The 136,000-nt window shown below is 31.3% G+C and overlaps 13 protein-coding genes, 2 long non-coding RNA genes, 8 other non-coding genes and 2 pseudogenes across 34 annotated transcripts; 14 read left to right on the top strand and 11 right to left on the bottom strand.

Moving 5' to 3' along the window:
- Window positions 1-2,084: 2,084 nt before the first annotated feature.
- Window positions 2,085-2,787, top strand: LOC100780113 (phytosulfokines 3). Its single transcript, XM_003555951.5, has 2 exons — window positions 2,085-2,265; window positions 2,392-2,787. Exons 1-2 carry the CDS (start codon window positions 2,092-2,094, stop codon window positions 2,515-2,517), a joined length of 300 nt encoding a protein of 99 aa, XP_003555999.2. The 5' UTR covers window positions 2,085-2,091; the 3' UTR covers window positions 2,518-2,787.
- A 4,758-nt stretch (window positions 2,788-7,545) lies between these two features.
- Window positions 7,546-10,533, top strand: LOC100777253 (ribosomal RNA small subunit methyltransferase E). 3 transcript variants are annotated; one of them, XM_006605941.3, is made up of 9 exons: window positions 7,546-7,795; window positions 8,145-8,218; window positions 8,354-8,496; window positions 8,612-8,658; window positions 8,754-8,862; window positions 9,024-9,085; window positions 9,381-9,495; window positions 9,728-9,892; window positions 10,210-10,533. In XM_006605941.3, the coding sequence occupies exons 1-8, from the start codon at window positions 7,631-7,633 to the stop codon at window positions 9,877-9,879; spliced, it is 867 nt and encodes a 288-aa protein (XP_006606004.3). In that variant the 5' UTR covers window positions 7,546-7,630; the 3' UTR covers window positions 9,880-9,892; window positions 10,210-10,533. The 3 variants fall into 3 exon arrangements, with proteins under 3 accessions (XP_006606004.3, XP_040869223.1, XP_014627760.1); XM_041013289.1 differs by having other exon boundaries at window positions 7,554-7,795; window positions 9,728-9,888; XM_014772274.3 differs by having other exon boundaries at window positions 7,554-7,838.
- A 6,083-nt stretch (window positions 10,534-16,616) lies between these two features.
- On the bottom strand, window positions 16,617-18,416 carry LOC100776716 (protein SOB FIVE-LIKE 5). Of its 4 annotated transcripts, none has more exons than XM_041013288.1 (4): window positions 17,537-18,416; window positions 17,332-17,415; window positions 17,189-17,251; window positions 16,617-17,095 (listed from the first exon to the last, which is right to left on the bottom strand). In XM_041013288.1, exons 1-3 carry the CDS (start codon window positions 17,945-17,947, stop codon window positions 17,204-17,206), a joined length of 543 nt encoding a protein of 180 aa, XP_040869222.1. In that variant the 5' UTR covers window positions 17,948-18,416; the 3' UTR covers window positions 16,617-17,095; window positions 17,189-17,203. The 4 variants fall into 4 exon arrangements, with proteins under 4 accessions (XP_040869222.1, XP_040869221.1, XP_003555301.3 ...); XM_041013287.1 differs by having other exon boundaries at window positions 16,619-17,092; window positions 17,537-18,415; XM_003555253.5 differs by having other exon boundaries at window positions 16,622-17,095; window positions 17,189-17,256; window positions 17,537-18,412.
- Window positions 18,417-31,816: 13,400 nt separating this feature from the next.
- LOC100776178 (cyclin-D4-1) lies at window positions 31,817-34,001 on the bottom strand. 2 transcript variants are annotated; one of them, XM_006605939.4, is made up of 5 exons: window positions 33,347-34,001; window positions 33,177-33,263; window positions 32,795-33,089; window positions 32,608-32,672; window positions 31,817-32,401 (listed from the first exon to the last, which is right to left on the bottom strand). In XM_006605939.4, the coding sequence occupies exons 1-5, from the start codon at window positions 33,590-33,592 to the stop codon at window positions 32,159-32,161; spliced, it is 936 nt and encodes a 311-aa protein (XP_006606002.1). In that variant the 5' UTR covers window positions 33,593-34,001; the 3' UTR covers window positions 31,817-32,158. The 2 variants fall into 2 exon arrangements, with proteins under 2 accessions (XP_006606002.1, XP_003555300.1); XM_003555252.5 differs by having other exon boundaries at window positions 32,608-32,711; window positions 33,347-33,990.
- A 2,342-nt stretch (window positions 34,002-36,343) lies between these two features.
- On the bottom strand, window positions 36,344-40,731 carry LOC100775632 (nucleobase-ascorbate transporter 4-like; annotated as a pseudogene).
- On the bottom strand, window positions 37,542-39,512 carry LOC121172677 (uncharacterized). Its single transcript, XR_005890288.1, has 3 exons — window positions 39,457-39,512; window positions 39,305-39,364; window positions 37,542-38,428 (listed from the first exon to the last, which is right to left on the bottom strand). It is a non-coding gene; the product is annotated as an uncharacterized lncRNA (long non-coding RNA).
- A 1,328-nt stretch (window positions 40,732-42,059) lies between the features above and the next one.
- On the bottom strand, window positions 42,060-47,398 carry LOC100820533 (nucleobase-ascorbate transporter 4). The gene is made up of 14 exons (XM_003555250.4): window positions 47,029-47,398; window positions 46,822-46,919; window positions 46,532-46,708; window positions 46,121-46,221; window positions 45,921-45,996; window positions 45,755-45,814; window positions 45,043-45,221; window positions 44,670-44,766; window positions 44,284-44,370; window positions 44,143-44,201; window positions 43,584-43,675; window positions 43,012-43,089; window positions 42,554-42,714; window positions 42,060-42,458 (listed from the first exon to the last, which is right to left on the bottom strand). The coding sequence occupies exons 1-14, from the start codon at window positions 47,135-47,137 to the stop codon at window positions 42,240-42,242; spliced, it is 1,593 nt and encodes a 530-aa protein (XP_003555298.1). The 5' UTR covers window positions 47,138-47,398; the 3' UTR covers window positions 42,060-42,239.
- Window positions 47,399-55,502: 8,104 nt separating this feature from the next.
- Window positions 55,503-56,917, top strand: LOC100778512 (cysteine-rich and transmembrane domain-containing protein WIH2). The gene is made up of 3 exons (XM_003555948.4): window positions 55,503-55,808; window positions 55,932-56,118; window positions 56,747-56,917. Exons 1-3 carry the CDS (start codon window positions 55,757-55,759, stop codon window positions 56,790-56,792), a joined length of 285 nt encoding a protein of 94 aa, XP_003555996.1. The 5' UTR covers window positions 55,503-55,756; the 3' UTR covers window positions 56,793-56,917.
- A 6,914-nt stretch (window positions 56,918-63,831) lies between these two features.
- On the top strand, window positions 63,832-67,670 carry LOC102663369 (sulfhydryl oxidase 2). Its single transcript, XM_006605938.3, has 7 exons — window positions 63,832-64,088; window positions 66,373-66,397; window positions 66,492-66,584; window positions 66,685-66,866; window positions 67,097-67,166; window positions 67,260-67,331; window positions 67,431-67,670. The coding sequence occupies exons 1-7, from the start codon at window positions 63,904-63,906 to the stop codon at window positions 67,449-67,451; spliced, it is 648 nt and encodes a 215-aa protein (XP_006606001.1). The 5' UTR covers window positions 63,832-63,903; the 3' UTR covers window positions 67,452-67,670.
- Window positions 67,671-69,241: 1,571 nt separating this feature from the next.
- Window positions 69,242-71,798, bottom strand: LOC102663235 (uncharacterized). Of its 3 annotated transcripts, none has more exons than XR_003266065.2 (4): window positions 71,593-71,798; window positions 71,227-71,489; window positions 70,072-71,133; window positions 69,417-69,727 (listed from the first exon to the last, which is right to left on the bottom strand). It is a non-coding gene; the product is annotated as an uncharacterized lncRNA (long non-coding RNA). The 3 variants fall into 3 exon arrangements; XR_005890287.1 differs by having other exon boundaries at window positions 69,417-69,637; XR_001387067.3 differs by having other exon boundaries at window positions 69,242-71,133; window positions 71,593-71,786.
- An 11,339-nt stretch (window positions 71,799-83,137) lies between these two features.
- Window positions 83,138-83,209, top strand: TRNAP-UGG (transfer RNA proline (anticodon UGG)). Its single transcript has one exon. It is a non-coding gene; the product is annotated as a tRNA-Pro (tRNA).
- Window positions 83,210-84,211: 1,002 nt separating this feature from the next.
- TRNAP-UGG (transfer RNA proline (anticodon UGG)) lies at window positions 84,212-84,283 on the top strand. Its single transcript has one exon. It is a non-coding gene; the product is annotated as a tRNA-Pro (tRNA).
- Window positions 84,284-85,308: 1,025 nt separating this feature from the next.
- On the top strand, window positions 85,309-85,380 carry TRNAP-AGG (transfer RNA proline (anticodon AGG)). Its single transcript has one exon. It is a non-coding gene; the product is annotated as a tRNA-Pro (tRNA).
- Window positions 85,381-87,820: 2,440 nt separating this feature from the next.
- On the top strand, window positions 87,821-87,892 carry TRNAP-AGG (transfer RNA proline (anticodon AGG)). Its single transcript has one exon. It is a non-coding gene; the product is annotated as a tRNA-Pro (tRNA).
- Window positions 87,893-91,464: 3,572 nt separating this feature from the next.
- Window positions 91,465-102,585, bottom strand: LOC100819474 (ADP-ribosylation factor-like protein 8b). Of its 3 annotated transcripts, none has more exons than XR_005890286.1 (6): window positions 102,360-102,585; window positions 101,714-101,845; window positions 100,638-100,780; window positions 97,506-100,328; window positions 96,103-96,177; window positions 91,465-91,949 (listed from the first exon to the last, which is right to left on the bottom strand). XR_005890286.1 is itself a non-coding variant. In XM_006605937.4 (3 exons), the coding sequence occupies exons 1-3, from the start codon at window positions 102,387-102,389 to the stop codon at window positions 100,211-100,213; spliced, it is 291 nt and encodes a 96-aa protein (XP_006606000.1). In that variant the 5' UTR covers window positions 102,390-102,579; the 3' UTR covers window positions 98,760-100,210. The 3 variants fall into 3 exon arrangements, 1 of the variants encoding a protein (XP_006606000.1); XR_005890285.1 differs by lacking the exon at window positions 101,714-101,845 and having other exon boundaries at window positions 97,506-99,072; window positions 100,025-100,328; XM_006605937.4 differs by lacking the exons at window positions 91,465-91,949; window positions 96,103-96,177; window positions 101,714-101,845 and having other exon boundaries at window positions 98,760-100,328; window positions 102,360-102,579.
- TRNAP-UGG (transfer RNA proline (anticodon UGG)) lies at window positions 94,277-94,348 on the top strand. Its single transcript has one exon. It is a non-coding gene; the product is annotated as a tRNA-Pro (tRNA).
- Window positions 95,525-95,596, top strand: TRNAP-UGG (transfer RNA proline (anticodon UGG)). The gene has a single exon. It is a non-coding gene; the product is annotated as a tRNA-Pro (tRNA).
- Window positions 97,524-97,595, top strand: TRNAP-UGG (transfer RNA proline (anticodon UGG)). The gene has a single exon. It is a non-coding gene; the product is annotated as a tRNA-Pro (tRNA).
- On the top strand, window positions 99,359-99,430 carry TRNAP-UGG (transfer RNA proline (anticodon UGG)). The gene has a single exon. It is a non-coding gene; the product is annotated as a tRNA-Pro (tRNA).
- A 1,664-nt stretch (window positions 102,586-104,249) lies between the features above and the next one.
- On the top strand, window positions 104,250-105,480 carry LOC100818934 (octanoyltransferase LIP2, mitochondrial). The gene is made up of 2 exons (XM_003555247.5): window positions 104,250-104,437; window positions 104,689-105,480. The coding sequence occupies exon 2, from the start codon at window positions 104,692-104,694 to the stop codon at window positions 105,394-105,396; it is 705 nt and encodes a 234-aa protein (XP_003555295.1). The 5' UTR covers window positions 104,250-104,437; window positions 104,689-104,691; the 3' UTR covers window positions 105,397-105,480.
- A 3,929-nt stretch (window positions 105,481-109,409) lies between these two features.
- On the bottom strand, window positions 109,410-110,446 carry LOC121174359 (endo-1,4-beta-xylanase 4-like; annotated as a pseudogene).
- A 2,455-nt stretch (window positions 110,447-112,901) lies between these two features.
- LOC100777980 (endo-1,4-beta-xylanase 5-like) lies at window positions 112,902-117,211 on the bottom strand. The gene is made up of 7 exons (XM_003555947.5): window positions 116,780-117,211; window positions 116,657-116,703; window positions 116,204-116,426; window positions 115,911-116,077; window positions 115,218-115,316; window positions 113,841-114,632; window positions 112,902-113,342 (listed from the first exon to the last, which is right to left on the bottom strand). The coding sequence occupies exons 1-7, from the start codon at window positions 116,844-116,846 to the stop codon at window positions 112,995-112,997; spliced, it is 1,743 nt and encodes a 580-aa protein (XP_003555995.1). The 5' UTR covers window positions 116,847-117,211; the 3' UTR covers window positions 112,902-112,994.
- Window positions 117,212-125,053: 7,842 nt separating this feature from the next.
- Window positions 125,054-127,825, top strand: LOC100777449 (conglutin beta 7). The gene is made up of 4 exons (XM_014772740.3): window positions 125,054-125,239; window positions 125,482-125,689; window positions 126,970-127,030; window positions 127,136-127,825. The coding sequence occupies exons 1-4, from the start codon at window positions 125,181-125,183 to the stop codon at window positions 127,699-127,701; spliced, it is 894 nt and encodes a 297-aa protein (XP_014628226.1). The 5' UTR covers window positions 125,054-125,180; the 3' UTR covers window positions 127,702-127,825.
- Window positions 127,826-128,622: 797 nt separating this feature from the next.
- LOC102662455 (uncharacterized) lies at window positions 128,623-129,287 on the bottom strand. Its single transcript, XM_006605936.4, has one exon. The coding sequence runs from the start codon at window positions 129,168-129,170 to the stop codon at window positions 128,844-128,846; it is 327 nt and encodes a 108-aa protein (XP_006605999.1). The 5' UTR covers window positions 129,171-129,287; the 3' UTR covers window positions 128,623-128,843.
- Window positions 129,288-131,554: 2,267 nt separating this feature from the next.
- LOC100817869 (probable beta-D-xylosidase 5) lies at window positions 131,555-135,164 on the bottom strand. Of its 2 annotated transcripts, none has more exons than XM_014772739.2 (5): window positions 134,419-135,164; window positions 133,786-133,955; window positions 133,511-133,608; window positions 132,644-133,408; window positions 131,555-132,418 (listed from the first exon to the last, which is right to left on the bottom strand). In XM_014772739.2, the coding sequence occupies exons 1-5, from the start codon at window positions 135,094-135,096 to the stop codon at window positions 131,805-131,807; spliced, it is 2,325 nt and encodes a 774-aa protein (XP_014628225.1). In that variant the 5' UTR covers window positions 135,097-135,164; the 3' UTR covers window positions 131,555-131,804. The 2 variants fall into 2 exon arrangements, with proteins under 2 accessions (XP_014628225.1, XP_006605998.1); XM_006605935.3 differs by having other exon boundaries at window positions 131,555-132,478; window positions 134,419-135,163.
- Between the last annotated feature and the right edge of the window lie 836 nt (window positions 135,165-136,000).

Genomic DNA, 136,000 nt, shown 5'->3' with positions numbered 1-136,000 from the left:
TATATATATATATATATATATATATATATATATATATATATATATATATATATATATATATATATATATATATATATATATATATATATATATATATATATATATATATATAATGATTTTACTAAACCAGAATCGGTTATGAAAATCGAATTATGGTTTGGTTATTATAATCAAATTTCGTACATGGTTATTAAAAAGGTTATTAGATTTCTTGTAAACTACACTTTTTTGTGGATGTCTAATTGAGAGAGTGAGGGATCCATTTTATATTCTAATTTTATAATATAGATTTCTAGTTGTTGTTTTTTTTAATAAAATAATCTTATAAACTTATGGGGAAAAAAACATTAAAAAATGAATGAGAACATAGCAAACTAATGTATTAATCAAACGTCGGACGATCATTGAGAAGCATCATATCACATAATTAATCTTCGAAAAGGGACATCGATCGATCACTTGAACCACAAAACATGGGTTGTTCTCATCATGTAGGCTGTAGCTAGCTGCTAAACCAACATGAATGATTTTTGCATATATATATATATATATATGAACCATCATGGCTTACCTAAGAATAAAAAAAGTGCTAATTCAGGAAACATCATTATTTCGATTTGAGCAGGAAATTAAGGAAAAGCTAGCTAATAATAAAAATTCTTCTGCTGGTAACCATTATAATAATTATTTTGTTGATGCTGCAGCAAGAGCAAAGGTGTGTGACCGTTCTTGTTCAAGATGGCATCTATGTTAACTTTCAAGGTGTCTCTGGCCTCCTTGAGACGTTTCAGTTTATGCAACAGCTCCAAGGTCTTTGGACGATAACAGTCTATATGATTCAAGACAGTTTTATCCTTTCAAGAGCTGCAAAAGCTCCTCAAGACAAGTGTACGCTTCATTCTGCTGCCTAATGTTAGTTAGGGTTTAGGAAACTGGCCTATTTGAATAAATATAGGACTTAACTAATTTTTTTTAGTATAAAATCTTCACTATTTTAATAATATATTTTCAAACAAAATATAAACAAATCTAATTATCAAATCTAAATTTGACCGCTATGTAATTTCATTAATGGTTGAGGCAATTAGTTACTTTCGAGTAAACTTATGGGATCTTTTCTTAAAAGCCAATTAAAAGACGAATTCTAGCGTGAATACTTGCCAAATTAATGATTCACGTGGTGAAGTATACAAAGCGGTTATTGTAGATTAAAACTAGTGCATGTTCCCGTGAGATGTACAGTCATATTATTTGAAGTGAATAAAATATTAAATTATTTTGAACTTTAAAATTTAAAATTTGTAAATAATATAAAAGTAAATATGTTTTATAAAATTTAATATGACATATGAAAACATGATTTTTTTTCAGCTTTTCATAGTAAAAAAACTCTAAGTTAGGATTTTTCATCTTTAAATTGTCATTAACTCAAATTTATTGTGATCACAAAAAAAGAACAATTAAAAGTCATTTACCATGAAATTTAAAATAATCATAAATCAATATATTAAATATATTATATAAAACACAGTTATTAACTGTATAGGTTAAAGTAGAATATTTTTTTATTTTTGTTTATTATAGTGATATATCAATTATGTAATTAAAAAGGGTAATAAAAATTAAATGTACATTTATCATATTTATGTATAAAAAAACTAGATACAAAATTTTAAATTACATTTAATTATTTATAAATGCTTTCTTAAAATTTTAAACTTCTAAAAATTATTATTTACTTTTCATCTTAGACGGATCAACTAGCATAAGTATGTTAACGATTCAAAGTCAAAAAAGATTTTGTTGTGAAATAACCTACTAATCATATAAAATAATAAGTAAATGCATACTAAGTATGAAAAAAGTCTCCACCACAATAAGGTAGTGATTTTGTAACAGCTTTCTTATATACATTAAATTTTAGTGGGAATTTTATACAACTTGCATATTCTCTTTTGAAAAGTTTGGGGATAGCTAGATGTATGTGAAACACGGGAGTCTAAGTCTACTATTGAGAATCCAAAGAGTAAAGTTCCATTCCTGCCCCTACACCAGCCATCTATATAAATAAATGATCCTAGAGTCACATATATGATACATGTAGTAATTGTCAGTTGGCAGTTTTTTCTTAGAATGAAAATGTCGTCTAAGGTCACTAGTGCCACCCTTTGCCTAGCAGTCTTATTCCTCTTCTTAACCTTCACATATGCAGGCAGACTTGGCCCTGCATCTTCCTCTATCACTTCAATCAAAACTCAACATGGGGTGAGTTAATTCGCTTAATTAATTCATATCATATCATATCATATGATCTGCATAACCATGGCAATTTCATCATATGCATGTCTTTTGTATTGTTCAATTATGAATAATCTTCTCATGTGCTTGAAGGTTTTGGAAGAGGAGAAGTTGGACGTGGAGGAAACTTGTGATGGTATTGGTGAAGAAGAATGCTTGATGAGAAGAACACTTGTGGCTCACACGGATTATATCTACACGCAGAAGCACAAACCATGAGATATTCATATATAGCTGGTTCTCATATCAAATTCAGGCTATATGCCTCACTCGTTTACATTTGTAATTTATGTCTAAGCAATAGTTTTCATACATATGCCACTTAAGAAATTCTAAGAGATAGTTCAGTCACTTATTTTTCATTTCTTGCTGTTGCCGATAGGAGTTTTAATAATCTGTATTAAAAGATGTATTCCTTTTTGTTTAATATTGTAAAGCAACGTAAATGTACACCGATTTTGGTAGATATAAATTCGGATATTACCTTTATTTTTATTTATCCATAATTTTGATACCGAGTTTAGACAAAAAATATGCTTTTTTTTTGGGGTGGTGGTGGGCACGGTAGCATGTTCACAATTTGATTGGTCATATTAAAATACAATGGAACCTTGCATGATAAAGATAAGCATCAGCTGTAAAGTCTTCAACTTGTTTGGCAAATAACCACCACAATGGACCGAAAGTCACTTTGGTTTCCAAAATGAATAATAACATGTGCGGGGAGGGATGGACAAAAGAGAAAAAGCTTAAAATTATATATATCCTTCACGATTATAGCTTTGGCGTTTTTTTGTTTATAATCGATGTTGAAGATTGGAATAGATATGTGTAATTTTTTGCTTTATTACTATTCAAATACAATGAAACTTGTTTGGGACAAAAGATATGATACCACTGCCACCTAAATATTCTTGCACTAGTTCAACATTTTTTCCTAGATGACTACGTCGTGATTATTCTAATAAGATTTTATGAAGTTCCTCGTGCAGGATGGACTCAAAATATCAAACTATTATTAATTTTATCCTAAATATAAACGTGACTTTGTCCAAAAACTGTATCGGTCACACTCATCTAGCTCCCCCGGCCACGCTCATTATTTTTGCTATTTTGCATCTAAAATGTTCAGCTTTTGGAACATGGATAAAGAAACTCTTATAAATTCACCCCGCGAGTAGTAAATATACTAATTAGCCAATCCGATTAAATAAAACTAAACCGTGAGTTTGGTTTAGTTGGTTCACTGTATTGCTTTGTTAGCACTGCAAAAATATTTTTAAAAAATTGGATTATGGTTTAAGGGTTTAGACAAACCCTTTACACCAAGCTAGAGCTAGCATATAAATTGATTTCAAATGTAAGTACATGTGCTATTACTAATGCAACACCTTTTTTCTTGCAAGCTCGAACCGTTTCATGCTGATTTACATTTGAGCTATGTGGTATCCCTTGTGTTATCAATGGTTTTTTCAGTTATTTTTACCATAAATATTCAGAATTATGTCTTAGCTACCCAGATTGGGTTATTTAAGAGCCATAATCTGTTATTGTTTATTTGTTTCTTGTGATAAATTACAATGTTTTTTGGAGTATCATCGAAACAAAATAATTAGAATAAATTGAGAAAAGCAATGAATTGTGATTTAAGACCAAACGAAATTATCGTCATGATCATATATGGTTTCGTCAATTCCACCTTCCACGAATTTCCCTCCTGGTTTTGCTTGTTCGTTACCAATATGAACAAGATGACATACTTTCTTTTTGGTTCAAAACCTACCAATCAAAAATTCTTTCGTGGGTTTTGGGTGTTGGAAACTTCATCTAGACAAGAAATCATACGTTGAGATTAATCTAATATCAATTAACTTTATGTAGAAACAAGATTTTCAGAATATTATTTTCTATTAAGCTTCCGTTAATTATTTTATCATGAGGATCCAGTGGAAAATAATTTTTTATTTTCAACTTCTCCTAATATAAGAGAAGCGTCCACGACTTTTCCTTCTGAAGAAATTACTCTCCAATATAAAAGCTCCACCTTTTTCTCCATTCCCTTGGTAAACTAGCTAGTACTTTGCAAAAATGTTATACAAGTCAACTATATTCATAATCAGTCATTGTGATCACACTATATGCTTTATAGCCTTAGGTCATCAAGTGCTGTCCTCCTAGATTCCTGTTGTCAGGTATTTCGCATTCAGACCGTACGTTATATTTTGTAAAACGAAGATTATACTACTAATATTTTATTTTGTAAATCCAATTTAAAATACACATGTAAAATGAGAACCATCCATATGTATCCTAATTAACAGTCTATATTCAAGATTACATGAATGTATGATGTAAGGAGCGAGTCCATTTTCAATCCAATATATTCAATCTCACATTTTTTTTAGGGAAAAAAAGAATATTATTAATGTACTCAACTTGGTACAAGACGTAACAAGCTAAGATAATTTGATAATTAAAAAAACAGTACAATTTGAAAAGTCTCGTCTTAACAAAAACGTATGCTACTAAGTGGTAATGGTATCCCCCTCCCCGCCTAAAACAGAAAGAAAAAAACAATTATTTCACGCCTCATATTCCTCAACTCCAACCAAAATTATAAAGGACATTTTGACTAAGGTTCTCTAGAGGCATTTTTAGGAAATAAAAATAATATGAATTTTTTGATAAATTAAAATATACTCTTCATTAACTAATTTATAGATATCTTATCATCTTTTAAAAAAATTATATGATTTTGGTTAACGTTGTCGTTGAGGGATGTGAGCCATAAAACTCATTTTATCTTTTTCTCTTACAAATCTTATAAAAACTAAGCCAAACAGGTTAAAAAAACAACTGTACTCTCGGATGGCACTATGCTAGAAATTTTACGGCTTACAAAACTGCCTAATGCATCAGAATCGACCAAGCCACTGAGTTTGAGAATGGTCTAACCTGAATGACTTTTTTTTGGGGGTGCAGAATGGACACGAATGACTTTAATCATATCAAACATGCTCATGTTTCAACCAACAACTAGCAGTGGACATTGCGGCTGCAAGCCCATGTACAACGCATGATTACTCAAAAACAAGAGGCAAAATGTTAATGTTATCTGTCATTCTGTCCGTTCATGTTTCCAAGTTAAAATTTCAACTTAGGTTTTTCTATGTGAAGTTTCAACCTAGGTTTATATGTGCATGACATAGGATTTTAATTTATTAGAACAACAAATTTTTTTATGAGGTTGGGGAGGTTGATGAACAATTGAAAGTGCCATAGAAAATAGTTGTGGAATATATGATATGTCCGTATCATGATCAGTGATTATATAGAGAGAAAACAAATTATACATTGATAGCCTAATAGTTTTACGTCAGTACATAATTATTAACTTTTATATATATATATTTAAAGCTTGGATTTTATTTTTTTAACATATATACTCATGGAGTGCATTATGGGCTAGTTAGTGTATTGTTGACCAACAAGGTAAGTAACTTGGCCTACAAGCATGATTTTGACATGCTATTGATGGTCATGTGTCTTTTCGCTGACTCTGAATCACTACGATTAAATTAAAGAAATTTTTATTTCGAGTGGATTAGTCGGCTTGGAAATCTAGATTCACAACCTAACCATAGAAGTTTCTCTGTTTATATGTCTATATTTTCATGACGCCTAGGTGACTCTTTGCCGTACGGTATTTGCTGCTCAATTTGGAAAAAGAAATTGATTCCGATTACTACTAGGTTTGACTTGGAAACCTAGGATTACTTGCGCTATGTATCGTCATAATTTTAATGTTTACCTTCAAGGGGAAGTCAATGTCTAGAAAATTGAACATACGGGCACAAAGGTACAGTAATACTTGAATTAAGATCGAAACCAACTTTCCTCGTAATTTGTCTAATCCAACGATGGTTGTCACTTCTTAAACAACACACAGCCAAAACAGAGGGCAAAACACTATATGAAGATTTCAACGATCAACACAAAGAAACAATAAAACAGTAAACTAACCCAAAAAAGAGAGCTATAGCAGGAAATCAGAATAATATGGAGCTTGCACAGGCATGATTTTGCCAAACAAAACTTGGTATCACTTCGTAGTTGTAGAATTTGCACAAGCACAGTGTATGATGATGTGGATACTTAATGATATGGTTAACAAGTATCCTTCAAGTATGTAATTTGGATTGGTATTATATATAAACTATGAAATAACATCTTTTAGGAGAAATAAGTCCTTTAAATGAATCTAAATACATTAAAAAAATTGTTTTTTTATTCTTGAGTTAGAGAATACTTTATTTCAACAACAAAAAAATGGAGTTACTTATTTTCATTAAATCCATAGAGAATTACATATGAATAAGTTAACTAGTTAAGTATCTAACCTTTTAATACTGATATTTATGGTTTATAATATTTTTTATATTTGTCAAGATATAATAAATTGAATTTTTTTTGTTAAATCATACCATATTATTTATAATTAATAATAATAATAAAAGTTATTCTATAAGCTAGACATCACCTGGTTTGCTTAATTGATTTATTCTTAAAAGCCTTTTTTTATCAGGCTTTTTAAAAGCCTTTACATTAGGCTTAAGGCGAATTAGGATATAAGATCAGAATAATTAAATTAATCAATTTCCACCGTTAAATGCAATAAAGGTATAAAATAGTTTAAAGGAGAGGAGAATAAAATAAGACGGAATTGAATTCTTTTTTATTAATAAATTGAATTCTCTAATGTAAAGAATGTATTTTAGAATGAAAGGTACAAATTTACCATCGTTCTAGGCTCTGTTTATATTGTACACCAATAGACGATAAAGTAAGTTATTTGATCTTATAATAACGAAGATTCTTGTAGTAAATATAAATTATTATAAATCTGCATGTTTCTCTTTGATTGTACTCCCTTTAGATAAAAAAAAAAATCTAGGAATTCTTCATGTAATATTCATACTAAATAGCTTTATGAAGTTACATTGTTGCTTTTGCATAATACAAACTACACAGTCTCATCTCTATTTCCCTCTTAGAGAATTTACATACTCCCTTGAAATTAAAACGTATAATTAGAAGGAAAAAAAATGGCGACACAAAAAAGTTCTTGTAATTTTGTGTGCAAAGAAAGCCCAAAAGTTTTTAACAGGAACTGTGGACTAGATTTTTACACGGGCCTAACCAATGGGCCATGGTGGGTTTTTCCCGCCATAAACAAAAGACCATTCTTTCTCTCCCTGAAATTGCAACGCAACCGTTTCTGACGAAGACAAGAACGATAACAAAATTGAAATCGAATTGGGTGCGAAGTGAAATGTTGCAAACCCTAGGAGGCGTAATCCCTCGCTTCGTGAGTCGCTCATGGCTCCGAAACCTGACGGTGCGTGCAATGGCATTCTCTTCCTCCTCCTCCGATTATGGAGACCAGTCACGTGGTGGCCTTCCCCGCTTCTACTCCGAAACTCTTCCTCCTTCCAAGGCACTTTCTTCCTCTTTCTTTCTGCTCCTTTCACAACTCTTTCGTAAGCATATTACTCTGCAATTCCATATGAATTCGTTCGATGTAGTTTCAATTTGGAACCAGTTTTAGTTAACAACGCCTCGTTTGTCATTATCCTTGTTGTGTTGGGTGTAAATTTTAGACAGCACTTAGCTTCATGGAGGTACTAGGGTTTAAGGAAAGTTCTTAATTCTTGTCTTGTAATGTTCATTTTAACGGCTTGCTGACATTTATTTAATTTTCATTGCGGTTACTATGCGTGCCTTTTTATTTGGTTTGGTTGAGATAGTTTTTGTTAGTTTGTTAATTTTTACCTGGGATAATGCAGGGTAGTGTTATACGCGTGCAAGGTGATGAATTCTGGCATATGACAAAAGTTTTGAGGTTAACCACCAATGATAGGTAATTCTTGTTGATCCTTGCTCGTGATTTGTGGCAATTTATCTTGTCCTTGAGTTTTGATATTTCTTTTTCCAAATTGAATAATCTTTTATAGTTTTGAAGATTTTGTTGATTATCCTAATCATGCTGTTCAAGGGTACAGCTCTTCAATGGGAAAGGAAGTCTGGTAGAAGGATGCATACAGAGCATTGATCGAACTGGACTTGATTTTGTTGCATTGAATGATTTGATATCAATCCCTCCACAAAATACACAATTGCATGTATTTGCTGGTTTTGGTAAGTTCGTGTAGTTTTCTGTCAAACTGCAACTACTTATTAACTGTTGCGTATTTTGAACACTTGATTTTCTTCCATCCAATTTTTTCACTCATTGAGAACCATACCTGTCTAGGTACTCTGAAGGGTGGCCGTGCTGACTGGCTTGTAGAGAAATGCACAGTACGTTTCAATAATATATTGAGATTTTATCTGGTTAGACTTACAGTTTCTATTTGTTATGTTTTTTTTTTCTTATTCTTGTTTAAATACAATAGGAATTTGGAGCCAATAGTGTTACTCCTCTATTGACTGAACATTCTCCGTCAATCTCAGAAAATCGGGTGGACAGATTGAAACGTGTCATTTTAGCAGCATCCAAACAAAGTAACTATATTTTTACTTGCATTTGGGGTCAAACATTTATTTTACTCCCATCAGAATTTTCTTTGGGCTATTCAGACTGAAGTAAATTTTAAAGTTGGGTCTAAATGGCAATCTATTTTGCTTTTGGTCAGTGAACATTACGTTGTTGGGTTTTTTTGCAGGTCAACGACTGCATGAAATGGTCTTGAAACATCCTATAGAGATTGATGACCTTTTGCACCTTGTGAGTTCTCCATTTCTTACTACCTAACCAGAACTTTGGGCATGAATTTCAGTTATTTGAGAAAAATTTTAATCAGGACATTGTGATAACCCCCATCTTATTAATCAGTGATATTTTGTAATTCTTGATGTCCATACTGTTGTATATGCTTACTTTCCTGGAAATTCTTCAGAGTTAAACAAGGGATTTGATCCCATTCCCAGTGTTATTAGCAATTTAATTGATATACATGGCTACATAATGACATTAATAAACTTATTATGCTGATAACTTTGGTCTATTTTCTGTCCCTTAGATTGCGCAATCAAAGCTATCTCTTGTTGCAACTGCGAAGGCAACTCCTGTTCTTAGTGCATTGGCATCGTTGGAAAAGGAAACTAGTGGCTTAATCATAATTGGACCAGAAGGAGGTTAGTATATGTTTATTGAAGTTCAATTTCACCATTTCGTTTCAGCAAATGTCTGGACATGAATGGGCATGTCAATTGATAAGATAATAAGTTGAGGTTGGCTGAGTTTAATTCTCCCTTTCTTTATCAGGGTAAAATGAAAACGTGTTACCTCATGTGATTGCAAAATAACATACCTATTTTCTGCTTAAAGTCAAACTAACGCTAGTTTATGTTGCCATGGGTTCTCCAGATTTCACTGAGAAAGAAGTGAGTATGATGATGGAAGCAGGTGCTACAGCTGTTAGTCTTGGACCTCATCGTCTTCGGGTTGAAACTGCCACGATAGCACTTTTGGCAACTGTCATGTTATGGTCTGACTCACAGCAAATTTCAGTCTGTTGATTCCTCAGTGTAGGTAGGCCAGACATGCTCAAGTTTCAGAAACAATAAATATATATTTTGTTTTACTTTACTTCTCTGTTAGATATAATTTATTATAACGGATATAAACTATAAAGAATTAAAGGTTGTGGAGATCATTACCTTTTCTAATTGAGAGTATTCACTGTGTCTATCAATTGATAAATCCAACTGTGGCAAGAGAATAATTCTAAGCTCTTTCAATGTGTCGCCTGGCATAACCAGCATGGATTCTTTATTTGCAACTTCGGGTATAACCACTGGTAGTCTTATTGCTAATACTTTGTTTGGTGTTTGGTTGTCCTGTTGAAGCTGAGAGAGTACGTGGATGACACAGAGGAGTGGGAGGACTACATAATCATTGCCCTGGATTGAGAAACAAAACCGTCTCCTGCAAGTGGGAGTGAAGCTTTGCACAGCAAGTGTGCTTTTGAATGCCTTAATTTGTGTGACTGGTGTATTTGCCATGAATATTCATATTAAGCTATTTGATACAGGGATGCCTCAGTTCCTCGGGACTATTTTTGGAGGCATTGCTGCTTGCATATTCTTGTATTTGGTTACCGTTTTTTGGTATATGGTGGACTAGCTGCCCACCAAATTGTGTTCCAAATATAAATGTAATTTGATTTGAAAGTTAGTTTTCTATGTAGGTGCTAGAAATTTTTTCACTACAAGACAACTACGGGAAGTCAGTAACAATTTCTTTCTAATATATTCCAATATATTTTCTCCCAATTTTAATAACTTTTTTGAGTTATGATTTCTATTTCAAAAGATAAAATACTGTATATTTTTAAATTTAATAATTAACATGAAGTGAACAAATTACTAGTAATCTATATACTCTTAATTCTGTTACAGTATATATCGTAAGTGTAATAATAAAAAATTATACAGAGACATTAAAATATATTTTGGTAATTACATATTTAAAGTCAATTTTGATACAAAATATTCGAATAACATTTTTTTTTAAAATTTCAATACCCTTTAAACAAAAATCATCAATTTTACAAAATTACATTGATCGAAATCAAATTCTAATGATACAAATCCAAATATCCAAATACATACATAATCTCTTAACCTTTTGTAATAATCTTGTCTAATACCAAGATTTTGGGCTTTTAGCTACAAGAATATACATGTGCATTTACTATTGGGCTGGGCTACGCGATGATAGTTGGGAGTATCATGTTTTAGCTACAAACCCTAATCCAAATTAGGATACAGTCCCTATTTACAAAATCGAATAAACTAATTACTCAAGGAATCACCCTTCAAATTGGTTGATCGTGATTCGTCTTGATAAAAAAAAATTATACATACAACCAACAATTAAGTCCTAATCAATATATTTAAAAATTCAGTTATCGACTAATTATATCAAACTTTGCTAATAAATGTAACTAGTTTTTAAAGTATTATTTTTAATTTTAACTTTAAAATGAAAAAAATTGAGTAAAATGGTCCCTTAAAAAAATCTATAAAAAAAACAAACATCAATAATCTTCAATATAGTTTTTTTGTGGCTTAACATTTTAATTTTGTGGGTCCATTAAAAAATTTAAAAAAAAAAAACCTTTATAAAAATTAGTGTGTTAAAAAAATAAGAAAATATAATAGAAAAAGCTATTATGGATCATGGTTAGTTTTCCAAAATGGGATAATGAGTCTGTCTGCTGTTTATTTATAATATTCTTAACTTATTATTATTATTATTATTATTATTATTATTATTATTATTATTATTATTATTATTATTATTATTATTATTATTATTATTATTATTATTCGTTCAACACTGAAGTTTCATAAGAAATTCAATTGTAGATAAATTTCAATTTTTTACGACGATTCGATCCTAAATAGCGGTGAGTTTAGTCAACAAGTTTTTTTTATACTATTATTCAATTACATATTATCAAATAATTAAAAATTATTGACATTTATAATAATTATTTCAAAAAATTATATATAAGATCTTTCTAATTAATTGTAATGACATTATTATATCAAAATTAAATTCAAATTTATTTCTTCTTTCCTGTATTGAAAAACGTTTTATATATTATCCCACGACAGGATGATGCATGAACCAATCTATACTAATGAGCTATCAAAAACCATTTTTTTTACAAATTATTCAGAGCTAACTTAGCTCAAAAATAAAATGAGAACTTTTTCTAGTGAAGAAAGAAATGCGTTTGCATAATGTAGTCCTAAGCAGTTATATAGTCCATGTGTCTTGTTCTGCCTCATCTCATTATCCATTCGGGATAACTCTTGGTTGTTGCTAAACAAGAGACAGATGAAAAATATCAGTTGAGTTCAATAGGGCAAAGCATATTGATGGCACTAACTGTTACAGTAAACTAGTATGCTTCTAATTTGCAAGCAGTTCCCAGAACACAAGGAAGAGTAGCAACCAAAAAAACCACACCAACCTTAAGCACCAATGTGGAACTTGGAAGAAGAGGACTTCTCTTATCCACGGTAATCGCGACCACCCAAGTACCTGAACCTGACTCTAGGACTCAGCTTCTTAAAAGCATACACATTCTCTCTTCACTTTTCTTTTGTCTTGTGTTATAACAATTAGTTGTATTGGTCTTTGCTAACATTAAGGAAAAATATTGTAATGAAATTGTTATCAGAAGAAATCATAGGAAAACAAGGAGAAAAATGACAAAGAGGTCAGCAAATCACTAGCTGAATTTCCCGCCTGTGCAGTTAAATGTTAGAGGTGAGTATAAGATGCATTAACGTTTTTTTTTAATGTGGAAGTATATGAGTCAATGAATTATTGATACTTTGTCATCTGAGGAATATTATTTTCTAGTCAACCACATTCAACATTTGTCTTTAGTGTCTGCATGAATGAGCATAAGATGTGCCCTTATGTTTTTCTAAGTAGTTTTATATCACATTGTTGAGAAGAGGTTGGAGAGTTATTACAAGCGCAACTACTAGGATTACTTTGAATTGATGGGAGAGGAAGGGAAGCTTTCAGATACAGAAAAGGGTATCCTTGATTGGCTTCAAAAAAACAAGTGAAAGGTTTTCTTAATTGTTTTACTTTTCAGTCGGTGCTCAGATGACATTGAATTTGCTTCTGTACACTGTAGCTTTACCTATGGAATTGTACATTAGAGATGTACATAGGCACCCTGTAGATTGTGATTTCCTTTGTCCTTGAAATCCTCCAAGTACAAGCATTTCAAGTGATTGAGTTAATAAATTTAATTTGACATTGGTTGGCATCACATTCTTCAATAGTATATTGTACCACAATAACTATCTTTCTCTTTTTGACATTGATTGGCATCACATTCTCCATTTGCTCCAACATTTCCAGCCTTATGTGGTTTCTTCTTTCTTTCTCTTTTAGATTTTTTTTTCTCTCTCTTGGGGTATTTGTATATGGTGACAGTTTCTTTCTTGTAAGATGGGTCACCGAAATTTGATAGATACTGAGGGCAATGGTTTGTTGCACAATAAGATAAGCATTTCACTGCATTGCCATGACTTGTTCAAAGGACATGAAAATAAAATATTATTGGCAAGTTAAGGTCTGAAAGTCATCCCTTAAAAAAAAAAATACCAAGGATCTATGTGACTGAGCTGCCGAATGATTTGGTAGTGTGGTCAAACATTACTTTTAGGTTCACCAATCACCACCTGCATTCTTTACTCACAATTGGTGATTTAAAGCCAAATTTCATTATCATTCTTAAATCTTAGCTCCCAAACCTAATAAGGTCATCTAAAAGATAAATAGTGTGAGAACTTCTATAGTAGCATTGTGGTAATTGACATTGTAACTTGCATAGTCACCAGCTCATTATGTAACTAGTGGTTTGCATATCCTGCCCATAACTTTGTATCAGTTTAATTGGAAGAGCCCATCTTATACTTTGGGAATAAAAACAACTATATGAAGCCTGTTTTAAGATTGAATTTCCTTTATCAATGGCCCTCAAAGTAGATATTTTGAGTCAAATATCTGGCAGTTTGTACCTGTATATATATGTATCTCTCATCAAGGTTTTGTTTGTATTAACATTATGAAGGATCAAATTTCATTATCAGTCACACGTAGTTATCCAATGGTACAATTTGGTTTTCTTAATCTTGCCCACGAGTTGTATCAGAGAATCCAGTATCCCACATGTGAAGTCCAAGATTGAACAGTTGAAATTAAGTAGGAGTTTCCAAAATAAAAGTCTACACTTGAAAGAAAACAAAATTCCTTTAGGATTTGAAGTGTGTGGGTTTTGACTAAAGGTGAAGGAAGAATATTGCTCTTCCATGGGCATAAAAGCCATTACATTATACCGTGTCAAGTGAAATTGCATTTTACCTTTACTGCATCAGAAAATAGAGTAGTAACTAAAGTAAACACTTTGCTTCCTACGATGTCGTGGAATTTTGCAGTGACGTAATGAGTTACTCACTGCCCGTTATACTGTTTAACACATTCATGTCCTCGATCGGGGAAATTATTAATCTTTATCCTTAATTATATGATTTATAAAAAAAATTAAGCTTTTTTTTAATTTCTAAATGTATTAATTATTTTTTTACATATTCTTGCTTAATTATTTTCTTTTTAAATATTAATAGAAAAATAATTAAATGAATATAGAAATAAGAAAAGAGTAATTTTAGAATAATATAAATAATTTACCTATTTAATGTGATTAACTACTTTTTTTTAAGAGAGATAAATTAGTTGAAAATGTTTTAGAATTAAGAACGGAAGTATATATCCTGATACTACTACCACTAGTGTGTTTGATTCATGGTTGTGAAAGAAAATTAATTATTTTCCACATGAAAGGAACCACAACTCTTTTGTAACTTGGAGATTTTCATGATGTAAAATTGATTTTTGTGGAGCCATTACGGAACCAATGGCAATAATACACTAATGTTTTTAATTTTATTAATTTTTTAAAATTAAAAAACTCAATTATATGTCACTTTAAGAATTGGTCATAATCATGTAGTTTCGAAGGATATATATACAATAATTGCTCCTGTCCTTGGCATAGAGCTTGCAACCCGCATGAGTGCAGAAGTTGTCCCAAGAGATAGAAACATCAAACATCCATACTAAATTGGCAATGGCCACAAAAATATAAAGATGAGACAATAAACTTGTTGGAAGCAACAAAGCACCTTCCCTACTCTCTTATAACCTGGTTTGATTTGGGCGGTGGTTGGAAGAGCAGAAGTGTTTCTCACACACCCTTTTACATTCTTATCCATTTAGATTTCAGATGGAATGCACCTGGGCTCATCATTTTTATATTATTTTCTCTCACTATAAGTTTGTTTGTTTGATTCATCTGCAAGTTAACCTTTTTAATTATTTTAGTACTTTTTAGTTGCCAAGATTCCCATTGCCTAACTTCAAAATTATATAGGCAAATTCTAAGATCACATCTTACTTTTATACCATATGAGTCGAAAGAAAAAAGATAAAGAGAAAAAAATGAATGTGATAAGAAATGATGAGATAGATAGGAAGATAAAAGAAATAGAAATGAGAGAAACGAAAAGTTTTTAGATCACTATATTACGGATAGTATAAAGTATCCATTTTGTCTATAATTAATCTGTCGAAAAATTTGATTGAGTACAAATATAATAACTCAATTATACGAGAGAGCATGTGGGCTGAGATTATGATTTTTGTCATCCTAAATTCTCAATAGGCATCTTTTTCTTTAGCTTTTTCAACCTATCTGGACTCGTGCAAGATTATTTTTCTTTATTTTAACAGGATCTGACTAGGAATAAGTAAAGGAATAAAAAAAATCAAAGGCAGGATTGTGGATGACATCAAATCCTATGACAGCTTCCAAGCAGACAGAGTTGGAGAGAACAAACCCACAAAAACGAACATTACATATTCATATTTTAAAAAAGGGGATCCTTCCAAAAGAGATAAAGTTGACAAACTAAACAAAATGGGGCATGTTTCTTTGGGTCAGGAAGATTACACAGGCAGGATCTCCAGTGCTTAAAAGAGATTTTAAAAGAGATGCATATCAAATATTCCAACATCAACTTTGACATTTCCTCCTCATCTTAGTACAAGGTCCTCATTGCCCATCCCTCATAACACTACTTACCATCTTTCTCCTTTCTGGAAGTGGGTTAATAAGCCTTAATTCTGAAAGCACTTGAACCAAGAAAAATAATGGACCCTTGTCTTGTCTTGACTCCCCCTAACACTCTTAAAGGCACTGTCCCTTTTAACGATTAAAACCTTTTTCTTCCCCTTAATTTATTGTATCATGGCTACTAGAACTAATAATATAAAGATTCTACATAATCAATTGTAAATGATCAAAGTGATCCTACCTAACTTAGAAAAGAATCACGTAACACCTTTATCTGAATTATCTGTCAAACGAGCTTTGATATATTAAGTCGGCAGCAATTATTTTTTATTTTGGCTTTACTACTTACCCAATAAATTATCCCATTGGATTATCAAGCGCATATCTTAGTTTATTCCTGACTTCTTTCTTGATTAAATATTTTTTTTCATGTAAATTTGTTATTAAAATAAACGTGTTTACTATTGAATTTAAAAGAATTAAGATTTTGTATTTTAAATTAAATTAAAGATTAGAGTACTCTTCCTTCACCTTAAATTGAATGTAGACACATGTACAAGATCTGCTCTTAGCATGTTACTCAACTTGGAAGCTCTTAAAGTGGAAAAGTTGTATTTATTAAAGTGCTAATTTTATACAGCCAACGAAAAATAAGGCTAGGTTAATTATAGTATTTCATTTTAAAAGCGATGGAGTAGCAATTAAATATTATTTCAATTTTAAAGAGATTGAATGTTAGTACTGCATTTATATTGAGAGTGAGGCTTCATGGAAAACAAGAGGAGAGCATGCTTACACATACACAGAGCCTGCCTAACTGATCTACTACCTTGTAATCATCATTCATTGACAAGAAAATTAAAAATTTCTACAGCAAAAAATATAATAAAAAATCTAACTTGCCTTTTCAGGTTGTTTCCCACTACATTAACAAGAGAAATGAAGAGAAAGGTACAGGGTTCCTTTCAATACTAAATTCCTTCAACGCCATGATTCTCCATCCTTAGCAAAAACTGATATATCTTCACCTTATCCCCATCCCTTTCCCTCCATACCATCTGCTAAACAAAGAATGCAAATAAATAAATATGATCACAATCACAACCAAAAATTAGAATTCTGTTTTCTTCCCCTACACATAAGAAGAAACTTACTTGTTGCCTTGAAGCTCATTTCCTGATTGTAAGAAACCAAAGTGTTCTCCTTGGAATGATGGTCTTCCCTGCCAGAATACAAAATGGTTCTAACTATTTGCCTCTTCTAAAGAAGTGTTAAATAAGAGAATGAATCAAAGTACCTCAAAATAAGTTGCAGAAAAACCTTGTGAATAATCTAGCATACTCCCTATGGAAGTTTGTTGGTTGGCCTCATTAACACTGTTCTGAAAATTTGTCAAAAAATAAACATAGAGTAACAAACACAATGCAAGCAAGCAAGCAGACCATCATATATGGTAAAATAGTACTAAAAATAATGAAATAGCATGCAAGCCTCAAACTTACAGTGGAAAAGTCAACGACAGGAGAGCTAGCAGTGTCATGAAGAAAAGAAGGCAGATGCTGCTGATCTTGAAGGTGTTGTTGATTTTCTTTAACTTTCTGCTTCTTTGCACCACTCTTGGCCAGCTTCACTGCCTTGTTGGAAGCTGAATAAAAGCAACCATTGACTTCTTCATTGAAGTAAGCCTCATCATAATCTGGGAAATGTGGAGGTCCAGAAGAAGCATCAGATACCATGGACAAGTCCTCCTCCTCACCTTTGAATCTTTTGTCTTTGTGTTCCTCCTCATAAAACCCCTCAGTTCCACCTCTATGTGAAGCAGCAGCATTCTGGTTAAGGAAAGAATTCTCCAGGTATAGAGTCCAACCAGACTCACACCCACTACTGCATATTTCGGAACTAAATGTATTCATCTTCCTTTCTTTTTTTTTTCTTCTTCTATATTTTGTAGTATATAAGAAACTATAGGCGACTCCAATTTATGATGAAAGAGTGGTAAAAGGATGAAAAGAAGGGAACAAATTGTGAAACTCAAAACACACCCTTTTAAGTTTTAACGGTATGGCTTAATGACAATGTGGTTTTGGTTTTGGTTTTGGGGTGCAATGTCCACACACCAATGACCAAACCAAGTTGTATAGAAATAATAACAAGAGTGGATAGGAGGTGGAAAAGACCAAAAGAGAATCAAACTCAAATCCTAGACTAGTTTTGTCCTCACTCACTCTCCCTTTCTATGCCAATGAGTAAGTGCCAGTTGTGTGGATTATAGGGAGAGAGAGAAAGCCACACCCCCTTCACATGCTAGACAGCGAAGCACTGTGTACCCTTTTAACAAAACAGGATGCACGTCTATTTCCTCTGTATAGGAGTACTATGCAATGCATCTCTTTCTTTCTCTGTCTATGACCACTGTTATAATATCCCAATTTAGAGGAAGAATTCAAATATTATATATATAAATATATATATATATATATATATATTGGTTTTTTTTATTGGTTAGTAAAGGATGCTGCTTCATTTTAGGAGTATAAGTGATTCTCCTAGAATTTGGATTTTATTCAGCATTCATAAACATGATTCATAGGTCGAACGCAAAAAAGAAGTATGCTGTTCTGAACATAGACAGTACAGTACTAGATTGTATTTGGTATATATCCTAGTGCCCATATTTTCCTTTTATGTGTCCATTTGGTGTGGTGAGTTTAAATTTCAAGGTTTCAAACTTGCAATTGTACACTTTAAAAACAATGGATCAAAGCAAATAGAATTGTATTACCATTATTTTATGCAGATTGCATGTTGAAATGACCTAGTAGTCTTTGTTTCTTAACTTTCTATATATTTTATATGTTTTATTATTATTTTAATTAAAACATTCATCTTTATAGTGCAGGTTAGTAAAGTGAAAGTTTTAATTCTAACTTGAGAATATCATTAAAAACACTTAAAATATTATGCTTCAATCTTCTTTTCTTTTCCTTTCTTTTATATCCCAAAACCTCATCCTAGAGAAAAAAATATCACCAACTATCACTCATTTTTTCTCTCACTCACTCGAGCTTTACCAGTATTCTTTAATTTTTATCCATGCACGAAAAAAAATAAAAATAAAAATAATCTTAATCTTAATCTTTTACATTTTAACTTTTATACCTTGTTTGTATTTTTATTATTTCTTCTTTTTCAACCACATTATCTATTACATTTATTATTTATTTCCCTTTCTTATCTTTCTTTTTTATGTTTATATACACAACTTTCGTGGGTTATGAAATGATCTTTTTAGAAATATAAAAGTAAAATTATATTTTTAATTAATTAAGATCATTTTTATTGATTCCTTTTGTTTTGAGATGATATTTTTAATATATATCATAATAAATAAATTAAAACATATAAATATTTATAACATTAAATATAATTCAAATTATTTAATATTTAATTAATACAACTGAAAAGGTAAATTAGCTTTTAGCATAACTGCATCAGTAGAGAGACTGTAAAAATCTTTTGGGGCATAGGGCAGTTGACTAGGAATTTATGTATCCACATGCAATCACATTCACAATCCTTCCTTCTCTCCTTTTTAAGAATTTACACGGCCAGGATTTGCATAGGCATGTGAGCACGTGTGCATGGAAAGTACTGCTACTATGTATTCAGAAGGAGAAGCTTAAAGTGATAACTACTATTATTAAAAAAAATAGATTGATTATTATAAAATATTTAGACATTTTTAATAAATTATGAAGTTCTTGATTTTTTTTAGCTTTTTAAAATAGCTTGATACTTTTAATTGAATTGATACTTTTATATTTTGAAACATTCAAATCCGTGTGCTTTGTAGTATATTGGTATATAATTACATATATGTGAAGTTACAATTACATATATGTCTGCACGTGCACATGCACTTCTATCTATATCCCACCTGTATTTTTTTTTTATATAGATAGTTTTAAATGGAAAATGAAAAATTGTCAAAAAAATGGAAAATGAAAAATAAAGATTTTAAATAAAAGTAAACTTACGAAAGGACCAAATTATTATTATTTTTTTTTTTTGGTGTGGAGGACCAAATTAATTTAAGAGACCTAATTAATTAAATACTGTAAAAACTAAAATTATACATAAACCAAAAAAATACACAAAATAGAAAAATTAAAAAATGATTAATTTTAACATTAATAATGAGTAAATTAAAAACTATCGTGTGCGTTAAATTGTTAGTGAACACGTGTTAGTCAAGTAATGACCGATTTCGTTTAATAATTAATAGAAACGAAAGTCTATTTAAGTATTAATATTTCAGATTTTTAAAAATTAACCTCGTTTGAATTTGAAACTTTATGTGATAAAATTTAATAAATGTCTATCCTTTATTCCTTTTTACCTAAAAAATATTGTAATTGTTTGACGATCCATCTAGGCAACAAATGAATATTGTTCACAATATGGACAATGATTCTTAATAATACCTCTTAAAATAAAAGGTGCACGTGATGATGGTCAAATAAAAGAAGTACTACGAACGACGTACTGATTGGCTTGGAGGCCTTTTATATTGCGAAAGAAAAGATATAGAGGTAGGCTAATCTGTATTATTTAATTATTGATGGAATACAAGGTGAGGTGGATCAATTGTTATAGAATTATATTAATTTAATTAATATTTTGAGTTTAATTTTTTTTCTTATATATTTGAGTTTAAATCTTAAATATATTATAACGTTATTTGAAGATTTTATTAAATGAAGTATGTATTTTATTACATAAAATGTGCATAAAATAATAATATTTTTAACAAATAACAAAATAATTTTATCTTATACTTTAAAATTGTTAAAATAATTATATGAAATAATGAAATAAATTTCGTATATTTTATTTCATCTTATTTTAAATAATTCAAACAATAACAATCAACCATTTCTATTAATCCAAACATTGAGATAATATTCAGCATAGCATTTGACTCTTTAGGTGTAAGCAAAGTGCTTTTTTAACTTATAGAAAGTTAGATGCAAAGCAATATTTTTTTAAGCTTGTAGGTAGAAATTAATGTCCTTCAAATTAAATATTAAGAAATCATTAAAATAATATATTAATAAATTTAACTTCTTCTAATAAAGTCATTATATTATATATACATATATATCGAACAATAAGTGACATGGTTACTTATGCCTTTGTTTTTGTGTTTTCTTGCGTGCTATTGTACGTTTCTATGAATCAAGATAAGATCATGTATTACAATCAAATGGAAACTTAATTTCGAGTGGTGCGTTTGGTGCTCTACCAGTGCGCTCCATCATATGCTTAGATTTTAAGTTTGGTTATTTTATTTGTATGTACCAGCCATCAAATTAAGTTGAGCCACCCGTCAATTCATATTAAAATTTGATACGAGAAACCAAATGGTCAATGTTTGGTTAAAAATAATATTAATCAACCAAACTGAAATTGTCTGTTCCAACATGGAAAGTAGAATTAACGAAGCTTCCTAGCTAGTATTGATGAGGTTTTTATTTTTATTGTTATTTTCGGGGAGAGGGGTTGGTGATCCATACTAATTATTAAAACACTAGGAAGCAACCATTAGGAGCCTAAAGCCAAAGAAAGGGGGTCGTAAATAATGGAAGGCAATGCTAACTAGTGTGTCCCAAGAATATTGATTAATAAATTTAAAGTAATAAATATTTTTTAATCAAAATTCTTTAAGACACTTATTAGTAAGATCCATAATGTAAATATCACTAGAATTATTGCATGCAATATGCAAAGGCTACATGGCTTGTGTAGAGAGCACATGAATGGCAATAATAATGATGATGCAAATTGCAAACAAGGGGGAAAAAATTTAAAAAAACCCATGTGTAAATTATCCTTCTTGGATCACTCATTATCAGAGGGCAGTACTATAGTGCAACAAACAATCTAATAATAATAACTAAGGGTAGTATAAACATCGAACCTTCCCAAAGTGGAACTTCCCTAGCCATGGCATCATAATTGTCTTCTTACCCTTACCCTTATTTTTTTGATTTTTTTTTTTTTTCAGTAGTTATCCCTACTGCGGACAAGTCTAACTGCATCCCAGTTCAAATCCAGCTCATATTTGCCATAACTTCACAATTTCTGAGATGAGGCTTCTCAACAGCTTTGGGCCCATTAATATTTTGACCAAGTCCCCTTCGAAAGTGTCAACTTCCATTAGCTGGTAATTGGTAATGAAAGGTACTAGTACATTATTGTTATTTCTTTTGTAAAAATAAACCTATACTTTAGTGGTCACTTTGGTGTCCTTTTATAAATTTCTCAAATATTCAGTATCCCCCATATGCAGTAAATGATAAAACGATAAGGAAGAATCAAGAAAGACGTTACTCCCTTACTTGTACTCAGAATCAGCAAGCCCTGAACTGAAATCCACATTAAAAAATGTGGGCTGGAATGTGTTTGTGGCTACACTGGGACCTAATGACAGCTGGTCGATCAATGATAGAATCCATTCATGCTTTATAAATTACAATATCATCCATCCATTTCGCACACATTATTTAAAAGGGGAAATAAAGTTGGTTCAGTTAAATATTTTACTTCCTATTTTTATTTTTCAGCTCAAAGCAACACACTAATCATTTTAATTCTCTTTATTTGACCTTTGTTTATTCAAAATATATATGGAAACGATCATTTAATACGTTAAAATTAAGGTTGAATGGATGAGATAATTTTTAAATTTAATTTTGGATGAAAATAACTTTTTTTGAGATTTTATTTATCTTTTTGTTAAACTCAAAATTAATTAAAATCTTTTTGTCTCGATGAACTCAAGATAATAAATTATTTTAGATTAATATAAAATTTTATATATGTAATTTATGTGAAAAATATTTAAAATTTAATCATAAATTTTAAAAAAAATATTATTTAATTAAAATTTATAGAATGATATAATAATTGTTAAAATTACAATAATGTAATTTGATCTATATATATATATATATGTATATATATATATATATATAATAATTGTTATAATTACAGTAACGATTTGCATTGTGCTAAGTATGATTTGTAGTGTGGAAAATTTTTTTTCTCTGTTTTTTGACAGAAGTCAATTTTTTTCTTACTTTCTGGAAGATAATACATTGTTCAATTATATTAATAACATATTAAAAATCAAATTTTATTTTTATTAAAATATGAAGTTAAATAATTAAAACCTGTTGTCACCAAAAAAATAATTAAAACCTGTTATTACACGCAATATTTTTGGTGTGCTTATTGATTGTCACGCGCAATATATCACGGCAATTCTTTGTACGGCCGCTTAAGTAACTCTCATATACGCTCGTCCGTACAATTGACTGAAAGCCTCGTACCATGTAACGAGTGGAACTGATCATGGAACCAGTGGATCAACGTCAAATGTTGTTTTTATTTTTTAGGTAAACGTTAACTGTACCCTAAAATAGAAATGTTCATAGGTCTTAAGCTTATTTGTTAAATAATTTAAAATGAAAATATTTTTATTAAGAAATAAAAAATTATATTATTCATTGATTTTTTTTATGATCTTTTGTAAGTTACGTGATAAATATTTTTTTTAGTTCTCTAATCGATATTCTAAAAATATTAGTTTTATTTTTAAGTTGAAAGAAAAATATACATATTTTGTGTGTATCGTACGAAAATTAATTATTATTTCAAAAACAACAATTTTATATCAATAACATGATATAGAAAAAAATAATATATTATTAAACTTTTAAAATGATAATTCCATATGTGTTAATACTAAAAAAATTATATTTTTCCCAGGAATTAAAATATACAAAATTTAATAAATAATTTATTAGTTTTATATTTTTTTAAATATATTTAAAATTTGAGTGATAGAATAATGAAATAAAAATAATAATAAAAGCTCATAATTAGATTATAGTATTGAGTAAAAAACATTTTATCCATTTAAAATATAGTTTAGTTTTAATTTCTTATATAAATTGGACAGAATATATCTCAACTTATCATAATTTATTTTAATTTTATTTTTTATTTAATTCAATAATTATTTGTAGTAGAATTTAAACATGCAGTCAAACAACAATTGCCTTAAATATAAAAAAAAAAAAAAATTCTATAACATTTCATCTTTGGCACATTTTCTCACATGCAAACGAGAATTTGCAGTTTCTTCCAGTCATTTTTTGAATTAAGCAGAATTGGTCTTTGAATAAACATTTAATTTAAGAGGTGTTTAGTGTAAGAGAAGTATTTAGTTTTTCATAAATCTGACGAAGTTGAACATGCTTATTTTTTGTATTTGATTTATTATTTAAAAAATAACATTGTATTATTCTTCAGGAATTTTTTCATCTAGGTGCCACACGAAATTATTCTTATTGGAAGAGGTGGAATTTTTTTATTTGAACTAAAAAAATTGTTTTCTGGTATAAAAAATATCATGAAACATTATAAATTTAATATTATTTTTGGTCCATTAAGTTTTACACTTATTTTATTTTAGTATATTAAATTTTAAACACTCAATTTTAGTTTTTTTATTTTTTTAAGTTTTATTTTAATGCTTTTTTAATTTTCTGTTAATAACATTAGTTTCCCGTTAACAATGTTAGAGTCTTAAATTAAAAATAATTAATTTAATATAGTGACGGTTTTTAACTATCACTTTCTTTAAAAAAACTGACTGCATCTTTCACTCGCCGTTCTCTGTCACAGTTCTTCCACTACGAAACCGCACGATCCTCCCTTGTCCCCACTCTCTCATGTCTCTGTTACACCATTTCTTTGCAAACACGATTTGGAAAACAACAATGAGAGAAACAAAAAGGAGAGAGAAAGTCCCAAAGTGAAAAAATTAAATTACAGAGTAGCGTTGATTGAGAAAAAGTAGGAAAGAGGGTAACATATTATTGACTAATTTTTAATTATTTTTTTTTACCTATTTGCTGCTCAATCAATCTGTGTTACTATCTAATCTCGGAAATCTCAGAATGGAAATATTGCAGGAAGAGGATGATGTTGATTAAGGGGTTTGGCTGGTTGATTTAATTTGATTTTGTTAAGGTTTTTACTTTTTAGGTTAATTGATGCAAATACAGCGATGTGGGGTTGGATTTTTAAATGCTGTTTGGCTCACAAAAGATTGTTGCGGCTGAAATCCCCTACAACGTTTAAATTAATATATTTATGATAACATAATTAATTTAAAAATGGTAGCGGTTTTGAACTGCTGCTATTATGTTAAAATTAATTATTTTACAATATAAAAGTTAACATTTTAATGAAAATAAAAAATATATATTAAGATGAAAACTGTTAAAAATATAAAGGATCAAAATTGAAGTTTAAAACTTAATGTTTTATCTTCATCTTTTATATTTTTTAAAGTTTTATTTTAATATATTAAATTTTAAAATTTTCATTTAAACTCTTTATATTTTTAAAAGTTTGGTTTTGATTATTCATGCTTTTGAAATTTTTCGTTATAGTTATTTCTTCTAATTTTGTTTACAATATTAGTATTTGTTAATTTTTAAAATAATTAATTTAAAATAATAACTACTAAAATGTTGTTATCTTTAAAATGTATTCACCAAACTTATTTTTTCAACCTCTATTATCTTGTACAAATTTCATAACTACCACAATCCACCACCAACATACATCATATATTCGACTATGATAATAATTGTTAGATCTGATGTTATGATGATGATTTTGAGTGTTACTTTAATTTTTAATTGTCACTAGTTTAAATTTCAAAATTTAACACAATATTAACATTTGCTAATTAATGTAAATTAGAATAAATGATTAAAATGAAATTTTCTAAAACATAAAGATCAAAATCAAACATTTAAAATTATAAATGACTAAAATAAAACTTTTAAAACTTAACATATTAAAATAAAAAATTTGAAAACATAAAAGAACAAAATGAAAAACTTTTAAAATAATTAAAATAAAACTTTTAAAACTTAATGTAAATTAACACAATATTAACATTTTTTAATTAATGTAAATTAGAATAAATGATCAAAATGAAAATTTCAAAAACATAAAGAATCAAAATCAAACATTTAAAATCATAAATGACTAAAATAAAACTTTTAAAACTTAACATACTAAAATAAAAATTTTGAAAACATAAAAAAACAATATGAAAAACTTTTAAAATAATTAAAATAAAACTTTAAAAACTTAATGTACCAGAATCAAACAACATTAAAACATAATGAATTAAAAATGATATTTAATCTTTCAAGAACTCTATTTTTATCATGATATCAAATTCTATTTAAAAATATTTTAAGAATAATCTTATATTTTACTTGATATTAATACAATTAAATAATTTTAATTCATTTTCTTAATCATTATGAAATTAATTATTTTTATTTATATAAATTCAGAGCAGTACTATTTACATAATATTATATAAATTCAGAGGAGACCTTTCCGAATTAATTAGATCGAGATTAATTAAATTTAATCGCATAATGTTGTTTGACTTTCAATTCTGATAATCAGACCCTGGGTTCCCTGGTCATGGGCGAAGGGTTGTATTTATTATCTGTTGAAGATATGGTCTTGACTATTCCCAATTACCACGATGACAAATGCAACTTGTTCAGCTCAATGCCACTTCCTGAGAAAATTAATCTTTAGTGAATTATAATATAGGAAATAACTCAAATGTTTTTCCTGTTTCCAGCATAATTCTTTCTAGTGGTTCTAAGCAAAACATAGACAAGGAGTCCATCATTTGTTTCCTACACTCTCATTATTGTATCTTTGTATCTCTTGTTGTATTTTGAAAAATCTAATCCAAAATGAAAATTTGAATTTGAGAATGGATTTTTTTGGAATGCAATAAAAGATGTAGGATGCAATAGTAGGAGTGCAGAATGCGGTAACCGGTTATTCTTTATTCAATTCTGCTCCTACGAAGGGTCTCCTAGTAGCGTCAAGGAACAATGGGCTAGTGGGCTCTTGTTTCCTGTGCCAAAGTATTGCTTCCTACACCTTTTACATTTTGCATTAGCCAATCCAAAAGATTAAAAATAAAAAAATTCAGCAAGAAATGGGTGAAAAAATTAGACACGTATCACATAAGTCAAACATTAGTCCAATAATATTTATACAGGACCAGATGCAATAAATTAAGAATATAAAAAAAATTAACAATTAGAGAATGAGAAGTAATAACTTAGGAATATAAAAAATTAACAATTAATATATTTGAAAATAAGTATATGTTTTTTACAATTAGTACAAAAAATACTCATTTATTTTTTATATACGAGACCAGATGTAATAATGTGTCTAATTACTCATTTATTACTGGTCAGATTGTTTAAACTTAAAAAATTTTAAAATAAGTAATTTTTTAAGACAAACATATCAAAAAGTAAAAAAAAAAAACTGTTTATTTTATTTAAGTAAGTGTTTTTTTAATTAAGCAAACGTGCCTGTATTTTTCTTTTTTTGGAAACAAACGCGCGTGCGTATATCACACCAACAGTCATTATAGGGTAATATGAAGTGCGACATGTTTATACTGACAGAATGTTTTTAAAAAAAAAATACTAAGATTGATACTAATAAAAATATTCAAGAGATTAAAACTAAATTTATTCATATTTACAACTGTTGAATGCTTATTTTCCCAAATAAATCTCCGGGTGGCTCCTCATGTTGATAAATGTTTGGTCAAACAATTGATGAAAACCCCATCAAACTCTCCACCACTGTCTCTGCTAAGTCTGGCCCTGACCTAGCGAATATATGTCCAAAACTAAAACAATGTCTACACACAAAAATTAAGCACAATATTTAAGGCATAAATTGTTCTGATTGAAATATAGTACTATAACTAATCAACTAGTAATAGAAATCACGCTGCTCAGTGTCTTTTGAAATAGTTTATGACTTTATGTTATTTGTCATTGACACCACTCCTTCAATACTCGCTCTAAGCTCTATCCCCTCCGTCCTAAAATATCACAGTTTTTAGTCTTTTTTTTAAAATAAATTAATTAATGTTTTTTTATTTTTTAATGAGATATTTAAATATTTATTTTAATTATATTTTTTAATAAATAGTACTCCCTTAAAATATTTAATAATATATTTATTAAAATTAAGAGAAAAGAAGGACATTTTAGTAAAATTACTCTTTAATATATGTGTGAAAACCTTAAACATCAGCTATTTTGGGATCAAGAGAGTAGTTTTAATAAATACTTCCTCTTGATCTATGTATAAACAAAAAGGTTATTTTATATACTTAAATATAAGGAAATTTAATTAATTTTATCTTTATTTAATGATATTATTCCTAAAATATCACTCATTTAATTACAACTCTTTTCTATTCATGATGAAAGATAATTTAGAAATAATTTTATATTTTACTTAAAATTAATTAATAATTTTAACTAACTTTCTTAGTGTATAAAAATAATTAATATTCAGAAGGGGTATGGTTCTAAACTTATATGGATACAGAAAATAGAAGGACATGGTTAACGAAAATTATAGCAATGAGGGGTAGACAATTGTGAAAGGGTTACATGGAGATTGAAGAGAGTGGGTGGTGGCTATCCAAGGGTGTTAATGCTTGTTTGTCTCATGCTTCGGCTGTTTCCAATGCTGAGGTTCAACACACCTCACATTTTTCTAACTCTCAAAAAAGCCTGTGAAGCTTCTTACTACATAACTGTACACTGTTTTCTGGCCCCATTTTCCTCAGTGGACCCCTCCTCTTTCATCGACAATTCAGATTTACAAAATAAATGTTAGACCAACCAAAAAGATTTGCAAAATAAATGCTACTACCTCTATGAATTTTCACTCTTAAAAATTACTAGTATGTTATGTATCTTTCTTATATCATGGCGCCTATTTTATAAATCTTTATTTTATCCTCTGAAATTATAAGATTAATCATTTAATTGTTTTATTTATAAAATATTTACTTTAGCTTTTATTTTGCAAAAGTATGAGTTTGAAAATGTAGCATTCTCGTATTTGATACAAATTATAAAAAATTATTCTCACATATGATCCATTCCTAAGAATCTATACTACATATAGGTTATCCTCTTTTTATTCCCATATAAAAGGATGGGAACCCTATATTTCCATAAGAATGAAAGCTACTTTTAAAATAACTTCTCATTTTTCTTTATTCTAATTTATTTTTATACTTTTCTTTGTAATTAAAATAAATTTAAAAATATTTCAAGAGATGATAAGTAGTTAGCAAACATCTTATGGAAATGACAATGAATTTATAACAACTCAAATATCATGTTCAACCAATTAAGTTAAATCCAAAATTTAATAAATTAAAACATAATTCATAAAAAAAATTGGATCTAAAAATTAATAGACACCAAACCTAACTAGTTATACAATTTTTCCTTATGTATGTTTTTTCAATTTGATCGCTTGACTCATAAAAGTCACAATCAATCAATCTGTGGACTCATATGGACTCAATTGATTTTGAATATACTACTCAAAATTATTTACTACCCAACAAAATAAAATAACTATTTTATACACAATCACTCGCAATAAGCTAATTTTAAGTATGATTCTTTTTTTATAATTTTTGTTTTTAGTTCTTAATTTAAATTTTAACGGATCAAAGTTTCATAACTTTTTATTTGTTGTTACTTTTAATCTTCTTGTAACAACAATAACTCACAATTTATGAGTAATGTTAACAACACATTAATTTGTAATATAATTAAGGAATTTAGTTGGAATATTCAAGTATAATTTTGTTTTCTATTGTAAATTGTAATTTTAATCTTTTATCCATCAGTCTTGTAATTGAAATTAATTATTTATATTTATCTTGCAATTTTCTTGGTTTATATTTCAAAAAAATTACGTAAATTAAAAATATTCATGAAAAAATAATATTTGTCAATTTTACCAAATTGTATGATTCCATATTCCTCCACGTGTTATTTTTTAATTAATAATTTTTAAAAATATTTCACTATTTTTATTTTTAAAAATTTGTTGTAAAATTCAAAAGTTAACTTTACTATTGTTTTTATACAAATTTAATTTAAAGATTGTTTATATATATAAAAAAAAGTTTTTTTATAATAAAAAAAGGATATTTTCATAAATGAAAGCCCGAAGCCCCCATGTTCTTTGAAAAATGTTATCTGGAAAGTAGACATGATATTCTTTCGTGCACACGCGTTCTGCAGTGCCGGAAAATTTGCTGATCGCATGGGTCCCATTTACAGGCTGGGATGTGGAATTCAAATTGACCAACTTACACTTACACAGAAACTCCGACCCACGAAGGAAGCCCTATTACTAATACTTGTGGGCTCAACCTATAACTGATTAATTGTACGGTCTAGAACCCTAGATCACTACCCTAAACAAAACTTGCATGGACCCATTACTATCAAATTAAACTTGCCATGCCGTATATAGTATTCCCAAGAAGAACCTACTAATATTTTTGTGTAGCCCCTAAACTTTTCGATATTCTTCTTTTTGGCTTTTTCTGAAGAAGAAAAAAACTCACATTTTGTTTCTCCAACTGAATGAATTAGTACTCTTGTTGAGAATATGACTCAGTGCATGCACAGAACTCTGAGGTCCGGAGGAAACGAATATTTTCATATCAAAGTTTTACCCGACCCTGTGATTTCGAGTGAGATGCAGATTGGAAATTTGGAATTAATGTGTTAGAGGTTTAGGGTTTAGATTAAAAAACCAAATTTCTAAATCATTATTGGTTCATTATAGATTACTTGATACTACTATAAAAACAAACATTGCAAATAGGTCATTTTCTAAGCTAGCATTTATAACTTCACAGTGAACAAATTTAATGACGATAAAAGATAGATTAAAAACAAAACTATGAACATGGATAAGAAAAAAAGAAAAAAAAACCTAAGGTCAACCATAACGAAAATCTTTGTCATTACCCGGAAAATAGTGTCTCTCCCAGTCCCGTGGTGTGTGTGTTGGGTTATTATTCAATTATTAGGAGCGTAAACGTAGTCGAAAGTCCTAAGGTCTCGTTATTCTCAACAGCAGCTTTTTGGTTCCTTGTTTGTTCCCCCTACCTACAATCCAATGAGGCTATGACTATATAACCCATAGACCATTGTCCTACAACTATACACTATTACTAGGACGTGATGTGTATGATTTGATGCAAGTATATGTGACCTCCTACACCGTTTCTTCTTTGCCTTGACATTGGTCAAATCATATCTCTCTCTTTGACCCTACCACCACCACTTTTCCCACTCATATCATATATTTTCCCTCCAATCTCTCTCTTTTCGTATCCATTACGTGGCACCAACCCGTCATACCAACGTCACCCTCTTCAAGCTCAGTAGTAACAGTAATAAGCACCACATGTTCCTGTGCACCAATTATCCCCGATGATTCAAGATCCAACTGCGGGCCCCACTTGTCGGACACTACGTGGCTCAGCCCCGCTGGCCCATTAGGCCCAATCACACCAATTTCATTTTCTAATTACGACCATGTTGTCCTTTCAAGCCCAATATCTCTAAAATTACCCCAAACACATCATAACACGCAAGCATTTTAGGCGGCACAAAATAATTTCAGCCTTCATCAGTTTCTCTGACCGATGCCGTACTTTCAAGCACAGGAATGCCACATACATGGCTTAATCGTTGCAATATCGAACCAAACAACTCATTAGATCCACGCAATTATTAATTTATACGAACGTCATTCAATTCAATGATAATACATCACAAGTTAAAAATTATGCAACAACAATAATAAATTAAAAATTGAAAAAGTTACCTTCGCCGAATCAACCAAAGACTACCCAAATCTTGACCTTGGTCTTTTATATAATCAAGATATAAATTATAATGCATTCAAAAACCACAAAGTAAAGTAACCTCTTTCTCCCTGACAAGAGATACCCAAGAAAAGGAGACATTTATATATTATATTGTGACTGTAATTATTATAAATATATGAATATATGAATTATATATGATGCCGAGAATGAAGTGAAGTGGAGTGAAGTTTCGGTCTTGCATCTACCGCCGGGGTGCATCCGAGGCAGAGGATCGAAGCCGTTTATTTGGCGGCTCGGCTTGTTCCTCGGCTGAGCCAGCAAAATTCCTCTCGGAAGGTGTGTCGCAGCTCCCACAGGTGGCGGCGTCGAGCACGCCGACGGGGCTGGACGGCGCCGCCGCCTCGGTTATTCTGACTTTAATGGATGCGGGACACGTGTCCACCACGTACTCCTCCATTAGTTGGTGACAGCATCTCACCATTTCCTGTCCCCGAAGAACAAAGATTCATTTGTCAAAATAATAATAATAATAATAAACAAACAAACAAACAAAAACCAAACAGAAAAAAAAAACAACTTATCATCACCCAACACTGTAACACACAGCTTTCCACGCTTCTTAAACCTTCCAATTATTATTATTATTATTATTAAACCAAACCAAATCAAATAAACATTTACTTAGCTTACACTGTTTAATCTGTCATGAAAACTCAGCGGTAATTGGCCGTTGGCGGAGCACTGCACGGCAGCGGCTGCGACGGTGGACGGCGCAAATCCCAAGAAGTTAATGACTGCCCCAATGAAAACACACGAGATAAACGACGATTGAAGGAGAAATGCATGTGGTTTGGAGAAGTAGAAGGTTAGCACTTACCACGAGTGGTGCTGAGAATGAGGTTGGAGGCAGTGGTGATGGATTGGGAAGAGGAAGAAGGGAGCTTGGTGAAGAAATAATGAAGATAGTCGAAGGGGGTGACAGAGCGGAGTCTCCATTTGAGGTTAGACATAACCCATAGTTCCATTCTCTGAACCGTTTTGGGCTCGAAGACGAACTTGGGCTGAAACAATTGAAGGTCCAGTAAGAAAGGCACATGGGACTCCTCCATTTTCGCTGCTAGAGACAAACATGCCACTGATAACAGCTGAAATGCCCACCCACCACTTTCTTGCTGCCACCAATAATTAAATAATTAAGTATTACAGAGTCTGACTTTTTGCCTCAAAAGCGACACATTTTACGGGAGGAAGTAAGATACCGGAAGAGAACATCGAGAGAGAAAACGGTCCAAATAGTTGACGGAGAGAAACGCCGTTACCGGGGAAAACTCGTAGAATGCGTGGACCTGCATTGCCAACACTCAAAACATCAAACATTGGTTCATGCAAAAGGATTTTCTGCGTTTACGTCCCAGAGCGCGTGGGTTACCTTTAAGATCCAGTTGACGGCGTCCAAGCGAGCGGTGACGTCCACGGAGCGGTCGCGGCAGCGGCGGAGGTAGTCCTTTTCCGGCATGTGGTGGGTCTCGGCGTCAAGGAGTCCGGCGATGGCGGCCTCGTCGGAATCCGGGAAGGGGGACGGTGGATGGTGGTGGTCGGAGGTGACTTCGCTGGCGTCTTCGGTGCAGAGGAAGGGAGGGTCCGGCGAGAGAGGCATTGTTGAGGAGGAGGGCATTGTTGGTGTTGGGTCATGGCTGGGTTCTTATGGATTTGTGTTTGACATATTAAAAGCGGTGTCTTTGCTTTGCTTTCTCTCTCTCTCTCTTTGCTTTCTGTCTCTGAAGTTTTCTTTTTTGTCTGTTTGTTTGGTTTCTCTCTCTCTCTCTCTCTTGGGTTTGTGCGTGTGAAGTTGCAGAGAGAGTGGGAAACAGTTTCGTTTCTTATTTGCTTGTGGTTTTCTTTTGCTGAAACGAGGAGTTGCCAAGCATAGACAAGACAGAGGAGAGAGGATGGATGAATATATGTAATGTATTAATGGCAGTGCACATTAACATATGCTGTGGGGGTGGTGATTTATCTGTCGCTACTCACTGGTTTATTCAACCTTTTCACAGCTATATTTATTGTCGCAAATACTAACCACTATACTATAATCTTCGTAATCTATCTCCTTTTAACCTATGTTTATGATAACTTGTAATCTATATTTTATTGTTCAGTATTTAACCAACGTTCTTGAATTTCATACACTGAGAAGATTCTTTCACTTTTATATACGGCGTATTGTTTGCGAATATAACAATGACTTCTCATGAATGATTCGTCTAACATTTGCAATTTTCCTATTCGAAGACATAGAGTGTGATTGGATTCGCATTGGATTATTTAAAATCACATTGAAATATTACTTAATATGATTTTAGATAAATATTTTTAGGTTTAGTTTTATATTAAAGAATTAATTAAGTCTAGATTTAAAATTAATTTAATTTGAAACAATTGTATCTATAATAACTAAAGAGAAGCATCAGTAACACCCTCTTTCTCTTTCTGATGGGTATCACATATAAATTAGGAAAAAATAATCATTAAATGAGATGTGAATTTCACTAAAATTATTTATTTTTAAAATATGTCAACCAATCAAAAAAGATATTAAAATAAGAGTGTTAAAAAAAAGTGTCATTAGTATCTTTCATAAATAAATTATTTTAACTTGTTAATGTGGGTAAACACAAACAGTAAAGGATCTTCGTCTTTATGAATGTGGCTTGATTTCCATGAACACCACCAAAATTTTCTAATGGGTGAATAATCCTTCTTAGGAAAATTTCCTAAAGACCAAAAAGTTAGTTAAATAATTGTAATTAAGAAAAATTGTTTGCATTTTAGACTTATATAATAATCTTTTAGATGAATTTTTACTGATAGTCTCAACAGGACTTCAATGTCCTACACACATATTTGCGTGGGTGTATCACCTTGTCCTGTCACTTTCTTTTAGGAAGAAAAAAAAATACTCTTTCAGTTTTCTTGACATACGAGATACTTTCGAGAGTAGGAATGATATATAAACATGGTTTAAACACTGGAATGCTAAACTCATGAGGTCCACAATTATTACTAAGACATCATCATTTGTTACACCAGATTATGGATGGGCGAATTAAGGGGAAAGAAGAGTTAAAAAATATTAGACCGTCCCTCGTCTAGTGGTAGGAAACAGAGGAGAGAAGAGGTTTTGTAAGTGGGATCCACCATGATTTTGTGTTTCATTCATAAACGGACAGAAAACAGATGAAAATATCCCTATTTATATCACATTTTATTATTTATTCAACTAAACAACATACAAATTATGTCTATTTATTATTATATAGACAACTAAGATTTTTTTTTTCTTTCATATACCAAACAACCTGAAAAATGACTTTACTTTCTATTCATTTTTCTTTCCTTTTATTTTTTCCCTAAATCAAACACACTATAAAAAAACATTATTCAGTAGTGCATAACAAGTTTTTTTTTCTCCTTTCTAAAACAAGATATTTTTAGAGTTATAAATCATGAGACAAATAAATGAAAGTATAAAAATCATTAAAATAAATTTTAAATCTTCAATAAAATTTTCTTCATGCACAAAATTGGAATATTAAATCTCTCTTAATATTTTTAAGAAATTTAATTATTTATGGATTGTGTTGTATGTTGTTGTTGGTAGTACATAACAAATTAAAATTATGCAATTTACGGTGAAAAAATAAATTACCTGTTAATGATCATTTAGTTTAAAATATCTAATCAAAATTGGATACTTGTTTATTTTCTCGTCACAAGTAGAAATTTCCATATAATGCGTAAAAAATGAAGTTTCCACGTCATTAATGAAAGCTCAGATAAAAAATAACTTTATTTGCTTAAATAAAAACACATTTGACCCTTACATCTATCAAATACATTTGATATCTTACAAATAGTTAGTCCAAATTATTAGTGCCTATTTTTTATATCAAAGATTTTTTTTCTTCTGATTGTTGAGTGTTGACTTTAATATTTGCTGAATATAAGATTATTGATCAATATTATTAACATTTCATACAATAAATTTTTCACACAGTCCATCATTGTTGTTTTCTCATGTGAGTATATGACAACACGGGTGCGTGATTCCCGCATGACAATGGCTGCTGCTATATGGACCCGCTTAGTCTTGGCCATGCCTAAATAAGCCTATTAGAAAGCCATATATATTTCAAGTCCAATTTCACCACACAAATTTCAATACTTCAATTTGCACGCTTTAGTCCTTTGATTTATCGTCTTCATACATCATTATCATCTCCTCTCATGTGTTTGCCACTTTGAGCTTGGACTAGGCTTGAAGCCTACAAGACACTACATTCTCATCCTCACAGCCCAAGCAGGCTTTCCTAATAAAACATAAGGCCCAATTGAAATAATTTAGCAGAGTCAAATAAGTGGACTATGGTCCTGTAGTATGTAGATATTCCTAATACAGAGAATATTCTACTTCCAAGTACATGGGTGTGTAAGACAAGAACTTAACATGCAAGTTGGTATTGCTATATAAAAAGTATAAACTGCAACACATTTGCTCTAATATCTTTTAATTTATACATATTTCTATAGAGATTCGATGATATGTTGTAATATATTCATACTATAGCAATTTGTGTAAGCACTTTTGAGACAATAAATTGTCTTGAGAATGATATATTTCCTCTTGTTCATATTAAAATGGAAGTGCACTCAATGTGAGGGGAAATATCTGCCCAGGTTTGAAGGGAGTGAATAGAAAAGTCTTCAGTTCTAGAATCCTGGTTGAAGGTCCTGAATTTTTGGCACCAGTGTCTCCCACTGTCTCGGCAAGTTGATCTCTCTCCACGACTCACAGTTAAATCCAAGAAGTAAGCAACTATGATTGCCACTGATGCTGGGGATGAGAAAAGTGCTTGCACTATATTGTTGAACTGCAAAAGGAAAGTTACAATGAGTCATAAGAACCAAAGAAAAGATAGCTATAGTAAAACTAAAATCATAAGAATCAACGTAACTTTGTCAGGTAGTATATGCAAACCCAAGTGGAGCCAGTATGAACAGGGCCATGTTCGTTGAAATACTTTGGAACAAATAAACCGATGCCCGGAGAAACACCAAGGATGAACATTGACCTATAACTGTTTATATTGCAGAACTGAAGATAGCCGAGGCCAGAGGATGCTTCTCATCATGGAAGAAACATTAGAGTCAAAGTTAGAAGTAATTCAGGAAGAAAACATGAAATTAGCATGAGTCAAATGGAAATACATTTTGCATGTCTAGTTTCATGGCAGTCAGTAGTCAACTTGTCTGTTTTTGGTTTATAGCTCATTAACTTGTTAGTTATCATAAAATGCTCATACACATAAAGATTGTAGAATTGTTTTCCCTAATTGACATTGCAATATTTTCAATGCATCTGACCACATAAGATATAAATCACACACATGCCTACGAAGGAAAAGAGAACGCAGTAAATAGCTGCTACAATTGACAAAGGTATTGAAGCAAGAAATGCTCCAAATTTTCCTGGCAGAGAAGCACAAACATGAATGCTTAAGTAAAAAACATTAGGCGGAAAAAATAACACATGTAAAGCTAGATAAGTTTGACTTCTCATCACTTAGACTACGTTTGAATTGATGGAAAGGGATGAGACAAAGGTGATCGAATGGAATGAAATATATACCATCTATTCCATCAAATACCTCTATTTTTCTTCTCTAAGGTAAAGGAAGAAATTACTGTTTGTTAATTTCCTTACTATTCTATTCACTTCTTAAGTAAGGAAATGAAAACTCTTTCCATTCCATCATAAACTATTCAAACAATGTTACTATATTTTTCTTCTTATTTCTCTCTTTATTTCTAACATATCATTGTTATATCCATTAATTTTTTTTCTCTTTTTTATTTTAAAAATCTTTATTTATCTTTCTTTTTCTCATATACCCTAAAAAATGAGGTGTAGGGTTTATCATTTTCCTTTGGAACACTTGGCATGATGCCCCTTTCCAATATTTGACCACTGGAAACACAGTAGTACAAATTAGCAAAGCACATGCATAAAATTGCTCACATGATGCAAAAAACCAAAAAAGAAAGATGTAGTGGTAGTACCGTAGAAGTTGTCAAATTACAAGATAATAATAATAAAAAAAAAGACCAAGGGAAATTCCCAGAATTTTCACAAATCAAATGTATACTTCACAAAGTCATACCGATCAAGTACACATTGTCATGTGCAAACTATTACTAGCAATGCATTAGCCTTTGTAATTATTTAATTAAAAAAATACAACAACCATCCCCACAAGTTTTGTCTACATTTAAAATAAAATAATAAAAAAAAGCAAACATCTACCATTGCAACAAGAGAAGCAGCAACAGTAGCAAAAATATCACCAGCATTAATTGAAAGAAGGGGGTTCCCATAGAAATGGATATGGAACTCTTATCCTGCTTAAATGGAGTGATGTCCAATTGAAGAATACCAGCTTTAGATGACCATCTACATGAATGAATTTACCATCAGCAAATGACCAATCATCCATGTGTGTGTGAGCATTTTATATGAGTTGCTGAGAACACATTCAGCTCCTCGTCATAGTTGTAAACATTAGTTTGATGCTTCAAAGCCTTAGATATATATATCATCATCTATTACATCACAAAATATAATATATGCCTTTGGAAGCACTAAATGATTCTTAATAACACAAGCAAGCTACTTAAGACTGACCAAGGAGCAGCACTAATTAACCCAGATCGGTACGGCAACTTGATTGAGTTATAGATGATCTTTTTTTGTATGCACTAGCTGCAGTCAAAATTTCAGCTAATGCCCACGCAATTCCAATTGAGATTATGATTGCAAATCGATCAACTCCTCTTGATTTCATTTTCAGGCATTGGGGAATGTACGGCAAGGCCATTCATTTAACATAAGTAGAAATATCAATTTAAAATTTTAGTTTATTTTGATATATAATATACACTGATAACAAGGGTAAATGACTTCTTACATTTCCGCTAGTTTAGTATTCTTAAATTTTATTCAAGAGTCGGTCAAACCAAGTGAAATTATGCATTGAGCAATGTCCAGCAGAATCATATATATTTTTTGATTTGGATCATAGATATCCTCTATAGGAGACAATCTTATTCAAGCCAACAACATGTTGGAGGTAGCTCTTCCATCATGATTTTTTTTTCATACACAAGAGTCGAACTTGAGAACTTTAAGAAAATTTAAACATATACCAGCCACTTGAACCAACAGTTGGTAGAAGCATATATATTAAATAGCAAGGAATTTTGGATAATATATTTTAAAAATTGGAGCTTATACTTTTTGCCTCAGTATTTGGTAAAGAAAGCAACATACCTGGGACACGATGACAAGGATAAGAAATGCAGGGAGACCAATATCAATGCAATCTAGCATCTACAAGAATCAAAAAACAATTAGTAAACAACTAATAATCAGATGAAAGAGATATGTTACCAATATGGATAAGAAAGGAGCAATGCATGTACTCTTGGAAATGCTAATAGGAAGAGTCCTAGGCCAGTAAGAGTGACAAGGGGAACCACACTAAGGGGGCTGAGGCACCTGCAATATCAGTATATACTATATAGTTAATAACTTAATATTAGTGCATTTTTCTATTCTAAAACATAGCTGATTTTTTCAAAGAAGCAAATTGCACTATAACGATCAAAAGAGATTCTGTACTCAAGCATGTACATTGCCTGGCAAAAAATCCGTCCAAAGCCAATACTGATTTGAAAGACCGATGCAGTAATAAGTGCCCTCTGTATGGCTCTCATGGAATGTATAAATTTCTATATATATATATATAAATCCAACCAAGAAAAAAAATGATATTGGTGACATGTACTATCACTTTTATCTCCAAAACTGCTAATAAAAACTAGTCCTTTTCCAAGTAAACTCTTTTAATTACTTCTTATTTCCCAATGAAAATGAAACAAAAACATTTTGGAAACACCAACCTGATGTGAATTTTCAAACACAATCATCCTTTTGAAAACAGCAATGGACGTAGCAGGAATGAGGAAAGTATAGGATGCTCCAACAACCACTGGAAGACGTGTTCCAAACCACCAGCAGTATGTTAATTGCCGCAACAAAAAGTAGAGTATCTATCACTTGAGCCTTCTCCTCCTATATGGTTATTATTATTTTCAAAAGAAAGAAGAAATTTTAGTGAAACAAAATGACTAAACAAATAGATATATACACGAAAATGCTATATTAAGAAAAGTGAAAAAAAAATTATTACATTGTCACCACCCATCAAAGGTACAGGGGTGGAGGAAGCCATGACAATGGTCCCAAGCGCAGCCAAGCAATGCAGAAACCCAACACGAATCCCTTCAGCTGCAATGAAACGAAAGCAACAAAAAAGCTAGGAAAATGCGTGTTAGTGTGTTAAGTGTTAAGTATGAAAGTTAAGGCAGAAAAAAGGGTTGGCATTAATGAGATATTAATTATACGTACGCCATGAGGGAGAACAGGCAACACAGTAATGAACACCGGGAAGTTGTTGCTTAACGCGATGAACAACGTACCACAAGAACAAGCTTCCATTGTTTCTCTCTCTCTCTCGTTATTCTCTATCTTGTTTGTTAATGTTTATAATATGTCTCTGATTTCTCTTATAATGCACTGCAGAGATTAATCAAGAAACATGATGATGAGTGAGGGTACGATGCCTGAAATGCTATTATTTTTGGTTTTGGTATGGCGCAGTTTTCAGCTACGAGGTTGAGACAGACGACTATCATTTTTTTTTTTCTGCAGTTACGGTTATGGCCTATTCTAGCATTGCTTTTTTAATTTTTCAATATTAGTATAACTTTTATTCCTTTTTACATATTTTAATTAGTAATCCTAATTCATAATGCGTGTGGAGGTTTATTGCTTCTTCCTAAGATTTATGTTAGTGTTTTGTCGTCGTGTTTTTTAATCCGAGCAAATGCTTTTTCATTTCTCGTCCGTTATATCATGCTAATTTGTACATCAAATTAATCTAACTAGCCAAGCAGTTTCAGGTATTTATCTTGACTATAGATTTATTTATTACTATTATTATTATTATTATTGTCCAAATAAAGTGGTGCATCATGGACCACTTTTTACAAGGATACTCCGCAGTAATGACTGATGAGGACACCTTAATTGGTTCGTTGTGGTTTGGGAATGATAGCTTACTACTACGGTACTACCACTACATCTTTCTTTTTTGGTTTTTTGCATCATGTGAGCAATTTTATGCATGTGCTTTGCTAATTTGTACTACTGTGTTTCCAGTGGTCAAATATTGGAAAGGGGCATCATGCCAAGTGTTCCAAAGGAAAATGATAAACCCTACACCTCATTTTTTAGGGTATAAGAGAAAAAGAAAGATAAATAAAGATTTTTAAAATAAAAAAGAAAAAAAAATTAATGGATATAACAATGATATGTTAGAAATAAAGAGAGAAATAAGAAGAAAAATATAATAAAAATGAGTGTATGATAATAATAGTAATAGCTCTTATTGTTCACCACCTTTACATGGTGTCCGAATTTACAAAAGAAAGCTATACATAACTTGATTAAAAAAGTTTTCGATGACCTTTTGTTAAAAGAACTATGTTTCAAAAATTACTTCAATGTTCATATGTATTACAGATGAGGATAAATATATATTTATAATTTTACAATGTATTTAAATCAAGAGTTTATATTTAAGATTTTAGTATCTGCATTAAAGTTTTCCTTTAAAAGAAGAAATTGCAGTTTGTAAGACATACATTAATTGTCTATCTTGTTTAATTATCTAATTCACCTTTAATTTTCACGTCTGTAACACCCATCCTTCACAAACAAATAACCAACTAAACATATATAGCCATATTACATATGTCGATTAGCCAAAACTTGCAGAGTTGAAAGTTGATCTTCTGTTATGTTACATAAGAAGTTAAAAAAAATTGAAGGAAAGAAAGATATCGAATGTGCCCAAAAAGAAATGAAAAGAGAAAGACATTATGAAATTAATGGATTTTAATTTATGATGAAGCAATAGTATAGTTAAGGGTGGCAAAGTTATCTGTTTATCAGTGATCTATTTACGGAAAATTCAATCCATTCATCAATTGTTAAAAACAGTCAGTATTATATTGCTATAAATTGCAACCCTTGCTCGAATATTTTCTTATACATACTTCTATTTGTGTAGATATTAGACACTTTTGATTATCTAGAGAATGATAGATTCCCTCTTGTTCATTTTGAAATGGAAGTGCACTCAGAATGATGGGAAAAATCTGTTGAGGTTCAAAGGAAGTGAATAGAAGTCTTCAGTTCTAGTATCCTGGTTGAAGGTCCTGAATTTTTCCCACCAGTGTCTCCCACTGTCTCGGCGAGTTGAGCCCTCTCCACGACTCATAGTTAAATCCAAGAAGTAAGCAACTATGATTGCCACTGTTGCTGGGGATGAGAAAATCACTTGCACTATATTGTTGAACTGCAAAAGGAGAGTTACAATGAACCATAAGAATGAAAAATGGTTGTATCAAAAAAAGAATCAAGGTAACTTTTTTTCAGGTAATATATACAAACCGCGGTGGTGCCAGTATGAACAGGGCCATGTCCGGATAGCAATACATATTCGTTGAAATATTGTGGAACAGATAAACCCATGAAGAGAGAAAAGCCAACGATGAACATTGACCTATAACTGTTTAGATTGCAGAATTGAAGGAAACCAAGGCCAGCTGATGCTGCTCATCATAGAAAAACTATAGTTACATTTCAGGAATAATACATGAAATTAGCATGATCCAAATGGAAATACATTTTACATAACTTGTTTGATTTCACAAAATGCATATACACATAAAGATTGTATTGTAGAATTATTTTCCAAAAGTTGCATAATTTTCATTGCATCTGAACGCATAACTTGTTTGTTTTCACAAAATGCATATACACATAAAGATTGTATTGTAGAATTATTTTCCTAACGTTGCATAATTTTCATTGCATCTGCCACATAAATCAGTAAATCACACACATACCTACGTAGGCATAGAGAACGCAGTAAATAGCTGCTATAATTGGCAAAGGTATTGAAGCAAGAACTGCTCCAAATTTTCCTGGCAGAGAAGAACAAACCTTAATGCTTAAGTAAAAAGAAAATCAGCAGAACAAAATAACAAAACTTAAGCTAGATAAGTTTGATTTTTCATCACTCAGGCAATTTTTAAATTGAAGGAGAGTGGAATGAAATGAGATTAACTGGCACTCTGGCAGTGCTTGGACTGTTTAATAGGAGGTATATTTTTCTTTCCATCAAAATACCTCTGTTTTTCTTTCCCCTATTTGGGAGGTATAGGAAGAAATTATCGTTTGTTAATTTTCTTACCATTCTATTCACTTCTTAAATAATGAAATTTAAGCTCTTTTCCATTCTAACATAAAATATTCAAACAATGTTATGATATCCATTTCATTATATTCCACCTTTTGTTAGATATCCAAAATAAAGCCTTAGGAAGGAACAAATTGTGCAATACACATATGAAGTATGACACATATTTCGCTTTCACCAATATGTGTGAGTTTAAATTTGAAGAAATCATTGCAAGACCTAATATAGAGAAGAAAAGCATGAATCCAGCTGATATTTGAATGACTCTCCGACTTCCTACTCGTGTTAAACCCAAGAGTCCTGCATTTTCACTTAATATCAAGGAAATAAAAGAAAAGACAATTAGATAATGTCTTTAATATAATACTAAAAGAAAATTTTCCAAGGTTCACACATTTAATAGAAGGCAATTAGGCAGCCATATTATTCATATATAGGGTCAATAGACAACATCTAGAGCATCATTTTCAGTCAGAAAAGTCCCTACAACAACCACACTGGCTAGCATCATTTTCAGTCCAAGGCCAATCACAAACTCTATGTACTGTAAATCAGTTGCTTCTTTATAACCTCCAAAATTTTCTTATGTGCAAACTTGAAACATCTTAATATCATCTGAAAGAAAATTTAAAAACTTCTGTATGACAACTGAAACAAGGAAATTTACGTTGATTGATTGAAAATTGATAACTCATCTTATGCCTAGAGTCAAGACAACTTAGACCCATAGCCTAAGAATAAAGCCAGTAAGATGATTTTTAAAGGTAACAAAATGTACACTGATGCAGTGGATCCAATTCCTGTGCCAAAAAAGCCATCCAACAGAGTAGATATGCCCTGAATTTGTCAAACTTTAACATATTAGTCCAATTTTTTAGAAGTAAATGCACACATAAATGTAATGTCAGCATCACAGTACCAGCCAGCCAACACCGCGACTAAGCACAGATGGTGGAACAGGGGTTGCACTGCCAAATCTTGATGCTGCAATGAATGTCCCTGTTGACTGTCCTCAAAGAATGAAAAGGACAAAACTATTATCCAAGTACATCCAAATAAAAAAGAACTATAATCATATACCTTTTAATTAGAAATTGTCAAATTACAAGAAGATAATATAGAAAAGACTTAGGAAAGTTCACAGAATTTTCACAAATCAAATTAATAGTTCACAAAGTCATACTGACCGTGGTAAACATTGTCATTGACAAAATATTGCTAGCATTAGCCTTTGTGATTATTATATTAAAAAGTATAACAACCATCCCCACGAGTTTGTCTACATTTAAAAAAAAAGAAGCAAACCTCTACTATTGCAACAAGAGAAGCAGCAATCATAGCAAAAGTATCACCAGCATTGAAAGAAGGGCGTCCCCATTGAAATGGATATGGAACTCTTATCCTGCATAAATGGAGTGAAATCTAATTGAAGAATAGCACTTTAGATGACCATCTACATGAATAAGTTTACCATCAGCAAATGACCAGGCATCCATGTGTGTGTGTGTTTTATAAGAGGTGCTGAGAACACATTCAGATCCTTGTACACAGTTGTAAACACTAGTTTGATGCTTTAAATCCTTAGATATCATCATCTATTTATATCACAAAATATAACATATTGCTTTGAAAGAACTACAAGATTCTTAATAACACAAGCAAGCTACTTAAGACTGACCAAGGAGCAGCGCTAATTAACCCAGATCGATCAGTACGACAACTGAATTGAGTTTTAGGTGGTCTTTTATTGTAGGCACCGGCTGCAGTCAAAATTTCAGCAAATGCCCATGCAAGTCCTATTGCAACTATGACTGCAAATCGATCAGCTCCTCTTGATTTCATCCTTTGGGGAATGTACTGCAAGTCCATTGATTTAACACAAGTTGAAATATCAATGTAAAGCGTTGATTTATTTTGATATATAGTATACACAGATAACAAGGTTAAATCACTTCTTAGACTACCACTATTTTAATCTTCCTACTTAAATTTTATTCAGTAGTCGGTCAAACCAAGTGAAATTACGCATATGCTTTGTCATGCATACATATTGTTTTGGTCTAGATCATAGATATCCTATACAAGAGACAATCTTATTCAAGCCAACAACATCCACAGCATGGTGAGGCCAGCCCTTCTAGTGTGAATTTTTTTTTTTTTCAAACAAGACATGAATGTGAGACCTTGCTGAAGGGAAACCAAACATGTACCACTTGAATGAACTAACCGTTGGTAGAAGCATGCATATTTAATAGGAAGGAATTTGGATAATATATTAGAAAATATGGAGCTTATACTTTTTGCCCCAATACTATCTTGTTGCTGTGCTACAAATATTTCAAATGAATTAGACTAAAATTGATGAGAGAATGGTAAAGAAAGTAACATACCTGGGACAGGATGACCAGGATAACCAATGCAGGGAGACCAATTTCAACACAATCTGCCAACTACAAGAATCAATGGAAAACCAACAATGAAGTTTGTTAAACAACTTAACAATCAGGCGAAACAGATTTATCATATATATTCATAAGAAAAGAGCAATGCATGTACCCTTGGAAATCCTAATACAAATAGTCCTAGTCCGGTCAGAGTGACAAGGGGGACCACACTAAGTGGGCTGAGAAACCTGCAATATCAATATGTAATATTAGTGAATTTTTCTATTCTGAATTCTGAAACATAGCTGATTTCATCAACCAAGCAAATTGTACAGTAATAATCAAAAGAGATTCTCAAGTTATGTAGTCTACCTGGCAAAAATCCTCCAAAAGCCAAAAAAGCCAACAATGATTTGAAAAAAGGATGCAACAATAAGGGCCCCTTGTATGGCTCTCATGGATTGTTTAAATCTCTATAAAAAAAATTCAGTCAAGAATCAATTGAAATTAGTGCCATGCAGTAAACTAACACTTCAAAAATACTAATGAAAAGTAGTCAGTTTCCAAGTACTTATGTATACTATCCATTAACTATTAGTGTGTTTGGATTAGCATCCACACAACTCAAACGTGGATCACAGAAGCAACTTTTAGTTGCTTTTGGTGCATCGTGAAAATTTCATGAGATGTGGGATCACAGATGCTAATCCAAATATGCACATACACACAGTACATAGAGAGAAGTATAATACAGCCATGTAGACAAACACACACTGTACTAACCTGATGTGGATCTAGAAATATACTCATTCTAGAGGAAAAAGCAACGGAGAAAGCAGGAATGAGAAAAGCATAGGATGCCCCCACAACCACCGGAAGACGTGTGCCAAACCATGTTTGCAGCAGTGTGTTAATGGCCGCAACAAAAAGTAGAGTCTGAATTGTTTCAGCCTTTTCCACCTATGGTTTTATTTTTATTTTTCCAAAAAAAAAAGAGAAGAAATTTGACTCATACAGAAAGTACATGAAAACGAAAGTGTTATGAAAAAAAAAGGGTCGAAAAAGTTGATTACATTGCCACCACCGATGAGAGGGACAAGGATGGTGGAAAGAATGAGAATGGACCCAAGCACAACGAGGTAATGCTGAAAGCCAAGAATAATCCCTTCAGCTGCAACACAACACAAAAGAAAGAAAGACGAATTTTATTGCCTCAGCAACAAATGGGTGTTAACTGTTAACTATTAAGTTTAGTTAGTAAAAGGGGTTGTTGTGATTACGCCATGAAGGAGAGCTGGTAACACAGTAATCAACACCGGGAAGTTGCTCCTTGACGGGATGAGGTTGGAACTCATCCAGCTTTCCTCCTCCACCTCCACCACCTGCCATTGTTTGTTTACTAGTCTGTCTTTGGTGTTTCTTATAGTGCAGAAGCAGGTGTGTGAGTGTGGTTTACTTGTTACGAAATTGGCCAGAATGGAAACGGTGAGTGAGGGTAGGCGAAGACGTTGTGACTCTAACGAACATACACTTGCCGCACTTTTCAACAACTCTGACAGACCGGTGTCGTTTTCTTTGCTGCAGCTATGGCTCGGAAATCATACTTGTACAATACTAGCTAGAAATAGAATTAGAATACCACCGGTTACAATGGCTTCTTTTTTATTAGGAATAACCTTAGTCTTTCAATATTTTATAAATAATTCTTCTTGGCATGTCCAAATTGGTCATTTGATGTTTGGCTTAAAATCTCCAACCTGAGTGTCTTTGGGAGGGGAAGGAGAAAAATAAAAAAGGATTAAATATGTTTTTTACAACTAAAAAATAAATTATTTTCAGATTATTATTTTATTGACTTTCGATCAATTATCTATATGAAAAAAAATAACATTTCAATTTAATATCTGTTGTTAGTTTCATTTTATTAAGTGATAACATATTTAAGTTTAATCAACACATATCCAAATTTTATATATCATCAACACTTAATCACTCTTTTTATCATGTTACATCATCATTTAATAAAATATAAAATGAGATTAATGATAGATACTACGTTAAAATAAAAAATTTTCTTGACCAAAAAATAAATTCGAGATAATAATTTAAAAAACAACTTATTTTTTAGATATAAAAAACATATTTAAACTAAAAAAATTACTATAAATTCCATGGAGTTTCATATTTTTTACACTTTAATTTAAATATTTTCATTGAGACAGAATAACTACATCATAGACACCTATATGTTACTTAACACCTTGAAAAAGAAAAAAGAAATAAGATAAAGAAGTATAAATATGATAGGTTACATGATTTAATGGAAGAAAAAAAAGATACAAAGAAAATTATGTCAATTAAGTGTATATAATATATGAGTGGAAAAAAATCATAACTGTTTTTTTTAGCTGCGCTAGGGATTTCTCAACAAACGAAACCAACACAGACATATTCTCCATAGACTATAGAGGGATTATTTTGTAAAATAAAAAATACTAATCTTACTAGCCAAGCAAGTTTCAGGTCATTTATCCTAGCCGTTGATTTATTTAATATCGTATCAAATGGTCAAAATTAAGTGGTGCATCATGGACCACTTTTTACAAGGTTCCAGCAGTGATGAGGTCACCTTAATTGGTTTGTTGTGGTTGGTAATGTTAGCTTAGCTTACTACTACCACTTCCTCTTTTTTTGTCTTTGCATCGTTTGTGTATTTGTATGTGTATGTTTAATTTGCTTTGTTTATGGAATACCTTGCTCATTTGTACTACTATGATTGTGGGAGTCAAATGTTGGAATACCAAACAAGGAATTTCATGTCAATTGTTCACCACCTTTGCATGGCCGCCGCCGGATTTACAAAATAAAACCTATACACAACTTGATTAATGGTTAAAAGAACAATGTTTCGACAATTACTTCCATGTTCATATTTATTAATGGTGTGGATATTATCTAATATATTTGCAATTCTATAATGTATTTAAAATAAGAGTTTATATTAAGATTTTAGTATCTGCAATAAACTTTCCTTTAAAAGAGAAAAATTGCAGTTTGTAAGACATACATTACTTGTCTATCATCATTCACAAACAAAGAATCAACTAAACACATATAGCCATATATATCGATCGATTAGTCACAATTTATGATGTAGTAGTATAGTTTTTTGTACTTTGCATAATATAATAGTATATTCCTTTTTTAGATACCAATTACTAGTGTATTCCTTTTTTAGATACACAATATATATAGTCTGTAACTAAAGAAAAAACATTATATTTGTAACTAAAAAATACTACAGTACTGTAGAAAAAAGAGTGCATGCATTTAATTTAGCATTGTTTTCTCTTCGGGATTTATTGTGTGCTATGGATATATTTAACTTTTTTTGGTAAATGGGAAAAATGGATATATTTAATTGTTAGTACATAAGTTTTTTTATTAAAATAAAACTGTTTGGTAACAAAAATTATTTTCCTTTTTCAAACACTACCATTTTGTAAAAAGTTACTGTTTATCATTTGAATTTATAATTTTTTAACTTATTATAATTTTTATTTTTACTTAGTAATTTTAGAAAAAAAATATTTACTACTTTGTTAATATTACATTGTTTATTTAATAAAAGTCACTCTATAATATTATATCGGTTGGGGTATAACAAGCTTCTTGCAACCATCGTTGGAATAACATATATAACTAGTAAGACTCTTTTATATTGTAAACTTAGGAATTTGGGAAAGAGGGGGGGGAGTCTCCAACAGCCATCTGAACTCTGAAGTATAGACAATTATAAAGAAAAATAGATGTTTTAAAGACTACACCTTGGTTCATTAGGTCATGATGTGAAACCAAATCAAAGAGAACAAGGTATCTATCTAGTTTTAAGATAAGGACTAAATGGATGACCCTCTAGATGGACGAATTGGCTCCAGGTGATTTCATGAAAACTGTAGATAAGTTTGCATGTCTTATTTTAGGGACTATTTTTTAACAAAAGTATTTTTATGAATTTTCTTTAACAATAATGTTTCAAGGATGTTTTTAACCTCTTATGTATTTGAACATATTTTGTATTTTTATTTCTAAATTAAGTTTTAATATTTTTTAAAATAAACTATTAATAGTTTAAAAATGACCTTTTATATATATATATATATATATATATATATATATATATATATATATATATCATAATATAATTATTTATTATAAATTTAAAATATAATTTATTTTAAAAAATATTTATTGGTTAAAAATTTTTATTATATAAAATAAATATTTATCTAGTGTATTACATATACTAAAATATGACCCTGATCATGTATAACTTATTAAACTCTTTTTTTATATAACTTATTTTGAATTTTATACAAATTTTAATCTATAAGTCGATGTTCACTGGGAGTGGGTAAGTGGACTCGGGTCCATGGACTGGCTTACAGGGTTCGTGGTCTGTGCGGGTAACGAATCAATCTTTTTTAAATAATTCATGATTATGCATATTTTGGGTCCATCCTGCTTAACCCGCGAGTTATGTGGTCCGTGGGATTCGCGGGTTGGCATGTAAACCCGCTTACTAAGTCCAAATATACATTTTTAATTAAAAAGTGAAAGTATTAGGCAATGTTGTGCATATTAAATAAGACAAAAACTTAGATGTAATTTCTTTACTAGATTAACTTTTAAGTGCTATCTATATTGTTTTTTAAAATTAGAACTAGCTAATAAAGTTTTATCTTAAAAATATGTATAATCTTTTAATATAAAATTTTATTACACAAATTACTAAGTACAACTTCAATTTTAATTGAAAAATAATTCAAACATTACTTAAGAACCAGTACGGTAAGAGATGTATGAACAACATTTCGTAGCACACATTAATTGCAGGACAAGTGCAGCTTTAAAACTCATTCATTAAGTGTATGTGATAAAACATTTACTTCATTCAATTAAAAAATCATTTGTTGGTGGAGATGTTTAAGTTTCATATTTTAGATTTATTGTTTGAATTTTCTTTTGTTAAGACATTATTTATTTTATTAATGTAATTGACTAACTGTTTAGATTTTATTTACATTTATGTTAAACTTAATTTGATTGTGTTATATTTTTGTTGAAATTGTAATTTTTTTAAGATTAGGCCCATGGACCGGGCCATTTGACCCTCGGGACGCAAGACATGGGCATATTAATTTATTAGGTCCATGTAAAAATGAGGCGCGGGCTGACCCGGTTCGCTGCCAATGCAAGTTTATGCGAACAGACCTTACGCGAGACGGATTAGTCCGCTTACTCATCCGTAATGCTCAGAGAGAGATATGACACATAGGTTATATTTAATAAAACTAGTTATGAGTTAGTTAAAAACTTATAAGTTATAAGGTAGGAGATGAAAAATGGAAAGTTAACTAAAAATTTATTATAAGTCAATTGATTTAATTGAAAATATTTAATAAGATTAGTTGATAAGTTAATTGGTAAATGTCAAATGACATAAAAAGACATATTTAATATTTATAATTTTTGAATTTTATTTCTAATAACTTATAATCTAAAAAAGTAGGATAATAACTTTTTAAATTTTGTATTATAAAAAATGATAAAATTATTATTTTTTTGAAAAATTAAAATTGAATTAAATTAACTTTATTATAATTGTGTTGTTTAAAATCATTTGTTTTAACATTTAAATACTTTATTAATAGTATCATCTTAACACAGTAAATAATAAATTATTTTTTCTTTCTAATTTTCTTAAACATTCAATTTTTATTTCTAGGATAAGAACTTTTATGAATACATTTCTCACTTGCATAATTACTAGATATTTATAAGAGTTGATATGATTTTAAGAATTTTTAACTTTGGTGTAGCAATAGTAATTGATCAGATTGATTATCATTTGTGTTGTGTGTATATAAAGGGTTATTTCTGACAATGAAAAAAAATTAATTAAATAAAAAATAAAATAAAATTTTAAATTAAATAATAAAAATAAAATTAAGAAGATAAATAGTTAATAACTTATAAACTAATTTATTTTTCAAAAACTAGTTGAAGTAATTTATCAAAATAAGACTGTATATGGTGAAAGGAAATTATAAATTCCTCAAGACTTATCAAACATATAGTTGGCACAAATTAATCGTTGTCCTTGAATAATTTGTTTCCCATCCATGCTGGATATTAAAAATTACTTTGAATATCAATTAATTTAAGTCAAGTCAATTTGATCAGAAGAATAAAATTCTTTCTACACTTTTCCTTTAAAAAGTTACACATTAAGTTTTAAATTTCTTTTATGACGTGTTTCCAAATTTAATTAGTTAGGAAGCCTTTGAATTTTTTTTTAAAATTATACTGTATTTATTTGTTAGGTCATGACGACTTTTTTGTCATTGCAATGTTTTTGGGGAAAGACTATTTTATTGCTTTTAATTTATGGCTGCAAGACTAGTCTTTTGTCCTCCATGTATCGAAATATGGGCCCATGCAACTTGCAAGTAGGCAAAACGCAGACAGACGAAGACGAAGACTAAAACTGAGAAGAAAAAGAGATCCAAATAAAATAAGTTTTTTAGATTATTTTTCCATCACTATTTTTTTTTGCAGTCAATCACTAATTCTCATATATTTAGTAATTTATTTACTTCAAAATCATCTACAATGTGGTTTAAAAATTGTTGAACTGCATTTTTTTAATGATGTAAATATTTGAGTTCCAAAATAATATTTATAAAAATAGTAAAAGTTTATTAGCCTATCCATAAAGAAAATAATTTAGCACTTTGAAATGTGAAAATCAAAATATATTTGTAAATTGTAATCTAAATACGTTACATTAGTCTTAGTTGAATAACAAAAGAAAGAAGTAAGAATGAATTTAAATAAAAAAAATATACAATAAAGTATTTTTTATTTTAAGGATACAAAAAACTAGTTAATATTTTTATAAAACTGACACTTTGATTAAAGTGAAACAAAATTACAAAGAAATCATCAAAATGATGTTATTTTGAATTATTTTAGACTTTTTTTTTTTTCACAGCTAGCATCCGAAAGTTTTTAAGTCAAGCGGCAAATTTCACGTAGTTTTTTTTATAAAAAAAAAAAAATTGAAGGCTAAAATTAGTCCTTGAAAATTTGAGATTTTTTATTTTAATTTTTATAAAAAATTCTTTACTTTTCATCTGTCAACAAATTAAAATTTTGTTTTTTTATCAATACTATTATTATGTGATACTCATTTACAATTTATGTGTTATTTAGTGTAACATCAAGTTACCACCGCAAATTTTGGTTTTTTTTTTACTGTTAAATTTGGGTTAATGTTATCCTTATAAAATAGTAACCTGTTTTTTTTCTGTAAAATTTGTTTCATTGGATTCATCAACATAAAACCCATAAAATTCAACTAATGTTCAAATGGGTTATAAATATGAAGAAATGTGAGTCTCACAAGGAAAAAAAAATATAATATTAGATTTTTCACTTCACACACAAATTTTACCATATTTATATTTGCTTTTTAGTTCAAATATTAGTTATATTTTGAAATTTTTCATGTAAGCGAATTTAATCGGTAAATATATTGTTCAAAATCTATCATAAAATTGAAGAATATGATTGTTTCGTAAGAACAATATTCACTCAAATTTTAGAGTTAAAACATTAAAATGAATATTTTAAAAGATGAAGGACCATAATTAATTTTAGTAAAAAAAAAACAAGGGACTAATTTTTTTTTAGTTATAAATAAAAAAAAATTATATATATATATATAATTGATATCCATTTATGCCATCACTCTAATGACATCATTTATTTAATTAACATTTATTCATATAACATTGTTTTGAATACAAATATGGTCCGTTGAGGATGGTTGTGAGTTTTTTTTAATGTAATTTTCAAAACAAAATACATTTAACAAAAATGGAGTTAAATTGATTTTTAATTCAATTTCTAATTAGTTTTACATTTATTATCAAAATCAAGAAAAAAATTATAAATTTGATTTTTAATTTTAAAAAATACATTTTAACTACCATTACCACCACAACCCATCGTTGCCACCTCCACCACCACCATCACACTGTCATTGTCACCACTACCATCATTCCATCACTACTTTTGTTGTTTCCATCGTCGTTGTTGCTACTATTGTCACTATTCTATTCCACCACCACTCATAATTTTAAAAATTGAACTAGTGATTGATCTAGTCAAGACATTGGGTGAGTTGGTCAATGGTCTGACAAGTGAGTCATTAATTGATTTGCTTGGCTTGATCTTTATCAAAAAATAGAAATAAAACTTTGTACATAACCCCAATTGACCCGCATGACTCAACGCGTTTTCCCCCTCAAGTGTGACCCAATTTGGGTTTTGTGGGTCATTGGTATAACCCCAAACTCAATCGGGTCGTATGAGGTTGCACCAAGTTTAATGCATAATTGATCTGATATGCAACTCGACCTGACTAGACCTCTAGGTCACAATTAAATCAATCCAATTGGTTGAGTCAATCCGAGTTTTAAAGCAAAGTCATCACATTACCACTCCACCATTGTTGTCGCCATTATTCCAACCCACCATCATCGTCACCGCCATCAACACCCTTATTATCACCACCACCATCAACTTTGTCACTTCTATCTTACTACCCCTTCCTTTGTCATTATTTCATAATAGAACGAGATAAAATAAAATGAAATTCAAAACTTAAATTGGTTTTTAAGAATTTCAAACCTAAAAACAAGAAACTATCCTAAATGGGGCCTAAAAGTTTCTCTTTTTTATGTCATGTCATTCACTAAATACATGTCATCATAAACCAATAAGAAGTTAGAATTACTATTAAATAGGTTAACTTTAATTATTTTTTGAAAGCCTCGTTTAATAGGATTATAATATGACAATATATAAGAATATAATAAAATAAAAGCAAGATAAACTAAAATTCTATCAATATTTGGTCCATTTATTATTTAGATTAGATAATCATGTGGTATTAATAATAACAATAATATGAATAATAATGATAATAATAAAGATACTAATCATTACAATGTAAATGAAAGAATTTTAAAATTGTTGTCATGTTAAAAAATAATTACATTAATATACATAAACTACCGTAAAATAAATAGTAATAGTTTTAAGTATAGAGAATAAAATATTGAAATTATAGATTAATAAAATCAAACAAATAATTAAATCATCTTAATTTGAGTGAGAAAAATTAAATAAGAAAAAGGTAAAAAAAATAAAAAATAAAAATGACAGTTATGAGATATAATTATTTTATTTTAAAACTAGTAAGTGACCCATACATTGGCATGAATACCTTGAAAAATACAAATAACAATACAAGTAGACTATATAGTTATACTATTATACAATATTATTATTTCTTAAAAAAACAAGTAAATGAACTAAAAAGTAATATAAGATAAAAAAACAAATCATTCATTCGTACAAATTAAATTTAATGATGGTGTAAAACAAAAGTAAATATTATATATCAAAACAAAAATAATAAAATTATATTATTAAATACATAATAATATGTCACAAAAACTTGAGAATTAAATAAATGTTGAATTTAAAAAATTTACAAATCTTACTTCCACGTTACAGTAAATTTAGAATTGGGTGGCGCATACGCGCATTTGACACGGAATATACTGGATTTCAATTACCTAAACGAAGGAAAGAAAGACGAGAAAAGGAATCGAAGGCGAGGAAGTTACACAAGGCAACAAATTATCTTTCCGAGTGTGACGTGTGACGATGACACGTTTGTTCCCAGTTGCCAACAAGCAAATAACACATTATAATAGTGAGGGAAAAAATGGAAAGAAACAAACAGAGCATAGGAAATAGCTTTCCTCGGTTATAACCTTCAAGGTGGAAAGAAAAACCCACCCACTATCCCAATTCCAATAAATACCTTCCTCTCTATATTTTCGCACAATACCCTCTCACCCTTCAACGATGAGTTACTACAATCAGCAGCAACCACCCGTCGGTGTTCCTCCTCCCCAAGGTTCCATTCTTAATTTATTCTCTCACCGTTTTTTTTTGTTAAGATTAGATTAGGTTTACACTGTTACACGTTGGATTTTCTTGAATTTTTGTCTCACAGATTTCTGATTATGATGACGACTAGGTTACCCACCGCCGGATTCTTACGGAAAGGACGCGTACCCTCCGCCAGGGTACCCGCCGCAAGGAGGATACCCTCCGCAGGCGTATCCAGCACAGGGGTACCCTCCACCCTACGCGCCTCCTCAGTACGCTCAGCCTCCGCCGCAACAACACCAGAATTCATCTGGCCCAGGTTGCTTAGAAGGATGGTAAGTCTCTCTCTCTCTCTCTCTCTCTGCATATTTCTGAGTGAAGGTGTTCGTGGCAACTCAGATCGGGATTCACTCGATTGATTGCGGTTGCGATTACGGGTGCACCATCATCTATGGTGCGCCCGCCCGCGGCTGATCATTGATTAGCTGTAGTTGCGTTGTTTCACTGCTGTCATCTGACGCGACACGCGCGCACGATACTCGAAGTGGATGTCATCTTTTTTTTTCGCCGGGCCCCGCCACTTGCGGGTTTCTTAAGTATGATGTGCCAAGAGGAACGAAAATATTCATCGTGTAAATTATAGTAGAACGTAGAAATATCATAATTTTTTTCTCCTAATAAAATTATTTTTATTTTTAATTCTAAGTTCTTTAACCAATCTTATGGCTCCGTTTCTTTGCCATTGAGAAAATAAGCATTGATAAATCTTTCTTAATTTGAAATAGGAAATAATTTATGATAAATGCAAACTTTGAATTTTTAATTGAGAAGACTCGATTTTGAATTTTCAGTCTCGTCTGTTTTTTTTTTTTTGGTAAAACGAGGAATCGTTGCGATTCTTGTGTGAAATTAGTGAGAGTTTGTTCAATGCACGGGTTCTAATTTTTTGTTTAATTGTTGCAGTTTGGCTGCTCTCTGCTGCTGCTGTCTGTTGGATGCGTGCTTCTGAGAGGAGAAGAGGTTGCTTTGCACAAATTGGATTTGAAACTGTGTTTTGACTTTGAATATCGTCGTTAGTTTTTATTATTCTATGTTGATTTACATTTCGTGGATATGAAATATTGCTTCGAAAGATATGTTCTGTTTCATTTACAGGATTCTTGACTTACTGTATTTCTTGTGTTTTGTTTATATTGGCGATTATTATAAAAACCCTCTAATATCACACGAATCTGCATAATATTTTTTCATTTGCTGAATGCATTTGAAAAATTTGAATTGATCTGAACCATAGAATGCTTTGATTAATTGATGGAGCTATCAAATTTGCAAACAGAGAAACCAAGTAATAATGGATTCAGTTGCGTACGAAAATAAATGTGTAGCACGAAATAGTTTTGCTTTAGCAACTTTCTTTGTGATGATATATGATGATGATGCGAATTGCACTTTAGCTTTGCCTATAACGTGTTCTGGCAGCTTATTCTCGTTATTAACTTTGCTAGTGGAGTCCCCAAAATATTCGACAGTTTATTCCACCCGTGATCATTTCTTTTCTTTTCTCTCCCTCCACGAAGCACACTTAAAATTGCTACCTAATTTCACTGTTTAACCTTTGTTCGTGGCTTATTCTGTTGTTAGTGTTGACAATAGTTGTGTGTGTAATTCACACATACCTTTACTATCCCATCACAATGTTTCTGGTAAGAGAAACAGAGAATTACTAAACCAATTGATAACAATCCCGTTTTTATTTTACACTAGCTACACAATTTTCCGGCTGTAAAGACTAAAGAGGGAGATTGTACTCAAACACTTCTTGCGATAAATATATTAAACTAAGTTGATTTAGACGAAGTCCACCAAAAAATAAATTGATTTAGACACCATACAGAAAAAAAGGGGTGTGTAATACAAATAAGGCGTGTCGGTTTGTAATTCAGTATTTGGGTGATAGCTAGTAAAATTCAGATTAAAAATCTCTTCTGCGCGTCAATGGGATATTAATGACAATTTTGTTTTTGCAAAATCTTTTATATTTTTTATTATTTTCTTTGGGTGGCTTTTAAGAAGAGTCTTCTTTCATGTCTTGTAAAGTTAATCAAAGAATAACAAAAATCAAATGTTATGTATTAAAAAAGAATTTAATTTTCTAAATTTATTTTCTTTAAAAATATTTGGACAAACTAAAGTGAGAGTTTCCTATAACAAAAGCTATAGCACCTTGAACCCTAGATAAAGATTTCATGTAGAGAAACAATGGTTTGGTGTAAGAAGTTCCGTTGGAGACGGTGACATTCTCTCACGAATGACTCAATGTGTCCCACTGCTGTGGATCTGCAATGTTTTGTGCGGCAAAGCGTCCCCCTCTCCCTACATTGTCCATTGTCATTATGGCCAGAGTCAGGTTATGGTGGTGGCCAAAGGTTTGAACCTTGAAGCTTGAGAGGGAGAATGGGGATGGATTGCATGTGGCAGCTACGAGGGTTGGATGGGGAGGAAAAGATCAATCTAAATTGGGTAAAATATGCTTACTCATATCATCATTTATTTAATGTGTCATATTATTAATTCACATAAGTGTGATGTCATTCATAAAAAATTATTCGTCTAAGTGATTCTAAACTCAATCTTCTTAAACACAAGATCTGAGGTTGGATAGTAAGGTTCTTGGACAAATATTAGTTCCTAATATCATAATTGGCTGGTCAACCACTAAATTATACTATAATATATTAATAAACATCATAATTAGTACCGGGAAGCAAAATATTGACTGATCAACGACATTATCTAATATTTAAAATGAACTAATTGTGTTATTTGTACTTTTATTAAACATATAGTCAAATTGTTCAACATAAGTAAGTATTAAATTCATTAAATATAATATATTTGTATTTTTTTATTAAATGTTATTTAGGATTGACTGGTCAACCACTAAATTATAGTATATAATATGTTAATAAACATCATAATTAGTACCAGAAATAAAGTTGACTGATCAACCACATTATATAATATTTAAAATGAACTATTTGTATTATTTATTAAACACATATAACTTATATAGTCAATTTTTTCAACATAATTAAATATTAAATATCAAAATATCAAGAGATTAGAAAATATTTTCCAGTAGTAAGATAAGAGCTTTTGTTTTGTTTTTTTTTAAAAAAAAAAACATATATGTCTTCTAAGGTCTTTCTTTCTTAAATAGACAACAAAATATATACTCTTAAAGAAGAAAAGAGATTACAGAGTTATATAAAGAAGGCAGGGATTTTAAGAGATATCCTGATACGAGAGATATACATAAATGAGAGATTATCAAAGATTTCTTAACAACTATAAACCTAATAAAACATGCCATAAATTATATTAATATACATTAACATTAAATTCATTAAATATGATATATTTATATTTTTTTATATTAAATGTTATTTAAGATTGACTGGTCTACCACTAAACTATATATAATATGTTAATAAACATCATAATTTGTAACAGAAGTAGAATTAACTGATCAATCACACATTATATAATATTTAAAATGAACTATTTTGTATTATTTATAATTTTATTAAACATATATAACTTATATAGTCAAATTGTTCAACATAATTAAATATTAAATTCATTAAATATAATATATTTATATTTATTTTATTAAATGAAACAATTAATTAAAGAATTAGGGATGGTAACAATTGATAAGCACATGAAACTAAAATTTAGATACATTTACACTTTTGCTCAAGTCTAATTTGCTTATGTATAAAAAGATATAGATAAAAAAAAATATAAAAAAACTCCCATTTATGATATATCACATTCCCCCACTAAGAAGTAATTACCGAAGTACTATAAATATGTAGTAGAATGTATTAATTGAATCCATTGAGACAATAAGCTATTGTTTAAGTCTAAACTTGACAAACAATTCATCAAAACAAGACATATAGAAATGACTTTAGTCAAGATAGCGTTTGCAGTGATCTTTTCTGCTATAATAGTTTGCAATGGTATTTTCTTTCAACATGCATCTTAATATTTGATCAGTATATGAAAAAACATATATAATTCTAGGAATGTGTCAGGTATTATTTAATTTGTATATCTTTTCTGTGCAGCGCTTGATTTTACAAGGATACCAAGAATGACAACTCCGGGTGAATGTCATGAAAGTGATGAATGCAACTTAGTTTTACCTAATTGCAAAGGAAGAGCAATTTGTGACAATGGTATTTGCATGTGTGTTGAGAACAAATCAAGCTCGAAACAAGAGTGTCAAACAAACACTGATTGTGAGTCTCATTGTCTTCCACCATGTGATATTCCATATTGTGATATAAAAAATGCTGTATGTAAATGCTTTTGTTAGGCGAGTAACATGTGTTGAGATCTGATTAATAAAGATGTAATTGGAAATAACTTTACATCTATAGTTATGAATAAAAAAGTTAAATGATTAATTAGCAATTTCAATTTCGTGATTATTATTTTACAGTAACTAAATTTTTTTTGGTACCATATAATTAACAATGTGTTATTATTGATTGATTTAGTTTACCTAACTTATTTATGGACAAGTAATTTTTTGGTACCATATGGAAATTATTTACTTATGTTTTCATGTTCTTTTTTCTTTTAATTGTAAAATGTTCATTGTTTTAATTTTGTTTCCTCTTTTAAAATATTTGTGCAAGGAATGCTATTTTTTTGTTTTCTTTGTTTCCTGTGCAAATATTTAAAGCATGAAATAAATTAGAAACAAGGTGATAATTTTGTAATTAAAAAAAGAAAACTGGAAATGAAAAAAACACGTCCTTATGTAATTTTCTCTTCGGTTGTATGATAAAGGTTATTTATGTATTTAATAAATTTCCTATGATCAACAGGCTTGAATTCTATAAAAAAAAAATGCTTGAATTAAAATTGACATACGATGAAAATATACTACATATAAGGAGGTATGAAACACGTCAAGAAAAACATCTAAACGATAACAATTTTTTTAAAAACTCAAACAAGGAAAACATAAATATGGAGACCGAATTGCGGTTTTTAAAAAAATTCTATTGACAAAGTAAAGTAATTTTTGGAAAAACTTTGCCAAAGAGGTAAAATAAATTAAAACATTGCAAAGAACAAGTTTCTTAAAACATAATATTTTGTTTTCCAACACATTAAAGAAGACATACAGTTGGTTTACATATCCTTTGACCACTATTCACATTAAAAACATATGTACATTTAATATACGTATATTTTTCTTATTACATTAAAAATATTATATTTAATAATTTATAATATTTAATAAGTGTTTAATGTATGACAATAAAAAATAATTTTATATTATCGTTTAATCACAAATAATCGTTTGAATTATTTTAAAAGTAAAGAAATTTATTATATAAGATGATTTGTAACGAGATGATTGTGGAAATTTTTTACATCAGTGCTTTTCTCATTTAAAATATTATTTAAGTTAATTATATAATATATTAATAAACATTATAATTAGTATTGCAAATAAAATTTACTATCCGACCAAGTTGAATACTATATCTGTTAACTATATTATATAATCAAATTAAACAAAAATGATTAAAGCATGTAATTTATATATATATATATATATATATATATATATATATATATATATATATATATATATAAAATAATTCATATTGATTATGTATATAATGTATTTAAAACAATTTATTATATATAATTTTTAAACACTGTATTTATTAATCTTATTCTCTAATAAAGTTTCACTTAAAAAATTTCTGTAACTCTTTAAGGCTTACCTTTTATTACATTGATTGTTGAGCTGAAATTCGAATTCTAATAAGAAAATAGCACTAATAGCACCCAAGTATTTAAGTTTTGTCCATTTTTTTGGTGTCATTTGTTAGCTTTTGACACTTAAACTTTAAGAAGTCAAGTTAGGACTTGAGAACAACTTTAAAGATGAGGTGGAACATCATAGAAAAATGCTAATAGTACATTCTTCAAATTTTTTTAACACTTCCCCTATATATCATTGATTTTTTTTTTGTAATTTTTCCTTAAATTTTATTACTGTGTCTTTCTTCATTTTATAATTTTTAACCAATAATAAATTATATATTGCTAGTGCTCATCATTTATTAGAATATTTTTAAAAATATTAAAAAATAAAAGAGTAAAAATTACATGACCAAAAGTTAAAGCCAATAAAATTTAGACAAATCACATGACCCCTTAACTTTATCGATAAATATTAGGGTCATACTCTCTAACACACTTTTTTGAACACACTATATTGATTGAAATTTATTGAAAATTATAAAATTCAATGAGTTTCACATCTTATTTAATGATTCTCCCTCTCTCCTTCACTTGGAATTTTGTAATTTTCAATACATTTAACAAAAAAAGAGAGTGTGTATGTTAAAGAGTATGTTGCTAGCACTCTTCAACTTTATTTTAGGTTGTAATTTAATCTCTTATTCATTAAAAATTGTAAAATGGTCCTTTAAGTAATTTTCTTTTATAGCATGTTTCACTATTACAAAAAAGCTTTCTTCATCAGTTATTTGACATTTTTCATGATGATTTTCAACCATTTTTGAAACTGTCATCATGGAAAGTTAATATTTTTCACGACAGTTTTCAAATCATTTTAGAAACTTGGTTTTTACATCGGTTTGCGTAGAAATCGTCTTAGAATACTTTTTTAAAAAAATTGAGAATTCTAAGATAATTTTTTCCAAAATCGTTTTAGAAAATTTTTTTCAGACAATTTTTTGAAAAACCATCTTAGAATGTTTTTATATAAAAAAAATTTAAAAAATTTGAAGATTTTAATACGATTTTCCCAAAAATTATCTTAGAAAATAGATGGTTTTTTAGAAATTTCTAAGACGATTTTTCCAAAAATCGTCTTAGAATTCTCAATTTTTTAAAAAAACACATTAATATGATTTTTCAGAGAATCGTCTTTTTAAGACTGTTTTTGAAAAAATCGTCTTAGAATATATATATATTTTAAGATGATTTTTTGAAACATATGTTGTTTTATTTTTCTTTTCTTTAATGTTTATTTACCACATAATTAAAAGTTGTTAATTTTTATGATAATTATTTTAAAGAATAAAAATAGAATTTAATTAAAATGTTATACCAATAAATTGTAAATAGGAGGCAACATAAAACAATCCTCCTCGAAACAAGATTCCTCACGAGTAATCTTTTTAAAATTTAATAGCAATAAGATAAATACATAACAGAATGATCCAAATTGGATAAAATTGTCGTTAAAAACACTCACTTCCAAAAAGGTTTTGATAAAATTGTCTTTTTAATGATAATATTTTAAGATGATTTTCGGGAAACCATCATGAAATGATAGTCATTCTAAGACTATTTTCGCGAAACCATCATGGAATGACAGTTTCCAAGACGATTTTTGTCAAACCATCTTTATTGAAAAATCTTGTATTAACAAAATTATCATTGTCTTATATATTTAGACGACTTTTGAGAACTGTCGTTAAAGGTGTGTCGTAAAAAAATATTTTTTTAGTAGTGTTTATTCTTTTTGAAATTTGTCGTTTTTTTATTTATTTTGGGACACAATTTTAAATATTTTTTTAATTGATTGAAGACATGAAACTTGTCTCATTTGATGTGCTGACATGAAATTTATAGAACACAATTAATGTTTATATAAAAAGGACATAAACATAATAAAAATTACACAAAAATTGTCTCACTAGTAATTTTTTGCTTGATTTTGAGTTTTTTTTTTTTTATAATTTTTTTGATTGCTTGTGAGACACACTTATTATACAATTTTCATATGATGTATGATCCATTTTTTTCTGCACATTAATTAAGTTTTATAATTTTGATGTAGGTGAATCAAATAAAATAAATTTTGTCATAAATAAAAAAAGAGAAATGTTTAGAGTCGTGGCCCAAAATCCAAAAATGATCGGTGTTACTTAAGGAACAAATTTGCAACTTTAAATAAATAATTAAGACCGAATTACTAAGTCTGTCTTGAAAATTGTCGCCTCTCTTCAAAACCTGCATAATCCTTTGTTGCTCGTCTAGGGACTAGGATGGAGTATTTACGTTTAAGTCTGTTTCTGTGCATGCTGTCACTGTCAGCGACTTCGCCTTCTTCCTTCGCATCGCCAAATTCGATCCGTGCCGATTATGCCGTTAATCTGAACGCAACGAACTTCGATGCTGTTCTCAACGATACCCCCGCTACTTTCGCCCTTGTTCAATTCTATGCCCATTGGTTAGTCATATATATCATATCGTAATAGTGATTTCTATTGAGTTACTAGTATCGTATTTTATGTGTTTCTATTCGCGGATTTGTTTCAACTCTCTTCTAAGTCAATTTGAATTAACTTCTCAACTAGTAGCAAATAAAATGAACCATCAAGTGTAATAAATTAAACTTCACAAATCGGTTCAAAGATTATTTCTCAGAAATATTAGCTTATTTGCCAAAAGCTCTCTTTGAAAATTGACAAAAAATAGGCGATTCTTTTTTCAAAATAAGCTAATGTTTATTTTAAGAGAAACGATCTCGTTTAATGTTGTTATTTTCTTCACTCCTTCTCATCCATCTATCGCACACTTGATTTGATTCATACCCTAGTTGCCTTCCCTCTTCAGTTATAATTTTCTTGTTTTCTCTCATCTTGCCTTCCCTCTCGTTTAATGTCTAGTGGAATAATTAATTTTATTTTCATCTTGATCTTTCTATGAATATTTGTTCTGGCCTATATCTAAGCTTTCCCCTCGTGGCATCCTAATCTTGTCAACATGTAATATATAGGCATAGCCATGTTTTCAATTCATTCTCCTTAAAACAAATTATGGCATAATTCTGAAAAAGGAATTCTTATTAATAATTAAAATATACATAGAGGGGTTACTGCACATTATTTTCTAGCTCAAATTTGATTAAGATAATAATCCCAATTAGTTACTATTCGTTTTTTTTAATTATCAGGAGTTCCTATTTGTGAAATTCTCCCTTTTTATTCTTATTTTCTAAACTATATTCATACTCTTTCAAGAAACATGTGGTGAATTTTGGTGACTTTAGATACCTGCATTGCAGGTAAGTCTAACAAATAGATGAATTGAATAAATTGTATTCAACTTATAATAGATGGATCAAAAGTAGTCCATTAATCTTGTATTGTCAATTGCGAAAAGCTAAAAATATGCTATATCACACACAATATATATATATATATATATATATATATATATATATTAAAACTAAAGAAATTGAACATAAAAACATTTATTCATTCTCTCTCGACCCTTTCCTAATATAATCATCATTATTGTTTGATAGTAAGACATATCCTTTAATTTCTTCCGAGTCCTCAAAAGATGTCTCCTAAATTTTGAAAAAAAATTAGAAAGAACAATCTTTTTATGGAAGAAGAGAGAATGAGAAGAAAAATGAAAAGAACATAAGAAATTAAAATTTGGAAGCAAAAAAGGATAAAAAAGGAAAAGAAAGAGAATAAGATTTAAGAAGAAAGAAAAAAAAGATTAAAGAGAAGAAAGAAAAAAAAAGAGAGAAAAAGAGAGCATTGCTACCTTATAAGAACAGTGGAGAACGGTGGAGTGAGCGTTCTTTTGAGTGAGAAGAGCTCACGTGATGTTTAAGTTTTGGAAAGAAATTGACGTGATAAAAGGTTGCGTGGCATGGGAATAAAAGAAAAATGTTGAGCTTATTTTAAAACTAAGGAAGCCCATTTCAGTAAAAACTGAATACAATTTGTTTTTTTTAAGAAGCTAAACCAACTTGTAGTAGCTAGCGTGTTTGGATTTTATTAGGTTTTGAGGGAAAGTAATTTTTCTCCCTTTTCATAAGCTCCTCCCTCAATAACTTTTCAATTATAAATTGTTTTGAAGATAAAATTAAGTATTTTGTTTTTATTTAAATAAAATATACTAATCCAAACACACACATCGTTAACATCCTAATTGTATATCAACGACTTAAATATCAAAATGAAAAAGTATTCATAGACATCTAATATGTCATTAGACACTTAGTGAGAAAGTAATAAAAGAGAAAAATTATAAGTATTATAATGTGAAATAAAAAAAGAGAGAAAAAACTATAGATGTTTATTAGGTGTATGAAAAATATAAGTTTTTGTGTATCATTATTCTATCAAAATGACTTCAACTGAATATTTCCAACCGTTTTTAAATCCAAGGATTCATGAATCAATGAATGTGCATGCTTTCAGTCATGAAAAGGAAAATTGTCTCTTTTTATAGTTAAACCTCATAAAAAAATTCCTCGATATGCTTGAGGAGCATATTATTTCACTTTGGCTTCTTATATTTTCTCTTAGTTAAAATGCTAATGTGAGAACAAAAATTCAAAAGAATTTATTTACCTTCTAATTGAACTCGAACTCTTGCATTCCTTGGGAATATTTGTTTTCCAAGTTCTTTTCTGCATATAAGTAGATTTAAAAGAATGAAATATAGGTAAAAGAAATTCTCATTCCCGTTGTGTCCCTTGATTCTCTCAGGTGCCCTGCATGCAGGAATTATAAGGTATATTGTTTGCTAAAAATGATAATTATTTTTTGGGCTTTTTTTAATGAACATTTAAACTAATAACTATTATCTCACTGAAATTTTAATGCAGCCTCACTACGAAAAGGTTGCAAGATTATTTAATGAACCTGATGCAGTGCATCCAGGAATAATATTAATTACAAGGGTAGATTGTGGGTTAAAGGTGCGTGCTTCTTATCTTACTTAATTAGGTGTGGTTTAATGTTTATACTAAACATGCCTTGGTGATTGGTTACTTCCTGTTCAATTTTTTGGTAGCACAGATAAATACTAAGCTCTGTGATAAGTTTTCTGCTGATCACTATCCTATGCTCTTTTGGGGTTCTCCTTCTAAATTTGTTGGTGGTGGTTGGGAACCTAAACAAGAGAAAAGTGATATACGTGTGATTGTTGGTGCACGCACAGCTGATCGGTTGCTTGATTGGATCAACAAGCAAATAGGCAGGTATGAGGCATAAATAAATTCATTATTGGTAAAGTTATGCTATGATAGGTGAATGTTTTATTTAAGCCAGACGATATATATTAATTCGGAATATCAACATTATAGACATATAATGGACTATAAACTAGACACTAGGCAGTAAGGAAAAATCAAATTTCTGAGCACAAGAGTCTAGAATTATGAGGAAGCATTTCAATTGTATGCAACTTACAATATTCATAATGTTACAGTTCATTCGGCCTGGATGATCAGAAATTTCAAAATAAGCTTCCTTCATCCAATGATTCAGACACTGTACAGGTCCTTTTCTTTCTTCACAAGCCCACATATTTGATTTCCTTTCAATTTATATTTGAAGATATTTTTACTTATTGGTATGCATGACTTGGGAAGATTGCAAGAGCTATCTACGATGATGTAGAAGAGGTAACTTCTACAGGTTTTGACATCATCATAGAGCACCAGGTAGATCATCTATTTACCCTGAATCCCTGATTGGCCTTTTGTGCACATTGTGTTGGATGATTGAACTAACAATTTATGTTTGTCAAATGTTAAAATCAGGAACTCGTGCTTCACTTATAAAGTGAATTCTACCTAAATCTTTACAGAAGATCTTTCAGCAAACGACATGGTGGATCCTTTCGGATATGGAAATTAAAATTAGCTATGTTGGCTTGTAATTGAGTACTTGGGTGATGGCAATTAGTTTCAAAACATGAACTCCTAGAACCTGAAGCAAATTGTATAATCTAAAACGCAAACACCAAGAAAAGTACAATTTCAATAAAACATATTGTTAGAAATAATTATTCTAAAAAATATGAAGAAAAAAAACCTTGTAAACAGTAAAATAACACCAAGCCAAATAAATTCAGCTACAGATCCGGGTGGATTCGAACCACCAACCTCTCAAAGCAAACTTTTTAAAGACCGAGCTAATTTACGTTAGCACACGGGCAATATTTGATAAGAGTGTGCCACCGTATTTCACTATGAAATTAAATTAGCATTCACTACTTTCGTAGATTAGGTCAACGAAACATGCTTTGAGCGCTCTACCATTTTGAGCTTACAGACCTTTCAAGAGAAAACCAAAGGAATTTATGATGCAGGATTTAAACAGATAACATAGCCATGAATAATTTAAGCATTAATATATATTAAGCATTTAAATATAAAAAATTAAAGCATTAATACATATTTAAGCAATAATTTAAGCATTCAAACAGATAACATATTAATATATATTTTATGAAGAAAAATTAAATAAAAAAAATTTAAGACTACTCTTTGTGCATACAAACTTTAACTTTTTCCTTCCACTCCCTCCCCACAACCAGGTCGAATGATTTTGGAACTCCAGCTCAGCAAAATATTTTGAAAATAAGAAACAGATAAGATTGACCATTTTTCTGATATAGCATAAAAATACAACGTTAGAAGTATGGTACTTAATAGAACATTATGGCGGAAGTTGATCCATGTAGCCGACCCCACCTAGTGGGATAAGGCGTTGTTGTTGTTGTTGTAAGTATAAACTATAAACCCTCTCATAAATTAACAAAATTATGTTGTGTCCTGGATATTGCATAAAACTTATATTTACCAGGAGAAAATAAACATAATTCCAACATGACCTTAGTAATTTAAATTTGACACCAAAAGTCAAAAGACCCGTACCTAGGTTATAACCTTAGCATCATCATGTGTGCATCAAACAACCCCTTGACATCACTTAAAGTATAAAAGAGATTTCCTTTTAATCACAGTCATGTTCTCTATAAAGTACAAAATTAAAGTTGAACCTTTCTCACATTACACACATTATCATCTTTAACGAGAATCACCAGCTGAAAATAATGTAACTTTGCACAATTGGCATCATTGCACGTAAAAAATACAATCACTAATGATCACAATCGATGCACGAAAAATTCAGTCCTCAATTGTACCCGATTCAAATTCAAATTTAGGATAAAACATTAGAAAAACACTCCATTTGGAAGATACTCTACATATTTTTCATATGTAACATAATAAATAGAAGCATTGTGATACTACAAATTAAAACCAAATGCCATTACCTGTAAGTAATAAAACTGTAGAAAAACAACTATTTATACACATGCTTTCCCTGCAGTCAGCAAAGTGCTACAGTATCTAAATACGTTTTTCTCTCTCTCTATATTCCATTAACCTTTATTGTATGAAAATTGATGGGCGGGGCTCCCATTCCATAGCATAGTGTGATAGTAATACAACAAAATAAAACCAAAAGCCAATATAAAATTATTCCAGAAGAATTATGATTTATATTTATTCAAGGACTTCTCTTATATCTCTACTGCATCATTATGTTGCAACATTTAATGATCAAGAAAAATAACTAAACAATTGAGACAAATACCGAACAAGTGTTAACTTGAAGTGGCGGCTCTACTAGCCAATCCTTATGAATCTATCATACAAGCTGTTAGATTCCTGTTTTTTTTTTTTTTTGCACAGCAAAAATCAGATATTATTATATATAAGTCAGTACTAGGTGTACTGGAAATAGGATACAAATATATAAGGCAAGTTGCCTAACCCAACCAACATAAAGATAGACACAAAGCAAAAACAACAGAGACATAACCCCCCTAAGACAGCTGCTCCTTCAAGTTAGAAGACCACTGGTTGAAATGCATATCAAAGTCTTTGTCCATGCATTTTAGCCAAGACCAAGTGTGGAACAGAGCTTCGTCCATGACTTTTTCGGGGCTGAAAATCTGGTTATTGAAAACCACTGAATTCCTATGTTTTCTATACAGAATTGTTGAAGAACTCCACTAATTAAGCAAAGTAAGCATTATGCAAGTCTGCCAATTCATACCACTATTATGAGAAGAGAATAAAAGCAATCTCTCCCAAAAAATTGAAATTAATACCACTTCAATTACAAATTAACCAAATCTAAAGCACTCAAACATATAAACTTCCCTTTTATTCAGTTCTCATATACAAATTACTTGCTTTCATTAATGTAGTTATTTTGTTAGTTGGATAAACCAAAAGAGAAACTGTTATTTTTTTAAATGAAATGAATCCCATTTCATAATACAACAAAATAAAACCAACGGAAAATACATGGTTATTTCACAAGCTGAAGCATAATTTATCATATCAATAAGGAACTTCATTCAGTCAAATATGAGAAAGCTACCTCAAGATGAATAAGAACCTACAAAACATTCACTTGGACTTGGCCTTTTGCAGACCTGAGACCTTGTATTTCCTGTACAGATAAGCTCAGGAAGATCTCTGCAATACATGGTACAGTTACTGTTTGCACTTCTAGTAGCAGAGGCTTCACAAGAAGATATCTGCAGAGAAATCTACACAATTCGTGGGAAATTGGAATGCTGGAAAAAACAAGAAAAGGTGGTTTGTTCTCCCGAGAGAATGGTAGTGACACACGCACATGCAGACACAGTTGCAGGTACATTTGAGTAATATTTCAAAAATTTTATGAGTGAAATAAGTAAGGAACTCAATGGGTCAAAGAAGAGGGGACACGACGCAGGAGCGATAACTCTTTAAAAAAACCCCTCAGAAATATCAATATTTGTAATGAAATCAATAGAAGGATCAATGTTCCCGCCATGAATCTATCATACAAGCTGTTAGTTTAGATACTTCGGATAAATATACATTCTTTCAATGTGCAATTATTGAAGAACATGACTAAGCATTAAGGAACCTTTGTCAATAAGCAGCATTCCTAAAATATTTGAATCAATACCACTTCAATTATGTCGAAACTACTAGTAGTTAATTGGATTACACTGTCATTATTTTTTGTTGCACAACCATTTGCTTGCCTATAAAAGGCCACCATCATGTAACATTTGGAGTATGAGGAAAATCAATTTTAGTTTGAGAAATTCAAGTCTCTTCCTCCCTTGTGTGTGAATGAGTTTGTGTAGAATTTACTTGCTCTCTCATTTTATCTTCCGCTGTGTAAGTGAGTGTGTGTTTGTGAGTCTAATTTTGTGTCCAATTGTCAACAAATTACGAATTGACCAAATTAAAAGCACCTTAACATAAAAGTTCCTTTATTTGTTTATGACACAGATGATACCTCATTAGATCGAAGAGAAATGTGAGTCCTGTGATGTATCTGTGGAAAGAAGAGTAGCAGCAGAATAATAGTTAGGTAATAAAGAAAAAGGAAAAGGAGAACATCACACCAGAGGGAGAAGCCGAGAATTCCCGTGGGATCTCCCTGAAAACCCAAAAAAAAAGTTTTTTTTATTAATTATTTTGACTTGCCATGCAAGCGCACCTGTCATGCCAAAGGTCGGTTAACAAAGTTCACCTGAACCTTCGTTGTTTTATAAAACCCACACAACATAATAGTTTCCCCCTTAAAAACCAGCCCTCACATCATTGTTTCAATACCACAACATGCACCACCGACATTGGAATGCGAAGAACGTGACTCCGCTTTCTTCTCTAGATCTGCGCTGCAATCTCCGATTATTGATCGAACGATTTTTTGAAAGAAACCTTAAAAGCAACTCAGACACGATCATCACAACTCTGTACGGTAGGTAGATCAGTGACACCGCGCTTCGAATACTGAGAAGAAATAAAACAAGGGCTGATTAAAATAAAAGTAGAACACGCGCAAAGAACAATCGAAGCTGCGCAAGGAAAAATCATAATTGAAAATCAATTGTACCGTATCCTAGGAAGAGCACCATCGACCTGTAGATCGGAATCCGACCCAAGGGGAAACGACAACGAATAGTTACACCGATATCGTGTTGGTAGATAGAAGATGAATGAAGGGAAATGTTGAAGTTTATCTGAAACAGAAAAACACACGTTTCATTTATACAGAGGGCTCAGATTAGAGGTGAAAAAATTAATCAAGCCAACCCAAATCAGGCAAATGTAAGACTTGAGTTTAAATGTTTTAGCTTAAATTAAATATAGTATTTTTAACCTAAATTAAATGAAATCTGTTTAGTTTGATTTAATCATGATCTAATGTGGGTTAAACTCATAAAACCCATTAAAAGCCTTAAAAAATCGGGTTTTTAAAGGATTGGGCTTTAATGTTAGACTTGAATTAAATCCATTTTTTTGTTTGCCTATAGCTCATAACCGGAGATGAGGATGTTGCGGTGGATGTGTGGTAAGACTCGACAGGATAAAATTAGAAACGGAGCTATTAGAGAGAGGGTTGGAGTAGCGCCTATTGTAGAGAAGATGGTGGAAAATAGACTTAGGTGGTTTGGGCATGTAGAGAGACGACCGGTAGACTCTGTAGTGATAAATACATTAAAATTTATCTATTTGAAAGTCAAATAATCTATATAGTTTATATAAAAACATAAATATTTATTAAATACATTAAAAGATAAATATTTACTTTTTTTGGAAAAAGTAAAATAATCTATATAGTTTATATAAAAATTCAAATATTTACCTATTTAGAGTTATTATTTTCTTAAAAAATAAATAAGAGGGACGATCTTAATTCTTAAATGTGCACCCCACTCAGCGTCTGCGCCCGTCTATATAAGACAGGTCATTCCCCTTTGTTATTCACAACTTTAATCTTTCCTTTCATTTTTCTTCCTCCTACCAACCAATCAATGCTTCGCTTTTGCTTTCCGTGGCGTTTCACATGGATCGGATTCCTTCGATCTACACGCTGATGGTGCTTTTCCGTGGTACGGTTATTTTTTATTCTGATTTCTCCTTCCACACCTTCTATTAATCTTGTGCGAGCTCTAATTTCATTTTATCCATTTTTTCTTCAGGATTTGAAGCCTGGTGCCACCGATCTACCTACTTTACAGAGGTGTGATGATATTGTTCATGTTGCTCTGAAGGTCTATTTCGAAAGATTGTTTGGTCAACGATCGGAGATTGCTGCGCAGATTGAGTGAAGACGAGGGTGTTGTTGTACCAATGTCGTACCAATGTCACTTTCGTTGTAAGATCATCGACCTAGGCGTCTGGTGGAGTTGAACCTCAACCACCTATCACAATACATTGATCATTACCACCAATGTCACTTTCGTTGTAAGATCATCGACCTAGGCGTCTGGTGCACAACCACTAATGGGTGCACTCAAGATTGATATGACTTTCGATGAAAAACATAATGTATTCGAACAGTCAAAGAATATAATATCAGAAATCATTTTGATTGCAAAACAATATATTTTGACCATAAATTGTTAAACTTTGTAAATCACATGAAAATGGTTGTACATGGAACTTAAGTGCATGCTATTCAATGACGCATAAGAAATGAATGGGTAAAAATATCAGAGGTTAGTACAGTTGTCTCGTGGCAATGTTCAGACAAGATCATGGGCAAATTGACAAACATGTCATAACACATATCATTCAATCCAATGCCAAAATGAATCCAATAGTTTCCATCAAAATGTTGATTGCAGAGATTATAGCGTTCATAAATTATATGTCAAGCTGTCAAAAGTTTTGGGAGTTTTGCAATCATGTGTTATCAGGAAGTATACTGACAGATTATTTCACTCATGTAGGTTAGTGAGAATCTTTAATATTTTTTTGTTAAACTATATTTTAATTCAAATTTCATAACATATTAAATTGATTAAATATTTACCGCGTATGTATACACGAAGAAGATGCACTAATGACATCTTTGGGATATTCGTTCAAATAAGTAAAGTGCAACTAAATGACATGATTAGTCACCCAAAAAATATTGGATACAATGCTTTGATGAGAAAAACGTTGGGGACATATAAATTTGTTCGATCAATTCCATGTTTAAAGCCTCAAGATATTTGTCAGTGTCATCGTCAGTTGAGGAAGCTTATTTCAAAACCAAGAAACTTTTTGCTACTAAAGGTCGACAAACCCAGACAAAGATCAACTTCAGCTCATAGTATTTCAAAGTCGTCTCCGAGCCAATAAATAGTGATCAACAAGAATAAGATACACAAATTGTTAACAGATTTGACAAACAAACACATTTATTGTAATAGAAATTCAAACCCCAATTGAAACTCCAGACCACTTGGAAGGTTTAGGGTCATATTATTAGTGGTTGTATACAGTCTTGTTGATGAGGTGGTGATCAATGTAGCGTGGTTGAGGTTCAACTCCACTAGAAGCCTAGGTTGTTGGTGATCTTACAATGGGGTGATGTTGGTACGGCAATACCCTCGTCATCGCTTTTATCATTATTGTGATGAAACGACTCTTGATACTCATGCTCACTAAAATCATTCAAGTTTTCTTCGTGAAATTGTATGATCTTCATTAGTGATGAGATCTTCATTTCGATTTGATGTTTGTGGTGATGTTGTGATGAATGATAGTTTTGTTGGTGAAATGAGGTTTGTTAGGCATAAAAAAAGAATCATTTTAAGATAATAACAGTATGAATTATAAATGTCAAAAGCATCTTGTGTTTCAAGGTTGTTGTACGAAGACAAATCATTAAGGTGGTTGTTGTACTATAATGGTTGTGGAGATAGTAGTTGTGATTGTGGAATAAGCTGAGTAACAATATACAATTAGGTGGAATTCAATTATGAATTTTGGATAATTGTTTCTAGCAAGCCTCTAAGATCGTCATTGTTGTGTAATTGTGTTGAAATAAAAACATGTTTGACCATGATGAAATGATATAGGGACACGATATAACAATTAAACAATTGTTTCAGTTGTTCGAGTAATGAGACTGATTAATTTTTTGAATCAATTGTGCTAATGTAATAAACTTATTCTCATATAGAAATATTGGATTTGCATATGAGTATGTCGATCTGTGAGTCGGATCATTTGTAGCCTAACCATGGTGGTGAATGACAATCAATATTTCTTTACGTAGAGGTTTTCATTCTGTACATGTCAGATCATGAATTAGTAACTGCATCCAATCTCCAAAAAATCCCAATTGTTTCGAATTTTTTCTCTTTTTGGTCATGGGTGATGTTTAGGGGATGTGAGTGGGACTACGAGAGTTAGGGATAGATGTTACTTTTGTGAGGATGTTGTGTGTGATGTGTTGTGAAATGATAGGATAATATACAGGGTGAGAAAGTTTGGTAGGAGAATTTAATATCCTACTCCAATGCCATTGCGAGTTCTATTATGTGTTCTTTCGAGACATTAAAAATAAAATGCACAATATCCTTCCGCTAACTAATGATCAATTTGTGCTTGAAATCTACCACTGTCAGTCATCCATAGATGCAAGTTTTTTTTCAACTGGAGAATGACGATGATGTTTGCACAATAAGCAATACATGCTTGTTGATTCTAGAATTATTATGTACCATCATCAGAATAGTCGATGGTATATTCAACCTACTTCGATCCACCATTATTCCTAACCATGATGCAATGCTGGATTACAATGGCAAGTGGAAGATACCACGACAAGGTGATTTTTTGGGTTACTCCTTCATTGGAATAAATCCAATAAGATTTGAAATTCCTTGGGAATGCAACATCGAAACACTCCCTCATAGAATTCAGGAATCACAGGTGGTTAGATAATTATTTTTTTCGACAGTCAGGTCATAAAAAATATTCAGAAAAATTATTCAAATATAAAATAACAGAGTTAAAAAATGATGAAGATGTGTTAAAGGTGTTAGCGAAATCCAACTATTTTCGTGTTTCGATTATTATTGTTAGTATGTTTTGTTATTTTTGTTTTATTATGTTTTGTTTGTCTATGTAATTGTTAGTATTTTTCATAATTTGAATGTTTTAATTTTTTCATATAACATAACTGAGATGTAGTAATTATATATTTATTGTGTTTTTAATCAATTTATTTTTTAAATCATTTTTTCTTTTTATGTATTTATTTTAATATTATTAATTAATTATGATCATTTTATTTAATTATATTATTTTTAAATTAATAAAATAACATTGAAAAAATGAAGGTGGATAGTCGGATCTTGAAAACAAAAGGATAGTATAGTTCAGGAATTAAATTAAGAATTAGTATATATGGAGAATTATTTGGAGAAAGGTAGTATAGATAGGGAAAAATTTCCGACCATGATGCTAAGGGACTGTTAACTGACGTATGGGTCTATTGAAGTCTAATTTACGAAGCTTGTGTTATTCCTGATGATAGACAATATCGGGACACAACACAATTTTAATGGAATTATTGGTTTGTAATCGAAAAATAGGTCAATCTGATGCGTTTCTTACACTTTTTTCTTTCAGAGCTGGAGTTCCAAAATCATTCCACCTTTGTGTTGTGGGATTGGAAGGATAAATGTAATCACAAGGATAAATCACGAGGTTCTCAATTTATTATTCAATGAAATGTGTAATCACATTCAAACTTTTTTGACAGAAGTTATTATGGTTTAAAGTATGTTGTTTGATTAATTATGAAAATTGAGTGAAAGATATTTCTCTCTGTTGATGTCGTTATAGATATTATAATTTTTCTCCTGAGGTCTGTAAGCTCAAAATGGTAGAGCGCTAAAAGCATTTTTCATTGACCTAATCTTTAAACAGTTCATTTGCTTTGAGAGGTTGGTGGTTCGAATCCTTCTGGATCTGTTACTGAGTTTATTTGGCTTGGTTGTGAATGCATGCCTTTTAGAATACCACCAGTCTAAATTACACAATCACCAAATTTTTCTTTTAAATATTTTTAATGTTTTGTAATTTTCTTGGTGTTAGCTTGTTCTAGAATGATATCCGTGTAATTTGGTTTTTTAGCCTCCTTTTATACCAAAAAAACTAGTATATATTTACAATAGTTGCTTGATCCAAATAAACTCACATATGACTAAGGCTTATTCTACTCTAATTTTCATGTGGGGCTTGGGTGTTTCTAGTCTTTAAGTCAATTTTAGCTTCAAAGCTTTTGTCCCGGCTGCTAGTTCTCTTGTAGAGTTGATCATAGTGAGGTATGCACTAGAGAACCCCCTCAAAAGAACAGTAGTGGGTAGGCCATGAAGACCTGCATTGTTTTTAATTAACTTGAAACTTGATTCTGTCACATATTCGCATTTTGAAATCTTTATCAAACCAATTCATTAAACAAACTTTTGAAAATATTAATACAATAAAATTTTTAGAATAATAGTTTAGTTAATTCTTCAATTGATACATCTATTTTGGCTTTGGAAATTGGAATTGAGGGGTTGAAATGAAAAACACATGCAAGTTTAGTTTTGCAATAGTTTGAAGAGTGGATAATAAAACTAAACAGAGAGAATGATATATATATAACTATACAAAATATGCATGCATGATTAATATCAAAGGATATTCTTGATCAAATGGAAAAATGAGTTGTAATTTGTACATACATTATATTATATACTGGCATATAATTTCTATACCTTAAGGGTATTACGGCAATGGTGGCATCGGAAGCAGGCCTTATGATAAATACGACCAGCTGCAGTTAGCTTATCAACAAGGTACACAGTTTTGGTACAAGCCATGCCCTTTTATGTGGTTCTTCCAAAACTGGCCATGGCTTCTTATATGACCAAACTCTGACCAGAAAGAAAGAGTAAGAGAGAAAGAGACGGAGGAAAGTTGTACCCTTCTACAAGGATTTCCTCTGCTGAAGTTTTTCCTTACCCCACTCTGCTTCTTTCTCTACTTCTGCCTCCTATTAAAAATGGGAATGACAACAAGAGATAAAAAATATCATAGGAGGGATGGGGAAGGGGTGAAAAACAGAATATAGTTGTAGACAGCAGTGAATTTCGGATGACCTTAACGAGGTTTATATATATGCTATATATGATGAATTGTGTATAAACTGTGGATCAGATGAACACAGATTTTTTATAGAATATAGTTGCAGTGATGATTTGGCCACCCAACAGGGTTATTATCCGAATTCAAAATAATCTCATATCTCATACATCAAGTGATTTTTTTTCCATTTTGGAAAAATAAATAATACCCTCTATTGAAGTGAGTTTGTTATAAAGTAGTGGTGTGTCAAGCTTTGAGGATGAATATTATGGTAAGTTAAAATCTGGAAATAGTCTAAATTTAATTAATCTCAAACAAAAGTCTAATTTCTCATACCTGTACGGTTATACATTTTATAGACCGACTCATTTTTTTGTAAAAGCAAGCTTCATGATGATGAATCAAATAATTTTGATGATGTCAAAAGTTCAAGTGATTGATTCAAGACTTCAAGATCAAGTATGAAGAATCCAATCCAAAATTCAAGATTCAAGAGAAGAAATCAAGAAGCAACAAGTCAAGATTTCATATAGGATAAGTATTAAAAGAATTTTTCAAAAACCAAATAGCACAGTTTTATTTTACAAAAGAATTTTCTCAAATTTTTTAAAGTTACCAGAGTGATTACTCTCTGGTAATCGATTACCAATTGAGAGTAATCGATTATCAGTGACCAGATTGGTTTTCAAATTTTTTTCAAATGATTTGTAACGTTCCAAAATGATTTTCAAATAGTGTAAACGATTACACTATATTAGTAATCGATTGCAAGTGAATCTGAACGTTGAAATTCAAATCCAATTGTGAAGAGTCACAACTTTTCATAAAATACATTGTGTAATAGATTACACCTTTGTGGTAATCGATTACCAGTGAAAAATTATAAAGAAAAAAGTTAAGAGTTATAACTTTTAATATGATTGTTCTCAAAAGTCATAACTCTTCCAATGGTTTCTTTGACCAGACATGAAGAGTCTATAAAAGTATGACTTTGACACACGCTCAAACATATGATATTCTTCCCAACAATCCTTTTTTACAATCTTTCTCTAACCATTGCCCATTGTTTTTTCTTTGAAAAAAACTTTCTAAACTTTGTTTCAAAACTTTGTTTTTCCTGCAAGTGGAAATTCTGTAAAAAAACAAAAGTGTGCTATCTTTTCATCCGTTCTCCCTCTTCCAAAAGATTTCAATGGACTAATCGCCTGAGAATTCTTTTGATTCTTTATCTTCCCTTTAAACAAAAGATTTCAAAGGACTAACCGTCTGAGAGATTTTTTATTTCCCCTTACAAAGATTCAAGGGACTAACCGCCTAAGAATTCTTTGTCTTAATACATTGGAGGGGGTTGTAATACTGAAAATAAGAGAAGGTACATCTCTTGTGGATCAGTTCAAGTGGATGGTACATCCACTTGATTGTTCAAAGAGAACAAGGGAGGGTACACCCCTTATGGATCTTTGCTTGTAAAGAATTTTACAAGGTTATTGAAAATCTCAAGAACCGGTGATTGCTAGGGGACTGGTCGTAGGCACGGATTGTTGCCGAACCAGTATAAAAACTTGTGTTTGTTTTCTTCTTTCCTACACTCTTTACTTTTCTGCTGTATACTTTTTATTTCCGTTTTACTTTTATCTAAGTTATTGTTTCTGTTATTTACTTCCTCATAATTTAGTAGTAAAACCTAATTGAATCTAGTAACATTAAGAAGGATAATTTTTAATTAGTCAAGACAAGTTCATAATTAATTCAACCCCCCTTCTTAATTATTCCGAGTCCACTTGATCCAACAATTTTAAATAAGTTTATCCGTAACTTTATGGATCTATAAGAAACAAATCAAAATCTATACAAATGTGGGCACACATTCAACCTGGTATTGATGGCAGTTCTCGTCAAAGTTAGCAGCAGAGTAATCCAATGGTCAAGAAACATGAGAACGCTATATGAACAGATTGCCCTGCTTAAGAAAATGGGAGCATAGACAGAAATCCAATTGAAGCCTCAATCTCAGCATTGTGGAGGCATCCATTACTTTATTAAGAGTGTTTTGTGACTTACAGTTTGATTCATCTATTGGATTTCCCTCATAAAAAAGATTAACTATGGTATTAGTACCCCCAATGTTGACTAGACTCTGATTTTAATGTTCTTTTGCTTCAGTCCTGATCAGAATATTCGCCAAATAAGATCCTATTGGATATGAATGTTATTGCCATTTATTTGATTATAGTTTTAGAAAAGATTTGTTGATGGTAACAAAGTGCACTTGTGTGTAAAAACTAAAAATAATGTAATTTTTGGAATGTCACTTCTGCCAAAACGATATTTTGATGACGACATGTGAGGAAAATAAGAGGTATATATACAGAAAGGATGTTTCAACTATAATTCATCCAAAATTTTACTAGTGAGTTTATAATCTAATTATTAGCAAACAACAGAAATTTCATGTCAGGGCACTTGGTCTAGTGGTCTCGAGTTGGATTCTCGTAATGTCCCTTTTTTACTCATTTATCAGCGCATTTGTTATTCTCAAGTGTGTTTTGTTATTGAAAGATTGACTTGGTTAAAGACCTGCTCTGCATTATTAATTTATTATGAGCAAGAAAGGAATTGCAGTTCCATTTCTTCCACAAAAGAACATGAGAAGATGGGATTCAAGTATCTTAATAATGATTTACAACACTCAGATCTAAATAAATGATAACCTATATATTATCAACTCAAATGCTGTCTTGATTTTATATAAGCCAGTCATAAAAGAAAAGAAAAAACTAGTCTGACAGCAAGTCACCAACAGAAGTTGCTTCAAACAGCTTGCATAACTTCAGTTCTTTGACTTTGAATGTTTTACAAGAGATCATGAAGCAACGGACATCTCTATTTCTAATGGATTTCAGCCCCGTTCACTTATCAGATGCTGCATGTGAGTGAGTTGAGATGAATGATATGATACATTAACAGTTTTGGATGGAAGTTTTTCAGTACCAAGTGACAGCTTGCCACTGAAAATGTAATATAATAATGTGTTGCAAGTCAGAGTTGATCCAACAATCCAATAAAAAAGTCATAGTTGATCTTACTGTAGAACTGAAGACAATGTGGCATACATAATATAAAACAAGGGGTAAATAATTAAACTCTCTTTGATACCTTGACTAGAAAAATAAGTTATATTGACTGACTATTGCCTATCCAGGTAAGCATATCTGCTCATTTGTAATTCTGTATGCAATCTTACTGTAGAACTGAAGACAATGTAGCATACATAAACAATTTTAATAGAAAACATGACATAGATTTGACTTAGTCCTTTGCCTCTTAATGTGGGCATTTGATCTAGTGGTATGATTCTCGCTTTGAGTGCGAGAGGTCCCTCTTAAAATGTTTTGCTAGTCAACCAACAACTATACCTATGTTTGCTGAAGTTTTTATAACAGATGATGGAGCAACAAAGTTTATTGCTAGCTCCTTGCACTTAGAAGCAACATTAAAAGTACAAGTAATGTTTGAACTTGTGGTAAAAAAGGGAAGACTACCATTTTAGTGTAATGTGATAAAAGTGACATGTTAAAGTTAGAAACAAAGTTTTAACTTAAAATTCCTCCTTAAAATTTAAGCAAATCGATATATTAGTTTTAAATATAATTACTTATTTACTGTAAGCAATAGACAATCATTGTATCATTGTATGCAATCTTACTATAAAACTGAAGGCAATGTGATATAAGAAACCTTAGAAATAGGGGAAAGATTCAAGAACCAACTCTGGAGTAAGACAAAGAAGACCAAAGTAATCAGAATATATCTCTTTATTGAGAAAGAATAAGAAAATATTTACACAAGGAGCACTCTCCTTCACACTGAGAAATCTCCGTGAAACTAATGAATTCCCAAAACTGACCTCTATTTCCCTTAGAAGCCTATTTATAAGGCTCGTCCCTAATTGCCTAGTAACTACCTTTCTGACCAAGTCAACTACAGTTATTATGGAGAGCATTTGGTCTAGTGGTATGATTCTTGCTTAGGGTGTGAGAGGTCCCGAGTTCAATTCTCGGAATGCCCCTATTTTTTCACATATTTATCTGTAACAGTTTTCTCCTCATGTGTGTTTTTTCATTGACTGGCACAAAGACTCACTGCATTCTCAGGCAGAACAAAATACTTGTGGTTGCCTTTTTTCCACCAAAAGAACAGGAGATGATGTGAATCACAGTCTTAGCAATCTGGCTGTAATTAGCCTTCACAGTTGTGCACCAAGACAGCTTGCCACGATGCACTTAACAGTTGCTTTGATTTTCCCATCTCTCCACAAGTTTGCAAGCATCAGTCACAATACTGATATTGTGGGCATGTGATCTTAAGTCTTTGTATGCCATTTGAACTCTACATTCTACAATGAAGTAATATTTCTAAATCAACTATGCTATTTCTGTTAATCAGGAAGGAGGTTGTGAATTGTTGTCCATGTTACCTGGCACCTCAAAAATATCAAATTCTTAAAAACAATTACTATTCAAATCCATTACACACGTACCATTAGCAAGTATCTTCTTTTAGACTTTACAACACTTTGTTGTAATATGTGATTACCTACATATCAAGTCACACGGTGTTTGATTTGATGTAAACCAGTCAGAGAAGGAAAGAAAAAATAGTAGACACCAACAGAAGTTACTTCATTCAGCTTGGTTCAGTCTGCAGTGCAACATACAAACAGATACACATTGTGAAATTTCAGTTCTTTGATTTAAAATGTTCTATAAGCCAATCAACAACTGTATTAATGTTCGTGGACATCTAAACATTAGAAGACTAGTAATGTTTCAACTAGTGGTAATAAAAAAGAGAATGCTACCAATTTACTGATGTCATGTGGTACAAGTCAGATGTACATAGAAGAAAAGGTTTCACTTCAGAGTCCTCCCTAAAATAATTTCACCAAATCAATTTATTAGTTCTGAATATAATTGGCAAACAACAAAATTTTCATGAAAGGCTTTTGGTTTGTATGATTCTCACTTGGGGTGTGAGAGAGAGGTCCTAATTTCATTCTTGGAATGCTTACAAACTTTGACTTGTGAATTGTTGTACTTAAATACCAACTATTGTCTATAAATTTTAGCATTTTGAAGCTCTGGAAGCTGACAACCTGGACCTGTTAGTTAGTTTGCTTAAAAAACAATAAGCATCAGAGCTGAATTAGAATGCATTGGAATGAATGATGGGATACATTAACAGTTTTGGCTGAATGTTTTTCAGTAGCAAGTGACAACTTGCCACTGAAAACGTAATATAATGATATGCTGCAAGTCACAGTTGGTCTAAAAATATAAAACCAGATGGTTAAATAACAAGTTATCTTGACTGTCAATTGCCTATCCAGGTAAGGAAACCTGGTCATTCATGCAATCATACTTTAGAACTAAAGACAATGTGGCATGCATAAACAATTTTAACAGAAAGCTAGACATAGATTTCAGTATTTCACTTAGCCTTCTCACTCTCAATGTGGGCATTTGGTCTAGTGGTATGATTCTCGCTTTGGGTGCGAGAGGTCCCGAGTTCGATTCTCGGAATGCCCCCCTATCTTTTAATTTTTATCTGTGGCTGTATTATTTCTATGTGTGTTTGTCACTGACTAGGCACAATGACATGTACTGCATTCTCAGCCAGAAAAAAATAGTTGCAATTGGGTTTTTCCTCCAAAAGAATAGGAGAAGATGTGAATTAGTCTTAACAATCTGCCTGTATTAGCTTTCACTGTGAGCACTAAGACAACTTCCCAAGAGGCACTTTGAAGTTACTTTCACAACACTGAGGTTGTGGTGTCTGATCTTATGTCTCAAGTACACCATTTGAACTCTGCATTCTACAATGAAGATTGCAAAATCAACTGTTATCTCATATTCAATAAGGAGGTTGTGAATTGTTGTCTTTGCAATGATGCCTAGCACCCAAAAGTATCAATCTTGAAAAAATGAATGAACAAAAATTGCACAATTATTTATTCATGTCCATCTTATTTTATAATATACAACACTCAGAAGTCAGATGTGATATGTGATAACCTATATATCAAATTATATGGTGTCTGCTTTTATGTAAGCCGATCAGAAAAGGAAAAGAAAAACTAGTTTGACATAGTTTGTTTAGTTAAATACCAACAAACAACCATCGAGTTTTATTTCTAAATTTAAGCCTTTTTAAGCTCTGGAAGCTGACAAGTTTGACATAGTTTGTTTAGTTAAAAAACAGTAAGCACCAGAGCTGCATGTGAATGTGTTGGGATGAATGATATGATACATTAACAGTTTTGGATGGAAGTTTTTCAGTACCAAGTGACAGCTTGCTACTGAAAATGTAATATAATCATGTGTTGTAAGTCATAGTTGATCTTAATATATAAAATCAGGGGTAAATAAGTAAACTCTTTGATACCTTGACTAGAAAAATAAGTTATCTTGACCGACTATATCCTATCCAGGTAAGCAAATCTGCTCATTTGTAATTCTGTATGCAATCTTACTAACAATTTTAACAGAAAACTAGACATACATTTGACTTAGCCCTCTGCCTCTCAATGTGGGCATTTGGTCTAGTGGTATGATTCTCGCTTTGGGTGCGAGAGGTCCCGAGTTCGATTCTCGGAATGCCCCTATTTTTTAAATAATTATCTGTGCCTGTATTGTTCTCATTTGTGTTTTGCCATTGACTAGTCATAAAGAGATGCACTGCATACTCAGCAAAAAAAGAATACTTGCAGTTACCTTTCTTCCACCAAAAGTGCAGATGTGAATTATAGTCTTAAGTAACAATCTGATTGTATTAGACTTAATGGTTGAACACCAAGACAGATTCCCATAAGGCACTTAGAAGTTGCTTTGATTTCTGTGTCTATCCCCTAGTTTGCAAGCATCTGTCACAACTCTGAGATTGTGGTATGTGATCTTATGTTTCAAATACACCATTTTAGTACTGCTTTCTATCATGAAGTGATATTGCTTAATCAACTGTTATTTCAAATTGAACAAGGAAGGAGTTTGTTCCATGTTCAATCTCAGAATGCCTTTTTTTTTCCTTTGAAGATTTGAAAGCTGACAGACTTGGTCAAGTAAAATACCTAAAAGCATCAGGTTTTATTTTTAAATTTTAGCCTTTTGAAGCACTGGAAGCTGAAAAGCTTGACTCATTGGTTTGTTTAGTTAAATAGTAATAAACATCACTACATCAGAGGCTGCATGTGAATCCGTTGGGATGAATGAAGTGAAACATTAACAGTTTTGTCTGGCAATTTTTCAGTGCAGAGTGACAGCCAGCCACTGAAAATGTAATACAATAATTTGTAAATTATGATTGATCTTAAAATATAAAACCAGAGACAATGTTACCAGTGCTAAAGAAAAAAGCTAGGTAAAGAAATTCCGTTAAGAGAGGTGCCCACATATAGCGTGCGATATGCCTCCAACATGATTGTCTGTGACAGAGGATACTTATAGGAAAAAAAAGAGTGATTAATGAGTAAACTCCCTTTGATACCTTGACTGATAATTACCTATCAAGGTAAGCAAATCTGGTCATTTGTATGCAATCTTACTACAGAACTGAAGAGAACGAGGCATGCTTAAACAATTTTAACAGAAAAATATACATATAATTAACTTTGCCCTTGCTGTCTCAATATGGGCATTTGGTCTAGTGGTATGATTCTCGCTTAGGGTGCGAGAGGTCCCGAGTTCAATTCTCGGAATGCCCCTATTTTTACACATATTTATATGGTGCCTGTATTGCTCTCACGTGTGTTTTGTCATTGACTGGCACAAAGACAAGCACTGCATTCTCAGGCAGAATAGAATACTTGGGGTTGGTAAGGTCTGGATGTTCATCCATTGTGCTTAAGAAAAATTCAAAATGTATGCTTAGACCATTGTTAATTTTATTTAATTATTTTTTTAAAAAAATGACTATGCCCATAGAAATAATTTGGTTGGTTGTTACACTGCAATTATCTAATATTCAAATATTCATAGTTGACCAATGGGATTTTTCCAGGCCATTCATATGGACGTGAGTGTATCTACTAAAAGTACTTATTATTCCCGGCAATTGAAAGAGCTTTTACCAGCATCCCTTATAATGTCGGCAATACATTTACCGACTAGTGAGGACGCCACTATTATTTGATTGCCGGTAAATGTTTTAGTGGCAATTTATATTGTCACTAAAAGGAAAAATAATTGCCACCAAAAATCACTTTTGGTGTAGTGCACAAGATACTTAGATTTCCCTATCTCTCCTATCCACAAGTTTTCAAGAATCAGTTACAACTCTGAGATTGTGGTATTTTAGCTCTACATTCTACAATGAAGTAATATTTCTAAATCAACTATGCTATTTCAAATTAAATAAAGAAGGAGGTTGTGAATTGTTGTCCATGATGCCTGGCACCCAAAATTATCAACTTTTTAAAAACAAATGCATGAACACAATTATTTATTCAAATCTGTTACACATGTAGCATTAGCAAGTATCTTGTTTTATAGTTTACAATATTCAGATGTGATATGTGGTAGCATACATATCAAATCACATCCCGTCTGATTTTATGCAAGCCAGTCAGAAAAGGAAAAGAAAAACTAGTATGATACCAACAGAAGTTACTTCATTCAGCTTAGTGCAGTCTGTAGTGCAACATACAAACAGATACGTATTGCAAATCATCAGTTCTTCGATTTAAAATGTTTCATAAACGTACCAATCAACAACTTTATCCATGTTGGTGAACATCTTACAAGAGATCATGAAGCAGCAACAAAATTCTCTATGGCTAATAGATTTCAGACCCTTGCAACATTAGAAGTACAAGTATTGCTTCAGTTTGTGGTAAAAAAGAGAGTGCTACCAATTTACTGATGTCATGTGGTAAAACTCAGATGTACAAGATAGAAGCAAAGTTTTAACTTCAGAGTCCACCCTAAATTAATTTCACCAAATCAATTTATTAGTTTTTAATATAATTAAAAAAACAACAAAATTTAAATAGTAAGGCTTTTGGTCTTGTATATATGATTCTCACTCAGTGCGTGAGAGGTCACTAGTTCATTTTTTGGAATGCCCTATATTTTATTGATTTGGAAGCTTGCAAGCTTGACTTGACTCGTGAACTGTTGTACTTAAATACCAACTATCGTAATTTACTATTTATAAATTTTAGCCTTTTGAAGCTGACAAGCTGGACTTGTTAGTTTGTTTACTTAAAAAACAGTAAACATCAGAGGCTGAACGTAAATGCATTGGTATTAATGATGGAATACATTAACAGTTTTGGCTAGAAGTTTATCAGTACAAAATGACAACTTGCCACTGAAAATGTAATAAAATAATATGTAGGAAGTCATAGTTGGTCTTAAAATATAAAACCAAATGTTTGATACCTTGACTAGAAAAACAAGTTCTCTTGTCTAACAATTGCCTATCCAGGTAAGCAAATCTTGTCATTTGTATGCAATCATACTGTAGATTTGACATGCACTTATAACAAAAAACTAGACATAGTGGGTATTTGGTCATGGTATGATTCTCGTTTTGGTCCCGAGTTCGATTCTCGGAATGTCTCCGTACCTTTTCATATTTATCTGTGCCTATATTATCTTCAAGTGTGTGTTTGTCATTGAATAGGCACAACGACATGCACTTCATTCTCAACCCTATTTTTTTTATATTTATTTCTGCTCGCATTGTTCTGATGTGTGTCTTCGTCATTGACTAGGCACAAGACATGCACTGCATTCTCAGCAAGAAAAGAATACTAGCAGTTGCATTTATTCCACCAAAGAGAAGGAGACAATGCAAATTTGTCTTAACGATCTGGCTATATTAGCCTTTAGATTTGAGCACCAAGACAGCTTACCAAGAGAAACGTATGTTAGGAAGTCCCATATTGCCTATCTCAATTCTCAGGATGCATTTTATATATTTGTTGGACAACTCTACTTAATGTCAATTGGTTTTAATTTAAATTCTAACATGATATTAGAGTTTGTAGGCCATCTTGATTCTTGCCTATTTAGTAGGCTCATCTGTTCTGGCAGAAACCTGTTTGGTAGAACTGAAGGGAATCTGGCATGCATAAACAATATTAAGTATTAACAAAAAAACTAGACATAAATTTGACTTTGCCCTAACTTTATCAATCTGGGCATTTGGTCTAGTGGTATGATTCTCGCTTAGGGTGCGAGAGGTCCCGAGTTCAATTCTCGGAATGCCCCTATTTTTTCACATTTATCTATGCCTGTATTGTCTTCATTTGTGTTTTGTCATTGACTGAGATTTTGGCATGTGATCTTAAGTTTAAGTATGCCATTTGAACTCTACATTTTACAATAAATTAATGTTGCTAAATCAACTATTTGATTTCAATCTTAAGTTGTGAATTGTTGTCCATGATGCCAGCTGGCAACTAGAAATATCAAAACCTTAAAAAACTATTGTACACAATTATTTCCTATCCATTACACAGGTAGCATTAGCAAGTATCTTATTTTATAATATGTTAGCTAGTCTGAAAAAGAAAAGAAAAAACTAGTGTATACTATGATGCCAACAGAAGTTACTTTATTCAACTTGGTTCAGTCTATAATGCAAATACCAATAGATGCATATTGCAAAACTTAAGTTCTTTGATTTGAAATGTTTTATAATCCAATCAACAACTCTATCAATGTTGTTGGAGTTTTTAAAAGAGATCATGAAGCAACAAACTTCTCTATTGCTGATGGATTTCAGACCCCCTGCAACATTAGAAGTACAAGTAATGTTTCAAGTTGTGATAAAAAGGAGAATGCTAGCAATTTACTGATGTCATGTGGTAAAAGGCAGATGTACAAGTTAGAAGCAAAGTTTTACTTCACAATTGTTGAATATACAGATAGAGAGAGAATTGAACAATGTCATTCCATTACTGAATATCAGAAAGATACAAAAGATGCTGAGCTTCTCTTTACAAAAACTATATATAGAGAATTGAACAATGTCATTCCATCTCAAGTGTGTTTTGGCCTTTTTTTTTTACTCAAAAGTTATTTGGCAAAAAAATTCAAATTTTTTTATTTTGTTTAAAAATATTTATCTCATCTAATAAAAAAACTTTTATGAAAATAAAATATATTAGTAAAATAAATTTATTCTAATGAAAAAACATTTTTGGCCAGTTTCTCCTTTTCCATAAGAAAAGCAAAAAATAAGCCAAAAAGTCGTGCCTAGGGTGCGAGAGGTTCAAGGCTCATTCTCCTAATGCCCTTTATGTTTTTTTTTTTTTTAAAGATTTGGAAGCTGACAAGCTTGACTTGACTTGGTAATTGGTATAGTTAAATACCAACTTGCATGCTGCAGGTTTTATTTCTAAATTTTAGCCTTTTGAAGCTCTGGAAGCTGACAAGCTTGACTTATTGGCTTGTTTAGTTAAATAATAATAAGCATCAGAGGCTGCATGTGAATGCGTTGGGATGAATGAGGTGATACATTAACAGGTTTGTCTGGAAATTTTTCAGTGCCAATTAAGTGAAACTTGCCACTGACAATGTAATAAAATAATGTGTTGTAAGCCATAATTGATCTTAAAATATAAATCATGCAGAGACAACGGTACAGGTTCGGTTATAAAGAAAACCAGGTAAAAAATCTCCATTAGCAGAGGTGCTCGCACATGCATTTAATGATGGATAGTGCCCTATACATGTAAATTAGTATATATAAAACCAGAGTGGTAAATTAGTACACTCACTGATACCTTGACTCACAGGTAATCAGATCTGGTCATTTCTACATGCAATCTTACCATAGAACAAAGAGAACATGGCATGCATAAACAATTCTAACAGAACCTAGACATAGATTTCACTTTGCTCCCACCCTTTCAATGTGGGCATTTAGTCTAGGGTATGATTCTCGCTTAGGGTGCGAGAGGTCCCGAGTTCAATTCTCGGAATTCCCCTTTTTTCTTCCACATATTTATCTGTGTCTGTATTGTCGTTGTCCTCATCCTCATGTGTGTTTTGTAAATGAGTAGGCACAAAGACAAGCACTGCATTCTAAGACAGAATACAATGTTTGCGGTTGCGTTTCTTCCAAAAGAACAGGAGAACGAAGATGCAAATCACAGTCTTAACAATCTGGCATGGCTGTATTAGCCTTAACAGTTGAGCTCCAAGACAGCTTGCCACGAGAACTTAGTAGTTGCTTTGATTTCCCTATCTCTCCGCAAGTTAGCAAGCATCAGTCACAACACCGAGACTATTGTATGTGATCTTAAGTCTAAGTATGACATTTGAACTCAATATTCTACAACGAGGTAAAAATATTGCTTAATCAACTATGCTATTTCAAATAGAATAACTGAATAACGAAGGCCGTCGTGAATTGTTGTCCATGATACCTGGCACCCAAAAATATCAAATTCTTATAAACAAGTGTATGTACATAATTACTTTTTCAAATATGACACCAAAGAAAGCTGCTTCATTCAGCTTAATTAGTTCAGTCTAATGCAAGATACAAACAGATACATATTGCAAAACTTCAGTTCTTTGATTTAAAATGTTTTATAAGCCAATCAACAACTCTATCAATGTTGGTGGACATTTTACAAAACATCATGAATCAACAACAAAATTCTCTATCCCTAATGGATTTCAGACCCCTGCAACATTAGAATTTAGAAGTACAAGTAAGGCTTCAACTTGTGGTAAAAAAGAGAATGCTACCAATTTACTGATGCCATCTAGTAAAAGTCAGATGTACGAGATAGGTTTACACTTCAGAATCCACCTTAAAATAATTTCACCAAATAAATTTATTAGTTTTTAATATAATTAGCAAACAACAAAATTTGCATAGTAAGGCTTTTGGTCTTGTATGATTCTCACATAGCGTGTGTGAGGTCCAAAGTTCATTCTTGGAATTCCCTACATTTTGTTTAGATTTTAATATGTTTTTGATCCTTGTAAGTTAATATTTTTTTATTTTTGGTCTTTTTAAGTTTATTTTTCTAATTCTAGTCCTTTTAAGTTTGTGCATTTTCAACTTTGATCTCTGCAAGATATTTTACTCATTTTTAGTCCTTATAAGTTGATATTTTTCCAATTTTGATCTCTATAAGCATGAACTTATGGAGACTAAATAAAAAAGTTACAATCTTAGAAGGATCCAAATTGAAAAAATATAAATTTACAAGATTAAAAATAAATAAAATATGTTACATGGACCAAAATTAAAAAAATGTCAATTTACATGAACTGAAGTTAAAAAAATAAGCTTACAGGATTAAACCTTTTGTTTAGTGGAAATTTTACAAGCTTGAGTTGACTTGTTAAAATTGTTCCACTGGACTCCCAAGAACCAAAATTTGAGGACATATACTAGTGTCAACCAATACCAATATCGATAGTAAGTATGCTCTTACTTAGATTTATCCGAATTTTCTTTTTTACCTCATTTCATTCTCATTTTTTCATCCAAAAAATAATATTTAAATACTTGAAAAGATTCTTTTAATTTGTCAAGTTGCCCATTTTAATTATCGAGATCTGGTCTTAAATACCAACTATCATCAGGTATTTGTTTTTAATATAAATTTTAGCCTTTTGAAGCTCTGGAAGCTGACAAGCTTGACTTGTTAAATTGTTTACTTAAAAAAAAGCATCAGAGGCTGAATGTGAATGCGATGGGTTGAATGATGGGATACATTAACAGTTTTGGATGGAAGTTTATCACTACCTAATGACAATTTGCCACTGAAAATGTAATAAAATAATATGTTGCATATCATAGTTTGTCTTAAAATATAAAATCAGAGTGGTAAATAAGCAAACTCCCTTTGATACCTTGACTAGAAAAACAAATTATTTTGACTAACAATTGCCAATCCACGTAAGCAAATCTGGTCATTTGTATGCAATCTTACTGTAGAACTGAAGACAATGTTTCTCACACAAAATATTTTAACAGAAAACTAGTGGTATTTGGTCTAGTGGTATGATTTTCGCTTTGGGTGCCGAGTTCGATTCTCGGAATGCTCCCATGTTTTCATTTTTATCTGTGCCTGTATTATCCCTCAAGTGGGTGTTTGTCATTGACTAGGCACAAAGACATGCACTTCATTCTCAGCCAGAATAGAATACTTGCAGTTGGGTTTGTTCCATCAAAGAACAGGATACGATGTGAACTTGTCTTAACCACCGGGCTGTATTAGCCTTCACATTTGAGGACCAAGACATCTTCCCAAGAGGCACTTAGAAGTAGCCTTGATCTCTGTACCTCTCCTCTAGTCTGCAAGCATCAGTCACAACAGCACTGAGATTGTAGTCTATGATCTTATGTCTCAAGTACACCATTTGAACTCTACTTTCTACGATGCAGTAATATAGCTAAATTTACTATGTTGTTTCAAATTGAATAAGAAAGGAGGTTGTGAATTGTTGTCCATGATCACCCAAAAATATCAATCTTAAAAAAATGTATGGGCACAATTATTGTTGGTGCAGTTGTCATAAGAGATCATGAAGCAACAAAGTTCTCCACTACTGATGGATTCAGCTCCCTTCACTTATGAAAATGAAACAACATTAGAAGTACAAGTAATAATTCAGCTTGCGGTGAAAAAGAGAACGCTCCATTTTAGAGTTGTCATGTGGTAAAAGTGTATAACGCAGAAGCGAAGTTTTAACTTCAGACTCTACCGTAAATAATTTCACCAAATTGATTTATTAGTTTTTAATATAATTAGCAAGCAACAAAATTTGCATAATAAGGCATTTGGTCTAGTTGTATCGGATGAATTTGTTTCTTGCTTAGGTCGGGAAAGGTTCCAAGTTCATTCTGGGAATGCCCTTTATGTTGATGATTTGGATGCTGACAAAATTGAACTGTTAATTGGTGTTGCTAAATTTCTGACAAGTCAACAAGCATCAGGTTTTGTTTATAAATTTAGTCTTTTGAAGCTTTGGAAGACGACAAGCTTGTCTTGTTAGTTTGTTTAGTTAAATAATAATAAGCGTCAGAGGTTTCATGTGAATGCATTGGGATGAATAAAGTGGTACATTAACTGTTTCTGCTGGAAGTTTTTCAGTACCAAGTGACAACTTGCTACAGAAAATGCATGTGATAGAATAATGTGTCTAAGTCATTGTTGACCATAAAATATAAAACCAGAGGGGTAAATATATTTTTTTTATTGGCAAAGAAGGGTAAATAAGTAATCACTCTTCGAAATGATGACTAGAAAAACAAGTTATCTTGACTTACAATTGTCTATCCAGGTAAGAAAATCTGGTCATTTGTATGCAATCTTACTATAGAACTGAAGAGGCTGTGGCAGGCATAAACAATGAAATAATATTGCTAAACTTCAGTCACAACACTGAGATTTTGTTATGTGATCTTAAGTCTAAGTATGTCATTTGGACACTACATTCTACAATGAAATAATATTGCTAAATTGTTGTCCATGATGCCTGGCCCTAAAATATTAAATTCTTAAAAACAAATGTATGAACACAATTATTTATTCAAATTCATTACACATGTAACATTAGCAAGTTTCTTATTTTATACTCTACAACACTCAGATGTAATATGTGATTACCTACACATCAAATGACATGCTGTTTGATATGATGTAAGCCACTCAGAACACTCATAAAAGGAGAAGAAAAACTAGTATGACACCAACAAAAGTTACTTCATTCAGCTTGGTTCAGTCTATATTGCAACATACGTATAGATACATATGGAAAAACTTCATTTCTTTGATTTAAAATGTTTTATTAGCCAATCAAAAACTGTATCAATGTTGGTTGAGTTTCTACAAGAGATTATGAAGCAACAAACTTCTCAATTGCTGATGGATTTCAGCTCCCTGCACTTATGAAACAACGTTGAGGGTGCAAGTAATGCTTTAACAGGTAAAAAATGAGAATGCTACCAATACTTAAGTCATGTGGTAAAAGTCATATGTACCAGTTAGAAGCAAAGTTTTAAGTTCAGAATCTACCCAAAAATAATTTTACCAAACCAATTTTATAGTTTGTAATATAATTAGCAAACAACAAAATTTTCATATTAGGGCTTTCGGTTTTTATGGTATGATTATCACTTAGGGTGTGAGATGTCACAAGTTCATTCTTGGAATGACCAATATTTTGATGATTTAGATGCCGACAAGCTTGACTTTACTTGTTAATTGGTGTACTTGTAAATTTTAGCCTTTTGAATCTCTGGAAGCTGACAGGTTTGATTTGTTAATTTGTTTAGTTAAATAACATTAAGCATCAGATGCTCCTTGCAAATGCATTGGAATGAAGGATGTGATACATTAAAAGTTTTAACTGAAAGGTTTTCAGTACCTAGTGACAGCTTGCCCCTGAAAATGTAATATAATAAGGTACTGCAAGTCACGTTTGATCTTAAAATATGAGACCAGAGGGGTGAATAAGTAAACTCTCTTTGATACCTTGACTGGCAATTGCCTATCCAGGTAAGAAAATCTGGTCATTTGTATGCAATCTGACTATAGAACTGCAGACAATGTGACAGGCATAAACAAATTTAAAAGAAAACTAGACATAGATTTGACTTAGCCCTCTCTCCTTCAATATGGGCATTTGGTCTAGTGGTATGATTCTCGCTTTGGGTGCGAGAGGTCCCGAGTTCGATTCTCGGAATGCCCCTATTTTTTCATATTTATCTGTGCCTATATTATTTTCATGTGTGTGTTTGTCATTGACTAGGCACAAAGACATGCACTGCATTCTCAGCCCCTATTTTCTCATATTTATCTGTCCTTGTATAATTCTCATGTGTGTTTCACATTGACTAGGCACAAAGACATGCTCTGATTCTCAGGCAGAAATGAATACGCAGTTTGTTTCTTCCACCAAAAGAACAGTAGAACATGTGAATCAGTCTTAGCAACCTGGCTGCATTAGCCTTCACAGTTAAGCACTTTGACAGCTTGCCACAAGACACTTAACATTTGCTTTGGTTTCTGTATCTCTCCAAAAGTTTGCAAGCATCAATCACAACACTGAGATTGTGGTATGAGCTCTTAAGTCTAACTATGTCATTTCAACTACATAATATTGCCAAATCAACCACGTTATTTCAAATTGAACAGGGAAGGAGGTTGTGAGTTGTTGTCCTTGATGTCCAGCACCCAAAAATATCAAAATTTTATAAACAAATGTATGACCACAATTATTCATTCCAATCCATTACACATGTGGCATTAGCAAGTAGCTTTTTCTATAATTTACAACACTCAGATGTAATATGTGATAACCTACATTATACATATCAAATCACATGCTGTATGATTTGATGTAAGCCAGTCAAAAAAGGAAAAGAAAACCTAGCATGACACCAACAGAAGTTACTTCATTAAGATTGGTTCAGTCTGTAATGCAACATACAAATAGGTAATACATATTGCAAAACTTCATTTCTTCTCCTATAAGTGCTTATGGAGAAGCTTATCCAAACAAACCTTAGTCCAGGGAATGCTTTATAGAGATACACTCAATAAAGAAATTATGCTTTCTTTATTTTCTGATCCACTTCCAATCAGATAAAATAATAATTTTGGCTAGAAGTTTTTCAGTACCAAGTGACAGCTGGCCACTGAAAATGTAATATGATAATATGTTGCAAGTCATAGTTGGTCTTAAAATATAAAATCCGAGGGCTAAATAAGCAAACTCTCTTTGACTGGAAACTTCCTATCCAGGTAAGCAAAACTGGTCATTTGTGTGCAATCTTATTGTAGAAGTGAAGACAATGTGGCATGTATAAACAATTTTAAGAGAAAACTAAACATAGATTTGACTTAGCCCTTTCCCCTTCAATGTGGGCATTTGGTCTAGTGGTATGATTCTCGCTTTGGGTGCGAGAGGTCCCGAGTTCGATTCTCGGAATGCCCCTATTTTTTTCCATATTTGTCTGTCCCTGTATTTCCCTCAAGTGTGTTTTTCTTATTTAAGTCTCAAGTACATCATTTGAACTCTAGATTCTACAATGAAGAAACATTGCTAAAGCAACTATGTTATTTCAAATTAAAAAAGGAAGGAAGTTTTGAATTATCCATGATCCTTATGCCTAGCACCCAAAAATATCAATCTTAAAAGCAAATGTATGAGCACAATTATTTCTTCATGTCCATTACACATTTAGCATTAGCATTGATCAGGTATCTTATGTTATAATTTACAACACTCAGATGTGATATGTGATAACCCACATATCAAATCACATGCTGCCTGATTTAATATAAGCTAGTCAGAAAAGGAAAAGAATAACTAGTATGAGACCAAAAGAAGTTACTTCAATAGTTCAATCAGCTTGGTTCAGTATGTAATGCAATATACAAACAGATACATATTGCAAAACTTTGATTTAAAATGTTTTATAAGCAAATCAACAACTGTACCAGTGTTGGTGGAGTTTTTATGAGATCATGAAGCAACAAACTTCTCCATTGCTTATGGTCATGGATAGCATCCCCCTGCACTTATGAAACAACATAAAAGTACAAGTGATGTTTCAATTTGTGGTAAAAAGAGAATACTACCAATACTGATGATGTGTGGTAAAAGTTAGGATGTATAAGTTTGAAGCGAAGTATTAACTACAGAATTCACCTTAAATTAATTTCACCAAATTGATTTATTAGTTATTAATACAATAAGCAAACAACAAAAATTTCATAATAAGGCATTTGGTCTATCCGTATGAATATGATTCTTGCTTAGGGTGTGATGTTAAAGGTTCCAAATTAATTCTCAGAATGTCCTTTATTTTGGTGATTTGGAACCTGACAAGTTTGACTTGACTTGTTAATTGGAGTAGATAAATACTAACAAGCATTGGGTTTTATTCCTAAATTATAGCCTTTTGAAGCTTTGGAAGGTGACAAGCTTGTCTAGTTAGCTTGTTTAGTTAAATAATAATAAGCATCAGAGGCTGCATGTGAATGCATTGGGACGAATAAAGTGATATATTAACAGTTTTGGCTGCAAGTTTTTAAGCAGCAAGTGACAGCTTGCCACTGAAAATGAGATAGAATAATGTGTTGTAAGTCATTGCTGAACTTAAAATATGAAACCAGAGAGGGTAAATAAGTATACTCTCTTTGATATCTTGATTCTTGACTAGAAAAGCATGCTACACCTTGACTGACAATTCTCTATCCAGGTAACAATATCTGGTCATTTATATGCAACCTTATCATAGAACTGCAGACAACATGTGATGCATAAATAATTTTACTAGAACAAAGAAGCAAATAATTTTATTTCTCTGGTACTGTTTGAATAGTACATGTACTGATTTATATATAGGTCCTGTTTGGATAAACTTCTATAGAAGCACTTTTAGGAGAAGAAAATAATGAGATGAGCTTCTCCATAAGCTAAAATGAGCTTTTGATTAGCTAACCATTAGTTACTTTGTAGATGTCCTCTCATCTTTTATAGAAGTTATATGAGAGAGCTTCTACAAATTAGCTGATGGAAAGATCATTTTGGCTTAAGGAGAAACTCATCTCATCATTTTATTCTCTTAGAAGTGCTTCTAAAGTAGCTTATCCAAACATGCCCATAGGTAGAAGTAGCCCCAAAGAGGAAACCAAATTTGCTATAATCGGGAAGCAATAAATAGCTGATCATCTATGATCTGATCAAAATTCAGATTTTATCCAAATCTGATTCTGAACAGATTTATTACAAAATCAAAATCAACTAATCAAGGCATAAATTAGGAAATAATTGATACAAAATCATGGACAAACTTGCAACAAATTTCATCAGAAAACCAGACATAGATTTGACTTACCCCACTCCCTTTCAATGTGGGCATTTGGTCTAGTGGTATGATTCTCGCTTTGGGTGCGAGAGGTCCCGAGTTCGATTCTCGGAATGCCCCCATTTTTTCATATTTCTGCCCCCATTTTTTCATATTTATTTGTTCCTGTATTGTCCTCATGTGTGTTTTCTCATTGACTAGGCACAAAGACAAGGACTGCATTATCAGCAAACTAGCATAGTTGCAGTTCTTCCACCAAAACAACAGGAGAAGATGTGAATCAGTCTTCACAATCTGGCTCCATTATCCTTCACAGTTGAGCATCAAGATAGCTTGCCAGGAAGCACTAAGCAGTTGCTTTTATTTCCAAATCTCTCCACAAGTTTGTAAGCATCAGTTAAATTACTGAGATTGAGGTATGTAATGTCTAAGTCTAGTTGTGACATTTGAACTCTAAATTCTACAATGAAGTAATATTGCTAAATAAACTATGTTATTTCAAATTGAATAAGGAAGGAGGTTATGAATTGTTGTCCATGATGCCTGGCACCCAAAAATATCAACATCTTATAAAAACAAATGTATGAACACAATTATTTATTCAAATTTCATAACAAATGTAGCATTATCAAGCATCTGATTCTATAATTTACAACACTGAGATGTAGTATATATGTGATAACCTAGGGATCAAATCACATGCTGTTTATTTTAATGTAATCCAGTCAGAAAAGGAAAAGAAAAACTAGTATGACACCAACAGAAGTTACTTGTTTCAGTTTGGTCAGTCTGTCGTGCAACATACAAATAGATGCATACTGCAAAACATCAGTTCTTTGATTTAAAATGTTTTAAGCCAACCAAAAACTTGTATCAATGTTGGTGGATTTTTTACGAGATGAAGAAGCAACAAACTTCTCTATTGCTGATGGATTTCAGCTCCCTGCACTTATGAAACAACACTAAAAGTACAATGTTTCAACTTGGGTAAAAAAGAGAATGCTACCAATTTACGGATGACGTGTGGTAAAAGTCAGGAAGCACGAGTTAGAAGCCAAGCTTTAACTTCAGAATCCACCCAAAAATAATTTCACTAAAACAATTCATTAGTTTTTAATAGAATTAGCAGACAACAAAATTAGCATAATAAGACTATTGGTCTTGTGGTACAATTCTCGGAATGTCCTATACTTTGATGATTTGGAAGCTTACAAGCTTGACTTGACTTGTTAATTGGTATACTTAAATACCAATAAGCATAAGATATTATTTCTAAATTTTAACCTTTTGAAGCTCTAGATGCTGACGAGCTTGACTTGTTAGGTTGTTTATTTATATAAACAATAAGCGTCAGAGGCTCCATGTGAATGTGTTGGGATGAATGATGTGATACATTAACATTTTTGGTTGGAAGATTTTCAGTACTAAGTGACAACTTGGACTTGCCACTGAAAATGTAATAGAATAATATGTTGCAAGTCATGGTTGGTCTTAAAATATAAAACCAGAGGGGTAAATTTAAAGCAAGTTACCTTGACTGAAAATTGCCTATCCAGGTATGCAAATCTGGTCATTTACATGCAATCTAAATATAGAACTGCAAGCAAGGTGGCATGCATAATCAATTTTAATTGAAAAAATTTGATCTAACAATCCAATAAAAAAGTCAAAATATAAAATCAGGGGTAAATAAGAAAACTCCCTTTGTACCTTGACTAGAAAAATAAGTTATCTTGACTGACAATTCTATCCTGGTAAGCAAATATGGTCAATTGTAATTCTGTATACAATCTTACTGTAGAACTGAAGACAATGTGGCATGCATAAATTTTTTTAACAAAACACTAAACATACATTTGATTTAGCCTTTACCCCTTCAGTGTGGGCATTTGGTCTAGTGGTATGATTCTCGCTTTGGGTGCGAGAGGTCCCGAGTTCGATTCTCGGAATGCCCCTATTTTTTTTAATATATATCTGTGCCTGTATTGTCCTCAAGTGTGTGTTAATCATTGACTAGGCACATAGGCATGTACTGCATTCTCAGCCCCTATTTTTTCATATTTATTGTGCCTGTGTTATTCTCAAATGTGTGTTTGTCATTCACTAGGCACAAAGACTTGCACTGCATTCTCAACCAGAAAAGAACACTTGCAGTTGTGTTTCTTCCACCAAAAGAATAGGAGATGTGAATCAGTCTTAACTATCTGGCTGCATTAGTGTTTTCATGTAAGCATAAAAACTGCTTGGCATGCTATGACACGCTTAGCAGTTGATTTGATTTCTGTATCTCTCCACAAGTTTGCAAGCATCAGTCACAACGCTGAGAGTGTGGTATGTTATCTTATGTCTAAGTACACCATTTGAACTCTACATTTTACAATGAAGTAATATTGCTAAATGATCTATGTTATTTCAAGCTGAATTAGGAAGGACGTTGTGGATTGTTGTCCATGATGCCTGCCACTCAAAAATATCAATCTTTGAATAATATTATGAAAACAATTGTTTATTCAAATCCATTGCATATGTAGCATTAACAATTGTCTTACCTTATAATTCACAACTCTCACATGTAATTCGTTAGAATGTACATATCAAATCACATGTTGTCTGGTTTGGTGTAAGCTAGTCAAAAAAGGGAAAAGAAAAACTAGTATCACACCAACAGAAGTTCAATCAGCTAGGTTCATCTGTAATACAACATACAAATAGATCAATAGGGCAGAACTCAAGCTTCAGTTCATCCATTTAGAATGTTTTACAAGCCAATCAATAACTGTATCAATGTTGATGGAGTTTTTACAGGAGATCATGAAGCAACAAACGTCTCTACCATTGATGCATTTCAGTCCCCTGCACATATGAAACAAATATTGAAAGTAAAGCACATTCTGAAAGTTAAATTGTTTAAATGAAATTATTAAACCACATTAGAAGTTGCAGACAGAATAAAGCATGTTACTTAGTAGCTATCCTTAAGATGGTGAAAGAAAAGATGATAATAACTTTGCAGCTACAATTATCTGACGTGCACATGCTGTGATTTGACTTGTAATTTCTTGTATTATGGAAATGTTTAAGCAAACTTTTGCTTTAATCAGCATTATACCCAACTTGGCTACGTGCATCTGAACATCTAATACACCTAGACATGATACTTACATCTGCTCTGTCAGGTCTTGCTTAGACAATGCCCCAGGTTTGTCAATCTTATTACCCAAAATAAGCATAGGAATCCCACTTAAAGAAGGTTTGCTCAACAAGTCATGAAGTTCATTTAGAGACAGATAAATTGTCATGATCAGCTGCGTCAACAACATAACTGTGAGTTCCACATAAAAAAATGATATCAATCATACGTTAAGATCTTAACCATATATATAAAATCTAAAATGAAATTATACAGTAAGTTGGAAAAAAAAGTGTGAAGTTGAAAATTTGTGTTGCCTTGGATGGAAACAACATACTCCTTTCAATTGTAAATTTGTAATCACATTATCCTAATAATTTTCACTTTTCACATTGATGCAATTAATTCCCCCTGTGATGCTGATGTGTCATATGATTGAATGATGCATCACTCGCTTTTATTTACTTTTCTGGCTAGAAAATAGCACAGCACAATGCCACGTCAACGAAGAGAAAGAGAGTTCACTTCATTCTGATCTCAATAAGTAAAAGAGCTGCAAGGTGAGATTGCAACAGTATTTTCATGGAACCTTAGAAGTTGGAACAATCATATTTTTCAATGTGGGAAACATAAATATAAAGTTTCAAACTAGCAAAGTAAATCCTACTTTTTTTTTCTAATTATATAGTTTCTTGGCATTAATTTTATTTCTGTTGTCAAATTTGAAATTTCTCATTCCTATTTCTTTGGAATTGAAGAAGCAAAAAGGAAAAACTACAGATGTTACAGGGAGAAAGGCATATGAAACTTTTCATTAGATAAGAAAAGACAATATTTCAGTGAGTGGTCTAATGATTGTGTGTTTCAAAGTGTTTAGAGGGCATGCACAATTGCTGAAACAGCATGACATTATCTCTCCCACATACTTCGAAACCTTGATTGACCTCCAAGGTCCTATAACTTTATTGTTACATTCCCTTTAGTTACCTTTTTCATAATAAATCCTACCTGTAGGTAACAAAGTTCAACAAGTAAATTTGCAGAGAAACAAATTAACCTCAAATCAGTGGAAATAGACAACTTGATACAGTATGGAAAGCCAGTGTACCGTAGGAAATGAAATGGAAAATTAATCATGTAGAAGGTCTGGTAAGATACTGCAATAACATTTATAAGTGATGTTTTCCCAGCATCCTGAAGGCCAACCAAAGATAACTCCATTTCTTGCTTGAAAAAGAGGCTATCATTGGACAAGAGTAAGAGAAACAAATGTTTACAAATTCCACTATGAAGGTCATTCAATTAATCCTGTTCAATGAAATATCAATAGAACATACACACACACACACACACACACATATATGAAGAAGCATTTCAGTTCAAAAGGAAGAGCTACATGATATAATAGATTAAGAGAATCCTAGCAAGTCATAATCCCAACTTAATGTTATATATGCAGTATGTATTGTACTGAAAATAAGTAAATAACTAACTCATGAGTCATCATGTCACCAATCTCTTATTTATGCTTTCATATTTACTATAGGACTCATGGAGTAACACGTTCCGGTACATGATTTTTTTTTGTTTTTTTGTTGAGTTTGATGAGATCGATCATTGGCAACAAAAATATGCGACTGAGCATGACAAAACAATAGAAGTATGAATCTTAAATTTTCTGACAGATAATATTGAGCATGCATCCAAAGAAGAAGGAAAAGAAAGAGAAAAATGGTGGTAGCTAGTAAGTTCACCTGCGTAACCAATTGCCGAAGGCCTCCCATAACCCCATTGATTCAATGGAAACACTTTACTTTTTCGATTTCAACAAGTAACAACATTGCGCTTTTCTTTCTATTCCCTTGTTTGTTTTACCCTTTCAAAATGTAGAACAGGACATCTTAAGTACAATTCAAGATTATCTAAAAAAAAGTACAATTCAAGATAATACAAAACTACCAGTACAAATATGAAGTGTTTATTTTATCGCAGAAGAATGTTGTTTCGATTGTAAGTAAATGGATGTAATTATTTCGGAATATTGACATCATTATCGTAAATAGTAAATATACATGTAAAATATTGAGATAATAAATATAAAATCATTATTTATCTTAATTATTTTAAAGTGCAAATGTAATTATTTTAAATTTCTCAAAATGATTATTATGAAGATGATCTTATAAAACAGAGTATAGAACCCACTAGAGTTGAAAAAATAAAATAAAAAGATTGGAAGATGAAAATTCTTCAATAATTATCTCCATGGATTTTCTTATAATTTGGGTATATTATTTAGGGATAAATATTTTAGAAATAGGATTAAATAATTATGGTTCATTTACTCCAAATTGAATCAAAATAAGTAATAAATAACTTCAGAAATATAAATATCGAAAATATAATATATATATATATATATATATAATAACAAACAAAATTTCGAATAAAATAATTGAAAATCCTTTGAATCAATTATTATAGTAGTGATTCAAGGAAATCTCGGGACAATAAATATATTTAATTATAATTCAGAATATGTTATTAATATAACATAAAAGAATAACAAATAAAATTTCAAATAAAATAATTAAAAATCCTTTGAATAAAGTATTATAGCAGTGATTCAAGGAGTTCTCACGACAATAAATCTATTTAATTATAATTCAATTCATATGTTATTAATATATCAAACAAGAAATGTACATTTTTTTATTGTGTATAGGATTTATTTCTATTTTTATTTATTTTAAATGCTATTTTTTTTGTCTTTATTCCATCATTCCACAAATTCGAATCTTGCTAATAGATAGAATAGCTTCAGGGTCTACTGATGGGATTGGGATAAAATGCACTTCATCATAGATTTAAATCTGGGTGCAAAAATTATATTAAAAAAATGGAGTATAATTAATTAAATCAAGATGCATTTATACTTATATTAACACAACATTCTATTTGTATTATTATGTTTTTTTTTTCATTTATCAGGAATATTTATACATATCCATATAAACTTGTACATATTGACTTATAGATTGTCCATCTGGCTATAAGAAAAGGAAAAAAAAAGGACTCAAAGAAGAAGAAATAAAAAAAGGATAACATTTCAATTTTTTTTAAATATATTGGATATTAAAAAATTAAATAATATAGGAAGAATAACCCTTCTTTCCTCTGCGCGCACACACACACACATTCTGAATTTTCAACATATTTTTTTTTTCATTTTTTAAAAATAATTTTTGAAATAATATAAATAAAGGAAATTAATAAAATTAGAGAAGATTATAAATTAAAAAAAATTAGTTAAAAATATTATAATGTTAATGTATTTAAATTTATAATTTTCTCTAATTTTATTAATTTCTTTTATTTATATAATTTTTTAAAAACTATTTTTAAAAAAATTTAAAATAAAAAAATGAAAAATATATGTTGAGAACTTGGGTTGGGAGAACCCAAATTCTCAATGTAAAAACCTAATTTTTTTTTAAAATCACAGTGTAAATTAGGATTGTTTAATTCGAATTTATATTATGAATAATAAACATATTGGTGGTCTAAATAATGGGAGAATTGTATATTTTGGTAAAAAAAATAAAAAAAAATTGTTGTATATATGGGTAAAAAATCACCTTTCCTTACCCAAGGCGTTCCTTGCGTGCGAGAGGGATCAGAACGAGACAGAGTTATCTCAAGTTCGAATCTTTGGAAAAATTTCTAACCTCGGACAGATATTTTTCACTTGCGTGAACCGTTTGAGAAGCCAAATTACGATATCTGAGACATCAGAGAGCAATAGTTGCCGTTCTACTTCTCAACCCTTTTGGTAATTTTCTATTGTTTATTATTTTTCTCCTTCTCTTTTCTTTGTTCCGTGATTGATGCATGTTGAACGAATGAGAATCGATTTCTTGGTACTCATATAAGCATTTCTTTGCACAATTGATGGGTTCAAGCTGGAATTTCAATTTAGCCACTGTTGCCTAGCCCCTGTTTGTGATAATGCTTAACTCTCTTCTTCACTCTCTTAGCATAAGAACATGTTATGTATTCAATTAATAATGTATTTGTGAATAGGGAATGAGGGGTTTGCGAAGCCTTGAGGTTTGGAAACTGGGAGTTGTCAACTATTTGGATGCATTGAAACTGCAGGAAAAACTGGCCTTGGATAGAAAACTTCATAGGAGATGTGATACTCTTCTGTCTTTGCAACACCCCCCTACATACACTGTTGGCAAAAGGCAAACTGTTCACAATTTGTTAATCCCCCAATCAGAATTGGAGAAAATTGGAGCTGAACTTCACTACACACAAAGGGGAGGAGACATTACATTTCATGGTCCCCACCAAGCCATCTTGTATCCTATCATATCGCTCCGTGACATAGGACTTGGCGCTCGAAGTTTTGTAGAGAAAATTGAGTTAACCATGATTAAACTGGCTGCTATGTATGGTGTGAAAGCTTGTCCTGGACAAAGTGGCGAGACTGGGGTATGGGTTGGAGAAAGGAAGATAGGTGCGATTGGTGTTCGGATATCAAGTGGAATCACTTCTCATGGAATGGCATTTAACATTGATCCTGATTTGAGCTACTTTAAGAACATTGTTCCCTGTGGAATTGTGGATAAAGAAGTAACATCTTTGAGAAGGGAGACAGATTCTGTCCTTCCTGAGGAAGAAATAATACAGGAGCAGTTGATTTCATGTTTTGCAAGAATCTTTGGTTATAGTGACCTGATCCGGAAGGAGGATGCTTCAATATTTTTTGATAAAGAAACTGAATGAGATTCAGCTAGCTGATAATTGTACAACATTTGTTTTTTTCTTTCGTTCTTTGAGAAATCTTGTATGATACATTAATTGGCCAAATCCTGTGCAGTCTGCATTTGTTTCTTTTTTTTATTTTTTTCTGAATTTTTGTGATAGACTGATAGTTGATAATCATAAACCTAATTCAATAGATTGATTCCAATAATTAAATAATATGTTGTGTGTTGAATGATAAAAACACATTACTTAACTTTATATATTTGATAGTTTGTGACTTTTTTTTCCTTCTTCTCCAGTGACTTGAAAAGTAGATATAATAGTCAATTTGGGTGTAGTGGCGATGAAAATAATGCATCTTTACAATACTAAGATGTTGATTCCCTCATTCTCACACTCATCCTATCTTTACACGAGTACTGCACGTGTTAAATAGTGAGTGAGTACTTGGTAGGTAGTGTGTTGTGATGCTAACATGAGTTGGAACATGGAAGTGATCTTGACTTCATGACCGTGTGTGCTAATTGCTAAATAATGAGCTACGGTATTGCTGTGGCATATTTATTCCTCTTAAGATCGGGTGTGGAAAATCAGACCAGAGATTGTTGTGTTGAGACTACAAATTTCAATTAAATTTCTTTTCCAATAAGAACAAGTTTACTTCTGTCACGTGACCAAACAAATAGCAAAGCAAAAGGCAAAGTACCCATAAGGAGAATTATGGACTTTCTGATGACAACTTAGACAACAAGTTTATTTTTTGGATCATCATGATATTGATGTGATATATTTATTAATTTTGTTAATAATTAATTTCTACCAGGAAACTTAATCGACCGTTAGTGGAGTCTCTCCTCCCAATCATATTTTTTTTATTCATAAGACTCAAACTTGAAACCTTACTTAAGAGGATCAAGTCCATGACCACTCGGAAAAATGACTTGTTGGTTAAGACAACAACCTCATGAATCAAAGTCACTTGCATAAACAATAAGTGACAACTGACGGAAATTAGCCAACATAAGCAAAACAATCAACCATGTAGAAAGGTGCTTTCGCATTCAAGGGGAGCTGCTCCAGAACATTATTGATGAACCAATTTGATTAAACTAGCCAATTAATCTATAATTAAAATATTTCGTTAAGGTTGCTAGTGCAAATTCTATTTTATTATTGCTGACATGGATCACATGTTTTTTCTCGGCTGAAAGAATATTTGAAGCCGCAGTCTCACATGCAAGTTTGATTCTAAACGAGTAAGACATTTTGATTTAAAAACATCCATTATTAAAAGCAAAATTTTATTCCATACCAAATTTAAAAAAAAACGAAAAGAAACCCACATCCTATATTAAAATATCTGCGAGAGACCTCAAAACTGTATCAAATACCATACAAAAAAAATGGTTACATACTTTAATGGAGCAAATCCAGCTATTTATAGAAAATTTACCTTTTCTGTGTATAAATATCTTTCATAAACATGATGTGTATATAAGTAGAATTCGTAAGTTATTGAATTCTATACAATTATAGAATTGCACGCAAACTAACCAGTTACAAGTAGGAATATAATGAACTCACTATAGTGTTTTATGTCGTGCATGTGGAGCGGAAAATGATGCTTCCCTGGGAGGAAGATACTTCATGCTCCTGGAAAGTAATCTTACCCTGCTAAGTTTAGCTGTGCCTGTCACACAGAAATACAAAATAATAATGTAAGATAATATGGTCAAGAATGTCAGCAAAATGAGGAAAGGAAACCCATTAGATATCATGTTATTAGTCACATGATATAATATTAGCATGTGATGGAAAGATTGTGGAAATGTCAGAAAAGTATGGGATTTGATTAAGGATCACATGATTAGCTCCTTCCATTCCATGTTCCTACCCCACAACACAACAAAGATGTGGCAGGTTAACTAATCCATGCATCATCCTTCTCCTTCCTCTTCAATTCCCTAAATCTGAATCTTTTACACAGCTATTGAGTATTCATTGGCTGAAAAAACCTTAAATACGTTTCATTTCATCCTTTTAAAATAGTGCAAGCTACCTAAACCTCTTTGTTCTCCATTGTCCATCATAGTCTTCACTCTTCAACCACCAACAAACAATAAAAAAAGATTGCTACACCTCAGATTCACCACTGTACTTCTCCCTTCTTCTATCTTAGGCACAAACTACAACATAAACAAGCCTAGAAACTTTTCTATGGGATAGTTCCAAGCACCAGAACTCCATTCTTTTAACTATCTTCAATTGTTGATTTCACAAGACCCTGCCATGAGAACCACTCAACGTGCTTTGGTGGGTCTATTTGTCTTAATTCTCACGCACTTCATCATTTTCTCTATAGTTTCAATGACTACTGAGACTAGAAGTAATCTGATAGGTAGGTGCCCACCACGGAAGCTGCTAGATCGTGTCTCCTACTTCTCTGCAAGTTTAGATAAATTAAAAATAGTTTATGAGGCTCCTCAGAGATCAGTAAATACAAGTTTAAGGAAGAATCCTCCAAGCAACTCAAACCCAACCCATAACAAGTGACTTTGATTTCATTTATGTGTGGAGATCTCAATTGGAAGGAGGAATTAAGTCTAATTCATCCCTTTCTACATTTTTGCAATTGGTCAAGCTAACTGTTGGATAGGTAGGAAAGCTGGTTTTGCAATCAATATCACATTTTTTTACTTAGCTGTTAGGACTTTGTTGAATTTTACTTTTGTTTTGGACCACAGTAAGAGTTCTTAGTTGATGTAGTAGGAACTTTATGTAGCATGGTTTTGTACTTATGTTTTATTAGGTTAGATCACTAGTTGGAAGCAGGTTTCTGACAAAAGAGTACATTTTTGGTTTAGAGATTACTGAAAATAAAATGTGTTCATTAGTTTCTTTGTGGCAATATTAGAACTTTTACCTTTTCCTCATGGATCTATCTAACATTAAAAGGTACTCCCATCCATCTTTCGATGATGTTCTGACTTCAGAGTACTGATACTGAAAATCATCCCTTAACAATCTGATCTTGCAAATTGCCCACTCTACCTTTTTGAGATTTTTCTCACTTGATCTACCCTTGGCTGCAGTATAACATCAGCACAAATGACAAGATAATATCTCAATCTTTCTTGTTATTTACTGGTAACTTGACTTATTTCTCCGACCAATAACTTCACTAACTATTTAGTATTTATGTAACTAATTATCAGGTACCAATAGGGACTGCCCCCCCGAGTATGGATTCACGAATCCTCATTCTTCTCTTTATTCATATGGGCTTGGACCGTTAAACTAGAAAAGGAACTCAGCCCATTCAGAAAATGGATGTCTTAAGTGAGACCTTAAACATCTTAACCTCCTTTATTATTTATAGGTAACATGACTTATTTCTTCAACCAACAAGCTTAACTAACTCTCTATGTATTTATGTGATTAACTATCTAATAGATATTTATCAAAATCACTTGTATATGTTTTATGTTGGAGTATGAGAAATAACATTGTTAGTTGTAGGATTTTGAAAACAAGAATAATCAACCATGATGCTGCAAGCCACTTTATTACAATCATTCAACTTTACACATGCAATGACTGCTTGCTTCAACAGAAGCATAACATTTTATGCACCCACTTTCACATGAATGGCTTCCAGTGGATTAGAGGATATGTAACAGTTACATCATAATCGTCATGGTGCAGTGAAATATCTACAACTCCTCTATTGTCTGCTGTGGCAATATGAGACCCAGTTCCCCACTCCTGAATCAGCTTGCACACAACGTCTCTAGCAGCAGTATTTTTGAAAGTCTCATCGGCTAGCATCGTGGTGTTGAAACCAGCTTGTGCTGGACCAGAAAACATTATAATCCCTTCAACAGCAGGATGAGAATAAGACTCTCTTAGTACCTCTTCCAAGTACTCTGCCTACTCAAGAAACAAGAATGAGAAAAGTAAAGGTAATGTCAGTAACCTGGCTGGTACGTTGAGATTTCTTTTTTTCTTTTTTTCTTTTTTTCTGACAGATAACAAGATAAATTTGGTTTATTTTCCATTAAGGAATCTTTTAAAGGAACTAAAGAAAAAAAAATCGATAGTTTAATTTCCATGTTCTATCAATGAAAAAAAATCATTTGCACTATCAACCAATCATAAATTATTCCAGGTATGACTTTACTGACAAGTGACTTTGATTTCCATGTTCTTTACTAACATTCTAATTAAACTCTAATTTTTTTTACTATTGGTGTGAAGCATCCAATTTTACGGATGACTAATCTCCGCCGTAAAATTGGCTAACCATCTATAATAGACTTTCCCCTCTCAATCACGTTTTTAGCATCTTTAAGACTTGAATACAAGACCTTGTTTAAGGGATTCAAACCCAATTTCACTCAACAAGTTGGTTCAAGGGGGATAAGTTTATTGGAATATTTTCTGATGTTGAGGAAATACCTGACTAGGTTGTGGATCCACACTTGCTTCTGTGAGCCATATTGGAAGTACAGTTGTAGCAAGAAGATCAAGACCTGACCTCATATAAGCAAGATTTGGTTGGCCACTGGCAAAATGTCCTTGCAACCCTATTGCTGCTGACATTCCAGAAACTCCTGGAAATGACAGAATCTCCTTAAGTATCTTTATATATTTGGCTGGGCAGGAAGCCTCATCCCCACTAGCTATATTCAATGATGTTAAACTCATTCAGGAACATCTTTGTATTTGGATCAAGCTTGTTATCTGTTGTATATGCTGCTGAAGAGGCATTTTCACTGAATTTGTCCTCCTAAAAGTGGAAGTGGATATTCTCATTCATCACATCCCATGCAATCAGTTCTCCTTTGTATCTTGAAACCACAGATTTCATACTTTCAGCTGCTGCTTCTCCTGATTTCTCAGATGATAGGGTCTTAACCCATTCTGGCTGTTGTTTTGGATTGTCCTAGAAAATGTTATGGCCCCTCACAGAAATGCCATTCTCTTTGGTAAATTTCATCATGGCATCTGGGATAGTGTAGTTTTCCTCTGTACTATACCACTTCATCTCATTGGTGAAGGATGTCATGGTTAAATATATTTTTATTCCTTGAAAAATATCATGGTTTTTATTTTAGTCTCTACAAAAAATTTCTAGAAGGTATAAATCTAGAATGTATTTCACGTCAAAAAGAATTTCAACTGGACTTGAAAAGGTTGCAACTATGCTGCCTTTTAGAAGGGTCCAGCGTCCATGCTTTGCTACCCTTGGCCACCTCGTACCATTTCACTTCCATTTGTTATAAATATAACTGATACAGTGTCACTTCCTTCACTGACCTGAAACCAAGCTGAATATGGGGAATGGACAAAAATTAGTCATTCAAAATGTTTCTGAAAAGTAGCGGCCAAAGTGGCAACGTTCCTCAAATGAATGCTAGTGAAAGAGATGTGATATAACTCAACAGTGGAGAAAGTGAAGTTACCAGAAAAGGTGTAGAACATTACATTCTTAAGTTGGACTTTCTGAGAGAAACTATCTAATGGCTGTGTTCTGTTGTTGGCAACAATGAATCTATTTCCTTCCTTCGACACTCCTCCTCGATTGCTCCTTTTCCGAATGCTGGCCAACCCTCTATGTTGTGATCAAATCCTGGATTTACAATTATGCCTCCTCCATACTGTGCTCTCTCAGGTTCTGCCAAGCACTGCTTGTTTTCAAGGCAATGGCAACACAAGTAAGTTTGTCTATTAATTGATGACAGAAACTAACACATACCCATATTTAGTTATAATATAAAATTATGGTGTACTATGGAATTTGAGAAGGTAAACATGGAAAACATTTTGCAACTTTGAAAGAATATTCTAGTGGACATTTTCCAGGTTACTATCTATAAACTATTGGTGAGGAAGTGTTATTGCCTTTGTATTAGCAGAATAATCATAAGACAAAGAATGGACGCCAAGCCCTGCACATGTTAAGAAGATACATTCATTAGTTAGAAATGCTATTAGTGAATACTTAGCTGACATTGAAAGAGAGAGAGGGAAGGGACAGTTAAGAACCTGAGATCAGTAAAAGGTAAATGGTAATGAACAACAAGTTGCAGTCTTCTGCAGCAGCCTTTATCTTTTCACTAATCAACTAAGTTTTTACACAGTAAATTATCATGTTAGTAATGGGGGTATATATTGACGCTGGAAATCATCAAATATCAAGAACCTCCCCTAGTATTATAAAAAAAACAAAAAAAATGCACCTTCACTGGTTGTAATAATTAACTAAAGATAAGTAAATTAAGTTTGAGCCTGAAAATCACCTTAAATTCCAATTAGGAAAAATAATAATTATTATATATATAGAGGGGTACCAAATATGAAAATTCTAAATTAATATGAGAAATAAGAATTATAAATTAATTTAGACCATACAAATACAAATATACATGATCAAAATTAAAAGTTGGTTAATTATTACATTATTACTACTTAAAAAGTCATATATAAATATGCATATGATGTATATATTTAAATTTGATGTTATGTAAAAATGTATTATTTCTGCGCAATTTATGCCATAAAAAGGGCTACTTTAACTATGTACGTAAGGCTGAATGTATTTAAAGGAGTTTATAACGGTTGGTCTACATTTACAGTAGTCATGCATGCCGAAGTAATAAACTGAACTGGCGATCCAATCTCAATGACTGTTCATCAAAACGCAAAATACCAAACATTACAACTCAAGCAAAAGGCTAAATTAGCTAGACGAAACGTTAAACAACTCTGGTCATTTTTTTTTATTACAACTCAGACCAGTTTATTAGATAACTGAGGAGTTTGTTTCTTAGGTTTCAGTGTATATATATATATATATATATATATATATATATATATATATATATATATATATATATATATATATATATATAGCATTTATTATTTTTTTTACACCCTAAAATAATATTTTTTTTTTATTTTGGATTAATTGTATTTTTATCTCAATTTTTTTATTTTTGGCAAATTTTACTCCTAACAAATTAATTTGATGTAATTTACCTCCAACTTTTAAGAAACTTGCAAATTTTACCATCCATCATTTATACATTAATAAGGACAAAAATTGGAGGTAAAATTTGTGGAAAAAATAAAAGTTAGGAATAAAATTAACCAAAAAATAAAAAATTAGAAGTAAAAAGTACAATTGAGCCTTTTATTTTTTATCACATCAATCGTATTATTTCTTTTCCTTTTTTATCTCTATTTGTTACACAAGTTTTTATTAAAAAAAATATAACCTGACAAGTGTTTATGGAGATGCTCATTCTTCTCCTTGTTCATGGCTTGGCCCATTAAGAAAATGGATGTCTTTAAGTGAGACCTTAGGCATCTTAACCTCCATTATTATATATAGGAACATGATTTAACTAACTATTATTGTAACTAACTAACTAAAATATATTTATCAAACTCATATGTACATGTCTTATGTTGGAGTGTGAGGAAGATCATTGATAGTTGTAGGATTTGGAGAACAAGAATAATCAACCACAATGCTGCAAGCCATTTTATTACAATCATTCAAATTTACATATGCAATCAATGACGGCTTGCTTCAACAGAAGTATAACATTTTATGCATGCATTTTCACATGAATGGTTTCTAGTGAAAAATCTTTCTTTACACTTAGATTCAGCGTTATAGGGGAGTGGATTAGAGGATGTGTAACAGTTACATCATAATCTCCATGGTGCAGTGAAATATCCACAATTCCTCTGCTATCTGCTGTGGCAATATTAGGCCCAGTTCCCCACTCTTGAATCAGCTTGTCCACAACATCTCCAGCAGCAGTATTTTTGAAAGTCTCATCGGCTAGCGTCGTGGCGTTGAAACCAGCTTGTGCTGGACCAGAAAACATTATAATCCCTTCAACAGCAGGATGAGAATAAGCCTCTCTTAGTACCTCTTCCAAGTACTCTGCCTACTCAAGAAACAAGAATGAGAAAAGTAAAGGTAATGTCAGTTAGTCACATATATTGAGATTTCTTTCTTTTTTTTTCTAATTGATAAAAAGACAAAATTGGCGTATTTTGCATTAAGGGGTCTTTTAGAAGAGCTTGTGAAAATAATTTGATGAGTTTAATTTCCTTACACTAAGTGAAAAGATTTTTATACTGTGAACTAACCAGATATCATCCTATGATTTTTAAGATAATCATTATAAAAGTGTCATACATCATAATTTGAGATTGTAGACAGCATAAACAACATTTACACTGCTAGTACATTCTAATTTGATACATATAAGATTTTTGGCTTATTTTAATGAAGTTTTTGATAGATTTTATCAAAATAAATAAACAAATTTATAACATGACTCATTGTGTAATGTAATAAGCTGAAGTTTCTGTTGCAAGTTATAGCTAAATGTTCATGAAGGAGAAGTTTATTGGAATATTTTCTGAAGTTGAGGAAATACCTGACTTGGTTGTGGATCCACACTTGCTTCTGTGAGCCATATTGGAAGTCCAGTTGTAGCAAGAAGATCAAGACCTGACCTCATATATGCAAGATTTGGCTGGCCACTAGCAAAATGGCCTTGCAACCCTATTGCTGCTGACATTCCAGAAACTCCTGGAAATGACAGAATCTCCTTAAGTTTCTTTATATATTTGGCTGGGTTGGAAGCCTCATCCCCACTATATTCAATGGTGTTAAACTCATTCAGGAACAACTTTGGCTCTGGATCAAGCTCATAAGCTGTTGCATATGCTACTGCAGAGGCATTTTCACCGAATTTGTCCTCGTAAAAGTGGAAATGGAGGTTCTCATTCATCACATCCCATGCAATCAGTTCTCCTTTGTATCTTGAAAGCACAGATTTCATTCTTTTTGCTGCTGCTTTCGTTAAATCCGCAGGTGATAGGGTCCTAACCCAATCAGGCTGATATTTTGGATCATCCCAGAAAATGTTATGACCTCTCACAGAAATGCCATTCTCTTGGGTAAATTTCAGCATGGCGTCGGCAATAGTGTAGTTTTCCTCGCCTTGCTTTTTCTCTGTACTATACCACTTCATCTCATTGGTGAAAGTTGTGAATTTGAACCTTGACACAAACCAACTCTGGTAATCTTCGTTTGTGAGGATATAATGGTTCATTCCACATCCAAATGGGAAGTTCAGCTTTATTGGTCTGGTGATGACTTTAGCTCCTTTCAATGCTGTTTCGTTTACATGAGTTATCTGGAATCTCACCCTCCTCTTACGTACCTGCATGTTATAGATCAAAACTCATTATTTGTTTTTCCTTTTACAATTTAGGCTAAAATACTTTATGGTCTTCATCTTATTTTTAGTTTCAGTTTGGTTGCATAACTTTAAAAAGTTCTACTTTAGTCAATTGTCTTTATTAGACTAAGTTGATTTTCTTTCAATTTGTCACAGTAATTTGATCACAGCTCACTCATGAGAAATTAAGAGAGATGTCATGTCAAATGAAAGGAGTATATTGACAGAAGAATCAATTTGGTCTAACAAAGACATTTTAAGGGATCAAAATGAATTTTTCAAAATTTAGGTAACCAAAGTGATACTGAAAAATAAGACTTGGAAAAAATGTATATTGGCCTACAATTTACTACTGATTTTGTCTAAGCTATTTCATCTGCTATTACTTTCATACTCTTAATGACCACGTGCTTGACTAACAACTGCTGAATTTCATTTTAGCCCAAAAATAAATGCAATGATTCTTCCCCTGATGTAAACCACTGGGATATATGTGAAAGTGAAGAAGCATGAGCTATCATGTAAATTCCAACATCTGTAAGGGGAGAAGGATTTGCACTAACTTACCCTCTCAATGCTGGCGTCTTGTAGTGATCTCCACTGCTTTTTAGTGAATGGTTGTAAAGAGATATTGTCTGCCCATATTTCCTCAGCTGAATTCTTGCTCTACATGGTTGGAATAAATTTTAGTTAACATAACAGATATCTAAATACACACAAAAAAGGATCTCACACAATTCTACAGCACGTATAATTCCTTTAAGTATTAACAATTATATGCATTTTATAGCCACAAAAAAATAAAATTGCATGCTCTTGAATGAGAACCTCCAAGAATCATAGTTTGCTTATTTAAAATAATTTAATAAATATTTGAATACAACACGTAATTTCACTTTCACTTTTCAGTATTTACACATGAAGCAGCTAGTTAGTGAGTATTAACAGCTAACCCTCTGGAGCACTTTTAAATAGCACGAAAGGTTTCTGTCTGGTGTGCATGTTATTTCAATTTCAATAGAAGAATTAAGTGAGAACTGAGAAGAGTGATAACAGGGGCCCTTAAGTTTTATACTTGAGTTGAATTTTGAGAAAATATGCAAAATAAGACAAGATGATAGGCATAAACTTTACAGCTGAAACAAAAATAGGTAGGTTTAAATATGTTTTTGGTTGTTGAAAACTATCACAATTTTTATTTTAGTTCCTGTAAAAACTTTGCTGAAAAAATAGCAGGTATAAATCAAGAATGTATTTTACCTCAAAAAGAATTTCAACAGGGCTTGAAAAGTTTGCAGCTATGCCGCCTTTTAGAAGGGTCCAGCATCCATGCTTTGCTATCACTTGGCCACCTCGTACCATTTCATTTCTTTTTGTTTTAAACATAACCGACACAGTGTCACTTCCTTCACTGACCTGAAGCCAAGCTGAATGTGGAGAAGGGAGAAAAACTAATCATTCAAAATGTTTCAGAAAAGTAATGGCAGCATTCATCAAATGAATGCTAGTGAAAGAGATGTGATACAACTCTACAGTGGAGAAAGTGAAGTTACCAGAAAAGGTGTACAGCATTCCTTTCTTAAGTTGGACCTTCTGAGAGAAACTATCTAATGGTTGTGTTCTGTTGTGAGCAACAATGAATCTATTGCCTCCATTCGACATTACCTCCTTGATTGCTCCATTTCCAAATGCTGTCCAACCCTCTATGTTGTGATCAAATCCTGGATTTACTATAATGCCTCCTCCATACTGTGCTCTCCGAGGTTCTGCCAAACACTGCTTGTTTTCAAAGCAATGGCAACACAAATAAGTTTGTGTATTAACTGCTGACAGAAACTACCACATACCCATATTTAGTTTGGTTAAGTTATAACTTAGAAACTTAAAATTATATGTAGTCTAAAATAAGAAATAACATGGAAAACATTATGAAACTTAGAAAGAATACTCTAGTGGATTTTCCAGGTTATAGTACATGAAACTATTGGTAAGGAAAGTGTTATTGCCTTTGTGGTAGCAGAATGATCATAAGACAAAGAATGGACACCAAGCCCTGCACGTGTTAGGAAGATATATTAGAAACTCTTAGCTGGCACTGAAAGAGAGGAATGGAAGGAACAGATAGAAACCTGAGATCAGTAAAAGGTAAGAGGTAATGAACAACAGCAAGTTGCAGCCTTCTGCAGCAACCTTCATCTTTTCACTAATCAAACAAACAAGTCCTTACACACTAAACTTCATGTTAGTACCAGGGGTATATATTGACGCTGGAAATTATCTCAAGTACCAAGAACTTCCCCTAGTATTTAGAAAGAAAAAAAAAAACAAAAGAAAACATAAGTGCATTACGTGTGAGCCTGGAAATCGCCTCATATGTACATAAATTTGTTTTGATGTTCTTTAATGATGCATTATTTCTATTTTTTCTATACGCTAATGTTTATGCCATAGAAAAAAAGTTTAAATGCATCTAAAGGAGTTTGTAACGGCTGGTCTACATTTACAGTAGTCATTCCAAAGTAATAAACTGAAACTGAAAAAACCACCAATCCAATCTCATGCAAAAGGCTAAATTAGCTGGACTAAGAATTAAAACTTAAAGTTTATTACATAAATATCATATTTACTTTTTACGTTTCAGCTTTTACATAGTTAATATTATTCACTAGATAATTTTTATGATATTTTTTATTTCTCTATATCACACTAATCATCTTATTATATACGTGTTTCTTCTTCTTTTTTTTGGTATATAATTTGTTATAAAAAAAATATATTATATAAATATAATTTCACAGTGTACAAAGATGGCGGAACTGGAAAACAGGGAGGGACCAGCAAAAAGAAAGGCAAGATTAGTCGTAGATGACGAACAACAACAAATTGCAGCCTTCTGCAACAACCTTGTCACTTCACCAATCAAATTAATTAAGAAGCCTTCATTTATTTATTTATGGTAAATCAAATAAGCCTTATCTAAATTTTATGATTGGTAACATGAAAATATAATAGAATGGTGCAGTGAAATAATTAAATAATAAAAAGAGTAAATTAGTAGTAATTTACTTGTTGGGATTTCTTGAAATTACATATAAATTCTCTGCTATTTTAATGTTTGCAGCAACCTCCATTATCAGATTATCAGAATATACAGTGTAATATTTTTCAAACAATTAAGGAGATTAGTATAAATATATAAAAAATGAGGAATATCAAGATAAATTTAACAAAATCTAAAGAGGTGTTTGTTTTACTCTAATATAATAAAAAAAACACCCATTGCATAATAATGCGCATCTACAAGGCATATAATAGTGAGATTAATTTTCTGTTTTAGTTTAAAAAACTATAATATGAATTAATTAAAAAGTATCCTAAATATCATTTTAAAAATAATTATCATAAAAATAAATATATTATATTTAATATTTTGTAATTAGTTGACAGTAATATTATCATTATAGTTTAATTAAATTCCAATAGTAATCGTAATAAAATCCTTATTGCATATTAGTTTTCCGAGATATAAAATCCTAAAACAAATAATTTGCTAAAGACATAATTTTTTAAATAAATAATTCACAATTTCAAAAATTATCATAGTTCAAAAAATAATTTAATCAACATATACATACAAAACAAAATTATCAAATTAAAAAACGAACGATTTATTTACTAAAATAAATTGTTTAATTTTTTTCATAATTTTTTTAAATCAATAACAATCACACATCAGGTTAATCATTAACCCAATAAGTTAAACTTACACATAGTTTAATTTCTAACTATTATCACAATAAAAAAAATATAAATTACTTTTTGTCCCGACATTACTTTGGGGAATCTTGTTTTAAACTCTGGACATCACATATTAGATTAGTCCAATTGTTTTAGAAAATTAAAATTTGATTTTAGCATCAAATGCAATGAAGGGTACAAATTAAATAAGAAATATGACGCTAAATACATAATAGGTTAAAAGCACAGACATGCCTTGAGCAATGTCAGATAATTCGAATTATGGACTCCAACGATGTCCCGTGAATCATCTTCGGCTCTATATAGTGCTACAACTTACAAAGCAAACGTGATGGCTATTATATTTTTTTTGGTATGGGCTATTATATAATATAAGGACACTTCAAGTATTATTTTTTATTTTTATTCATAGGAGATAATTTTACTCGAATATGATAAAATTACTAGGAATAGCAAAGCTTCCTGTCTAAGTATTTAAAACATGTTTCCTAGTAACTAATTATCACTTGTATATAAATTTAATTGTCACCAATATAATAAATTTTACATTTATAAATATTGAAGCTAAGCTATTTGAATATTTGTTTTTATATACTACGAGTACTTTTTTTACTGAAGAAAATTTTACACTAGCTTATAAATCTAAAACAATTATATAGTAACACTCGAACTTGACATTATTAGTTAGACAAAAATAATCTCATATCAATTTGTCAACTTTCAATGATATTTAAATAAATGATTATTAATATATGAATACATAATTCTGATGCAAATATTTTAGAAAGTGAAAGCAAGTTTATGAATATTATAATGTACTTTACATATTTCTTTTTAGAAAAATAACAATATTATCTTAATTATTTTTATTAAATCCAAACATAAAGTATAATCAAATTATTATTATTTTATGTGTTTCAAGGATTAATATTTCTGTATCTATCCAAAAAATATTAAATAAATTTATAAACATAATTTATTTACTAGGAACTTTTAATCAAACAATGAATTATGTAAGTATTTAGTAAAAAATTATTTAAAGGTATAAAAATGTTTTAGACTTAAAAAATCAAACAATGAATTATGTAAGTATTTAGTAAAAAATTATTTAAAGGTATAAAAATGTTTTAGACTTAAAAAATCATTCCTCCTTTCTCTCACCAGATTAGTCTGCATAAGACTTGCCAATTATACATTTCAAAAAATCATGTTATATTAATTTTATACTATTAGTAAGCATTAAGTATTTTTTAACTAATCTAAAATTTATAGATATATAAGTTATGAGTATAAATCAATCTCATCTCTCTCTCTTTCTAGTGACAATATTTCCTCTTAAAATAAATAATACTATAGTCTTGTTTTTTTCTTTTTCATCACTCGATCACTTAAATATATCAGACTCCCACTATTTGTAAATTCAATCAATAATATTCAAGTGCCATCTGAAGAGGAATGCATCTTCATGCTTAAATAAACGATATTTAGTTTATCACGTACGTAAAACAAAATTAGTTAGTTAGTGTGGATATATAAACTGCATATAATGGACATCATCAACCACACAAATGATAAAAGCATGAAATATATTGTGCCAAATCTTAATCCGAATCAATAAACCACTGTTTAGTAGTGAGTTACAACTCGTTTTTGCCACCGAGCAATAAACAGTGCGTTGGATTAAATAAAGGCTACTTATGCACAGGTGATGAGTAATAAAATCACTAGCACGCTAAACCTAAAAGATGGAGAACCACTCACTGAATTAAAGATATATATGTGATACCTTTCTTTTTTATCTTAAAATAATTGATGTTTTAGAACATAAACATTAGTAAATGACTAGTTTTAAAAATTGTAGGGTACTACGACAGAATTCACAATTTAATTTTTTTAAGAAAAATTATATATTACCAAAAGTTCATAATTTGAAAATGGGCATAAGTATCACTGCATATTTAGCATATATTAGTGACTCATGTATAATTGACATATTTTAATGATTATTTTTTTTTCCTTTTAAGTGAGTTTTGTAACATTGGACTTCATTGAGTCAAGTGTTAGATTATTTTTAATTTTTAAATAGTTTCTTATTATTGACATTGTTTTACTATACATGTCATACCTTTTTACACAGAGCTTGGATTCAAGCCATTCTTCTCTTGTTTGATTAAAAAAAAACTTTACAATTTTATGTTTCACAAACTCAAGCTAATTCGGATTATACATTACTCAAATTTGAGATTCAATGTTGTGGCCCTTACACTATTTTCAACTTTAGCATTTTTGGGCCTAATTTGTAATTAGTGGCCCAATTATACTTTTAAGTACATTTTGGGAGAGTTTATGAGTAAGATTTATCAAATGATATTTGAAGATATGTTGATGTATTTAGTATTGATTATTGAGAATTATAGTTAATATCATTAGGATATGTTTTCTTATCCTATATTTAAAAATGTTTCATTTAAAATAAGATTAGGATTTGTTTAGGATTAATATTTTTTTTACTTTCCAATAAATAGGAAGTAATAGAGAAAAGAGAACAAAATTGAGAATTTTAATTGTGAGTTTTTATAGTCTTTTGTCTCCTTCTTCTTCCTTCTCTTTTATACAATTTTCTTGTTTTAAGCTTTCAATAAAGATGTTCATGGAGAGCTAAATTGATTTTTCAATCCAAGGGTCCCAAAGCCTATGATAAATTTGAGTTCCTTTATGCTTAAATTTTAAATTTGTAATATGTTTCTTCTCCTTTTATGTTTTTCAATTTTCTGAGTTTATGCATGATCATGATTAGATTTAGAGAATTTAATTCAAAATAGGAATATGGTTGGTTAATCCTATAGTAATCAATTAATAGTTTTCCAATATGTTTTGTGCTTGAATTCAATTAAATTTGAGAATGTAATTGTTTTCTCAATTTTTATAGAATATATGTGAAAAGATTATCTCATGAACTTTTATTGGATTTGATTGATTGATTGTTAATATGTCATAGCTTGAATTCATGTAAACTTGGGAAAGTGATTATTTTCTCAATTTTTCTAAATATATGTGACATAATTATCTTATGAACTCATATTGGATTGTATGATTATGAATTCATCCTATAATTTTATAACCATGATAATTTAATCGAAAGCTTCAATCATTGAGTTGATTTTATTTAACTTTGTTTTAGTATTTTTATTGAATTTTATTTTCATTTTTATTAATTCTACAATCAACAAAATCCCTCGACCAATTTGAATTAATTTTCAGTGTTTAATGAATTATGTCTAAGGAAGAATGACCTAAGATCGTGTTCTATTCTCAAAATTATTGAGAATCCTAATAACTTTTGATAGTAACCTTGATAGTGACTTCAAATGTATATATAATCCTGGTAGCTTTTGATAGTAACCTTGTCTTAAGTAGTTTTTATTCTCTCTAAGGTAAGCTTTTATCTTTTAATTTTGTTTGCTTGCTTTTTAATTTTACATACATTGTCTAATATTTAGCATTGAAATAATTTTTGTCTGCTGACAGTAATTTTACAATTTTTCCACTTTTAATTATTGAAATAATATAAAAGACTTAAAAGATAAGAGTTTATAAAGAAAATTCACTTTTACGAATCCAATTCATGTAAGCTAATTGTTTTTAACTTTTAGATTAGAATTAGAAACTCAAATCAATCTATAATTTCCCTTATCTTATGCCATTTTTACTTCATTAATTACAAATTGATTGTACAGTCATGTGTCATCTTCAATCCTGATTAGAAAAAATCATGCCGTCAAAATCATTTTAAGTGCATATAGATAAACTATAATTCTTGTACAAAACTTGCAAGGCTTTGAATTCCCAGTACAATTTGGGACAAATGAATACAAAAAATATTTTTCACATGCAAATTGATAAAAGCATTTTTAACTTCATATGGTAAAGTATAATTCTTTGTATAAGAACTGCAAGGCATTGAGTTCCCAATACAATTTGGGACATATAAATTAAAAAATGTTTATTCTACACATGCTAAAATTATAAATTTGATAATTTAATCTAAGATATTCATTTTATTTTCTTGACAAGTTAGTAGCTATTTGATGCTTTATTTTTTTTATTTTCCATGGAAATATTATGTTCATATTTCAACATTATTTTTTTGTATAATATCAAACTTGTAAATTTAATATATCAATTATTTATATTTATTATATCATTTTTTATGATATGTATGTAAATATTTGATTCACATTGTAACTTTATTTGAATGTAATTAATTTACTTTTATTTATACGTTTTAAAATTGTGATTAATTTTATTTAGTCAACAACTATAAATTTTTATTGCTTATTTTATGGGATAAATTTCATTTAATTAAAATATTATAATGATTAATTACCATCATTAAGATGAGATTGTTTTAGCTTAACTTTGAGTTTGACGAATATGCAATTGCATTAACCAGTTGAAAAAAAAACTAACACACGTAATATTACTTGTGGCAAAAAATTATACTAATAAACTGTTTAGTTTCAATCTTATATAAATTATACCAATGAATAAATGAAAACTTGATTACTTTTTTTTGTTATATTACATTATCTACTTATATTCTTTTGACTTATACATTATTTAGTTTGAAATTTTCCTATCTTATTGAAGTTCTGAATTAATAAAATTCATATTTTTTACTTCTATATGATATTATATTTTCTATATTTACTTAACATATTTACTTTTTTATTAAAATTTTAGTCAATTTATTATTATTTTTACCTGAGTCAATTTATTATGTTAAAGCACATTGTTACTCACAATATAAATTAAGACATAGACTTTACATATATATGTATATATTTAATTGCTAAAATAAAAATAAGTCAAACTTTTGATGTGATGCAAAATCTTGGAAAAGCTTGATGCACAATTTCATTGAAGAGACAAATATTACAATAAGAATTTAACATGTATATAAAATGTTGAGATAAATTATAAAGACTAAGAGAAGAATTATGACAAAAAAAATGAGATGAAAAGTATTGGAGTTATGATTATGATCATGTCGAGCTTTGCACAAGTTAACAATGTACCTATTAAATTTGGTTGTGATTCCAAATGTTGAGAAAAATGTCTAGATTCAATTTCCATTTTTCCATATCAAGTGTGTTTTTGCATGTGTATGAAAAAATGTCATAAAAAGTCGAATAAGAATGGTATTCATTCTCTTACCACTTTTTAAGGTTTTGTAATTATTATTTTATAATTGAATTAATTATATTTTTACATGTTTTTTATCATTGACTTTATTTCCTTAGATGCTGATCATTACATTAGATTCTTGCTTGCAAGAGTACTAAAACAAGTAAAAATATGTTACAAGAATATTGAAGAAAAATGTTGCTAGGAGAGATAATGCTCATACATGATTATAATAAAAAGATCTTAATCAATGAGTAGCATCTATTTTTTATTTTTTCGTAAATCTCTTGTTCAATTATCTTCTTTCAATTTTTATATATGCATGTTTCTTTCACATGTTAGTAAATATGCTTGCAAATAATTAACGGGGACACGAATAAGTTAGATAGATAGATTTTGAGTAACTTATCAAATACACTTTAAATTTTATTAATATAATATAAATTTAAATTGTATTAATATAATATAGATAGATTATTGAAACAAGTTAAAAATAACTTATAAACATTCCCATTAGTTATTTTCGTAAACTCCTTTACACATTTACATGTCAAATACTCATAATAAGTTTTGTAAAAAAGGAAAATTTTGTCAAGGGTATGAGAAGATGACACGTGTCAAAATCTGTCCCAAAAATGATTTCAAGGTATTTAAGATAAATATACAGTAGATTTTGCAAAAGAAACTTATCACAAACTCTTACAAAAAATGTGATGAAAAAAAATTCAAAATAAATATTTAAATTTTTATAAATTACAATTATCTTTTACGTATTTTATATTTTAAAAATATTTTTTAATTATTAATATTATAAAAACTAAAAAGATAAATCAGTATATATTTTTTTGCATTCATTTATAAATAATATATCCTGTGTGGACAATCTTTATTTTTTATACGGCAAAATATTTTTTCTATTATACATATATAAATAAAAGAAAAAATGAGGAACCTTTGACACAATGCTGCATCTCAGAATAAATGAGTTATTATAATTTTTTTATATTATATTTTATTCTTATGGATAAAAAAAATTAAGATAAAAAAAACATAAATTTACCTTAGTGACTAGGAACCTGTTTTTTTTACTGCAGTGATGAGGAAACTCAAGACTTCAAAAAAACATATTTATGTAAATATTTTAATTTACATTTTTACTATTAATAAAATAATTTTATTTAAATTGATTTTTTTATTTTATATACTTGTAGAAGATATCATGAAATTACCAACGATTGTTATTCCGTATTATATCATGTAGGGTGCATTATACACAAGTAAAAAAAAAAAAAAAAACTCTATAAAAAAATGAAAAAAGACAAATATGATTAATCTCAAGTTAAAACTATATTTATATACTTTCTCTAATTATTCTTCAATTTTTTTTGTTTATAAATTTTGGTTGTTTATTCAATATTCAAGAAATAAATATTGATCTTGCGGGTACTAGTGTGTGATGTTTGTTGGATGGATTGGATAGTGACAGTGACATGTAGAAATAGAAATACTGAAATACTATAGCTGAAACAAGCTTAGCCCTAATCCGATCGAATTGAGATTTCAATTTGTCAACAGAAAAACCTAATGTCTCATCGAGACTCTGATTCCAAGCGTCGCCACTCCAAGTTCGATCGAGAACCAAGGTGCTCTCTACTCTCCCAATGCTTCTATTCTTATCCCTATTCGCATGCTTTTCAATTTAACCTAACACGTAACGGAGTGCATTGAGTTAGGGTTATTCACTATAACCCTTCTTACTCTACAAGGTTTCAGAATTACAATCGCGTCTTTTTCTATTAAACTAGGGTTAGTTTAATTTTGAATGCATTCATTATAGTTATAGGAAAACACTGAGATGGTTTCCTTGTTGATTTTGGGGTTGCAGTCCCAAGAGATATAGAAGGGATGGTAAACAAGAAAGAGAAAGGGACAGGAACAGAGTAACCTCAGATGGAGGAGATCAGAGAAACCCACCACATCATTTTAGGCGTGAACCCTTCGATGCTGCTCCCAAGAAATCGAATTCAAATGATCATCATGAGCAGCAGCCCAAACATTCGTCTCAACCACCGAGATCTCGCTCTTATCACCAGGTCATACCAATTTTTAGAAAATTAATAATTGAATGCATGAGCTGTTCTTGTTTAACTCTGAACCAAGTTCTGCTCCCAATAGTATTCAACTTTACATATTGAATTGTATCTTGTTTAGATTCTGTTTAAAACCCTTTCTAAGTTCCTAGTGAATGCGTCAAACACTCAAACTAGTTGGAAAAAGAAAGAAAAAAAAAATAAAATATATATATATATATATATATATATATATATATATATATATATATATATATATATATATATATATATATATATATATATCTCACTCCCCTTCGTTGCTTTAAGAGGTTAAATATATACTACCTATAGTTGTTCTCAGTTTAAGTTTTAGTCTCTATCAGAAAAGTTGTAACTTTTAGTCCCTGCACATTTTTTTTTAGCAATTTATCACCACCAAAAAGTTTTGTCTAATGTTAACAATAGGTACCAAAACTTATCTTATGTGCATGTATAAGGACTAAAATTTACAGTTTTCTCCTTTAGGAACTAAAACTTGGACAACTATAAGAACCAAGTGAATATAGTTTAACCTTTGAAGATTCATAATTTGTACATTCTCAGAGAGGAGGGTTGCATGTGCATTATACACTTCCCACTAGCTAACTCATTCCCCAAGATTAAGTAGTGAACTTGAGTTCACAGTCATTGTATGGCCCTGGATTGCAATTGCGTACAATCAGTTATCTTGTGGCTAGTAAACTATTTACAATGGTTTATGTTGTTTTTGGAAGGGAGGGGGGACTGGGAGAAAAACATGATAAGCCAATCTTTTCTCTTTGTTTTGTGCCATTAGCTGTCAGGTACAAACTTGTAATGCAAATTCAATTGTATAAACTATAAGAAATGTAATGAAAAGAAAACAACCTTCATCTGCTTTGAGGGTTAAACATTGTATGAATAGTTTATACTTGCATAATTGATTGTGCAATCTGTATAATATCAGATATTTTGCTTTGCCAGAGTTGTTGAAAATAGTTCTTATTCTTACCACACTTCATTGATAAGAAGTTGCAATCTTTATCATCCCTTATCTTTTTAAATGCTATATTGAAAAGGAAATGTCTAAATTATCACTTTCAAGATGACGTGGAGATTCATTTTGAATTATAGATTGAAAATCCCTTTTATATGCTTGATTGTTATTCAGTATATGCAAACTATTTTTCTGGGCTGATGTAGCGGATTCTTGTTCAATCCCATGCCTTGAAGTGGCATAATATATAACCCTCTTAGGCTTGCCTATGCTTGTTGTATAACAGCATGATGAACGGGGTAGTACTGGGCAGGTTGGTCGAAGCAATGGTCAAAGGGAAGCTGGTGGTAAGCTTCCTTTATACATATTCTTTTCCGTTGGCTTTATTGTGCATGGATGTTTTGTAGATTGACTCAATACGCTAAAGCACACAATTATTCCTTTCCATGCAGGAAAAGTCTTTACTCAGAGTAAAGAGAATAATGAAAGTCAAAGTAGAGAGCAAAGAGATGAGAAATCACCGGTGAAACTGGATGACAGTTTACAGAAAAGAGATGGTTTCACTGCAAGAAAAGATGATCCACCTACTATGAGGAAAAGACGTGCATTTAGGGAGAAGAAGATCCCTGCGGATTCAGCAGATGCTAATCCAGCTTCGATAGTGGAAGTAAAGCCAAGCCATACTGACCATCCTCCGGAAAGGAATGAAAGGAAGGATGAAAGAAGCAGCAATCCTCATCATCTGGATAGACCTGAGAAGCAAAATGCAGAGGGCAGAGCACCCAATAAGATTGAAGCTAGAAGGGATGGTTTTTCATCAAGAGCAAGGTATGGGGGCAGTGGAGGCAATAACAATTACAGGGGAAGAGATAAATTTAATGGAAAGCAAGGTTATCGTCCTATTAAGACACGAATGGAGAAGTGGAAACATGATTTGTATCAAGAGGTTAACAAGGATCCTATTCCTAAGAATGAGGATGACCAGATTGCAAAGTTAGAAGCACTATTGGCTTCATAATATCAAACAAAAACAAGTATTTGCTAAGCCTTTTTATTTATTTTAAAAAAATCAACTCGTGGCTTGTCGGACAATTTCCAGAGATGATTTTTGCTTAATTTACCAATTTTGTGATTTCTTTTCCTCTCTGGTTTACATGTTTTAAGTTTTTTGGCATGAGTTAAACAGTTACCGAATTTGTTCATTATGTTATCAAGTTATTACTAAATCATAGCTAATCAGTCTCTTTAGCGCAACGATTGCCAGTTTCTGCAAACTCAGACAGGATTCGAATCCCAAGGGTATAGGAGGAACAGATTTTAGAAGTGGAATAGCTCTTGGCTTCATTGGGCATAAGAGCAGTATGCAATATGCAATCTACAAGCTTGTATTACCTGTGCTTTCCTTTAACTATCGTAAACATTTTTTTGGTAAGAGCAATTTTTAAAGTATTATGTTTCTTTCTGTTTATTCCCCCTCGTCTACCTACTCCATAGCTGCTCCTGTCTAAGGAGTGAGGATTACGTGTACTTGAACTGGAAAGCGTATATTTTATCACTATTAAATAATTAATTTTTTAACTGAAGGTTTCCATTAAAAAAAAAAAGACCAAATGAATTTTACAAGACCACGTAACACCGGTGATGGCCAGAATTATTGAGTTTCTACTTGTAAACACATGCACAAATGTTTCATTATCTTTTTACTTTTTATTTTGATCTATCTTCCCTAAGTGGTAATGCTATGAGTTTAGACCATCAACATTACGGTGGTTACTTTTTAAGCAAAGAGTTTTATAGCCAAAATAACGAAGCAAAAAAATGAAAATACCAACAAAAGAACCACAAATAAATAAAAAATGCAACCGTAATTTTGGGTAAGTTCTTTGTACTGATTACTCAATATCGGGCTGTCACTGAAGGGAAGAGAATTGTTCGTCTACAAATTTTATAACATTCACTGAAGCACACCATTACAATTGATCCCCTACAGATTAGGTTACAAGATCAGAAGTATACACAATAAGATTAAAATTGATAATCACCCATCAATCATCATCTTAAACAAATGAATCAAACCTTAGAAGAGACATATAATAACATCTAAAGGTCCAAAAAATTAAAAGAAAAGTTGATCATCCCCTATGATCTTGACGATATATATCACTTGCGATTGCGCATGTTGGTGATATTGTTAGAGTGTTGGGCAGCATTAACATTGACAGTGGGAGGAGGAGCAGCAGCAGTAAATTGGCCTCTGGGGCTGACCAAGAATCCATCAACACCATATCTCTGCTCTAAGAACTCACTTGTGGGGGGCTGAAAATCAGACCTTGTTCTTCTGTGAGAAGATCCTGTGAAGGATTCAGACGCCAATAGCACGTGGTAGCTGCGGTTTGAGCTTTCAGAATGAGAGTAGCTCCTGTAGTTGTGGTGGTGAGGCTTTTGCTTCTTGATTGCATGAATCAGATATGGAATCAAACCTTCCATTATTGATTAACTTGATCTTCCTTTTTCTTCTTTCTCTCTCAAAATACAATCTTTGACTATGAATATTGTTGAAAGCCTTCAAGTAATGTTTGGTGTTGTGTGTAGCAGAAGGTTACACGGAAGGCCGTATTTATATTGGTGTAGTTTGCTATGAGATTTTGACGCGCAAATTGTCAACGCAGATTATTCCATTCATATTCTTTCACGAGTATTAGAAGTAAAGTGTGTTTTAAATACTTCTTCCTTGGTAATTTTTTCAAAACTTAAACTAACGAGTAGCAATTCTTGTCAAGATTAAATATGCTTTTAGTTTATATAAAAATAGAAATATTTATTTTCAGATTTTACCAAAAATATCATTTTTAAATTTCTTATTTAAAAAAAATAAATTTTATTTTTATTTTTTCACAGGATTAAAAATAAATGTCATTTTAATCATACAGAATAATAACATAGTAATATTAACAACATCATCATTATCCCTTAAAATTATATGGAATTGATGGATGAATATCGCTTCCAACAAAAGAAAAGTTATTTTGACTTTTGAGGGGTGTTTGAATATCTTCACACGCTAATTGGCTTTTAGGTAGCAATTGTTGTCTGGATGACAACTCTGACTATGACTTTTGCTTGATACGGTCGATATTTGAAAGCTCCCCGGTTTATTCTTATCTTAAAAATAATGATTATTGATTAGTTCGTTAGAGCTTTTGACTATGTGGAATTTCCTCAGGCGGCTATGATAGACATTAGGCCTAGTAAAACAAAACTAGAGAAGATTGAGCTTTTGACAATTATGAAATTGGAAGAAGAATCACACATCAAAACAGCAGCCATGTCCTGCAACTCTGTTGTTTATAGCTAAATAATATTAATAAATATTATATCAAAGATAAAAATATTGGCCACTAATAAAAAAAAAGAAACATTTACATTCCGGCAAGTATCACTTCAGCGTACCTTAAATCTTAAAAAAAGTTATTTAGCTAATGTCTGGAAATAATTATAAATCTCCGTATACCATAATCTGCTAAAAGACAGACAATTTGATTTGCCTCTCACTAAATTATAACAAGGATGACAATGACTATAACATTCTGTTACAATAGTTAGCTATGATGAAAGGATTAATAATATTCCGGTAAAAAAATCACATGAAAAGAGTACTAATCCTATATAGGAACCAAAATCTGCAGTTAAAGGACCGAAATATATAACGCATTAATTTTACAGAGGCATTTGAATTTAAGCTACTGTAAGAATGACTTAGGAGAGGATTGGCAATATGCATTCAATTGAATCAGAGCTGTGGACTCTCCAGCATTCTTTTTTTCCCTAGTTGATAGTTCAGGTCATTTAAAAAAAAAAGTTCAATTTTATAAACTGATGTGTTATGGGGATGATCTATTTATTAGATAATCCAGTATTTGATTCCTATTGTGTGTGAAAATTTTTTTGGTCAATGACAATCATATTATCATAAGCAAAATTAATCTTTAATCCATTCAACTAAAAGATGTCAAGGAAAAAAAGGTTTAATTTTATAAGTGAACACCCCGATTGTCATTTGGTAGAGCTCAATGACCAATAATGCGGTTATTTTTATCCACTTTGATTCACTTTTAATTCCTTCATACCTTTGATCCTGGAAAGTTACTTCATGCACCCTATAGAAAAGCAAAAAGACTAGCGAGAAAATACCCTCACCCTCATTAGGCACCCCTTCTGTATATCTCCATGTAAGTATCCAATGCTTGCGACGGTCCACCAAGTAAGAAAATACCCTCACCCTCAATGACCAATAAGGCGATTATTTTATCCACCCTCATTCACTTTTTTCTGTCAAATCCACCAATACATCTTTTACAAAAACAAATTCATGACGGTTCACTAAATGCCTAAACAAACAATATCTCATATGGTGATCTTAACCATACTTGTGAATTTGAGGTTAAAACATTAACTGGACTTAAACTATTCTTGCTTCTTAACCTCAACTAGAGAACTTGTTCCAGGAGTCACAAAATCCCACGTTACTTAAAGTCGAGATAAAAAATTATTTATAAACACACTCTCCTCTCTTAAACCCACTGAGATACCTTTTATATCGACAAATTCGTAACAATCCAAATACCTAAACATACAATACATCCCACCACAAAATTGAACAGTGATTGTGACCAAGAACGGAATAATAATTTACTGTTTTGATATTTGTGTCAAAAGCTAGAATAGCTCAATTGATTAGAGCACGTGATTATTAATCACAAGGTTGAAGGTTTAACCCCTTCTTCTAGGCTTTGTATTTTGCTAATGTATAAGCATGCGTCAACTATAAAGTCTATAACTAATTATTATTATTATATATATACTCAAAGCAATTAAATTAAAATTTATTTTTTATAATTTAACCGGATAGTTTACATTTTATTTTCTTTGAGATGTTAATATGCCATTATGATTTGTATTTGTTATATCTAATACATAGTATTTTTATTAGTAATATCTAATACATAGTATATGATCCATCATACATATGATATCTCATATCTTCCACTTCCACATACTGTTATCAAACTCATCGTATTATTGCTATGACTTGTAGCTGCTAGCAAAGTTCTCTTACTGGATTCATTCAGACATGAATTCTTTTCCATTCATACTCCCAGAAAGTTTGACATCAATGTGGTGTCTAACCTGAGTTTCACTGGAAGATCCAACCAAAATGGTGTGCTGTCCAATGACCAGCTTTCTTTTGCCATCACTATCCACATTACTTATCAGTTGGCATATATCAATTTTCACTGTTACAAACTCTGTCACCCCCACCACAACTTGTACTCTTTCAAATCCTATAAGTTGTTTAATTGGAGCACCAATCACAAACTCTGAAGTTGCTGGCTCCCAGAACACTAGGACCACATGAGATCCATTTAAGGGTCCATTGTTCTTCACACCAATGACAAGCAAAAATGTCAAGTCCTGGCAGTTTATGGTGGAAATATCAATGGCTTGACCATCAGAGAGAGACTCAACTTGGGTGCCTGAGTTGTTGGAAGAGAGCATGTTATGTGGTTCAGAAATGGATGTGTTTTCAATCATTATGCTGGAGGGAGCAGATGCAACATACATGGAGAATGTGGAGTAGCTTAATCCATGACCAAATTCATAGAGGGAATTCCCATTATAAAACCTGTAGGTTCTTCCGGGGAAATTTCTGCTTTTGTTGGCTCTCATGTTCATGTCTGTCATGGGCACTTGATCAACATAAGATTGTGGATACCATGTAAAAGGAGACCTACCACCTAAAAAATAATACTTCACTATTGGTATCTAAAATTTTTGTTGGCAGTATCCATTAGCAAAGTGTTAAAAAAAAATAAAGGCATTTAAAATAAGAGTTTATTAGCAATGTACTATCAACACAAAAGATTTTACACGATCAATTAACAAAGTTAATAAAACAGTACCTGGGTTGTAGTCTCCAAATATTACTTGGGCTATGGCATCCCCTCCAGCTTGACCAGGATAACCAACCCACAATATCCCCCCTATGTTACTAACACTTTTAGTGGAAGAAATGTCAATTGGACCAGCTGCCATTATGACTAAAATCACTTTTCCTTTGGTAGCACCAGCCACATCTTTCACAAACTTCTCTTGAAAACCAGGTAATGTCAAGTTCTCTCTATCCAGGCCCTCTGCTTCAATAGATTGGTCTAATCCCACAACCAACACCACTGCATCAGCAGAGGCTGCTGCCTTAACCGCTGCTGCAATGAGGCTCTGGTTGTCACATTTAACATTGCTACAACCAGGTGCATAATTTACAGAAGAAATGTACTTCTGTAGTCCTTGTAAAGGGCTAGTGTAGCGACAAGGTATGCCGGCATAGTTGCTAATCATAACTGTGGTGGCATTGGCATTTGGTCCAATCACAGCCAATTTTTTAATGTTAGTTTGGGACAAGGGAAGAGCTCCATTATTATTTTCCAGCAAAACTATTCCCTGCTTTGCAGCATCTAGAGCCAGTTGCTGATTGTCTTTAGTACATACATCGGATGGTCCAAGGTTTGCAAATGGAAGTGACTTGGGGTCATCAAAGAAGCCCAATCTCATCAGGACTATGTAGTTGTACACCAAGGCCTGGTCTACAGTTGCTACATCTACTTTTTTCAAGTTTACAGCATTTGCAGTGTATTTTTTAAGAAAATCGCCACAGTTCATGTTTAAACCTGCATGATAAGATACCATTCAATTATCCAAAACTACTCAATTTTTTATTCCTCCTTATCAGAAAATTGTAGAACTTTGTGCAGCTGTAACCTTAGTTCTACCTGCTTTCAGTGCAAGAGCCACTGCATCTTCAGGAGTTGCAGTGTAATGAATTGCATTGTAATAGACTTCCACTGAATCACAATCTGAAACAATATATCTGTAAGGAAAGCAGGAAACATCAGGCAGCTTCACTTGGTTATCTCAAACTAAAAATGCAAAAAATTGACAACCTTAAACTGTGCCATATCAATATATAGTTCTCGATGGCCAGCAAAAGGTAGGAATTGTTATCTATAAACCAAATCAAATGACTTGTTAGGGATGTAAGACAAACCCGTCTAGACCCCACTGGCCTCTGATTATCCCTTTGAGAAGGTCTGGGTCAGCACATGTAGGAATCCCATTCACCCTATTATAAGAACACATAACACTGCTAACATGGCCCTCCACCACACAACTCTTGAACGGAGGCTGGTACGAGTCCTCCAAGTCTTGCTTTGTCACCTGCAACAAGCCCAATTATATGTGACAACAATCACTGTCAAAGTTAGAGTAATGATACAAGAATACCTGCATAATGCATATACTTAATTGACATTTTTTATTTCTCTCTATCTTTTGTCATATTATATTCCTTCTGTCTTTATTTATAAGACATAGTCAACAATTTTTTTTGTCCCTTATCAATAAGATTTCATTTCATCTCTCTTTTCATTAATTATTTTTTGACTAAAATACTCTTAATTGTCCTTTCTCTCTCCTATGAAGATTAGAAAAAATGAATAGATTTCCAATGAAATTAAGAATAAATTTGAAAAAATATTATAATTATAGACAAATTTAATGTTAATAGCTAAATTAACTAACTTTGTTAATAAGCTTAAATTAATCAACTATGTCTTATAATTAGGAAGGAGAGAGCATCATTTGTCATATTTATAGCACATTGGTATGTTTCCCTCTTTACCTTTGCATCGAAATGGAAGCGATCTATGCCTTTCCAATTGTCAAGGTCATAAGCAGTGTAATGCTTACAACAACTTGAAACCTTAAGCCTATCAGCTTTAGCACTTGCTTCATCCTCCACTTCTTGTAAGCCACGAAGATACATAACAGCATATCTAGACACCACCAAGGGATCCTCCCCTGGAGTTTCTTGGCCACGCCCCCACCTAGGGTCACGGAACACATTCACATTAGGACTCCAAAATGTCAAGCCAGCCAAATCCACATTGTACATGGCTCTAGCCTCGGTTGACACAACCTGCCCCATCTTCTGCCACAAACTTGCATTGAAGCTTGCAGCTGATAGTATCACTGCTGGGAAGCTAGTGGCACCTGGCACCTTCTTGTCAAAACGTGTTCCTGGCCCCAAGTTTGAGACACCATGAAGAGCCTCTGACCACCATTCATAAGCAGGAACACCAAGCCGCGAAATACCTGCAGAAGGGTTTACTAGTTGTTGTGTCTTTTCTTGAAGTGTTAAGCGTGACACCAAGTCCTTTGCCCTGTCCTCATAAGATAGTGAAGTGTCACAAAATGGAAAGTTGCTAGTCTTGGCAGAGCCACATGCATGTTTTTGGCTAGCGGTTGGAAGAATCAGAAACGAAAGGAACATGGATAAGAACATAAGTTGGTTTTTCATGATATGGTTTGCCTTGACTTTATGTAGTTGTGTATATATGTTATGTTGGAGTTCGAGAGTTGTAACCTCTCTTCTTGATTTATATACCACAAGTTTGAGCCCAAGTTTGTGTGCCCTTTCTCCTTTTTCATGCTAAAAGGTTCTTGCTTGTGGATTGAGTTACATGGTCTAGATTATTTTGGCAGTAATGATACTGAGATGCTTAAACAAAACAAAAGCATCTCTGGTTGTGGCATGGCATCACTAGTGTTCTACATGGTCCAACATATCTCTATCTTGACCGTCAAATTAGATAGTGACAGCGATAATTGTTGGGTAACAACAACAATTAATGTGGAATGATGGTTTGCCACTTAAATTATGAACATGATGCTTCACATAGGAATGTGATTGGATTGATGATATGACGTTGCTAAATATGAATAGCTAACGAATCTAGTGTCAATGTGATGCCAAATAATTAACGATCTAAATGTTTCTTGGTAAATAAGCTACTAGTACATATGAATCTCAGATGTATAAGTGAAAGAGGTACTCATGTCATGGTAGGGTGCCTTTGAAGACAAAACACATAAAGTGCACGCTTCTATTAAGGATAAGCCATCCAAGACACTTGTATGCACCACTAATCATCCAAGTCCTTTGACAAAGTTTGAACGCATGCTTTGATTAGTCAACTAAATTTGAATTTTCGGTACTTGATTTTCTAGTTTGAGGCTTCGAGAGGTTAATTGCTCCTTAGATAACTTTTGGTGTAAAGAACAGTTCGTTTTTCGCATCACATATTCACATTTTAGAAATTTATAATTTTTTTTTATAAAATATGCTTTCTTTTTACATAAAGCAAACTTGTTTCATTAAAACTAGTTGAGAAACGTAAATACAAGAAGAATACAATTAAAGA

The sequence above is a fragment of the Glycine max genome, chromosome 20 (assembly GCF_000004515.6).
Source record: "Glycine max cultivar Williams 82 chromosome 20, Glycine_max_v4.0, whole genome shotgun sequence".
Taxonomy (NCBI): Eukaryota; Viridiplantae; Streptophyta; class Magnoliopsida; order Fabales; family Fabaceae; genus Glycine; species Glycine max.
Note: the sequence above shows the minus strand (reverse complement) of the source record. Positions and strands in the feature narration are given on the sequence as shown.

What these genes read in the sequence shown, in the direction of transcription:
- LOC100780113 (XM_003555951.5), top strand. Translation starts at nt 2,092, where the DNA reads ATGATACATGTAGTAATTGTCAGTTGGCAGTTTTTTCTTAGAATGAAA. An exon ending in CAATCAAAACTCAACATGGG is followed by an intron (nt 2,266 to 2,391) that starts GTGAGTTAATTC and finishes ATGTGCTTGAAG; the next exon opens with GTTTTGGAAGAGGAGAAGTT.
- LOC100777253 (XM_006605941.3), top strand. Translation starts at nt 7,631, where the DNA reads ATGTTGCAAACCCTAGGAGGCGTAATCCCTCGCTTCGTGAGTCGCTCA. An exon ending in AGGTTAACCACCAATGATAG is followed by an intron (nt 8,219 to 8,353) that starts GTAATTCTTGTT and finishes ATGCTGTTCAAG; the next exon opens with GGTACAGCTCTTCAATGGGA. An exon ending in GCATGTATTTGCTGGTTTTG is followed by an intron (nt 8,497 to 8,611) that starts GTAAGTTCGTGT and finishes ATACCTGTCTAG; the next exon opens with GTACTCTGAAGGGTGGCCGT.
- LOC100776716 (XM_003555253.5), bottom strand. Translation starts at nt 17,947, where the DNA reads ATGAATACATTTAGTTCCGAAATATGCAGTAGTGGGTGTGAGTCTGGT. An exon ending in CTGTCGTTGACTTTTCCACT is followed by an intron (nt 17,416 to 17,536) that starts GTAAGTTTGAGG and finishes ACAAATTTTCAG; the next exon opens with AACAGTGTTAATGAGGCCAA. An exon ending in AATGAGCTTCAAGGCAACAA is followed by an intron (nt 17,096 to 17,188) that starts GTAAGTTTCTTC and finishes TTCTTTGTTTAG; the next exon opens with CAGATGGTATGGAGGGAAAG.
- LOC100776178 (XM_003555252.5), bottom strand. Translation starts at nt 33,592, where the DNA reads ATGCCCTCCTCCTCAACAATGCCTCTCTCGCCGGACCCTCCCTTCCTC. An exon ending in CCGTCAACTGGATCTTAAAG is followed by an intron (nt 33,264 to 33,346) that starts GTAACCCACGCG and finishes TTGGCAATGCAG; the next exon opens with GTCCACGCATTCTACGAGTT. An exon ending in CATTCTCAGCACCACTCGTG is followed by an intron (nt 32,712 to 32,794) that starts GTAAGTGCTAAC and finishes TCATTGGGGCAG; the next exon opens with TCATTAACTTCTTGGGATTT.
- LOC100820533 (XM_003555250.4), bottom strand. Translation starts at nt 47,137, where the DNA reads ATGGCAGGTGGTGGAGGTGGAGGAGGAAAGCTGGATGAGTTCCAACCT. An exon ending in GTCGCGGTGTTGGCTGGCTG is followed by an intron (nt 44,202 to 44,283) that starts GTACTGTGATGC and finishes TGACAAATTCAG; the next exon opens with GGCATATCTACTCTGTTGGA. An exon ending in TTCATACTGGCACCACCGCG is followed by an intron (nt 42,459 to 42,553) that starts GTTTGTATATAT and finishes CTCCTTTTGCAG; the next exon opens with TTCAACAATATAGTGCAAGT.
- LOC100778512 (XM_003555948.4), top strand. Translation starts at nt 55,757, where the DNA reads ATGAGTTACTACAATCAGCAGCAACCACCCGTCGGTGTTCCTCCTCCC. An exon ending in CGGTGTTCCTCCTCCCCAAG is followed by an intron (nt 55,809 to 55,931) that starts GTTCCATTCTTA and finishes GATGACGACTAG; the next exon opens with GTTACCCACCGCCGGATTCT. An exon ending in CCAGGTTGCTTAGAAGGATG is followed by an intron (nt 56,119 to 56,746) that starts GTAAGTCTCTCT and finishes TAATTGTTGCAG; the next exon opens with TTTGGCTGCTCTCTGCTGCT.
- LOC102663369 (XM_006605938.3), top strand. Translation starts at nt 63,904, where the DNA reads ATGGAGTATTTACGTTTAAGTCTGTTTCTGTGCATGCTGTCACTGTCA. An exon ending in GTTCAATTCTATGCCCATTG is followed by an intron (nt 64,089 to 66,372) that starts GTTAGTCATATA and finishes TGATTCTCTCAG; the next exon opens with GTGCCCTGCATGCAGGAATT. An exon ending in GGGTAGATTGTGGGTTAAAG is followed by an intron (nt 66,585 to 66,684) that starts GTGCGTGCTTCT and finishes TTGGTAGCACAG; the next exon opens with ATAAATACTAAGCTCTGTGA.
- LOC100819474 (XM_006605937.4), bottom strand. Translation starts at nt 102,389, where the DNA reads ATGGGAGGCCTTCGGCAATTGGTTACGCAG. An exon ending in TTCGGCAATTGGTTACGCAG is followed by an intron (nt 100,781 to 102,359) that starts GTGAACTTACTA and finishes TTGTTGACGCAG; the next exon opens with CTGATCATGACAATTTATCT. An exon ending in CAAGACCTGACAGAGCAGAT is followed by an intron (nt 100,329 to 100,637) that starts GTAAGTATCATG and finishes TCATATGTGCAG; the next exon opens with GGGACTGAAATGCATCAATG.
- LOC100818934 (XM_003555247.5), top strand. Translation starts at nt 104,692, where the DNA reads ATGAGGGGTTTGCGAAGCCTTGAGGTTTGGAAACTGGGAGTTGTCAAC.
- LOC100777980 (XM_003555947.5), bottom strand. Translation starts at nt 116,846, where the DNA reads ATGAAGGTTGCTGCAGAAGGCTGCAACTTGCTGTTGTTCATTACCTCT. An exon ending in AATGCTGTACACCTTTTCTG is followed by an intron (nt 116,078 to 116,203) that starts GTAACTTCACTT and finishes CTCCACATTCAG; the next exon opens with CTTGGCTTCAGGTCAGTGAA. An exon ending in TGGATCCACAACCAAGTCAG is followed by an intron (nt 113,343 to 113,840) that starts GTATTTCCTCAA and finishes TTTCTTGAGTAG; the next exon opens with GCAGAGTACTTGGAAGAGGT.
- LOC100777449 (XM_014772740.3), top strand. Translation starts at nt 125,181, where the DNA reads ATGTCTCATCGAGACTCTGATTCCAAGCGTCGCCACTCCAAGTTCGAT. An exon ending in AAGTTCGATCGAGAACCAAG is followed by an intron (nt 125,240 to 125,481) that starts GTGCTCTCTACT and finishes TTGGGGTTGCAG; the next exon opens with TCCCAAGAGATATAGAAGGG. An exon ending in GATCTCGCTCTTATCACCAG is followed by an intron (nt 125,690 to 126,969) that starts GTCATACCAATT and finishes GTTGTATAACAG; the next exon opens with CATGATGAACGGGGTAGTAC.
- LOC102662455 (XM_006605936.4), bottom strand. Translation starts at nt 129,170, where the DNA reads ATGGAAGGTTTGATTCCATATCTGATTCATGCAATCAAGAAGCAAAAG.
- LOC100817869 (XM_006605935.3), bottom strand. Translation starts at nt 135,096, where the DNA reads ATGAAAAACCAACTTATGTTCTTATCCATGTTCCTTTCGTTTCTGATT. An exon ending in GCTTCCATTTCGATGCAAAG is followed by an intron (nt 133,956 to 134,418) that starts GTAAAGAGGGAA and finishes GGCTTGTTGCAG; the next exon opens with GTGACAAAGCAAGACTTGGA. An exon ending in GGCTCTTGCACTGAAAGCAG is followed by an intron (nt 133,409 to 133,510) that starts GTAGAACTAAGG and finishes CTTATCATGCAG; the next exon opens with GTTTAAACATGAACTGTGGC.